Source organism: Palaemon carinicauda, unplaced genomic scaffold (genome assembly GCF_036898095.1).
Source record: "Palaemon carinicauda isolate YSFRI2023 unplaced genomic scaffold, ASM3689809v2 scaffold137, whole genome shotgun sequence".
In the NCBI taxonomy this organism is placed as follows: Eukaryota; Metazoa; Arthropoda; class Malacostraca; order Decapoda; family Palaemonidae; genus Palaemon; species Palaemon carinicauda.
In genome coordinates, this window is record NW_027168893.1 from 30566 (window position 1) to 160000 (window position 129435).

The following is a 129435-nucleotide window of genomic DNA, read 5'->3' on the forward strand; positions in this document are numbered from 1 at the left end:
TGTGAACATCTTCCTTGGGGCGCAATTTTAATCGTAGAATAATGAAACTTGCAGGGATTAAGTGTTATGTAAAAAGCTGGAAATGATTTAATTTTGGAAGGTCAAGATCAAAGGTGAAGGTCGCGGCCAAGCAAAATGTCCAATTCACGCAATCAGCCATAAGTTTGGACATCGTTGTCACAGAGACTTCAAACTTTGTTCATATTTGAGTGTATGAAAACCCACGGCAATTAATACCTGTTAAGGTCAAAGATCAAGGTCTAGCAAAGGTCGAGAAATAAGCTTCTATGGCGGAGGTCTGCGCTCTACTGAGTGTTCCTCTAGTTTTTGTTTTGGTTTGCGTTTTACTAACTGTGGTCTTCTTCTTTGTTTTGTCTATGACTCTAGTACCTAACCTCATAAATCTACCGCCTTATAACGTTTTAGCGTCAAAGTTATTAACTAGACACGATTTATTTGATAAACCTCATCTCTATATTCAATCAATCTCTCAAATCTTGTGTTTATTTATTTTTGCATCAATGTCATACCAAGAGGCACTCTGTAGAGCGCAGACCTCCGCCGCGGCAGATTATTTCTCGACCTTTAACTCCACCTTGACCTTGATCTTTGCTTTTACAGTTATTTATTGGCGTGGATTTTCATGCAATCAACTATGAATCAAGTTGAAGTCTCTGTGACCATGATGTCCAAACTTATGGCTGATTACGTAAATTGGACATTTTGCTTGATATTTGACCTTGACCTTTGACATTGACCTTCCAAAATTTAATCATTTCCAGCTTTTTATGTGACCGTTAATCCATGCAAGTTTCATTACTCTACTATAAAAATTGTGACCAGGAAGCTGTTCACAAACAAACACACAAACAGGGGTGACAACATAATCTCCTTGCAACTTCGTTGGCGGAGGTAGAAATGTAACATCTTTTCTTGGTCTGGTGAGTACTTTTATTTTGAAGGAAGCTACCCTTATTTCTAGACAGTTTCCTACACTTCGTTCGTAACGAGCGGTACATTTTAGATGGGAATAACACCACCAGGTGTAACGGGGACTGGCATAATTATTTCTTGGAGAAGTGATACGAAGTGTGACCTAGTCACCTTACTGTAATTTCACATTGTCAGGGGTCCATTTCTGTTTGCTGTACCAGATATTTTGGTTTTGTATATTCTTCTTGGGAGTTTCTCCCTGTGTCTTCATTTGAGGAAACAGTTTCAAGGAAATATTAATGTTTAGCTATAACAGCGTTTTATTAAGAAATCTAAATTGCATTTTGGGATCCGTTTTTCATCCATTCATATGTTCGCACTTTCTACATCGTAATAACTATTCATTCAAACTCTTAGAAAGGGTATCTTCATGTTCCATTAATATTCTTTTTTTCCCCCAAATTTTGTATGTGGGGTAAGCAAGTTTGCCATCTTTTTGGTTTTGGGGTAGACCGTAGCAGTCCCGTTCGGCTGCCCTGCCTGACATCGCTTAGGTAGACCCCGGTAATGTATGTCCAAGTGTTCTACCAGTCACTAACGTTCTTCCTTTATATAATATATATATATATATATACACTGTGTATGTATATATACATATATATGAATATATATACATATACATGTATATATATATATATATATATACATTTATATACACACACACATATATATATATATATATATATGTGTGGTATATATATATATATGTGTGTGTGTGTGTATATATAAATGTATATTATATATATATATATATATATACATGTATATGTATATATATTCATATATATGTATATATACATACACAGTGTATATATATATATATATATATATCAGGGGTCGATCAATTGTAGCATTCTCCTGAACTAATGCTTTGTTTCCCAAAATAGAAAGGAACTGGAAACTACAATTTATATTGTAATTATTCCGTCTTGCAGCAAAGATCAAATTTCCAATCACACAATTTTAATAATTTTGTTCAGTTAATTTGTGATAGTTTTTTTTTTATTTGTTGGTCTCATTTCTTTATCAACTTTTAGGGTGACCCATGAAAGCTTACTAGGTAGTAGGTTGTCCAAGGCACCAGCCACCCGTTGAGATACTACTGCTAGAGTTATTGGATCCTTTGACTGGCCAGACAGTACTATATTGGATCCTTTTCTCTGGTTACGGTTCACTTTCCCTTTGCCTACACATACACCGAATAGTCTGGCCTATTCTCTACAGATTCTCCTCTGTCCACATACACCTGACAACACTGAAATTACCAAACTATTCCTCTTCACCCAAGGGGTTACTACACTGTAATTGTTCAGTGGCTACTTTCCTCTTGGTAAGGGAAGAAGAGACTCTAGCTATGGTCAGCAGCTCTTCTAGGAGAAGGGCACTTCAAAATCAAACCGTTGTTCTCTAGTCTTGGGTAGTGCCATAGCCTCTGTACCATGGTCTTCCACTGTCTTGGGTTAGAGTTCTCTTGCTTGAGGGTACACTTGGGCACACTATTCTCTGTATCATTAATTCCTTTCCTCGCTGAATAACAACAACAACAACAATAATAATAATAATAATAATAATAATAATAATAATAATAATAATAATAATCCATTCTTTCTTTAGATGATAGGGTCTTTTTGAGCCAATGGAAGAAAATAAGAAATATATATTTAAATGGAGCTTTTGCGTTTATATATTCATATATGTGCACAATTTATATGTTTGCACGAGGTAAAATGTTTGCTAAATACTGAATGAATATTCCACATTAATTTTATTTAATTTCTTGTGCATTGAAGTAGTTATTGTAATAATCAGAGGTCATACCCCAGTATTGTTAGTCGAAATTACCCTTCATGGTTATAGTGGCCGATGTGGTAATGTTCCTGACTGGTGAACGCCAGACTGGGGTTGAGTCCCACTCAAACTTGTTAGTTCCATTGGTCGCTGCAACCTCGCCATCATTGAGAGCTAAAGGGGGTTCGGTTGTTGGAGGAGCTTATAGGTCTATCTGCTGATTCATCAGCAGCCATTAGCTGGCCCTCCTGGGTCCTGGCTTGGGCGCTGATTATATGTATATATGGTCAGTCTCTGGGGCATTGTCCTACTCGATAGGGTGATGTCACTGTCCCTTGCCTCTGCCATTCATGAGTAACCTCTAAATATAGCTTATTTGAAATGATCTCATATTTTAGTTTATATAAGTAAAGTAATTTAGTAGCTGGGATTAAATTACTTGCCTTGCGTTGTTACCCGGAAATGAGTAAATTAAAGTACATGTAACAGGTTTTGCGAGTCACGAGCTAAGTACTTACTCACTTTACATCGAAAACTTGAAATCTATAGCGCATGTAAAAGTTCTGGAAATACTAGTTGCCTCCGCCGACGAAGTTGGGAGGAGGTTCTGTTTTCACCCCCTTTTGTCCGTTTTAAAGGTTTAAAGGGCGCTCATGAATGGCAGAGGGAAGGGATATTGCACAATCAAGCAGGACAATGCCCTAGAGACTGACCATATAATCATACGATCACCACTCAAAGCCCCCCCTCTTCACCCAAGCTAGGACCAAGGAGGGTCAGGCAATGGCTGCTGGTGGCTCGGCTCAGCAGATAGACCTATAGGCTCCCCCAAAGGATGGTGAGGTTACAGCGACCAAAGAAACTATCAAGTTTGCGCGGTATTGAACACCAGACTGGCAAAAACCAGGCAAGGACGCTACCACTAGGCCACTACAAGCAGGACAATGCCCTAGACTGACCATTTAATCATACGATCAGCACCCAAGCCCTCTCTCCACGTAAGCTAGGACCAAGGAGGGTCAGGCAATGGCTGCTGATGGCTCAGCAGATAGACCTATAGGCTCCCCAAAAGGATGGCGAGGTTACAGCGACCAAAGAAACTATCGAGTTTGCGCAGTATCGAACACTAGACTGGCAAAAAACCAGGCAAGGACGCTACCACTAGGCCACTACAACCCGTGTGTTTGTTTGTGAATAACTTCCTGTCCACAATTTTACTCATAGAGTAGTGAAACATTCAGGGATTAATTGTTATGATGAGAAGTGGAAGTGATTCAATTTTGAAAGTCCTTGGTCAAAGGTCAAGGTCAAGGTCGAGTAAAAGGGTTGACTGAATTAACCATAAGGTATGCTGGTTTTGAAAAATAAGCAGTTTTGACGGAGGTCTGCACTCTCAGAATGCTTTTCTAGTTTGTTCTCTAGTGCCCTTCAAGCAAGTGAAAAATAGATTAACAAGTTTATAAACTACAGGGATAACATGATGATGTATTGGTTAATTACTGAACTGTAATTGTTCAGTGGCTACTTTCCTCTTGGTAAGGGTAGAAGAGACTCTTTAGCTATGGTAAGCAGCTCTTCTAGGAGAAGGACACTCCAAAATCAAACCATTGTTCTCTAGTCTTGGGTAGTGACATAGCCTCTGTACCATGGTCTTCCACTGTCTTGGGTTAGAGTTCTCTTGCTTGAGTGTACATTTGGGCACACTATTCCATCTTATTTCTCTTCCTCTTGTTTTGTTAAAGTTTTTTATAGTTTATAATTGACATATTTATTTTAATGGTGTTATTGTTCTTAAAATTCTCTTGTGTATTTCCTTATTTCCTTTCCTCACTGGGCTATTTTCCCTGTTGGAGCCCTTGGGCTTATAACATCCTGCTTTTGCAGCTAGAGTTGTAGCTTAGTAAGTAAGTAAGTAATAATAATAATAATAATAATAATAATAATAATAATAATAATAATAATAATAATAATGATGATGCCTCCACTTAAACTTACCACGATTTTGAATTTGGAAAATCAGGATGCTATAATCCCAAGGGCTCCAACAGGGAAAAATAGTCCAGTGAGGAAAGGAAATAAGAAAGTAAATATATCCATTGAGAGATCCGTAACAATATTTAAATAAATCTTCCATATGAGTCAGAGCTTTTTCAACATATTTGGAAAAAAAAAAACATTCATATAAGTTTGAACTTCTGAAGTCCCAAGATGTCTTATAAATAGAATAGACTAATGTATCCAGAGACAACTTTTTTCCCTGTTGACCAGCCCAACCCAAACAGGCTTTCAAAATTGGTAAAAAAAAATCAATGAATCATATTTAAGTCATGTGTTGACTCAGACATTGTCTGAAAGTCTTACACATGCGCACATAATTATGTTCTCTGCAGTCTAAAAAAAAAAAAAAAAAAAAGCCTCTTTTTTTCCCAGCCATAAAAATTGTACTCATTCTGGACCTAAATCTATAGGAATTTAATTATTTATTGTATAAATGTTTTAAAGAGGTTAGATGGTAGTAATATGGGCTTTCCATTTGCCCGTTTGGGAGATTTTCGTTCAAAGAGAGGAACCATGTTGTTATTATTATTATTATTATTATTATTATTATTATTATTATTATTATTACTTGCTAAGCTACAACCCTAGTTGGAAAAGCAGAATGCTATAAGCCCAGGGGGCTCCAACAGGGAAAATAGCCTATTGAGGAAAGGAAATAAGGAAAAATAAAATATCTTAAGAGTAGCATCAAAATAAATATCTCCTATAAAAACTATATAAAAAAAACTTAATATTTAAAGTGTAGCTGTTAATGTAACGGTCACAGAAACATAACTGGGAAGGAGGTGTGTTGCAACCGGGCGACCTTGAAGAGCCTGTAGCCACCGGTACTAACCCCCCCCCCCCCCTTTTTCACCTTCTGCAGCACGCCTAAAGCAAACACAAAGTTAACGAACTTTCCAATGTACTCCCATTCAATGTAGGAATTTATTAAATGTATTAAATTTGAATTATTATGTATTGTGCTCAATGGTAATTTAACCTATGGCCTTAGCTCGGTTGATGAAGAGGAGGACTTAAATAAAACTTTTTTTTCAGTTCAGCCTTTGTTAAGTTTCTCTTATTTCGATAAATACTAGAATTTAACAATTAATAGTTAAGATAAAAGTTCAAATATTAGATTTTACAATTACTAATTAAGATAAAACTTCATCAAGCAAAAGAAAGGATTAATATTAAAATATAGAAAGGTCCCAATAACTTCTTGCTCAAGTTTCCCAGATTTCATTATTATTATTATTATTATTATTATTATTATTATTATTATTACTTGCTTACCTACAACCCTAGTTAGAGAAGCAAAATTCTATTAGCCCGAGGGCTCCAACGGGGAAAATAACCCAGTGAGGAAAGGAAATTAGGAAATTACAAGAGAAATGTATAATTAAAATAAAATATTTTAAGAACAGTATATAGTTATCTCTTGATCTCTCTTCTGTCTTCGAATCCCTAGGATATCAATTTACGAAACTCAAATATTATCAAACTTTTTTTGTACATATTCATCTCTCCATATTTCTTCTTTTCACTGTTCGTGATTATCAATACTTTCGTCCATTATTATGAATTTAAATTGTCTACATTATTGTTAGTATTATTACTACGTGCTAAGCTACAACCCTAATTGGAAAAGCAGCATTAATTTTTATACTGTATATGTAATGTGGTTTGGCTTGGAAAACAAGCTCGTTACATATTTAAAGGTTTAAAAGTCGCTCATGAGTGGCAGAGGCAAGGGACAGTGACATTGCCCTATTGAGGAGGACAATGCCCTAGAGAGTAACCATATATACATATAATCAGTGCCCAAGCCCCCTATCCACCCAAGCTAGGACCAAGGAGGGCCGGGCAATGACTGCTGATGACTCAACAGATAGACCTATAGGCTCCCCCCTAACCCCCCATTCCTTAGCTCACAAGGATGCTTAGGTTACAGCGACAACAGGTACTAATGATTTTGGGCGGGACTCGAACCCCAGTCTGGCGTTCGCCAGTCAGTGATGTTACCACATTGGCCACCACAATATGCATCAATTCCATCCCATGAATGTAGGTCTATGGGTGCTAAATCCCTATATAGAGATCTAGCTGAAATTAGTATTTGGTGCAAATGATGGAGCATTAAGCTGAACCCTAAAAAAGGTCAAAGTATAATTATAATTAGGTGCAGGACAGTGGCTCCTCTACATCCTGGTCTTTTCATTGTTATTGTCTCTTTAACAATACACAACTTTCAAATCTTAGGTGTGATTCTTGATAGCTGGTTTACTTTTGATAAACACATAATGGCTGTTTCTTCTCCAATTCCACAAAAGAATTGCTTATTAGAAAGTGTTTTAAAATTTTTGATGGTCAGTGTAGGATTTTGAAACTTCTTCACCAGCTGAAGTTTTTCCTTTACATTTTGACCAAGTTGAAGATGTTTGGAAAGTGGGCCCTCAGATTTTAGATCGTGGCTCTCATATGTCAGCACTTGGAGGTGATTCTCAAGTGCTTGGAGAAACTGAAAGGTCCACTCCTTAGGAAATGTTTTACTTCTTTCATTCTAATTTGTTTTGAGTATTGTCCTCTTATCTGGCTTTCAGCTGCTGAATCTCATCTTGACAGAGCTGTTTGTGATTCCATTGTTTAATGAAATGGTGAACATACATCGTATAATAACATTCTAATAATGGTCTATGAATGTAGTTTGCTAATTATCAAGCTACCATGTTTGTTTTGTATCTTTTTTTCTAACAAGAGTAATCTGCTGACTTAATTTGAGTCAAGAGCAGCCTGAAGAGCAATAGTAAGGCAACTAAGAGCACTCTCAGCTCCTGTGGTATCCTTCCTGCAAACCAACTACTGTTGCACCACCTGGAAAACACTACTTCTGATCTTTCTTCTTGTGTGAGCATATGTTCTCCTCTTAATAGCAATCACCATTCAGAATTATTCAACTCTTTGTGGAATATTCACAGCAAGGAAGACTCAAGAGGTATCAGTCAGTGATTTGAACTTCGAGTTCTTCACCAGCATGGACCAGATCGACAGTCCTTCAACTTTATTTTGACCTTCCCATGGCATTTCATGCCCCAAGGCTAAGCTAAGCTGCAACTTTGCATTTGTGTGTTAAAGGTAGGGAAGTGAATTGTAACCCGGCTAATGCATGTGACGGATGTACGAATTGGTTTCTCAGTGAGAGGTAAGCGTATGTAAACCACACGCCTACCTTAACTAAGGAAAGACTTTCCAATCCAAGTCTTTGAGAGGGTTCAGTGAATCGATCAGTATCCGGTACAGTAATCCTTCTAGACCCAGCTTGGGTGGCGTGGTGTTAGGAGGTGAGTATGACCGTATGTCTGCAATTTCTGAGGTGGTCAGCATGTCAGGTTAGCAGTGTGTTCATTCCCCTTCCCTTGTGGGACTTGGTGTGACAGCGTCAGTGGGCCTAGGAGAGTGTGTTGCTGTTGCTGAAAAATGATGGGGGTTGCAATTGGGGTCTTTCAATTCTAGAATTGATACCTTAGTATCAAGTCATAATAATGTAGCCTCTCAACTAGGCACTCTACTCTTTTCAGCTCCTTAGGCTGTGCTCTGGGTCTCCTCCATTCCATCCTGTACTGAAGGAAGTATTCATGCTGAACAGACACTAACAGGTTCTGGGTATTAAGTTTGCCCTGATGCAGAGCAGCCCGGAGTGAAGTCATACTCCACTGTTAGCTCAGAATCAGGTCTTGAGGGTAGGGATTCAGGGGACCTCCAATTGTCCTCCTGCAAGGGACAAGGGTTCATCAGGAACGGTTGTGGGAGAGAGCGGCTCTCTCCAGCTATAGGGTGAAAGTCCAGGGAATGTTCTTGGTTCCTTTTCCTCTGGGGATCAGGGGACTGTAATTGCAAGGTATTCTAAGGTACACCCTGTTTTTTAAGGAGCTCAGGTGCACGCTGTATCAGATGGTTTTGTAGTCATAACTCCATTGTCTTCTCCTCCTCGGACTCTTCAAGAAAAGAACCCGCCAGGAACTGCCCCAGATGTCAGGGACGACCTCTACGGGTTAGAGGAGGGCAACATTCTGTTGTCTGCCTTTTGAAGGATGATTACCTTCACTCAAGAGGCTTTAGTGGAGTCAAAGTCATCCATCACGATACAGAAACCTGTTAAGTACTCTTCAGTATCCAGATTTCTGAAGAACACTCAACAGACAAACAAATGTAACCCGATTCCACGCTGGTCAACATGAAGTCAGCAGGGTGCAGAAGGTGACAAGCCTCCGACTTGAACAAAAGCAGGAGGGTTTACTTGGCTACAGGAGAGGATCCATCAGCTCCCTCACCAATGCATCTTAGCTCCTTGTGGGAGAAGATGATCAACTTTCAGAAGAACCACAAATCATTGGCTGTGGTATTTTTGGAGGACTGTGCCAAACTTGAGAATTTGGCAAGAACAGTTCAGAAAATCCGTAGCATGATGGGATGGCCTTAGGGTTCCCTGGTGGGTCTTCTCTAGGAGCCTTGGAGCAGTACCGACCTCTTTACAATCAGTTGGCCAACTCTATAACTTTTTCTATCAAGTCCTTCCGTTTACTGCAAATGTGGGGTTTTACCCTAATTTGCACTTGACCCTTGAGTGGCTTACCAGGCCTTAGTACTATAGTACAGTACTAGGTCACAGATTCAATAAAACCAAAAGTGTTCTCCAGTCACTGTGCAGCCTGGCTCAATTTTCCAATTACGTGTTTCTATTGGTAGATTAATTTTTAATCATCCCTTGAAAAAAAAAATGAAGTTCCCTTCTACAACCATATACAAATAAGGAATATTTTTTAAATGTCTCAGTGAATTTTGTACTTATTTTTATATCACAGGATGTTGACTTAAATATGGTGAGTTTTGATGTTACATCCTTCTTAATGAACTAACCATCGTACAGTATTTTGAAATATATTTTATAACAAAGAACATTGTTTTAAGGTTTTAACAAGGGTACCATGAAGGAAATATTAGAAAATGCAGTGCAGGACTCTCACTTTAGTTTTAACAATAAGTTTAATACAAGTTGATGTTGTATCAATGCAATCTCCATTAGACCCAACTATGGCCAATACTTTAAGGTGTCCCCCCTTGAAGAATATTTGATGGATGGATCCCTTGGCATGTCCTCTCTTATATATATTATGTGAACCACACATTTGCCCTATTCAGAACTGGGGAGGCAGCTGAAACCTTTCTAAAGTACAATAACCACCTACACACTAATATTTACCAAACAATTGAACATGAACATGATATTCAACTTGCTTTTTCAGAGATATTTCAATCTCTAACATAGGGAATTGATTTAATCTCACACAGGGAACGTTTTTATACTAATACTTTTATAAATTAAACATTAATAGGTAAAGTAATAACTTATATAGAAGTTGTTCTTCAAATGAATAGTAAATTCCCACTATTACACCATGCCTCTATATTACCCTCCAACTAGCAAAACTACCACAGTGAAATCAAGTTTTTATCCCAATAATTCAAATCTGATTCTTGTCTCTTTTATTAAGATATGTAAGGAATCATTTAATAGACAGATTTCAACCACATCAATCTATTCCCAATGTTTGCAAATTGAAAATGTATACCTCCATTCCTTTCGTCCACTGTATCAGCAGGTCATTTTACTTCATGATGAAAATAAACTTCATATTCCCATGCAATCTTCGGTGGTTTATATTTCACTTTGTTTGTCCAAAATGGCACTGCTAAAAGGAATAGAGACCAGCTACGTATTTAAATTAACACATAGGTATCGGATTTGTAACGGCTCTCCCACGTATCCAATCCTATCCCATATCCTTCTAGACAAGGTTAACAACTCTATTTGAGGAAGGATAGCCGTGGTTGTTTTAAGCACGTCCCCTGTTACATACACCGAATCTTTCGGGATATTCGTTCCGGGGACAGTAACCCCGTGATACCTCTATAGGTAAAATTCTTTGAACTCGGCTGAGTCCCTGGTTAGGCTGGAGGAACGTAGAGAGTAGAGGTCCCCTTTTTTGTTTTGTTTCTTGTTGTTGTCGGCTACCCCCCAAAATTGGGGGAAGTGCCTTTGGTATATGTATGTATGTATAAATTTAAATGTGAGGGTATATAAACTAATAGGACAAGTTGTGTTGTGGGATTATGGTCAGCAATTTCCTATTTTTAAAAAAAATTTGAATGTGAAGGTACAGTATAGAAAATAATAAGACAAGTTATGTTGTGGAATTATGGTCAACAATATTTTTATTTTGAAATGAATTTAAATCTGAAGGTATAGAAACTAATAGGACAAGTTGTGTTGTGGAAGTATGGTCAACAATTTGTTATTTTGAAATGAATTTAAATGTGAAGGTATAGAAAATGATAAGACAACTTGTGTTCTGTGATTATAGTCAACAATTTTCTTATTCTCTTATTCTATTGCAGCTATTGACTTCTTCCAACACATCAACTTGCTGTATGGAACAGTGATTGAATACTGCACGATGAGTGGCTGTCCAGACATGACAGGACCTACTACGCGACAGTATTTGTGGTTTGATGAGAAAGGCAAGAAGACCAGAGTGGCTGCACCTCAATATGTGGATTATGTCATGACCTTCACGCAAAAAACTATTAACGACGAGTCCATCTTTCCCACCAAGTTTGGTAAGTGTTTAGGTTTGAATATTACATCATGATTTTTTATGCTTTATAATAATAATAACAATAATAATAATAGTACTGAAATAAACTTTGTACAGTACTGTATATTATCATAAATGAATTCCAGTGGATATATATTCCCAAGGTAGAATTCGGTATTAAATGCTATTGTGGTTGATAATTACGTTTATTAAAATCCTGAGTGTTAGTGATATATATTCATCATAGATAACCACGTGTTGCAAACTCACAATTCAGCTATCATGGTGGAGATGGGTTTATTTCAAGTCTAAGAACATATTCTTGAATTCGACAGGAATATGTACGGTGACTTGTCATAAACTATATCTTTCTTGATAGCTCAGTTGGTAGAGTCCTCACAGGCAGGGGTTCGAATCTCTGCCCAGCCAGAAGCTATGATCATAAATGAATTCCAGTGGATATATATTCCCAGCGGTGTATATCCTTCCATTTTCTATCATACTTCACCAATTTTTTATACACGACTAAGGAAAAAAGCCTACCTCTTTAATTATTCAATATACAATGTAATGTATCCTGTACAATGAAAGAATATATTTTGAATGAAATTTTGAGTTGTTCCGTAACCGAAATACAAACCACGCTATTTACATTGGGTTTACCTTTTAGCGTAGCTGAAATGGCGAGCCATTAGAATTTAACGAGGGTGTATTACCCCCGCGCTAGTTAGCAGGGGGTTAGGGGAGTGGTAGCTAGCTACCCCTCCCCCCCTCACACACCGGTGAATTGCTTCATTTTCACTTTTGGCTTGGACATGGACAGACGTCTCTGTCTTTGTCCTCGCTTGGCAGCCATTGTTTGTTTTGTCTTTACTTAATCACTTACTTTTCTTTTACTCAATATATATGTAAACATTTTCTCATGTTTATGTATATATTTGAGTATAGAAATCAGTAAGTTTCCTTTTCAGAGTTTGTGCTTGTGTGTGTAGTGTACGATATCTCCGTGGAGCCCTCGGCAGTTAGGCCACCATGGTGTAATTTCATGGGTCGCGATCGAGTTTGACTACGGTCTTTCTCTCTCTCTCTCTCTTGAGGTCGTTCACCCTTTTACTACGTTACTTTTACAACACCTTTGTAGCTTCCTTCCCGTGTGGGGGGGTTGCTACGCCGTACGTTTTGTCTCAATTAGTTTATGAATCTAATTGTATTTGTTGATTTTTTTGCTTAGTTGAACGATTCCTTTCGGGGTTTTCGTTCTTTCTTTAGTGTTCATTCATTTTTAAATTACATAATTACATAGTTACATAATTATAATTGTTATAATTCTGTTTTGGTTACAGCTCTCCTTCCGTGAGTGTAAGTGGTTGTGGGAGCACGTGCCTGTTGTGTAATTCTTGTGTTCCTTTCCCTCGGGATTCCTCTTCGGAGCCTTCCCGGGGGAATGAATGTTAACTAATGATTTTTGTTTTATTTTTTTTACAGTTACCGATCTAGCTCGTTTCTGTAATGACAACGGAGTGAGCTGTCTTGTTGAGGCCTGGGGATGCGGCTGTTGCTACCTCCCCTATAGATCTTCGTCAGGGGCGTGTCTCCTTCTCCTGGAAGTACTCCCGTGACGACGGACAGCTCTCCGGTTCATTTTAGAACACTCCGGAGGCTCGCCTCCTTGGGTGGGTAACTTTCCTGCCGAGGGAAGTTTTCCTGTCCAGGCTTGAGTTTTTCCCCTTTTGGGGGGGTTCTTCTCTTGCCTTTTTTTCGTGCGACTATGCTCTTGGTGCTGAGCGGTCGCACCTACAGTTACGCTCAAGGGGCTGGGCAACTGCAGGAGCCCCTCTTCGGAGGATTGCTCCTTTTAGGTCACTGGCTGACCCGTCTCTTCTACGAAGTGTTTCTCTTACGTTCGCGAGAGAGTACACTCATAGAGACTCCTCTTCGGAGGACTCTTCTGCTGTTGTTGCTGTTGGCTGCCTTCGCCGTAAGGCTCACCGTCCGCTACGTCGTAAGGGCCTCCCATCTCCCTATAAGGGTGCTTAGAGGCGCCGTTTTGAATCTCCGTGTGCAGCCTACAACTCCTTCTTCTTGATCTTCCGCCCGTGGTGCAGATGGACAGCAGTCTGACCTCGTCTTCCGACGGGCAACGGTCTTCCCGACGGACAACGGTCTTCCGACGGACATCAGTCTCCCGACGGACAACGATCCCTTCGGGGCAAAGGGTTGCCTCCCACGGGGGTCTTCCCTGGCGTGTCAGGGTTCCCCTGCATGCCCTTCTGCTGTGTTCTCTCCTGCTCAGTGTTAGCGCACAGGCGCTCTCCTGCTCAGTGTTAGCACACAGGCGCTCTTCTGCTCATCAGCGCTTTCCTGATCGCTAGCGCTCTCCTGTTCGCCAGCACTCTCCTGATGATCATCTCTGCTGTTCCTGTTGGTTCCTGTTACGCGCCCTGTGCGCCCACGTTCGCCCTCGCGATCTAGAACTTCGGTTCAGGTCTTGGACAAGGACTCTTCTTCTACGCACAGGCTTCCACGCGTTGCCTTCTGCTCGCCAGCGATCACCAGCTCACCAGCGACCACAGATGCGTCAACGTTCGCCTGCTCGTCAGCGATCTCCTACATGTCAACGATTGCCATCGATCTGCCACGCGTGTCAGTTCCCCTGGACACCATCAGTAGCGATCTAGCGCTCGCCTGCTGTGGACCACGATCTCCGATAGCTGAGTCTTGCCGTAGATCTTCCTCCTGCTCGCCAGCGCTCACCTTTACTTCTGTCCTTCTGTGCGCCAGCTTTCTTCAATCGCCAGCGCACATCTGCGCGCCCTTTTCTGCCACGCACCAATGGGCGCCAATGGTTTTTTTTCTGAGCATCGCCTGATTAACAGCTTGCTTCAGCGCTCACCTTCCTGATGCACCTGCGCGCCTTCTGTTAGCGCGATGCGCGCTAACCATCACTAGTCTCTCTCGCGTTAGCAATCGCCTACGCGCCCGCGCGATTCTTCGCCTGCTCGCTAGCATTTTGTTAACGCACCACCGCTCGCCAACGCGCCATCGCTTGCCAACGCACCTTCACTCGCCTACGGGCTATCGCTCGCCAGAATGCGCCATCGCTCGTCAACGCGCCATCGCCCGCCTACGCGTCATCGGTCTCCCGACCGCCTGCGCTCACTCGCACGCCCACATGCCACCGCGTCCACACGCCCGCGCGACCACACGCCCACGCACACATGCTCATGCGCGACCGCGCACATGCTCTCCAATGTTCGCCCGTGCGCGAACCGACGGTGTTCCGTCGCGCGGACCGACGGTGTTCCTGCAGTATCCATTGCTCGCCTACGGGTCATCGCTCGCCGACCACCAGCTCTCGCCCTCCTTCAGCGCTCCTTCGCGCACTTTCGTTTGCGTTCCTGCGTGCACGCGCATGGGCGCTTCCACGTTCGGCCACGCGCAAACCATTGATTTACCATCGCGAGAGCGCCAAGGCGATTGCGACCACGATTCCCGTTGGGGTTTCGCAGCATGGCCAGCCTGGCGAGTCTTCTGGAGCGTATTTCCAGAACACGGCCTCACCCCGTAAACGCAGAGCATGGCACATGCAAGAGCAGGAAGAATCTTCAGGGAGGTCTGAGCAACATTCTTCTTTCCAGAACCTGGGTTAGCCCTTCCCCGTCATTCCCTGGAAGGGTTTTGCCAGGGAGCTTTCCGTTCGAGATTTCTCCATCGGCCAAGGGGTGACTGGTTTACCCCTTCCTCTTCTCCATGTCGTGAAAGGGGCTTACCAGGTCCTTTCCCTCATCGGTTGCGACCCGAGATTTTGTTCAAGGAAGCTACAGGAAGATCATGGGGTACTTTCCTCCTCTCGGGCTCAAGCACCTTGGCGTTTCGTCGCCAAGTTTCGAACTTGCGGGCAGGCTCGATGTTGGACCATCTGGACGCAATGACCAAGGGCTTCCTCTCGGGTGTCTCATCCGTGGATGTCGACAACCTCAGACACCCTTCCATCCTTGGGAAGAGCTTGTTTGTGCCCAAGGACAGAGACATAGACAGCGGTTGTACGGCAACTAAGACAGGGTGTCCAATAGCAGTCCCCTCCTGTCAGGAACAGGTAGCACGAGAGGCTCTCCTGGGGGGGCATAATCTTAGAGGGAGCGGCAGAGTTCACGAACTCTAGGATTGGCAACCCCCCCTTGCAGGTCTCACGCTGGGGGGATGCCTATGGTTACTCATCCGGATAACAGCTTCCCGATGCCGATTCCTGCACGATCTCCGTGATCAGCCAGGGATATCGCGCCTCGCTCTTACCTTCTCTCCGTCTCTGTCAGCGAATCCAGTGTCACTGAGCCTCTATGCCATGGGGTCGGCAAGAGTTTTGCCCGTTTGGGCAGAATGATCCATGCCTTAGGAGAAGGTCCTCCATACGATCGTCGACTGCTTCACCCCCCCGGCTTCTTCAGTCGATCCTTTCTCGTAGGAAAGCATCTGAGACGGGAATTTCGTAGTCGACCTCTCAGCTCTGATCAAGTTTGTCGAACAAACTTCGTCCAGCGTGGAACAGCAGAATCGATCAGACTGGTAACGAGGCGACAGGACTCCTTAGGCCCTGGATCGGAAGGACGGGTACTTTCAGTTTCCGTTCCATCCATCTTCCAGGAAGCTCTTGGAATTCAGCCTAGACTGCTTAAGATGCGGTGTGGCGGTCCCGCCGTGGCATCGCAGGTTTTTCCCCAGAGAACTATCCCTGCTTTCCTCATGGCCGCTCAGGAGCAGGCTTCCGCCTCCTTCGCCTTTTGGAGGTCTGGTCAACTCCGGTAGGCTCGGGTTCGACCTTCTTTAACGCCGGGACAAGCTTCCGGATCCTTACCATGAGTGAGGGATCATGGTAATTTGCTAGGAGCCTTCTCTACTTCTGCCTCAACATCTGGAGTATCTAGCCATGATATTGAGTCAACGGCCTTACCATGTTGGAAACCCCGCTTCTCGTCCGTCCAGCGAGGTTAAGCAACATCGGGTCTGGTCGGTACTTGGATGGGTGACTGCCTGGGACGCCAGATGCTGTTGCCGCTTCCTCCGAGCCTTCCCTTCAGTTGACTGTGGCAAGGCTGAGGAGAGTCGCAGTACCTGTTCTCAGTCAAGCAGAGCTTTCAGCCCTACCTTGGAACGTTTCCTAGGTCTCTTTTCCTCATTGACCCGTCTAAAGTTCCGAACGGTCGCCTCAGGATGAGTTCCCTGTGGGGCGGCCCAAGTTCCGGTGGTTTCAAAGTAACGATTAACCGGACTTTCTGGCCCCTATGGGACCAGCGGAACGATTAGACCTGCAATGGGTGTTAACCTATGGAACCTCTTGATGGGAGTGGATATTCTCGTCCTTTCCCCACATTTTTTATGCTGTTCCGGTTCAGGCCTATGGTCAGGACCTGAAGGATACCTCCATCATTCAGGCAGGCTTAGGGGCCGTAGTCTGGCCCCTCTATAGATCCTACAGCTCCTGCCGAGTCGCTCCGTGCGCGACGACTTCATGGTACTGGCGTGTTCCAACCAGCAAGGGACGCATTTTCATACCTTCGCATCTTGCAGTAGAGATACCGAGATGATTTGAGATCCTCTCAATACCACTATCGGCTCGCTCATTCCAGGCAGAGGAATGTTCTCTCCGACTTTCTGAGCAGAGCCTCGTAGATAGAGTGTACCTGGGGGTCTTTGGCCTTTAGTAACCAGTAAGTCCTGGCCTGGGGGACCTGATGGCGACAGCTTGGAACCTCAAGCTTCTGCTGTTCTTCCCCCCCAGTCTCAGAACCCAAGACTCTTTGGCAAGATGCATTCCGGTGATGGTGGGACAACATCGATGCCTGCATCTTCCCTCCTTTGTTGTCTGTTGAGAATGGGTCTCAATAAGACCAGGTTGTCTGTTAACCTTTCAATGGCCCTTAGAGCTCCACTGGGACTATACGCAGAATGGTTTCCGGACCGTCTGCTTTCCCTGACGGAACTCCTGGGAGAGCTTCTCCCACGGCACAGGCTACTCAAACAACCACACTGCAACATCTTTCACGAGCCGGGGCATCGCTTCGGCTTCACGCCTGGAGACACTACGCCTCCTCCTCAAGAAGAGACAACCTGCTACAGTCGCGGGGCGGAGATCGCGCCATCTGCGATAGTCATCCGCATGGGTCTACCAAGCGAAGTGGAGAGTCTTCTGTGGTTGGTGTCGTGGGAGATATACCTCTTCCCTTGAGGCCTCTTCTCCAGCAATAACGTACTTATTGCTTGGAAACTCCTTTCCGCTCTCGGCAGTGAAGCCTGTTGCTCGGCCTTTCCCTGACCTTCAGGCTGAAAGGAATAGACTTTTTCCTTCCCGCTGGAGCTTTCCTCGCTCATGCGAAGCTGCGAACGTCCCTGCCCCAGTCGGAGTGAGACCTCCAACATGGAGCATGGTTCGGACTTTTTAGTCCCTTAAGAGATCTTCTCAAGACCCCTTACGTCAGGCCTCTGATTGTATTCCGTCTTGGGGCTCCTGCTCACTCTGGCCGCGGCCAGTGTGTAAGCAATCTTCTTGGTCTCGTACAACTCCGCCCTTTCTAAGGAATGGGGGAAGGCAACATTCAGGTTCGCTCCTGAGTTGTTGGCTAGACTCAGAATCTTGGGGTCCCGGCCCTTCGGTCCAATTCCTTCAAGATTTCGAGTCACCATTCTGTGTCAGATGACCCAAAACCTTCTCCTTCTTGCCAGTAAAGGAATCGAGGAGTTATCTTTGGGAACCACTGCAGTTTGTCCTCACGTGCAGCCGGGTTTGGAGCACAAGAAGGGCACGGGGGAGAGTAACCAGTTTACCTCTTCAGCTCGGACTCAAGGACATTCATCTCGACCTGAATCCAGACCCTCCCCCATCACGTCGCCCTACAGCACGATGTCGGATACATCGCAACGTCCCACGCCTTCGAGTAATACTACTCTGTGACGCAGGTGCTACAAGCTGGAGTCTGGAAGCGTCTAATGACCTTCGCAGCCCGCTTCTTGCAGGACGTGACCCACAGGAGTATCGATACGTTTCTATCGCTCTGTGGTGGCTACACAACAGTTGGTCTAACCTTAGGCTCCTTTTTGGACAGGTAGCAGAAGGTTGAGGGCATTGTTATCAGGTTTTAGTTTGCATGAACGAAAGAAGTATGTCTGGCCCTTACTTCTTTCTTCATCATCCCCTCTACTGGGAAGCAGCATCCTTGTCTCTGCATAGCTGACCTCAAACCTCTGCAGGTAAACCATGCTTCCATGTGTTCCGAGTATTGAGTCAATACTGTCGCGTCCCCCATACCCTGACGAGGTGGTATTGGGAACGTCCTAACCCAGAGTTCCTTCTGGAACTCCAGGTCAACTGCCTAGGACGAGTCACACTTCTTTCTTCACACACAAGCTTATGTAGGCCACACGGTTCCTTGCGGAGCCAGGAACTTGTGAGGTGCAGGGACTCCTTTTCTCGAGTGAGACTCACTCGGATTCTGAGTTCCCGGGTAAAGCCAAAGCCAGTATGGCTGGGGACTTTCCACCCTTCCTAAGGGGTAAGTTACCCAATGTAAATAGCGTGGTTTGTATTACAGTTACGGAACAAATGACAAATTTGAAGATAATTTGTATTTATCCTAACCATACAAACCTTAGCTATTTACATATATTTGCCCGCCAGCCCTGTCCCCCAAGACAAGTCCTACCTCTAAGTGAAAGTGAAGCAATTCACCGGTGTGTGAGGGGGGGGAGGGGTAGCTAGCTACCACTCCCCTACCCCCCAGCTAACTAACGCGGGGGTAATACACCCTCGTTAAATTCTAATGGCTCGCCATTTCAGCTACGCTAAAAGGTAAACCCAATATAAATAGCTAAGGTTTGTATGGTTAGGAAAAATACAAATTATCTTTGAATTTGTCATGTTCATCCATGATACTGGATGTGGTATTTCATGAGAATATTTGTGTAATCTTTTTGTAAGATCTTTGTGCAACTTAAAATGTATCAAATATAAGGTTTTACTGCAGTTAAATAAAGCTTTACTGACACCCAATTATTTTCTTTTTCAGAAAATGACTTCCCTGTATCGTTTGAATCTATAGTCAAGAAGATACATAGGTTGCTGTTTCACGTGTTGGCACATCTATATCACAGTCACTTCCGTGAAATGGTTTTGTTGAATTTACATGCCCATCTCAACTGTATCTTTGCACATTTTATACTCTTCAATGAAAGATTCAGACTTATCGATGAAAAGGAAACGGAAGTATTGAAAGACTTAGTAGTGGCATTGAAGCTCCACCCAGAAAGTGAATCCTCAGCTGCCTCTACCACCACAGCCTCCATTACCACTGCAACCACCACCACCACTACTACCACATCTAGCTGTAGTCAATTAGGCGACCCTGAGACTAGTGCTAGTTCAACCAACAGTAGTAGCAATGCTACCACCACACCTGCTATGGGTAACAATACTTTGTCCTCAGATGGTGAATGTGGTAGTTGCTCAACCCCTCAGGAGCAACAATCTTCGTGCCCATCAGATACTACTGCCGTTAGTAGCAACAGCAGTAGCGGGTTATTATCAGCACTGGGAGATACGGCGGCGGGGGGGTCAGGGCCTCCACTCTTGGATGCGGGAGCAGCGCTAGATACCCGGCCATAGTAATGTGTGGAAATAGTGAAGCAGTGTATGCGGGTACCGTGGCCTGGCCCCCTCCCTATGCCCCTGCCTTGTGGTGTGGTGGGCACACATTGGTGCAGCACCTTAGCCTTATCCATGTGTGATGATGGTATTATCTATCTATGGCTGGTGGTGGTGAGGCCAGGCTGGGGTTCCTAGGGATATGTTGTGTACATATGTGTTGTAAAGTCCCTAGATCATAACTGTTGCTATACAAATACTATTTATATTTATCCTGCGTTATCACATGAGCACACATTCACCATAAAGTGCATTGTTTTCACCTAGACTCGTGGAGAGCAAGTCAGTAAAGGTGAACACATGGCCATCAGCAAAGCTTTTAAGTAGTTGCAAAACGATTGTCAAGAAGAGTTTATTCATGCAAAACTTTATTCTTGTGATTCAAGCCATTTTGGACAAAAAAAAAATTGTTTCATTGTTATTTTAATTTTTATTACTGTATTACATTATCATCAAGATTTTGAGATTTGGTTTGACTAAACAGAATGTTGGTGTTTGGTTCATGTTTATTGCTTGACAGGGAAACGCTTTCATTAATGCAGTTAAAAACTTTGTGATGTTGAAAGGAAGTTTCCCGGCAAGTTTATTTTTCCCTTCTCTTGTTATGTAAGTAGGCTTCTTAAGTCCTTACTAGTCGACATGTGATGATGTGTTTCCTGTTAGTTTTTCCATATGCAGTACAAACTTCCCCAAGAATGTTTAGTTGTAATTCATTCTTTCTACCTTCCTTTTTATTATTTTTATTGTTATTTTGACTTGGTTCACATAAAGAGCACAGCATTTATGTTACTAGTTACCAGTCCACTTAACAATTTTATTTTGCGTGAAATGCACATAAAAAAAATCTTTATGTCAAACCATTTCCCAAGTAGCCAGGATGGTTTGATGTATTACCTTTCTTTGTTAACTATGTACTTAATTATAGAGCCAGAAAGGGATTTTGGTGATACAAAAATATATTCCCTAAACAAAACATGCTAAGAATTACCTCAGCAAATTTGAAGCATAAGACACTATACTGGTTAGCTTTAGCAGTTTTAGGAGTCATGCATACTCTTGAGTGACAAATAGAGAAACTTCCCAAATAGCTAGGTAATTTAAAGACCATAGTGTCTCAGTAATCAGCATTGTTGGTATCCCTGTAACACTGCATCTCCACACCAAGTCACGCTGGATGCTGCTGAATTCAGTTCAAGGAGATATAATGCTTATTTTGAATGAAAGAAGGTGAATCTGGATTGATATCAGCAGGACTGTTATAAATGGACGATATAAGAATTTTTATTTTTTACTCTGCAGCATTATCTACGACAGTTTTATTTACGATTTGATTCTCTCGCGTAAAAGAGGAAATATATTCTGCATTTCAGTTTTGTTGGGTGTGAATATTCATGGAAAGGAAAAGAAAATATATAGTTTTTTGATGGACTTGAGAGGAAAGTCAATGTGGAGATGCTGTGATTGGGAACCCGACTTGATTAAATAATATCTTAACTGTCCCAACCTCCTTTTTCTTCCCATAATTAAATAACTATTGCTAGACCAGTTTGTTGCAGGGAATTTATTTGTCCTAGTGAATTATTATGTAATGTGTAATTATTTATTTTTATTCTTGTTTGTTAGCTTGATCAATTCTAATCCAGATTATAGATCTTGCAGGCAAGGATTGATGGAGTGATATGCTGAATATAGTAGATTGTATATGCTGATGTTGTTTGCCTAGTGAAATATTATTGATGACAGGTATATTCCTTTATAAGTTTGATTGATATGTATATAATGCAGAGTTGTTATGATGATGATCCTAGTGGTAAGAAGAGTCACAACCCTGGCATGACTATTGTTGTGTATTAGGAGCAAGCCCCCGGCATTAGTGTGCTATCTGATACGAAAAAGATAAAAAACAAAAAAAACGGCCCAGGAAAGCTCGCTTTTCTTGTGCATTTTGCTATGGTAAGATGGCGAGCATATCATACTTGTAATTTCTTTTCCTTAGCTTTCCTGAGCATCATTTATTAACAGCTTGATGATGCAAATTGAGATGGGGGGGAAGTGGTAGTGGGGGTTTGGTGGCTAACGTGGCCAGAAAGGAACTTTGCATTAAGTTGCAGGTTCTACCAAAACCCACCTAAGCACCTTCAACCATTCTCAGCTTCACCTTGCTAAGAAGCTTAGTGACTCGGGATTGGACTTGCCTCTAATGTTACGTCAAATAGCCAAATTATTGTCATCCAATTCTATTAAGCAATTGTAAAAAGGTGAAGTAATGTTCGAATGCCCTCCTTCAGGTTAAAAGAATTTTAAAAAACAAAGATTTATTATAAGAAAAAGTTTTAACTCCTGTGTTATCATGATCTTTATTGTCTTTCATCTAGTTCATACAGCTCTTGGTTAGAACTGTTAACATATTTAATAATAATAATGATAGTAAAGGATATGTTGATGATGAGAGACAGAAATTCATTTGTCATATCCTCCATGCCTTCCTAAAATTTGTGTCAGAGCTATTATTTCAACTTAATGAACATAAGAATGAATTTCTATTAGTGATATTGTGAATAATGTTAAAAAAAAATGGCAGGTATCAAGCATTCTATTTGTTTACTGACTTCGTGATAAAGTATATGTGGAATGTTTGCACAGAAATAGAAGGGGGTGGTTTTAGGGTGATGGCCTGTGTCAAAGGAAAAGGAAAGCAGCACTAGCTCCAACAGTCTGGTATCTTTATAGCTAAAGTAGATTTGATTTTGTTAATGCTGAAGAGCTTGAGGACTGCATAGGCCTTCACACTAACACCAGAGTTAGCAAAAAATAAATAAAAAAAAAAAGCTAGTCAATACCCCCTTAGTGATTGAGCCAATCTCTTTTATGCCCAGTGTCATTTCTCTCTCTGGCCTCCCTCCACCACTAGTGAATAGTAGACTTGTTTAAGGGTTTCAGGGTTTCCAATCTTGTTACTTGATTTGGTGGAAATCTTCAAACTTTAGAACACTTCAAGTATATTGTAAATAGGGCATTAACTATGATTTTGCATTAAAAAAACCTTTACATCCAAAAGAAAGAGTGAATATTCTATATAGTTTTATGCAATAGTATAATTTATGGAACTTGCAAAGGGGATTAGGGTGGGGTTGGAAAAAGTCATTACTGTACATACTTCACTATTGTAATTGTTTAACTATTTATTTTTTGTTGTTGTGTAAGCAGGCGAAACAAGAGATCCTGGGCTAAGATGCTTGCAAGTTCTTCAAATGTGGGGGGTTACCGAAGGGCAAGATATTGAAAGGGGTGGCAGTGAGTGGGGGGGGCCTTAAGGGTCACGCCTAAAGCATTAGTAGAGAGTGGCGTGCGTATGTTGGTTATTCCTTGTGATACTCTTGATCCTCTATGATCAGCTTAGTGAGACAGGAAATGTTTTAAGGAATAATTATTATTGCAAAAATAAATAAAATAATTTGCACTGATATTATCTTATGATTTGAACCTTAACTAGATATAAGATATAAAACTCATAAATTGATGATCAATAAAGTCACAACCAAAAATATAGCTTGTTCATTTTGGAGATATTTGATCTGGACAGTCAATATGACTTAGTAGCAACATTGGAGGTTAGTTAACTGTATAGAACTATGGGGCCTAAAAGGATCTTGAGCTGGTTACCTTTTTTGGGCTCAAGCCATGTCGTCCTGATGGAAGTTCCTATTAGGTAGCTTCCTTGGGTATATTACAACTACGGTGATATTCCCAGAGAATTTACCTTAAGGTACCCAGAATTCTAACTCCTGGAGCAAATATCCCTAATAAAAGAACCAGGGATATCGCAAAATATCAGCGGACGTATTCTTGACACGCCACATGGCAATCTGTACCCCGAACAGAGTTAACACTTCGTAGGGGTCAAATGGCAAGAAAACGAAAACAAAAAAAGAGGGGGGAGCCGTTCGTAAGGTATCTCTCCTCTCCCGTTTCATAAGCATGCCCTGCGCCGCTCGCGGCGCCATCTGTATTCCTTTTTGCGTAGCTTAATAACTCGGTGTTTTTCCCTGTGTTTCTAGCAAATCTTGGATTTATCTCAGCATTTATGCTTTCTCCAACTACTTCTGCCTCCGATAAGTTGAGTACCATTTCTTTTATGTATAAATGTAGGCTCTTAGTAAATTTTAAAGTGATTAAGAGAGTTATCTTTGTTACAAGAGCTGTTGCCTGCTGGAGGCGTCCTGGACGCTGTCGCTCGCTAGATAGGAGTTATTTTGTTAGCCAGAGCGACGTTCCCAGCTGTTTTGCTTTAATAAATTTAGCTGCTTAGCTTAATTAGGATTTCTTTTATGATGCTTTTAGTATTGGTGCCTTGGCGAAGGATTCGCCTAGGTTGGCCTACGCTAGACCTTGTAGCCTAGTCGTTTGGTCCTTGTACTTTCCTGCATGATATTCAGATTTCCTAGTGTTTTTATATAATTTTATTGAAGCGTTAGGCAACGTTATACATATAAGATTATGCTGAGTTCTTCCAAGATGGTATACGAGTGAGTTTTGGTGATTTATGTAATCGATTCTCCCAGTGCCTAAGCTAGGTTGTCTTGGGGCCTTGGTATACTTTCTTGCTTTCCCCGGTTGCTCCCTTCTCTTCGGAGAAGGTGTGCAATCCCTTTCCCTCTGTGTAAGCCTTGGGCTTAACTCTAGTGGTGTATCCGAATTACGATATTACTAGGGTGTTCTGTTCCTTCCTGTTCCAGCAAGTCTGGCTTCAGAGAGGGAACGGAACAGCAGAGTTATTAGTCTGAGTCTGTCTCGTTTGGCTTGGGGTCGAGTCTCCCTCGCTAGACTGATACAGACTTAGGAGGCTTAGCCTCCTTCGGTCACTTTCGAAGGTCTCTGTACGATATGAGTCCTTCTTTCTGTGATCCATCAGACTAGTCCTTGTTGTTGTTCCGGGTGGTGGGGTTGAGATCCCTCACCCGGGAATGGCAACGCCTTCCTTGCTTTGGTTCGGTGGGAGGTAGTAAGTATTGCTGGCCTCCCTCCTCGGATCTCCCTTAGGCTAAGATGAGTTTTCTTGGCGGTGGGTGATCCTTAACTATTGCAAGGTTGGTAGGACCCTCTTTGTCCCTTCCCCTCTGTTCTTTCCATTATGTTCCACTACTGTTTGTCATTCTACATCTGTACCTAGCATAGGTTAGGATGTGGAGTTGACTTAGTCCCTTGCCGGCCGGCAAAGGTCTGCTGCTATGAGTGCTGCCCGGTCCTCCCTTGGTCCCTCATCCACGCCTGTCTGTAGAGCCAGTCGGCAGTGGTTAGGAAGCTTGAATTAGATTCTCCCCTTCCTTTGGGCACTCTTTCAGTTTGTTGGGCATTGAGGTAGTATAGCCTCTTAGCCCGGCATCCATTGTTTTCTTCTAGTGTTGTACTCTACCGACTGCCGGCCTAGGTGGCCGGCAGCCGGGCAGTCGGAGTACTCTGGTTCTGTTGCTTCCGGCCGGCATCAGTTGTATAACTCTGCCGGCCGGCCTTTATCTCGCCTCGTCTGCCGACCGCTAGGAGTGGTGGCCGGCAGCCGGGCGCTACCTAACGTAGCTGTCGGCCGGCAGTCACGGCCGGCCGGCATATGCATCGGAACCAGAGCTCTGCTGCCTTATAGTTCTTAAGTTGTATACTTTAGATCTAGCTATGGTAAGTGCCGGCCGGCACATTACCTCCTATAATGTATCAGTATTCCCCAGTATAGTATATGCTGTGGGGAGAAAACTATAGTATGGTTGTGTTACAACGCTGTGTTTTCTAACATGCTTGTGTTGCCTTGCACAGCCCCTTGGTGTTGCCTTACAGATATAGAAAGTGAGTTCTTTCTTGTCTATTATCCAGTATCTTAAAATCATACTGTAGGTGTGAGCTACACCTATTTCCTTTGGGAATATTGGCATTGGTTACTCTAGAAAAGACTAAGCATTTGATTTTATTATCTGGAAGGCTGCAGCAATTGACTGTGTGGGAAACATAAGTGTGTGTCTTCCCTTTCTATTTTTATATGTTAATATATACAGTATCCATGTGTTATGCAGTTCACCTGATACTCATGGAAATTTTCTTCTTTTACAGGAGGAAAATCCGAAGTGCGGTAACGTCTTCTGCAACGTCCGTAGCAGGAACTTCTGCGGACACGATTTGTGTAGGAGGCACGCGGCTTGCGCAGCCTCCAAGGATGATCTCCATTACTGGGACCCTCAGGTATGTTCGGTATGTACTAACCTGTCAAGGGATGCAGCGAGGGAGAAGCTTCGTACCTGGGTAAGGGGCTTCCAGAAGAACACCTCCAGACCTTATCTTCCCAGTGAGAAGATGAGGGCTTACCTCTTTCCCAGGGCTTCAACTGATGCAGTGATCCCCCAGCCTCGGCCGGAGATCCCTCTAGTCCAGATCCCAGTGGATGCTGAAGTGGCGGTCGCCATGCAGGACATTCAGCTGGATGACAGGATGTCGGACGTGTCCGAACGTCTGGAAGAGGACCTCCTGGCAGGGGGCCAGGACGAAGATCAGGCTCCGGACGCCGAAGAAGAAGAGGTTGTCGAGCCGTCAGCCGCTCCGGTTCAGGCCCCTGAACCTTACCCTCAACTTCGTCCGCTCTTCCAGCAGAGCTGGGACAGGCTCTCTCCTCCATCGTTGGTATGATCCAACAGATGCAGAAGGAGAATAGTGAGAAGGCGGCTGCAATGGAACTGCAGATGCAGAGACTTGCAGCGTCACGTGGGCCCCAGAAAAAGCTCAACGTGAAAGACCTTCCTGTGTGCTCAGATGCTAACCCGTGGAGATATGCTGAGCACATGCCGATGACGGTCGGGAAGATCGTCATGTCGGAGAAACTGGGTTCGTTCCCCTTGAGGAGGTGGAATTCTGGCCCAGCAAAGGGGCGTATCCGGCGTATCCGGAGACGGAGCCGAAGGAGGTGATCGTTATGGACCACGCCAAGGCTCAAGCTTTGCTGTCATCTGCAATGAAGGAGAGGGGCTTCTCGAACTCGAAAGTTGCTGCTTTGAGTAAGAAGCACCCTTCCTTCGTATCCTCTCCGGCTAGAGCTTTCCCCTTTCTGCAGAAGGGGTTCGCGGCCGTTCTTAAAGCAGTCGAGGCTGGAAAGCCATGCCCCTCCTTGGAGGAGTGTAAGCCCTTGTCTCTAGCCCTGCCGATGGACAACAAGGACTGGAAGGACGTTCATCTTACCTTTTCGGTCGGGAAGTTGGACGCCGATATTGCCGGACGGCAGTTCGGCGAGAACCTCCCTAGGCTGTCTGACTTCCTCCTGCGGAGGGAGCTCAAGACGAAGGAACGTTTGGCGGCTTCGATGTCTCTCCAGACAACTCTCGAGACAATGGCGAGCGACCCTAAGGTCCACGAGATGTTTATGGTGGTGGCCAAGACCCATCTGGCCATGGTGACCAAGGACCTCTATAGCTTCGTCAAGGCGAGGAGGGGCTGTAGAGAGTTTGTGTTCGCTTCGGCGACAGTGAGGCACGAGCCAAGGAAGCTGATCTCCTCTAACATCTGGGGCAAGGACCTTTTCCCTAACGATGCAGTCAAGGAGGTGGTGGACAAGGCTGCCACGGAGAACAGAAATCTTCTCCTGAAGTGGGGCCTGTCCCTCAAGAGGAAGTCTTCCCCCGACGAGGGTCCCCAACCGAAGGGGAAGACGATGAGATCTAGGCTACCTTCCCGGCCAGCCAGGCCTTTTAGGCAGCAACGACAACAGCAGCAGCAGTTGGCTTTGCCTTCGGTGCCCCAGATGGTGGCCCAAGCCCCGACCACTTTCCAATGGGTGCCCCAGGCCGTGTCATCGCAATCCCCGGCTTTCAACCCAGCGTTCGAAGGGCAGTCGACTACCTTTCGAGTGAAACCTAGAGGAGCGGCCAGAGGCTCGTCTAGACGCCCCTCAAGGGGAAGGGGATCCAGAGGTGGTCGAGGTCAAGGAGGCAAGACTGCAGGACAGCAATCGAAGTGAGATGATGGCGGTAGGAGGGAGACTTCAGAACTTTCGGGATCGCTGGACCTTCGATCCCTGGGCCCACAGCCTGCTCAAGAATGGACTCGGTTGGAGCTGGTACAGCACTCCGCCCCCGTGCCCTCGATTTTTCCAACACTCCAACCCCGTTTTGGAGGAGTACATTCAAGAACTGTTGGAGAAAAATGTGATTCGAAGGGTAAAGTCCATCAAATTCCAAGGGAGGCTGTTTTGTGTTCCCAAGAAAGACTCGGGGAAACTCAGAGTCATTCTGGACTTGTCGCCACTCAACAAGTTCATAGTGAACTACAAGTTCAAGATGTTAACACTGCAACACATGTGCTTCACATGTTAATATACTGGCCCTAGAGCAGGGAAACAGTATTTCTTTGGTAATGAGGTCACATTGGATTCCGTGTCATAGCTTTTAACAGGAAAGTCCTTGGAGACTGCACAGGCCCAGCATCTCCCCAAAAACAAGTTTTTCCTTCATTAAAACTACTTTATTTAGACACAGAATAACATGGCCACCAATTCATATTTTTATATTGATATTATTTAGAAGTTGAATAACAGGACCCCCAAAGGCCAATTCATATTTCTACACTGGCAGGCTGTTATTTCAAAATACAGTTGTATCAAAAGACTATGAATATTACATATTTGGAAATAAGTTTTATTTTTTCGAAGTATACAAACCTCAGTTCTTCACGTAGGAGATGATTCAGCATGAGCTGGTTTAGCCATAAAAACTTTTAAGCAAGATGTTAATGGCCCTACGTTAGGTGGTGGGTAGTGGCCCAGCTTGTCGGCTCATACACTCGCCCAGTAACTGAGCTCACTTTTGATTGCAGGCAGGATTTTAGAAGGAAAGTGATGTGAGACAAGTATTTGTATAGAATTCCGGTTTGTATAGTTAGGAAAAATACAAATTACTTCCAAATTTTTCATTTGTTCCTACACAAATACAAGCCTTCTTTCTTTACGTAGGAGACTCGCCCTAAGGTGGGTGGAAGTCCTTTTCAACTGGCTGAAGAACTTTGCCCTAGGATAACAAATTCAAGATTTAAAGAGCGTGGGAAGAGTATCCTGACACCTCGTGAACCAGTAGCTTGTCAATGCCAGAGGGGTGACGGCTTATGCAACCATGGTGAGTGAGTGGGAACTCGCACTGTGATATTATTTAGGTAGTCGCCTTTTTTGTTTCATCTGTTTGATGTCGGCTACCCCCCAAAATTGGGGGAAGTGCCCCCTCGCTAGGAGGTGGGAGATGTAACAGAATATACAATTACAGTATATATTCAAGCAGCAAAATGGAATGGGGCTTACCTATAGTCTTTGGATGCTGTGCCCCAAGAGAGGGGAAGATGAAAAAAGAAAAGGCCAGTCATTTCATTACATTCATTCCAGACTAACACCGTTACAACTTCTGCATGTCCCTGGCATTCAAAAGGAATTTCTATGTGGCGCAGGTGCTGCAAGCATAGGGTATATCATGATCTCTGGGTTGTCTGCCCTGTTGGGAACTGGGGAGATTAAGTGCAAGGGCAATGACCTGCCAAATCCAAGAGGAGACAGTGTTCAGTGTTCTTAGAAATTCTCCTCTTGACCCTGCGCGTACTAACAAGCAAACACCTGATTTGAAGATGAGCTCTTCTTATTCGCTACAGATAGTGCCTCAGCGCTCTCACAGGCCATAGTAACAGCTGATCAGGATCGTTGATTACTTCCTGAAGACATGAAATCTGGAAGGGCCCGAACACTCATGAACACCTGAGATGCTGTCGACAGGCCGAAGCATTGTACCTGAAACTGGTATATTTTTTCATGTATAACAAATCTTACGTACTTCCTTGATGACGGATGAATTAGGATCTGGAAGTACGCATCTTTCAAGTACAGTACAGTGTGATCATGAAGTCCTCTTCTCTGACTGCCTCTCTAATTGTGGCTGTGGTCCCATCTTAAATAGAGTCTGAAGCACAAACTCATTCAAGGCTGAGAGGTCTATGACTGCTCTCCAGCCTCCACACACCTTCTCTACAAGAAAGAGTTGACTGAAGAAGCCTGGGGACCCATTGACTACCTCCTGGAGAGTGGCCCCTTCTTGAACATGGTGTGGACTTCTGCAGCAATGTCCTTCATTGATCCTTTCTCAAAGGACGATGATCTCACTGGATGATGAATAAGGGGATGGAAAGAGCTGATGAACGGGATGATATACCCGCTCTGAGGATATTGACCGCCCTGGAATCTTTCCTGTGGCACCACCATCTCTGCCACCTCTGCCTCAGGCATCCCCTCACCAGTGGTATTAGTATTGTGGGAGGAATGGTCCTCCTAGTGGGGGAGCTATCCACGTTTTGTAGCTTTTCCTCCCCTTACTCATGCCTTCTTGCCGTGAAAGGGCTTTCTGGAAGGGGGAGCTTTCTTGGCTGTGGTCTACCGAGAAGGCTCCTTTAGATGTCTTGTGGGCTTGCCTTTGCACAGGTCATGTTTTCGGTGCACCACTGCTGAAGAGGAAGGATGAGAAGTAAGTTTTATGGTGAAGAGAGGCCTGACTTGCCTTTCTCCATCTCTCTGCAACAGTGTCAATGTCTTCTGTGCTGAACAGAGATGAGAAAGCAACAGAGGAGTTACGGAGACGTAGGGTTTCCCTTTTCGGTACCTGCCTCTGAAACTTGGAGATGACGGCATCTCATTTTTTAAAAAATCAGTTGGCCCACTGGTTTGCTGAGTTGAGCGAACAACTCTATTCCTCTGGCTCCTGAAAGCATAGCGTTCTTAAAGACTTCCCATTTTCTGGATCCGAAGGACCTTCAGTGTCAGCCAGATAACCAACAGTACCAGTAGTTCATCCTTGAAAAAACACCACCGACACTTGCAAGTTTCTCTACTGTCAAGCCTGCTGCATTTAATGGCAGGGAAGAAGGTTCGTCACTGATGTTATAATAATTCCACGGCCTCACAAGCGACGGAAGAAGTAAACGAGATGAATTTTTGGCCCTTAGGGAGTCTTTCTTTGCAGATGTCCCCCTCTTAATGAATACCAACACCATCTTAGACCAAGGCAACTCTAGTCTTGGCTTAAAAGGGTCGAGGGGCATGGCAGACAAGATCCAACACCATGTCTATCCACATAGTGGGGTTGGAGCATGTGGATTCCCCGAGTCCATTAACTGTACGAATGCAGGCCAGGACCTGTAAGGATGAGAAATCAGACTCCCCTTGCTCTGCTCATTGATGGGAGCTTTAGGGATAGCCAGAGCTGGCAGTATGCCTTTGGAATCATCAGATCTCAAGCCCAAAATATCATCCAACTCATGGCTTACACCCAATTGATCCTGAGTTGGGTCAGGATAGTCATTGTGTATCATAGCAAAGGACCAAAGCCTAGGAGGAGGAACCTGGGCCGAGGGAACCGACAAGGCAGCCACTACCTCCTGAATTCTCCTCTGAAGAACCGGATCATCTACAATCTTGGATGCCCAGTTCTTAGGAAGTTAACTGAAGTCCTTCTGCCCTCGGGGCTTAGAAGTGAAGAAGGATAGGACACTAGCGGCCCCCTGCCGAGAAGTCTCCACAAGCCGTGAAGCCCAGGGAGGTTCAACAGGAGCAGCAACTGGCTCCAGTAGCAGAACGGTGTAGGCAGAGTCAGCTGTATAGATAGGTGATAGACTGCACACGTCTACAAACAAGACCTTGCTTGGAGATCTTGGTCCCCAGCTTGTCCTTGGGTGGAAGGTATCTCCTGGAGGAGGATTAATCTGCCCCACCTTCCTATGTCTCTTATGGACCTTAATTGAGATAATCCCAATTGCTCCCACATTGGGACAGGATTAGAATAGTCAGCCTTCATATCCAGATACCTCTGATACCTGGATATGTGAATTGAGCGTGGAATTGGCACTGATGCCAAAGAAGGAAGTACAGGGACTGAGTGAGAAACTGGGGCATGAACGGGGGTAATCATACTCTCCTACTACTAAGTTCAGAGGGAGCCCTAAGGTTCCCTGGAGACATTAGCTGAACAGCATTCAGCTAACTATTAATAAAATAGCAGAATGGGTTGCCAAACAAGAATTCAAGTTTTCAACCTCGAAAGAGAGAGAGAGAGAGAGAGAGAGAGAGAGAGAGAGAGAGAGAGAGAGAGAGAGAGAGAGAGAGAGAGAGAGAGAGAGAGAGAGAATGCGTGTGTGTGGACTCCTAGCTTGTGTTTAAAAAAGATTTTTCAGTCGGGACAAAATACATTGCCAAACTAATTAAAATATCGATCATACTTTCAACGAGTTGTTTGCAAGTATGGTATAGCAAATAATATGAAAATTTCTCACTATCTTTATGTAGTTTTAGGATTGCTGTACTTCCTGTATAGATATCTACAAGTGTTCTAATAGAAGATTCTTCTATTCCTTGTCTTTGAAGGGTTTTTGTTACCACTGAAGTTTTGGCAGAATTAAAAGCTTTCTCATTGGCTATAAATGTCATATATAGTGGTTTGTCATACTCTTTGATTTTTCAATTAGCTGGTTGATTACATGGATATGGTCAGTTGTTGAACACCCACTCCTAAAGTCTGCCTGCTTTCTTGGTTGATTAAACTCTATCGATCTTTCTATTCTGCCTAATATGATCTTTGTAAATATTCTATATATTATGGAGAGTAAACTTATTGGGCAGTAATATTCCCAGTCTTTTTTGTCTCCCATTTTGTGAACTAATATATTGATAGTTTTTCCAAGCTGTAGATATAGAGCATTCTTGCTGACATTTTGGTTTTACTACTATGAAACCTCCTCTATCTATTAATAAATCAATTGTTAGGCCATCTTCTCCTGCTGCTTTGCCTCTTTTCATAGACTTTAATGCTTTCTCTACTTCTCCTACTGTTACGTTTGCTACCGGCTCAGGTGTATCATTATTTCTATTGGCAAACTTATTTCTTATCTCTCTTGTTGATATTGTTTCCATTTGTATCCTTTAAAGCAAACTATTGCCCTCTGGTTTTGGGTAGTGCCATAGCTTCTGTACCATGGCCTTACACTGTTTAGGATTAAGAGTTCAATTGCTTGGGGGCACACTATGGCCAGCAATTCTATTTTATTTCACTTTTTTTCTTTTATAGTTTATATATGGAATATTTAATCATATGGTACTATTCTTAAAAAATATTCTATTTCAATTGTCCTGATGGAAGCTCCCTTCGACAGCTTGCTACTATATAATATTTCTGCGAGTGATATTACAAGAGAATTACCGTCAGGTATCACGGGGTTCTAACCCAAGGAACGACTATCCGAAGATATTGTGTATAATCATGGACATATCCGAAGATTACCAAGCTTAAGTACCTGGGATCCATAATCAGTGCTGGTGGAAATATGAAAAAAAAAAAGAAGTAAAACAACATATACAGGCAGGCTGAAACAACATATACAGGCAGGCTGGAACACCTGAAAAGCTGCCTCTGGAGTCCTTTAAGACAAGAGTGTGCCACTTAAACTTAAGGGGAAATTCCACAAAACAGTCACAAGAACAGGAATGCTCTGGTACAGAGGCAGCAATCCTAAGGAAAACTGATGAGAAAAAGATGGATGTAGCAGAAATGAGAATGCTTAGGTGGATGTCCGGAGTGACAAGAAAGAATCAAATTAGGAATGACTACATCAGAGGATCAACGAAGGTTTTAGAATTATCAAAGTGCAGGAAGGTAAATTAACATGGTATGGACATTTACTCAGGAGGGAGGAGGATCATGTGGGGAGGCATACTATGGAATTGAAGTTAAAGGCAGAAGAGGGGGAAGACCAATAAGGATATGGAGGGACTGTGTACGGGAGGACTTGAGAGAGAAGAGAATTGGTGAAGCAGAGACGCAAGATTGACAGATATGGATATGGCTCATTCAAAATGGTGACCCCATATAGAAATGGGAATAAGCCAAAGAAGATAGATAGATATTATTATAACTCCTTGAGGTCTCGTGACTTGAGAATACATTTAGAATGAAAAGAAACCTCTGATGATTTACAAACAAAACGAAATTGAGCAAATGACTTAAAATCTAATTGTTTGAAATGTTGTTTACCAATAATCCATCCAGTTTATACATACCTGGACTGGTGTTAAGCATTTCTTAATTTTTTTTAATTAAATTTGTTTCAATGATGTTTCTTTTAACAATATCTTTGCAACATATAAGTTCTCTGGAAGCTTTCCAATTAATAGTGTGGTTGTAATCATCAATTTGCTGAAAAAGACTTCTGGAAATGGTAATGGTTCTCACACTATATTTGTGCTGTTTTAATTTTGTTTCTAGTGATTTTCCACTTAGCCCAATATATCTTTTACTACACTGATTGCATGGAATTTCATAAATACATCGGTTCATATGCTTTGCAATTTTTAATCAATATATTCTCATGTATATTGTTTTAAAAATTACATTTATTCCAAACAGTTTCAATATTCTAGGCAGATGTACAAAACTGTTTGAAAAATGGTAAAACGGTGCAGTTTAATGGTTTAAAGGCTACTCATGAATGGCAGAGTCAAGGGACAGTGACATTACCTTACTAAGCAGGATAATGTAAAAAAAAAAAAATGACCATATATATATATATGATCAGTGCCCAAGTCCCCTCTCTACCAAAGTTAGAAACAAGGAGGGCCAGGCAATGGCTGCTGATGACTCAGCAGATACACCTATAGGCTCACCCAAGCACCCCATTCTAGCTCACAAAGATGGTGAGATTACAGTGACCAAAGGAACTAACGAGTTTGAGCGGGACTTTAACCCCTGTCTGGCGTTCACCAGTCATGGACATTACTGGCCACCACAACCTATTATTCATATTAATATTTTTTTCAAACAAATCTATAAAAGGTTTTCTTTGCCTTTTGACAGGCTTTGTCTATGGAATGGGATAGATACTTTAAAATTGATGAAACAGTATTTCGTGAATTTTCCAAAGCTTAGCTTCAAGAAAATCGGGACAACTTACATGTACACAGTGCCTGGAAAAACATGGATGAGAAGACCATTTTGGTTGATGGGTGATGAAAAAAAAAAAATTATTTACGAATTAACATAAGTAAGTTTTCTATACACTGAAACTTTAAAGTACCATCCTTGTCTGAACACTAGAACATCTAAAAATGGCAGCTTGTCATTGAATTCTATCGCTAATGAAAGCTCTATAGATGGTATCAGAGTATTTACGGCCACGCATGAAAAATCTTTTCAGCATATGAATGATTGCAACCACACTATTAAGTGGAAAGCTACCACCCTTTGAGATACCTCTAGAAAGCTATTGGGTCTTTTGCCCTGCAAGATAGTATTACAGTGGTACCTCTACATACGAATTTAATCCGTTCCAGAACCAACTTCGGATGTAGAAAAGGTTCGGATGTCGAAACGAATTTTCCCATAAGAATACATTGAAATAGGATTAATCCGTGGTTGAGCCCAAAAACCTATGATAACTTCTCAATAAACTACTACACATAATTTCCCATGAGAATAATGCACACTAAATTAGATAATAGACATGTAAAAAAGAAGAATTAGCAAAAAATGATAAACAAGAAACGGGATTTTAGCGTCACTTTACCTTAGAAACTCCAGCGCAGGTGTTGTTGGTCTTGCTACGCAGAGAGGAGACAGACGGGCGCCGAGGAGGTAGAGGTTAACTACGATAAACGTACACTACCGTAACTTATTCTAACTTACACTAAGTGAACTTTAACATAACTTAGCTTATTTTTTTTTTTATATTTTATATTTTTCTTTTAAATTTTCTTTTTTTCTTTTTGATGATTAATTTTAATCACTTTCACTCTCTACACTTAAAATTGATTGAATTTCTCTCGCTTTACTCTTTGCCGTTTTCTTTGTTTCACTTTCTTCCGCTTCACTCTTTGCCGTTTTCTTTGAATCACTTACATCCTCTTCATCACGAGTTCGCTTCGTAGTTTTTTTAAAGAAATTATCGATAGATAGTTGCTTGGTACGGGTTTTCAGAATGTTTCGAAAGTGAGTTACGCAAACATCATCGAACTGCGCAACTACACGACAAACATGTAATTTTTTTGGGTGGTATTTGTCGATGAAGTCGACCACGTCTTGATATTTTCCTAACACCTCTTTTATATGCGCCGACCCTAACACATGTTCTACCTCCTCAATCCCTTCCTCGTCATCACTCATGTGCTTAGACATAGCATGGAGTTCCTTGAGCTCCTCTGTGGTAAGTTAGTTGTGATGTTCGGCGACGAGTTCCGTAAAGTCATCTGCGTCGACCTCCAGACCCATGGACTTGCCAAGGGAGACGATTTCCTCTACGTCTTCCGCTGCACCCACCACGGGATCAGGTTCGGGGTCAAAACCCTCGAAATCTCGGGGAGAAACTGCATCAGGCCACAGCTTCTTCCAGGCAGAATTGAGGGTCCGTCGAGTTAATCCCACCCAAGCCTGATCTATGATCTTCAAGCAGTGCACGATGTTGAAGTGGCTCCTCCCAAATTGACGCAAAGTTAAGTTGGTGCTTTGTGTGACATTAAAGCACTGCTTAAATAAGTGGGTTGGTGTACAGCTTCTTAAAATTAGAGATGACTTGCTGGTCCATGGGCTGGAGGATAGAGGTGGTATTCGGTGGAAGATACAGCACCTTTATGAACTTAAATTCATCGAAGATATCATCTTCAAGTCCGGGGGGGGGGGGGGGGGGGGGGGGGTGAGCGGGTGCATTGTCAAGGCATAGCAGGCACTTTAAAGGCAATTTCTGCTCATAAAGATACTTCTTCACAGAAGGGCCAAAAACTTGGTTAACCCATTGCAAAAAGAACTGCCTAGTGATCCAGGCCTTCGAGTTGGATCGCCAGAAAACATGAAGCTGGTCCTTATCGACGTTGTGTGCCTTTAAGGCCCTAGGGCTCTCGGAATGGTAAACCAGTAAGGGCTTGACTTTAAAGTCCCCGCTAGCGTTGGCACATAGGGCAAGAGTCAACCGATCCTTCATTGGCTTATGCCCAGGCAATTTCTTCTCTTCGGCGGTGATGTAGGTTCGACTGGGCATCTTCTTCCAAAACAGCCCGGTTTCATCACAATTAAACACTTGCTGCTCTACGTAGCCTTCTTCCAGCACGATCCTTTCAAAGTTCTTGACAAAGTCAGCTGCAGCCTTTGTGTCCGCACTAGCGGCCTTTCCGTGGCGAACAACTGAATGAATCCCGGACCGTTTCTTAAATTTCTCAAACCAGCCACGAGATGCCTTGAAATCGTCTGAGGAAGGTTCGGTTGAACACTCCCCAGCATCACCCCCAGAGCTCTCCTCCTTCAAGTCCGTGAAGATGGCTTGCGCCTTCTCGCAGATGACGGTTTCGGTGATGGTGTCGCCAACAATCTCTCTGTCCTTGATCCAGACTAGCAGAAGTCGTTCCATCTCTTCTATGACAGGGCTACGGCGTTTTGAAATAATGGTGATCCCCTTAGAAGGTTTCACTGCTTTAATAGCTTCCTTCTGTTTAAGGATTGTCGAGATCGTCGACATATTACGGCCATACTGTTTAGCAAGTTCACTCACGCGGACGCCACGCTCATGTTTTTCAATAATTTCCTGCTTTACGTCTAAAGGAAGCATTTCCTTCTTCCTTTTCTCACCACTACCACTTGCAAAACTAAGCCTTTTAGGACCCATACTTTACGTAAATTACCGTAAAAGGATGCACGTAAAAAATCACGATTAAAACATAGTTAATAGCAGAACGCACAGGGCACAACCGCAAGAGGCCGATGAGAACAGAGGACTGACCCAAGCCACGCTAATTGAGGGTCCCTCCGAGGTCGAAGTGCTGCCTTCTATCGGCGGAAATAAAAAAACACATCAGGCGCTATGAGCACCGACTACGCGTACGAGTATTGTTTACTTCAGGTGTCGAAAAAAAAATTCGGGTGTAGAGTAGGAACGTGTTCGAATTGTACTTCGCGTGTCGAAAAATTCGGATACAACCGGTATGACGAAAATTGCTTACTTCTTGTGTCGAAATAAAATTCGGGTGTAGAGTCAAAAATTTGCTCGAATTTTACTTCGGATGTTGGAAAATTCGGATGTAGAGGTTCCAATGTACATTGTATTCCTCTATGATTATGGCCTATTCTTTACAAATTCTCTTCTTTCCTCATACATCTGACAACGCTAAGAAAAGCAAAAAATTCTTCTTCACTCAAGGGGGTTGACTACTTGCACTGTAATTGTACAAAGGCTACTTTCCACATGGTAAGAGTAGAAGAGACTCTTTAACTATGGTAAGCAACTTCTAGAAGACCACTCTTAAATCTAACCATTGTTCTCTGTACCACAGTCTTTCACTGTCTTGGGTTAGAGGTCTCTTGCTTGAAGGTACACTAAGGCACATTATATCACAAATATTAAGTAATTTGTATTTTTCCTAACAGTACTTACCTCGAACTAATTTCTTAGGAGTATCTGGGATTTTCCTCCCAACTGACCAGAATTTTGTGTAGTTTCCCCTATCTCCATTTTCTATAGTGGGTCCCTCTGTGGCGGATGAATACGCGCCCTGAGGCGACCCGGGTCAGTGAGCACGCATGGCCAGGTCTCGGTCACCAATAAGTTTATGATAGATAAGGTATCAAAGTCCCGTAAGACACTCGGGGAAGGATGGGTGGGCCATAACCCGAAAGTAGTTCGAGGTAAGTACTATTAGGAAAAATACAAATTACTTAAAATTTGTGATTTGTTCCAACACGGAGTACTTACCTCGAACTACTTTCTTAGGAGACTTATACTGTACTTTAGGAGGCGGGAGTGCTCTTACGGACCGAGAGACCGGCTGGATAAAAGATCGAACCTAGATAGGAGGCTAGGTTCTTCTGACCCCAAAACGGAATATGAGACTTAGGGAAAACTACGCAAAAAACTATTTAGTGTCTAAGTAACTCACCTCTGTAAGAATCTTCAGATGTGGGTGCTTCCATCTGAACGTTTCCCACATGGCAGGAGCAAGGGATCAAGGGGAATGGAGGGGAAGTGGTAATAAGGGGGAAAGGTAAGGAAGGAACCTGTGTTGCTTGGACTTACTGCCCATGGCTTCCCCGGGGCTACAACCTTAAATCTTTTGGAGAGCAGAAATGACGGGACCAATAGAAAGGCCGTCCAAAGACTTTTTAGAGCAGTCCTTCAAGTAGTGGGCCGTAAAGGTGGACTGCCTGGACCAAGTGCCCGCCTTCAGGATATGGCCCACAGCCATGTTCTTCTCGAAGGCCAACGAAGTACTCAGGCCCCTAATATCATGGGGTCTCGGCTTACCCGGAAGGGAGACTCCAGTGCTGTCGTAGGCCCTCATAATCATCTGTCGTAACCAGGAAACCGTATTCCTGGAGACTGCTTTCTTCACTGATCCCCATGAGACGAACAGACTCTTGATCCCAGGGCGAAGTCTGGCTGTCCTTTCTAGGTACTTTCGAACTGCTCTGACTGGGCACAGTAACAAGTCCCTCGGGTTGTCCGAACGCGGAATCGCTGGCACCGAAAAGTCCTCGAACCTAGGGTCCCAGTAGGCTGGGTTCTGCGTCTTGGCTACGAAGTCGGGCAGGAACTTTAAACTTAATTCTCGCCAGCCTTTTGAGTGCGAGACCTCGTATGACAACCCATGGAGCTCGCTTACTCTCTTCGCTGATGCCAGGGCTAGAAGGAAGACCGTCTCGAGGGTGAGCTCCTTGTCTAGGATGTCCTTAAGGGATTCGAAGGGCGGCTCCGACAGAGCCTTCAGAACTCTGGCCACGTCCCACTGGGGTACTCTAGATGCCCGGGGAGAACAAGATTGCTCAAAGCGCTTGATGAGCATCGAGATTTGTCTGGAAGCTCCCAGATCAATGCCCTTGAGGAGGAAGACTTGGCCCAAGGCTGCTCGGACTCCCTTGATGGCTAGAATAGACATACCTACGTCGTCTCTCAGATAGACTAGGAAGTCCGCTATTCTATGAATGGAGGCCTCCAATGGCCTGATGTTCTGTGAGGTGCACCATTTAGTAAAAGTGCTCCATTTTGCTTGATACACTGCGACAGAAGACCGTCTCAGGTAACCCGACATCCTTGTTGCGGTCTTCGACGAGTATCCTTCCCTCTTCAGGAGCCGCTCGATAACATCCATGCGTGTAGGCGGTAGGACCGAGGGTTTTCGTGAAACCTTTGGAAGTGGGGATGACGGAGGAGGTCTTTCCTGCCCGGCAGGGCCCATGGTGGAAGGTGCACCAGTTCCTTTAGGTCCGCGAACCATTCTCTCTCCGGCCACCAGGCCGCTGCCAAAGTCATCCACAGGTTGTTTGCTCGCCTTACTCTGTTGAGGACTTATCTGAGCATCCTGAAGGGAAGGAAGGCATACGCGTCGAGGTTGTCCCAAGGATGCTGAAAGGCGTCCTCGAACGCTGCTGTTGGGTCTGGCACAGGAGAACAAAACACGGGGAGCTGTGCATTGAGTCTTGTGGCGAAGAGGTCCATCACTGGCGAACTCCACTTCAGCATGACTGTCTGGGCCACTTCTTTGTGTAGGGACCACTCTGACCCTACTACTTGACCCATCCTGCTGAGGCCGTTGGCTAGAACGTTCCTCTTTCCTGGAATGAACCTGGCTGTGACCTCGACCTGTTCCTCTGAGGCCCATTCCAGGAACTCTGTCGTGAGACTGCACAGCTCCTTCGACTTCCGTCCTCCTTGCTTTTTCACGCAGGCCACCACCGTGGCGTTGTCACACATCAGAGTCATGGTGTTTCCTCGGAGTAGATGGACGAATTCTAGGCATGCCCTTTGAACGGCCAACAGTTCTAGCACGTTTATGTGGCGGCTCTTCTCCTCGGGGGACCACTTCCCCTTCGCCGACTCGTCGAGAAGATGGGCTCCCCACCCCTCCTTCGATGCGTCCGTGAACAACAGCATCTCCAGGGGATCGATCGCGAAGGGCATTCCCTTGAGGGTGTTCGTCCTGTCGTGCCACCACTTCAGGATCTCCCTTGTCTCCGAGGACACCGGGACTATTTTGTGCGGGGACTCCCCCGGAGACCAGAGCTCCTTTAGGTTCCACTGAACCACTCTCAGCTTAAGTCTCCCCCGGGGGACTAACTTCTCAAACGACACGAGGTGGCCCACCAACCTCTGCCAGTCTTTGGCTCTCCTCGGCAGGTCCGCTAGGATTGGCCGAACTATTCGATCTAGATTGTCCAACCTCTCTGAGGAGGGAAAGGCCTTCACCAACTGGGTGTCTAGAACCATCCCCAGGTAGGTCATCCTGGTGGAGGGCGTCAGCTGTGACTTTTCCAGGTTGATGGTGATACCCAAGTCCTTGCAGAACCGTAGAAGCTTCGTGCCTTGCTCCCTCAGTACTCCCTCTGAGGCTGAAAGTAACAACCAGTCCTCCAGGTAACGAATCAGGCAGATGCCCTGTTCGTGCACCCAGACCGAGACTGTTGTGAAGACTCTCGTGAAGACTCTCGTGAAGACCTAAGGGGCTGTCGACAGCCCGAAGCAGAGAGTCCTGAACTGCAAGGCTTGGGTACCCCACTTCACCCTTAGAAACTTTCTGCTGGAGGGGTGGACAGGGATCTGAAAGTAGGCGTCCTTGAGGTCCAGGGACATCATTAAGTCCCCCTCCCTCAAGGCTGTCATTACCGACTTCGGGGTGTCCATCTTGAAGTCGGTCTTGCACACAAACTTGTTGAGGGCCGACAGGTCTATGACTGGTCTCCAACCCCCTGTCGCTTTCTCCACCAGGAAGAGTCTGCTGTAGAATCCCGGGGTGGGGTCCCTGACTGGTTCTAACGCCCCTTTGGCGAACATGGCCGACACTTCCTCCTGCAATGCCGCTCTTCTCAAGGGATCCTTGGGCGCCAACCACTCCGCCTGTTGGTCCGGAATTAGAGGGGGCGGGTCCGCTAGGAAAAGTAGCATGTACCCTTCCTTCAGTACTGCTATGGTCCACAGATCCGCTCCGTAGTCCCGCCAAGCTTGTCAAGAGTGTTTGAGGCATCCCCCTACCTGAGACTTCGGCAGGAGTAGGGGGCCTCTCCACCTATCTTCTCCTAGAGGCGCGGCTGGAACGGCCTCTCCTAGAGTTGGGATAGGAGAACCTAAAGGAGGCTTGCGGAGTCGAAACTCCCCTACGGGAGGGCTGCGAGGCTTGGTGCCAAGACATCGACGGGGAATCTCTCCGAGGCTGGACCGACGATGAATGGGATGAGTGGGGGCCGTCTGGTGCAGACCTCCTATGAGCCAGACGTCTTGCAGGTGGGGGCCTGGGCTCCCCCGCTTCTTTGAGCTTCCTAACCGTCTCCATTACCTCTTCGACCGCCTTCAGGGGGAAAACGGAATCGCCCCACACTGGCGAGCTCCTCAATGATCTCACCTCCCGCTCGGGTAACCTATGGAGCAACTTGTTCAGGACGGTGTCCCTTTTCCGTAGAACCCAGTAGGCAGTTTTCGAGAGGGATTGAAATGTGAGGAATTTCAAAGTGTTTCCCCCCGAGCTGATCAGTTCCCGCAACAAGGACTGGTTCTCCAGTATGGAGAGGTCATGTGAGGACTGGAACCCCACCAGGGTGCAGGCTCACCAGTCCAACCAAGAGGAGACGTTCACCAGGTCTTGGGCCATATCCTCCATCATGGAGGCTTCCGCTGGCGAGAAACACACTGGAGCCGAGGATGCCCTGTCTTCCACCGCTCCTTGATTTGGGGTGGCAATTGCTGCCTCGATTGCACGGGGACCTCCTTGGCGACTATCCGGGACGTAAAAGCGTTTCTGCGTTCTAAGTCCCGGCAGCAGTTTGGAGGCACCTTAGCTCGCTATGAATTTATCAATGTGGTCCATTCCAAACTTCACGTCCAGTGTCAGAGGGAGGGTTAGGGACAGTTTTTACTGGACCGGGTTGTCCACCAACCTGTTCAGCCCGGAGAGCCAGGCCTGCTCCGCCGGTGGCTTAGGATCGTCCAGCCTGTGGTGTCGTCTGATGAGTTCTAAGACTTTCCGGTAGGAGGAGACGTCGTCTGAAGAGCACTCTCCTCCTTCTATGAGGCCTTCCGCAACCTGGTCATCCCCATGGGGCGCCTCGTTGGTCACGGATGGCGCCGCGTGGGCGGCCAGATTCTTCCTCTCACATCGAACCACTGGAGCGGCGACTTGCAGCACGGGCGGACCCGCTGGGACGGGAGTAGCCGTCATGGGTCTACCCCCTCCCGCAGAGCTCCGCGGAGCCGTGGATCTCCTAAGAACTACCGGCTAGCCCTGTCGCTCGGGAAGAGCCGCCGAGGGACCGGGAGCCGGGGCCATGCTGCCAGGCCGAAGGAGCAGCTCTTTCCGCTGGGCGGATGGAGGCGGTACCTTCGCGGACTTATGCTTGGAAAAGGCCACTGGTGAGCCGACTTCGGGCGACGGCCGGGCCTACAGGAGGACCCGTGTCGTGAGGGTGATGAAGAGGCTCTAGGGAGCCACCCGGAGGAGCCTGGAGCGGAGGCTACCTTGAGAAGTTCGCTCCGTGGGATTGTCACACGTACCCAATCATCTCTTGAAAAACGGCCCTTCTTGTGCTTCCTTCTGGAGGTCCTGGCACGTTTCCTGGAATGGCCAGAGCACAAGTGGGACCTCTTCCTATGGGACCTCTCCCGCTTCTTCCTAGAGTCCCTTGGGCCCGCATCTTCCGAGGAGGACGAGTCCGCTGAATCTGAGGTAAACGATGACGGGGAAGTAGACGAGCCGGCCGAGTCTTCCGATACTTCCAATGCTGCTGGGGGATCCTCGTGTCGTTCCACTGGCGATGGAGGCTGCAAAAAGACGGGTGGGAGTGTCGACGACGGCGCCGGGGGAGACCGCGCAGCCTTCTTGGGGGAGAACCAACCAGCTGTCGAACTCCTCTTCTAATCTCATCGGAGACCTGAAGGGCATCTTAAGAGCCGTCCAAGCGATGGAGTACGAATTCGACGAGTCTGCTTCCTTGTCCGCTTCTCCCCCCGGTCGCTGAAGCACCTGAAACGCATAACCACAATGCAGGGGAAGGGGCTGGAGCAGACTTCCCCCACATCGAATCTTTGGACAAGACGGGCCCTGTAGGCACCAGAACCTCGTCTCCCGAACACACTCCCGCCTCCCCATCAGGCCCCCCACACGCCTGTACAGACACAACATCCCCCACATCAGGAATATCAGACTCTTGGGGAAGGGCAATGGGCCGCTTCCCTGCAACGGACTTACCTCGTCCCCTACTCTGGGTAGGGGAAGGCGGCAGGGAACTCTTCTCCGACGGAGCATCGGGCAACGCTAAAGGCGAGGAGATGCTCGCCTTCTTGGGTGATCCCTTGGATGCCTTCTTTTTCTTGGTCCCGTAGAGAGCCCACTGGATCTCAGGCCAAGACTCGCACTCCGGACTCGTGGCTGAGGGGGAACACACACTGCCCCTACATGAAGAACACAAGGTGTGGGGATCAACCTCCGTCTTAGAGAGGAACGCTCCACAAGATTTACCGGCCATAGGCCTGGGGCAACGACGAGGATGTTCCATAATCGAACACTAAAGCACCAAGCAACCCAGGGACACAGGTGAAAGAGGTGGATTAAGGAATCCAAGGTGAGGGTTGAAGACGTGGGAACCGCGTGGGTACATATAGGGTCGGGGACACAAAGGGTCCCACGGGATGAGAGAGCGCGGCGAGATGTTAATCACGTCAAAACCAGAAACTTACTGGTGACCGAGATCTGGCCACGTGCGCTCACTGACCCAGGTCGCCTCAGGGCGCGTATTCATCCGCCATAGAGGGACCCACTATAGAAAATGGAGAAAGGGGAAACTACACAAAATTCTGGTCAGTTGGGAGGAGAATCCCAGATACTCCTAAGAAAGTAGTTCGAGGTAAGTACTCTGTGTTGGAACAATGATATTTTAATTATAAAATAAATTTTTGAATATACTTACCCGGTGAATATACAATAGCTGCTGCTCAGCGGCTCGACAGAAAACACACTCATAAAACTCGCGAGCGATCGCTATGAAGGTTGCGGGTGTGCCCACCAGCGCCAACTATCGGCCAGATACCACTCTTGCATGTAAACAAACCCTTCAATTCTTCTCGTCCCGCTGCGTCTCTATTGGGGAGGGAGGGAGGGCCTTTAATTTATATATTCACCGGGTAAGTATATTCAAAAATTTATTTTATAATTAAAATGTCATTTTTAAATATTTAACTTAGCCGGTGAATATATAATAGCTGATTCACTCCCAAGGCGGTGGGTAGAGACCAGAGTTAATTAAGTTTACAGCGTATAAGCTAAGAGTTTTTGACAGTTATCAATATAACAAAACCAAAATATATAGGTACCTGGTAAGGAAGTTGACTTAGACGATTACTCTGCCTTGTAAGTCTGTCTTCCTCACGAAGCCCAGCGATCCTCTTAGGATGCTGAAAGACTCCTAGGAGCTGAAGTATAAAGGGTTGCAACCCATACTAACAGGACCTCATCAAAACCCCTAATCTGGGCGCTCTCAAGAAATGACTTTGACCACCCGCCAAATCAACCAGGATGCGAAAGGCTTCTTAGCCTTCCGTACAACCCATAAAAAACAATATTAAAAATATTTCAAGAGACAGATTAAAAAGGATATTGGAATTAGGGAAGTGTAGTGGTAGAACCCTCACCCACTACTGCACTCGCTGCTACGAATGGACCCAGTGTGTAGCAGTCCTCGTAAAGAGTCTGGACATCTTTCAAGTAAAATGACGAGAACACTGACTTGCTTCTCCAAAAAGTCGCGTCCATGATACTTTGCAGAGATCTATTTTGCTTGAAGGCCACGGAGGTTGCTATAGCTCTAATTTTGTGCGTCTTAACCTTAAGCAAAGATTGGTCTTCCTCACTTAAGTGGGAATGAGCTTCTCGTATTAAAAATCTGATAAAATATGACAAAGCATTCTTTGACATAGGTAAGGATGGTTTCTTAACCGAACACCATAACGCTTCAGATTTACCTCGTAATGGCTTAGTACGAGCTAAATAGAACTTAAGAGCTCTAACGGGACATAACACTCTCTCCAGTTCGTTGCCTACGATCTCTGATAAGCAAGGAATATCAAAAGATTTAGGCCAAGGACGAGAAGGCAGTTCATTCTTGGCCAGGAAACCAAGTTGAAGAGAACAAGTGGCTTTTTCTGTAGAAAAGCCGATGTTCTTACTGAAGGCATGAAGTTCACTGACTCTTTTAGCCGAGGCCAAGCACACCAGGAAAAAAGTCTTAAGAGTGAGATCCTTCAGGGAGGCTGAAAGTAATGGCTCAAACCTGTCTGACATGAGGAACCTTAGGACCACGTCTAAGTTCCATCCAGGAGTAGCCAAACGACGTTCCTTAGAGGTTTCAAAAGACTTAAGGAGATCTTGTAGATCTTTATCGTTGGAAAGATCAAAGCCTCTATGCCGGAAGACCGAAGCCAACATGCTCCTCTAGCCCTTGATCGTGGAAGCTGAAAGGGAGCGAACTTTTCTCAGGTGTAAGAGAAAATCAGCGATTTGGGCTACAGAGGTACTGGACGAAGATACAGATGCTGACTTGCACCAGTTTCGGAAGACTTCCCACTTCGACTGGTATACTCTAATGGTAGAAGCTCTCCTCGCTCTTGCAATCGCACTGGCTGCCTCCTTTGAAAAGCCTCTAGCTCTAGAGAGTCTTTCGATAGTCTGAAGGCAGTCAGACGAAGAGCGGGGAGGCTTTGGTGTACATTCTTTACGTGGGGCTGACGTAACAGGTCTACTCTTAGAGGAAGACTTCTTGGAAAGTCTACCAGCCATCGAAGTACCTCGGTGAACCATTTTCTCGCGGGCCAGAGGGGAGCAACTAACGTCAACCTTGTCCCTTCGTGAGAGGCGAACTTCTGCAGTACCTTGTTGACAATCTTGAATGGTGGGAATGCATATAGGTCCAGATGAGACCAATCTAGAAGAAATGCGTCTATGTGTATTGCTGCTGGGTCTGGGACTGGAGAGCAATAGATTGGAAGTCTCTTGGTCATCGAGGTTGCAAAGAGGTCTATGGTGGGTTGACCCCAAGTCGCCCAAAGACTCTTGCACACGTCCTTGTGGAGGGTCCATTCCGTAGGAATTACCTGACCCCTCCGACTGAGGCAATCTGCTAAGACGTTCAAGTCGCCCTGGATAAACCTCGTTAACAGGGAGATGCCTCGATCTCTTGACCAAATGAGCAGGTCCCTTGCGATCTCGTACAGCGTCAGGGAGTGGGTGCCTCCTTGCTTGGAAATGTATGCCAAGGCTGTGGTATTGTCGGAGTTGATCTCCACCACCTTGTTTCGAAGGAGACTCTCGAAGTTCATCAAGGCCAGGTGGACTGCCAAAAGCTCCTTGCCGTTGATGTGCATGCTCCTCTGACTTGAGGTCCACAGACCTGAGCATTCCCGACCGTCCAGGGTCGCACCCCAACCCAAATCCGACGCGTCCGAGAATAGTACGTGGTTTGGTTTCTGAACTGCTAGGGAAAGTCCCTCTCTTAGACTGATATTGTCGTTCCACCAATTCAGGCATGCCTTTACTGTTTCGGAGATCGGGATTGAGACCGTCTCTAACGTCTTGTCCTTTTTCCAGTGAAAAGCTAGATGGAACTGGAGAGGTCGAAGGTGTAGCCTTCCTAGCGAGACAAACTGCTCCAGGGATGATAGAGTTCCTACTAGACTCATCCAATTCCTGACTGAGCAACGTTCTCTCTTCAACAACAGTTGGATTTTGAGCAGGGCTTGCTCTATTCGGGGGGCAGACGGAAAAGCCCGAAAAACTGGACTGCGAATCTCCATCCCTAAATACAGTATAGTTTGGGATGGAATCAGCTGGGACTTTTCCAGGTTGACCAAAAGTCCCAATTCCTTGGTCAAATCCAATGTCCAATGAAGATCCTGCAGACAGCGATGACTGGACGAGGCTCTGAGAAGCCAGTCGTCCAAGTATAGGGAGGCTCGGATTCCCGATAAATGGAGGAATTTTGCAACATTCCTCATAAGCCTCGTAAACACGAGAGGAGCAGGACTTAGGCCAAAGCACAGGGCCCGAAACTGGTAAACCACATTGTTGAAAACAAACCTCAGAAAAGGTTGGGAATCTGAGTGAATGGGGATGTGGAAGTATGCGTCTCTTAGGTCGAGAGAGACCATCCAGTCTCCCTTTCTGACCGCTGCTAAGACTGATTTCGTGGTTTCCATGGTGAACTTTGTCTTCGTAACAAAGACGTTTAGTGCACTGACGTCTAGCACCGGTCTCTAGGAAGAGACGGTTGTAAAACCCCGGTGATTGAAGGTCCGAGACTTTCACCACCGCTCCCTTCTCTAGCAAAAGAGACACTTCTAGTTTCAGGGCTTGTCTCTTTGATTCCTCTCGGTATCTGGGAGAGAGGTCGATGGGGGAAGTCGCTAGAGGAGGTTTGTGTACAAATGGAATTTTGTACCCCTCTCTGAGCAACCTCACAGATTGTTGGTCTGCGCCCCTCTTCTCCCAGGCTTGCCAGAAGTTCTTGAGTCTGGCACCTACTGCTGTCTGAGGCTGCGGGCAGTCAGACTCTGCCACGTGAGGACTTGGCTCCTCTCTTCTTTCCTCTCTTTCCCTCGGCACGAGTACTTCCCCTGCTGGGAGCTCTGCCCCGAAAGGGCGGAATAAATCTGGACGCCGGAGTGTCTATCCTTGGTCTTGCAGAAAAGGATGTCGAAGGAGTCCCTTTGCGAGCAGAGGACGCAACCAAGTCATGGGTGTCCTTCTGCACGAGTGACAAAGCTATGTCCTTAACCAAATGTTCAGGGAACAAAAACTTAGATAAGGGAGCAAAGAGCAGTTCAGATCTTTGACAGGGAGTAACTCCTGCCGACAGAAAAGAGCAAAGGGACTCTCGCTTCTTAAGGACTCCCGAAGTAAAAGAGGAGGAGAGCTCATTGGAACCATCGCGGATGGCTTTATCCATGCAGGACATAATAAGTACAGAGACATCTCTATCAGCCGATGAGATTTTCCTACTTAAGGCTCCCAAACACCAGTCAAGGAAGTTGAAAACTTCAAAGGCTCTATAAATGCCTTTCAGCAGATGGTCAAGGTCCGAGGAGGACCAACTAATCTTCGAGCGTCTCATGGCTAGGCGGCGGGGAGAATCTACAAGGCTTGAGAAGTCGCCCTGGGCAGAGGCAGGGACTCCCAAGCCGAGAACTTCTCCCGTGGCATACCAGACGCTCGATCTAGACGAGAGTTTAGATGGAGGGAAGGCAAAGGCCGTCTTCCCCAAACTCCTCTTGGTTTCCAACCAGTCGCCTAAAAGCCGTAAAGCTCTCTTGGATGAGCGAGAGAGCACAAGTTTTGTAAAGGCTGGTATGTCAGCAGGTACGCCTAGAACAAACTCAGACGGCGGCGAACGAGGAGCAACAGAGACGAAGTGATCGGGAAACAACTCCTTAAAAATTAACATGACTTTCTTAAAGTCCATTGATGGAGGAACTGTTCTGGGTTCATCTACATCTGAAGGATGATCCTCAGGCTGAGGGTCAGCAACGTCCTCATCTGAAGGATCCTCATCTGACAACTGCTGAGAAACAAGCAAAGGGGTTGGCAATGCTTGACACGCAGCGTCCACACGCACTGGTGCATTAGGAGCGGACCAGGACACAACGTCATGTAACTGCTTGACAGTCTGTGAACTGTCAACAACAACAGGTGCGTGAGGACGCACAGCGTCCACTCGAGACTGTTTTGACTGCCTAGTCTGAGCAGTCAAAACAACTCTAGACTGCGGTGGTTGACGCTCAGCGTCAAAACAAGTCAAAATCCGATGGTTGGCGAACGTCCTGAACGTCAACAGGAGCAATAGCAAGTGGCCTAACGTCCAAATGCGGCTGAAAATCCACACGAGACCGCATCGAGTGAGGTTCTAAATAACGTGACTGACGTGACTTGGCTACGCCAACGTCAACAGGACGCACAAAGGTTCGTTTGGGTGGCTGAAGGCCAGGATCTCGATGAGATAAACGGCTAGGCTCAACGGGAACCTTATCGGCAGAATAGTCTTCCATAAGGGAGGCAAGCTTAGTCTGCATGTCCTGCAGTATAACCCATTTAGGGTCCACGGGAATGGGTGCGGTAAACGACGGGGTTAACGTCTGAGACGGCACAACCTTGCCTTGCTCAGGCGGCGAGCAGTCATCCGATGACTGCAAAGGGTCAGAACTGTCCCAATGACTACATCCAGGACGCTGGACCTGTCCTGAAGGGACCGACTTCTGCTTAAGGGGCCTAGAAACCTTGCTCCACGGTTTCTTGTGCGAAAAGCCTTCGGAAGACGAGGAGAAAATGGGCTCTCTCGTCTTATGGTAGGGGCGATCTTGGTGAGATACGCCTGATACCATAGAGGGAACGTCTGTTCGCTGATCAAGGCCTCTCGAACCCATAAGTCGTACGACATTACTTCTCCCCTGGGCTTGGGAGCTTGCAAGAGGTCTCGGACTAGGTGAACGACAGGCACGAACAGACGAACCCTCGGTCGCAACACTGTTCACAACACTTTGCGCACTAATCACTTTCCCACTATTTTCCGCTGTGGCACTCTGACACTTAAGCTCTTTCACGTCAGCCATGAGTTGATTACGATCAGTTGCTAACGCTTCAACTCTTTCCCCCAAGGCATGAATAGCACGTAACATGTCTTGCATAGATGGTTCCTGAGTGCCAGAAGGGGGGTTAGGAACAACCACTACAGGGGAAGGATTAGGTTCAGGGGCATGTGGAGAGGAAAAATCTACAGACCTAGAGGAACTCCTCCTTACCCTATCTCTCTCTAGCCTACGTGCACTTATCGTATTCGAGCCAATCGAATTCCGAAAGGCCCACGCATTCCTCACACCGATCTCCCAATTGACAGGTTTTACCCCGACAATTGGAACACACAGTATGTGGATCGAGAGATGCCTTTGGAAGACGCCTATTATAGTCCCTAGCATTACACTTACGAAATCTAGGTACTTGTGAAGGGTCAGCCATTTTGAATTAGTCAAAGAAAGTCCAAAAAACAATCCAAGTCATCAACAATTAAATCTGTTCAATAAAGAGTTCAAGAGTTTAAGTTGAGGAAAAACACCTGCACTTCGAAAGCTCAAACCAAAATGAAGTACTTCATCAAATATGTTGAGAAAACTCCAGGTTCTACAGCGAGTATTGATACGTCTTGTCGTCAAGGTCGACAGAGAAGAATTGAAGGGTTTGTTTACATGCAAGAGTGGTATCTGGCCGATAGTTGGCGCTGGTGGGCACACCCGCAACCTTCATAGCGATCGCTCGCGAGTTTTTTGAGTGTGTTTTCTGTCGAGCCGCTGAGCAGCAGCTATTATATATTCACCGGCTAAGTTAAATATTTAAAAACTATGTTTTCTTATTTCCTTTTCTCCCTGGGCTATTTTCCGTTAGAGCTCTGGGCCTGTAATATCCTGCTTTTCCAAATAAGGTTGTAGCTCAGTAAGTAATAATAATAATAATAATAATAATAATAATAATAATAATAATGCTAATAATAATAATAAAAAACCTAATATTTTGCAAAGATATTGTTAAAGGAAACATCATTGCAACTAGTTTAATTAAGAAAAAAATTGAAGAGCTGCTCAACACCAGTTCAGGTATGTACAAAGTGGATGAAATATGGGTAAACAACATTTTTAAGCAACTATCTTACAAGTAATTTGCTCCTCTTTGTTCTGTTTTGCGTCATTGCAGAGGTTTCTTTGTATTCTAAATATTACGACCCTGATTAGATGTAATGAGAACACGAAACCCCTTGGTCAATTCTTTGTTTCCTTTTCCCTCCCAAACAGCCGACATCTCAAGACATTGCTCGTTTCAGTGATTATTCATATATACAGTTAGCTCTCGCTTTTCCCAGGGGTAAGCGTATCCAGGCGTGAAGTCGTAGCAAAGCTACGGCTTTGTGGAAGATTTTGGAACGTGGTTGTTTGAGTAGATTGTATAACAGAGGCAAGTGTAAAAAGAGAGAATCTGCGAATACTTACTGCCATAGGGTGGGTCAACTCATAATCTACCTACTGACAGACCTTTACTTACCTGAGGTTGACTATCATACTACTGTATATAATCTACTGTACTGTATTATATTCTTTTCATGTGATTTGTATCATGGTATTTTAGTTCTTACTACTTTTCAGAGATAATTGTACATTATTAACACAACTTCAATACCAGGTAAGAGGACTCATAAACCGTAAATCATTACCACGACTCCCAAAACTAGTCATTAATATTTTACATCCAATTACCAGACTCTTCTTTTCCGCTTTAATTCACTCTGTTGTTGTTCTGTTCTTTCCTTATGTTCTTGCTGTCACAATTTTTCCTTCTTTACATAATGAGGAATTATCTACCAAATTCATATAACATATATAGTCTATATTTTCTCATCGAGTATATTTTTTCAGCATGAACATCAAAACACACACATGATTAAAATGAAATAAAATTTATTCAGGCTAAGAGTTAAGAAATATCAATTTATTAAAACAACAATAAAGGAACATTGGTCCACAACATATAATGGGGAATATCTATCCACACATAAGGATGACAATAAATAGGTATATAAATAACAGCAAACCCATATTATGGATGTTAGACGTCAAGTGCTCAACATTGCGTGTATTGCAGAGCAATCTGAAAAAGAAGACGACTTCTGAATACAAGGGTTGTTACCTTTCGCAATATCTGCAATATTGGTAACTGCACAATACTATTTGAACCAAGAACTAACACTATCTAGAAATCTACCTGTTACAATTAGAACTTACCTATTGTGTGTTTAGGGATCCCTATCCATATGCAGGAGTTTGGTGTTGCAGATTATCCACAATATACATCGGTATACCCATCTGCAATAGCGTTGCAGGAGGAAGGCTGGTGATGTTCGGAGCATAATGACAGAGAGCATCCCAGCATATATCTTGGAGTTTGCCTATGACCAACCACACTTTAGTGACACGGGCTGTTCTCTTTTCTTCTTCTAAATTCTTAACTCCACCAAACATGTACATACAGCCGGCCTTGAAAAAAGAAAAAAGGGAGATAACAATAAACTGAATTTTAACAAATTTATTATTTCTATATTCACTTGAAATTCATATCACTTCTTTTCTAGAAGTTCAGTTTATTAATGTTCCCTTCCAAAATTTATTAAAACTTTTTCCATTTTCTCAACTTTCTAAAGATACAAACTACCAATAAAGTAACTCTTCTAGGAGAAGGACACTCCAAAATCAAACCACTGTTCTCTTGTCTTGGATAATGCCGTAGCCTCTGTACCATGGTCTTCCACTGTCTTGGGTTAGAGTTCTCTTACTTGAGGGTACACTCAGGCACACTGTTCAATCTAGTTTCTCTTCCTATTGTTTTGTTAAATTTTTATAGTTTATATAGGAATTATTTATTTCAATGTTTTTATAGTATCTATACCTTTGAAATGGTGCTTTAAGGAGCATTTCACTGGGCGACACAGGTAGAGCCCAGAAATAGATTTTTCCTTCGTCAAAATCCCTTTATTTTTCCTTGTTTCCTTTCCTCATTGGGCTATTTTCCTTGTTGGGGCCCCTGGGCTTATAGCATTCTGCTTTTCCAACTAGGGTTGTAGCTTAGCATTTAATAATAAAAATAATAATAATAACAGAAGGATCTACAGTAATTAAAGAATTCAGGACTCTACGAGAGGAACTTGACTTTATAAACCGCATTGAAGATTCAGTACCCTTACTGAAAGAACACTATGCAATTATGATCACTAGACCAGACTATAGTAGACAGTTTCGTGCAAGCAACCAGGCATGCATGTCAGAAGGCTTTGAGAATAACAAAAGAAAATTAAATAGATTAAGATGTATAAAGACTCATCACTAACCTAGCTGGTAAGCGAGTACAGTGGAGTATTGGTATGTATCATTATTAACTTTGCAATCAACAAATATTTTTATTTGTAATTCCTTTTGAACTAGAAATTTCTTTCTCTTCTCAGCCGTTATGAGAATCGAACATCAATCGTTCTTTTTATGATATGGAAGCGCTGTGCAGTGATCACTCTTCAATTCTATAAACGATCTTGAAGCATATTTTCCGCGAGAGGAACCGTTTACGTGTGGCTTTCCTTGTGTAGAAATGCTAACAAATCCAGCAGGGAAGATAAATTAACGCAATTAATACTTATCACAATCTGGAAGGGGATAAGTCTCAATTTCCCCACTGCAACAGAAGGGGGATAAGTCTCAATTTCCCCACTGCAACAGAAGGGGGATAAGTCTCAATTTCCCCACTGCAACAGAAGGGGGATAAGTCTCAATTTCCCCACTGCAACAGAAGGGGGATAAGTCTCAATTTCCCCACTGCAACAGAAGGGGGATAAGTCTCAATTTCCCCACTGCAACAGAAGGGGGTTAAGTCTCTATTTCACCACTGCAACAGAGTAACTGAATAAAATGAGACCAATGGCTTCCATTAACCGCTAGATTGTTTCATTACTTTATTAAGGACATGCATCTTTAGCAAGGAAAGAAAATGGGAAATTATAAATAAATTTTGAGGGTAAACATCAATAAACTGAGCTTGTGGACAGGCAATAAGAACATCAGAAGTTAATAAATAATTCAGTTCCAGTTCCATAAACGCTAACTGATATTGAAATTCCCATTTTAAAAAAAATGAACTTCTATTGCGTTTGTTTTACGTAAAATTTTGGCATTCATAGTCTTACTTAAAATTTAGTCTTCAAAACGTCCACACAGTAAATAGCTTACAAGTTACAGTTCTTAAAAACAAGTATGATTTCAATAAAATCTTCTTATATTAATGTGTTTCTAATGACAAGAAGCAGGTTTATGAAGTGTTTTAAGCTTTATAGGATATTTTGGGGGCAAAATCTCCTAAATTTACAATTAAAAGTGAAAAGTAACGTAAATTGCCATCATAATTAGATACGCTAATAAGTAAAAAAAATCGGAGTACAGTAATTAAACTTTCCATCAGTCCTTACAGTCACAATCACACAACAAATTACTGCAAAACATAATACTTATGGTATGCAAAGGGTCTTTCATCATTGCAAGTTGATTGGTCCAAGTCAGCGTTTCATTCTACTGTAATAATTATACACACTTCTCTGTTTAATCTATGTTAACCATTCCACACCTTCTATGCCTCTACAGAGCAAATCTTCACTTCAGCAACCACATGCAGGTAAGTCGCTCTTTGGCTGTCAAATTCGAATTTTAGAAGTTGAAAACATTTCTCAACTTTCGTGCTAGATAGTGATAAATACCTAGGCCTTCCAGAATTGATTAAGCATTCTTACTAAAATTTGTCAATCTTGTAAATATGGAAGGATGCAAATACCTTTCCGTTGTGACCACTTGACTATGTGGGCTACAGCCCTCGTAGAAACTTGTGGAGCTGTGCTCAGTGCAAAGCCTACATCTTAAAACTAAAAACTTTTCCTTGGATTTGAGTTTTTAGAATTTGGGCCTTATGATTAGGCACAGACTGAAGAGGTTATTCAATGCCACCTTCCTTTGGAGAGGAAATTGCAGGTATTTTCTTTAGTCCGGTTGAAATACTGCTGCTAGAGTTATTGGGCCCTTAGACTCGCCAGATAGTATTACATTCGATTCTTCTCTGGTTACAGCTCAATTTTCTTTTGCCTACACATACACTGAATAGTCTGGCCTATTCTTTACACATTCTTTGCTTTTCCATACACCTGACAACAATAAGATAACCGAAAAAACTCTTCTTCACTCAATTGGTTAATTACTGCACTGTAATTGTTCAGTGGCTACTTTCCATTTGATAAAGGTAGAAGAGACTCTTCTAGGAGAGACACTCCAAAATCAAACCATTGTTCTTTCTTTTTGGGTAGTGCCATAGGCCCTATACTCTTGGGTCAGAGTTTTCTTTCTTGAGGACACACTCAGGCAAACTATTCTATGTTTCTTTACTTCCTTTAATCACTAGGCTATTTTCCTTGTTGGAGCCCTTGGGCTTATAGCATCCTGCTTTTCAAACTAGGGTTGTAGCTTAGTTAGTAATAATAATAACAATAATAGGAGTTGCTCATTAATGCTACCAAGTGCCCTTTCAAATCTGATTGAAAGCTTGCAGCGTTGGGATCGCTGCTTGCATTTCTAACGGGTTGATACGAAGTGCTTTTATTCTGACCTATACCCATGAAGTGGCCCTAAAAGGTACCCTTACCCTCCCTGGATGTGTCTGTGAGCATCATCATCTTTGGAGGTCGAGAGTTGATTTGAGTGGAACTCCCATGGTGAGGTTTCATCATTTAACCATCAGGTAAGACTTTCCCCTACTTCCAGGTCCCTTGGAACAAGATGGCGAGCGACATAGTTGGTTGCTGATCAGTGACACATTAGCCGTCACTGGAGTAATTGCTTGTGAGAAACAAGTTTCTTTATAAAAAAAAATGTCCCAGATGACATTGTGGGAATGGGTGCGCTAACTCCCTGGGACTGCCAATACTGTCATCTGATGGAAAGACTTAAGTTGCTGCTGTGTCTATCAACATACCCCAGTATTCAATCCTCTGCTTGGATTGAGGCTGGACTTTTCCCATTTAATCGCAACACCCAGATCCTAGAACAAAGAACTCGTTCTTGATCCAAAAGTAACAGCCAAAAGGATCAGCCAATCGTCAAGATAACTCGAAAGACGAATCCCGTTTGAGTGGACTCAATTAGAGACGAGGATGAAAATTTGGGGAGCGGTACGCGAACTGAAGCACATGACTTTAAACTCACACGCACACAGAATATCCGGACATTATTTCACGACAGTGGCTCTTCGACCCCCCCCCCCCATCCGGAAATAAAATCCGGACAATCTATGGGTGTGTGCACTTTAAACTAGTACAATACAGTACTCCCTTGCAGACGAAGTGGATTTACTTTCTATAGAGGTGCAGATATTGGTTGTGATCAACACCTCCTCACTGTCACACTGAAATTAAAACTGAAAATACCCAACAGAATTGTAGATAGAATACCCAGGTTTGAAACAACTAAGCTTCTAAAAGATGAGCAGAGAAACATTTGCAATTGAATGTAGGAATCGATTTGTAGTCTTAGAGACTTTAAAAGACAACGAGCACACAACTAATAAAGAATGGTATGATGTTAAGAATGTATATCAGTCAGTTGGTAGTGAAGTTTTGGAACATGCAGTTGCAAGGAGAAAGCCATGGATATCAAATGATACATGGTTAAAAGGAGAGACAGAAATTGATTGTTGAAAGTTTTCGAGGAAGTAATGAAAATTACAAGGTAGAGTATTCCAGTGTTGATAGTGAGGTCAAAAGAAACACCAGGAATGACTGGAGAGATTATTTAGACAGGAAAACAGAAGCTGACAAAGCTATGAGTAAGGGAGTGGCTATGGTGTAAGAATTGCTCGTAGAATTATCAATGAAATCTCTATTTGGGCAAAGAAGATGAAGCATATATCCATCAAAAAAAAAAAAAAGGGGGGGGGGGAGAGAGAGAGATGGATTTGTTATAACATCAGAAGATGAAGAAAGGCAAAGTTGGATGGAACAATTTAGTGAGGTCATGAATAGGAGATATAAAGGGAATAATTTGGTTGATATAACTGAAGCTGAGCAAGACCTTGATGTGCCCATGAATGAATTCAGTGTGTTTGAAGTTGAATCTACCATTACAAAGCTCGAGGGATGGAAAGCCCCCATATACGATGGAGACTTAAGAGTGTTGGTGAAAATGGCTAAAAAAGGAGACCTGACTGATTGCAATAATTACAGAGGCATATCACTTACGCCAGTTGTCTTAAGATTATATAGTATGCTCATTCTAAAGAGACTAGAGAGAAAGATTGATGAAAAGCTGAGATGAACAAGCAGGATTTAGAAAAGGTAGAAGTTGCACTGACCAAATTTTCATTTTAAGACATGTGGTACAGCAATAAGAATATAAAAATCCTCTTTTGATGGAATTTGTGAACCATGGTAAAGTCTTTGATAGTGTGCACCAGCCAATTTTGTGGAGAATCCTCCGTTATTATGGAATTCCTCTTAAATATGAAAATTTGATTAAATCTGTTCATGAGAATAGTAAGTGCAAAGTTAATATTAGTAGAGTCCTATCAAATGAATTTCCAGTGAAGAGTGAAGTACTCCAGGGGAATGTGTTGTCACCTATGTTGTTTATCCTCCTTATGGATTTTGTAATGCATAGAACAGTTTTGGATGGTGGGAAGGGATTGGGCTGGATTGGTAACAGGAAATTAGCTAACATGGTGTATACTGATGATGCTGTCCTTATTAGCAGAACACCACAGGACTTGCAAAGCTTGCTTACTAGAATGCATGAACTATCACATGAGGTTGGGTTCAAGGTAAATAGAATAAAAACAAAGATGATGAGAACGGAATAAGCAATTGAAGATGAAATATCTTGGAAGGAAAAAGAATTAATGAGGCAGAATCATTTGAATATTTAAGAACTATGATCTCTAATACAGGGTCTTTAGAATTTGAGTTTAATGAAAAATTGAAAAAAGCAAATCAGACAATGGCTAGGTTAAGTAAAATTTGGAAACCAAATTGCCTGAAATTACATATAAAAATCAGCCTATATATCAGTTTCGTGAGATAGGTGTTACTGTATGTGGTATGACAATGAAACAATATCCAAAAGATTTTGTAGATTTGAGAACAAAGCCCTCGGAAGAATATTGGGAGTTAAAAGGCAGGACAGCATTAGAAATGAAAATATGAGAGATTACTTGAGCGCCATATGTGGATGAGATCATGGTGAGGGGTAGATGAAGATGGTTTGGGCATGCTCTTCGCATTCCCCAAGAGAGATTAGCTCTCCAAACATTTAACTGGGCTCCACAAGGCACTAGAAGAGTTGGAAGACCCAGGCCTACATGGCTGAGGACTATGAAGCGTGAAGTAGATGATGAATGACTAAGTATTGATTTAAAAGCTCAAGATAAAGACGACTGGCAAAATCTAACCGATACCCTTTGCGTCCATAGGCGTAGGAGGAGATGATGATAAGGACCAATGTACTTGCCATCTCCATCTTGAATGTAGCCATGACGCCCAACAGAAACATGGAAGAAGTGGATAATAGCAGGCTGTAAAGAAAACTGTCACACATACAGTTCATCCATAAATACAATGGCAATATCTCAATATCTTCATTTAATCTGTGCGGTACCTTAAACAGGAGGATCTGTCTGGAAATTTACCCATTTTCTCTAAAAGAGAAAGAAAATGGATGAAAATAGAAATATCAATAACAAGAGAGATGGACTGATAAAAATTGCAGATTTCTATAAAATGCGATACGAATAGTGATAAAAGAAATAAGTTTGCCAATGGAAATAATGATACATCTGAGCCAGTACCAAAAGTAACAGCAGGAAAAGTAAAGAAAGCATTAAAAGGCATGAAACAAAGCAAAGATACAGGAGAAGATGGCCTTGCAATTGATTTAATAATAGATGGAGGAGATTTCTTAGTAGTAAATCTTGCTGAAATTTACACCAAATATCTGCAAGAATGCTGTATGCCTACATTTCGGAAAAACTATTATTATACTATTTTACAAAAACGGAAACACAAAACCTTGAAAATTACGCCCTATAAGTTTAATCCACATAATATATAAAATATTTACAAAGATCATTCTAAGCCCGACAAAAAGACAGCTAGACTTTAATCAACCATGAGAGTAGACAGGATTTACAAGTTGGTATTCAACAACTGACCATATACATGTAATTAACGGGCTAAAGGAAAAATCAACAGCAAATGACATACCATTATGTATGTCATGTATAGTCTATGAGAAAGCAATTGACTGCCAAAACTTCAGCAGTAATGAAAGCCCTTCAAAGAAAAGGAATAGATAAATCTTATGTTAGAACACTTGGAGATATCCATACGGGAAATACAGTAATCCTAAAACTACATAAAGATAATGAGAAAATTCCCAAGAGAAAGGGGTTTCACAACATACAATGTAGTAGTTTTTAAAAATTCAAAATGGGAAAAATATAGGAATTAGCATTAATGGGGCTTACTTAAATAACTTAAGATTCGCAAAAGACATACTCTAGTTCTATTTTGTGAATCATTGGAGGAATTACAAAAGATTATAGATTTGAAAAAAAGAAAGCAGAAATGTAGGACTGGAGTGAATATGAGTAAAACTAAGATGATAATTTTCAATGAAAATGCAGAGACAATAAATAATGGGTATGGATAAACCACTAGAGATTGTTAATGAATATACATAATTAGGGCATGACACAGAAATTAAAAGAAGAATATGCATAGGATGGACAGCTTTTGGTAAACAAAATGAGATTGTGAAATGTAAAAAGGCATATTCTCTAAAAAGAAAGTATTTAATCAGATGGTCCTACTATTAGTATCTTATACATTAGAAATTTGGAGCTCTAAAGCCTTTGAATGCAAACTAGATAGGTACAACTCAAAGATGGAAATAATACTAAGAGATAGGAAAATATCAACACGGATATGAACGCGAACTAAAGTAGAGGATATTCTAACAACATGAAGAAAAACAAATGGACATGGGCGGGACATATAATGAAAATGACAAAGCAGGGAAAGGAAAAGAAGACGATAGATTGACGAGCAAGGAACACTTGCGGGTATAGACTGCATAGAAAGACCATAAACAGATGCCAGTAAAAAGACACATTTGAGGCCTTTGTCCTGCAGTGGCCTAGTTACAGCTGATGGCAATGATACTCCATTTATTTAACAATTTTCAATCTGAGAGAGAGAGAGAGAGAGAGAGAGAGAGAGAGAGAGAGAGAGAGAGAGAGAGAGAGAATGCACATCCATAAACAGTACTTTTATCAGTACATATGTAATGCTGCTCATGAGAGGTGGCAAACAAGTTGGAAAAACTATATTACAGATGCTGTTTTCTATTTTTTTCCTTACAAAAATATGATGATAAACTACAGATATAAAAGAAAAACTATGAAATTCTTGTTTGTTAAAATGCACCGAAAATTAGTTGGAAAACAATGATAAAAAACTGTTAAAATTAATTTGTTTTTTCATATATGATACACTGTGTTAAAACTAGTACTCAAACAAGGAAAGAGATTGAAGTTATTGCTTAAACACAGCCTACTAGCAAAAATAGATAAATGTACGACATGAAACTTATTTCAAATATTGAATTACCACTTTTTCAATAAACTACAGTTTGGATTATTCTTTAGATCTATTTCATTCATAAAGAGCAAGTTGCATTAATGAAAATCTTATTATCATAGTGTTGCTACTTGGCAGAGTACAGTAGAAGTATGGTGGTTGGGTAATATTGAACTGGTGGTCCCTTCAATGAGTCCAGGATATCAATGGTCAGGCATATTCAATTACTACATTTTCGAGTTAACATAATATGCAATGTTTCTCACCAGTTGTTTTGAATAAATTAGGATATAATATTAGATATATTGACATTGTAACTTGGAAATTATGCACTTGAGATGTCAGCCAGAGGGTCTTGACTTTAAAGATGTGGTCGTAAAGAAATAGCATTATTTTTCTTTCCTTTCAAAAGACTATTTCAAATCATGTCCTCTTCTATTCTATCTTGGACTAATGTGCCATGCCTAGTTTTGCCATTACTTCCCTAGATTTCATATGTCCTGATTTTGTTCCTATATATCTACCATCATGTATGTACAAACCATGTTTCCTCTTGCCAGCATCTAAACTAATTTTCAGCTGTTCCCAAAATGGTTTCAACACTAATTGTGCTCACTTTTACTCACCTTACATTTTCAAAGTTTAATATTTTCTTTAGATTCTTTTCATACTAAGATAACATGAAGAATGCTGTTCACCAGGAGCTATTTCATATGGAGAGTCTATTTCTATTTCGAGCTACACCATTTCCACATGGGTCGGCACTTCTATACTAATAAATAGACAACTCTCTGTTGGAGTTTGAAACTAGCTGTTGAAAAAGCAATAATCAATTTGAGTGTTATAACATAAACCAAGGTTGTGGTGGCCTATGTTGTCATGTCCCTGACTGGTGATCGCCAGACTGTGGTTCGAGTCCCGCTCAAACTCATTGGTTCCTTTGGTCGCTGCAACCTTACTATCCTCGCGAGCTAAGGGTGGGGCGTTTGGCAGAGCCTAAAGGTCTATCTGATGAGTCATCAGCAGCCAATGCCTGACCCTCCTTGGTCCTAGCTTGGGTGGAGAGGGAGCTTGGGCGCTGATCATATGTATATATGGTCCGTCTCTAGGGCATTGTCCTGCTTGATATGGCAATGTCACTCTCCCTTGCCTCTGCCATTCATGAGCAGCCTTTAAAACCTTTAATCTAGCAGATAATTTAAGAAATTTTTGTTAAAGCTAGACTTTTTTATAACCATGATGTTTCTCATTCAGAAACTTACTCAATTTTATTGTGAAAAAGTCTGATGTCACATTTTAAAGATAACTTCTTCCACACCAACAAGGGATTTGATTGATAAATTACAATAAATAAAAAGAATAAAATATTTCTATCTGTAGAGTACAATGACAAGTATTTTCTAAAGCTTATAATATTTTCTCCCTTTGTAAGTTCCTTTCAGTTTTATAGTTTGTAACTCAAATCCTGCAGTGCAGTAAATATCATTACATTATACGGTCACATATGTCTCCTATGTCATATGTCAGTTATAATTAAATACATGAAGCATCCAATATTGATAAAAAAAATTCTTTTTAGTACATTACCTCCGTTACGGCTGAAGAATGGAAATACAGTGGAACAGGAGACTTATAAGGTAATTTCTGCCACCCAAAGGTTACTAAGTCAAGCCTCCAAAGATCGGCGAAGGATTCGGACCCATCGTAGCCGCCATGAATAAAAACACCTGGAAATTTATAAACGTAAGCTTTCCTTTCCAGTACCTCGAATTCACTTGAAAACAGCAAAACAAAGGACATTCAGGTAAAAGCAATGAGGATTATAGTTCATATTCATAAAGCTTATTAACAAGGATAACATCTTAATATAAAAATAGTAAGATGTAGAAAATAAAATAAAAAAGGGGACATGATTTATGGCAATTCAGAAATGATCTAATCATGGGTATAAATCTCTTATTGTTATTTATGCTTTACCAATCAATAATTCACGGGCAACTGAATACACTATAGATTCTTATTCAAAAGAAACATTAGTTACTGATTAGGTAAGATCTCCCATGCTACAGCTGAACCCCACTCGCTCTTATACTTCACTTCAGTATTGAATACCAAAAGAGGATGATGGGAGGCACTCTTGGCAAATACAGATTTGCATCAGATATGAAAACATAACCTTATATTGTTATCTATACTTCAAAACTTTTTAAGTAATAAAGACTCAAAACACTTTACAGCGTACATACATTCACCAGAGATCTACATGAACTTGGCATTAGCCATTAACTACATTCTTACATGTATAGTATTTAATGTACAGTACTTGGATTATGACATAACTGTGACTTAAACATTAATATCCTAGATTTATGGTCTGTTCCTAACCACTTAGTATTATGACATAAAGGTCACAAGTGGGTTTATCTAATCAATATTGAATGCTAATAAAAATAGTTGTTTAGACAAAGGAAAAACCTATTTTTGGGGAGGGGCTATGTGGCTCCATGGACATTCCTGTAAAGGCTTAGAGCAGGGATTTCAATACGTGATATACCAAAGAAACCAATTTAACGATAAAATTAATTATTTCTATACTTACCTGGCTTTCATATTGGTTCTCTCTGAAAGCTTGTTAAAGACTTGTACCCTCAACCAGAAATTTTCCATTTTCTTGTCGTGTAATTGTCCTGGCCCTATACTGTAGCACGGTGATCATATGGCAGTCTATGGCAATACTGTATTACCAAGTGGGTAGATTATATCCTTTGTCTAACTACTCTCAAAGTAGAAACTGGTTGAACTTCATCTTGATAATGATTCTATTATCAAAATTCTGTTCATTTCTCTGAACCTCCCCTTGCATTCATATTGCTGACTTCCACATTGATATGGAAGTGGGAGAGTGAAAGCAAAATTAGGGAAATCTAAAGCCCCAGTCTACTTATGTACTTTGATTGTTAGGGACTCGGCTTTATCTAAAACTTTTTTTAATATTTATCACCATAAACTAAGGCTATTTGCACATCCAGGTTAAAAATAAAAAAACTAATCACTCAAAATCATAGCAGTGTAGTATTTATGAATTAAACTCTTAATACAAATAACCCATTATAATATTTACCCCTCCTTTATAGCCAAACACGTAAGGATATTAAAATCACTACTGTTATTGTGGTGGATAACAGGGGAGGGTGGGCTTTGGCACCCTAGCAGTACCAAATGAACTCGGTTGAGTCCCTTGTCAGGCTGGGAGGAGTGTAGAGAGGAAGGTCGCCTTTTTTTCATTTGTTTGATGTCAGTTACCCCACCAAAATTGGGGGAAGTGCCTTGGTATATGTATGTTTGTACTGTTACAATTTACTAAACTAAACTAAGCCAGTAATGAGCTAGTGGCTAAGCTAGCAAGTGAGGTGAAATGCACTGTCATATGGAAAGTGAAGCAATAGCCCAGCTTTACCCATCATCAACAGCAAAATTATTCATAAAGATATAAATAAAAAAAAATAAGAACACCTATGATATTAAATGGCAAGTTCCAAAATAAAAAACAGAATTAAGGGCATCTACGATATGAAATGCCAGCTTCCAAAATAAAAACAGTTCTTTTGACAGTGTTTATTTTAGCGAGAGGGATATAGGGATCCAGACTATCAACTCAATCTTCTACCTTACAATCTAAAAGTCTAGAGACTAAGAATATGGAACTAAGGGTTTAGCTACAGAAGGATCTAAAGTAAATAAAGACTTTGAAGCTCTAAGAGAGGAACACTTTGTAATTATGACCACTAGGCCTGACAAAGGAGGCAAGATTAGTGTAACCAACCGGGCAGGCAAGTCAGACTTACTACCCACAAGATAAGGCTCGCTGGCCTTCTGAACATGACAAAGGAAGTTTAATACTGTAATTTGAACTATCAACTCATCACTAACTTCATCGATAAGCGAGTACTGACATACCATGTTGTTATCAACTCGGCAAAATACAACTATTCTCTCTCCACATCATTAACTTGGGAAGAAGGTATTGGTGTGTCATATCAGTTCTCTCTCCAGTTCCAACGAAATTAATAATGACTTGCTCTACTAGGCCGTAAAATTGAATGTCAGTTGTTTTGTTTACAATGTAGATGGTTTACCACTGCGCGGTGCATACTCTCTCCTTCTATAAACACATGAATCATATTTTCCCGAGAGCAACCGAGTTAGACCTACTCCTCACAATGGCAACTTAAAATACAGAGCTTTCCTTGAGACAATGCTAACAAATTCAGCAGGGAAGGCAATTTAAAACACAATAGACATTAATCACAATCAGGAAGGGAGATATGACTTCATTTACTTAGAGATGACGAATCCAGCAGGAAAGCCAATTAAACACAATAATCACTTACAGAATCCTCTAAGGATATTGATCCAAGAACACTCACAAATTAGGGACTACCCACCAACTGCATCTCTGTAGTCAACCAACTTGCAAAACCTAAATTTAAAAATTTCCATTTATGAGACACAATGATGGGATCAATAATGGAAATCAAATGAAATCTAAGACAGGATTATACAACTGATGAGTCTATCAGTATGCTTCGTTAAAGAAGGCTTAAGTACTAAAATAGAACAGGAATTGCTAGCCTTTTACTGAATCTGAGACTACAATATATCGATACTATCCACCACGAAGTTGAGAACTGAGGGATATAAATCGTCTTGTAAGTAGCCACAGTACATACTCCCACAAATTTGGTAGAATGAAAAGCTTCCAAACTTACCTTACACAACCTATTATTAGGGCATTTCTCAGTAATAAGGTTACTTAAGGTTTGAAAAGGAGATAATTTCTCTTTCAAATTCTGCCTCCAAATTTTCTTTTGATTAATCTTCTGTAGCATAAGTTGAATCAAGGGAAAATCACCTGATTCATTGAGTTATTTACAACTCGAAAGGATACAGGGGATGTTGCACATGCATGCAGAGAACTTATTTTGTCAGCACAGTTGGCCCTCTGTCATTATGGCTTTCAACATTTTTATCAAAGCTTATATTCTTCGCAGAGCCTCACAGTTAGGACTACTGCACACAGCCAAAAGTTTTCAAACCATCTGCACACAGTGGCACTTCTCTGGTTGACTCTGTCTCATTCTCCCTTCATCCTTTATTACAAAAGCCTCTCACAAGTTTTTGTCAAGCAGCTAATGTTAAATTTTGTAAGAATTTGTTACATACTGTGTATGTAGCAGTATGTATACATGTAAACCCTATGTTCAATACTGGATGTTACTACTGTGCCTCAAGGATTGCATAGTGCGTCACAAGATTTCGCTGAGCAGAACTTCGTAAACAGTATATGGTGTTCTTTTCTGTATTTTAGTTTTACTGTGTACTGTAATATGATCATTGAAAAAAAAAACTACTATGAATTTACAGTACAATACTGTATATGATATACCGTACTGTACTTAGATACAGGCTACAAATTAGACAAGATGGTAGGGGTGTGAGGTGATCTAGCGAAGACAGCGATCACTTACGGGTGATGTTTCATCTCCCTTTAGTTAGCTAGTACTGTATAGATAGTAGTCTACATATATTATATTAATATACAATACAATATAAGTGAGTGTTGTTAAATAGGAACAATAGTGTTTTGTTCTCACTTATATTTAGAGTGGCATGGCAATGGCTCAAGTATTATGAGGCATCTTACCTTGTCCTGAAAGTGTGGTAGAGTACATTGTAATGTACAATTACCTACGTAAAGTAATATAAACTACAATAGCGTGACAGAAACCATGTGAAAGGAATGTAGTACAGTTCATTTATCTATTTAGGGTGTTAGTCGACTCACCCTGGAGCACCAATATCCCACAGTTTTCCCTCTCCGCAGGGGTCTCTGTTACCTATCCACTGCAATGGCAGAGGCCCGACTGTAGATGTACTGGTGCCTACATTTATCCTGCTAAAGTTAACCTGCCATGAGCGAGTAGCCGAGCTTGCAAGCAAACAAAGTACACTGTCCAACGAAACGATCAAGTTGAGTTGAAACTTTGTTTGCCCCCATCAAGATTTAAGGGAATCATGTGATATTTTTCGCCATAGATCTACGTAATCAGAGATTGTTTAGGAGCGTTTAATTTAGAGATTAGAGGGATGTTACGATCCAGACTACCGACATGGACTTCTGCCACACACTCTTGTTGTCTAATAGAGTGACTAGGACTGTAGCAATGCAAAGGTTTGGCAGCAGACGGGTGTAAAGCTACTGATGGGTATGTGGCTTTGCTATAAGCTTTTGAATCTGTAGTAGGTTGGCCAGGACACCAGCCACCCATTGAGATACTATTGCTAGAGTGTTATGGGTCCTTTGACTGACCAGACAGTACTACATTGGACCCTTCTCTCAGGTTACGGTTTGTTCCCTTTGCCAACACGTACACCAAATAGTGTGGCATATTTCTTTCACATTCTCCTCTGTTTTCATACACCTGACAACACTAAGATAACCAGAAAATTCTTCTTCACTTAAGGGGTTAACTACTTCACTGTAATTGTTCAGTGGCTACTTTCCTCTTAGTAAGGGTAGAAGAGACTCTTTAGCTACGGTAAGCAGCTCTTCTAGGAGGACGCTATAAAATAAAACCATTGTTCTCTTGTCTACCTTGGCAAGAGCCTCGTCTGCAAAGTTCAACCACTGCAGCTCAAGGAGGGTTCTTTTGGTTATAGGAGACCAGAGTAGTCAACCTATGGACACCTTTCTCCCCATCGGATGGGAGTAAGGAGCCTCACCCAGACCACTGAATTTCCTGCACTGGCTAGGACCTTCAGAAAAGTTGACTCTGACTCCCTTTCCTCGGTGTCTAAAGCCTATGGGATAGCTGGTTAGGGAAGTTCCCCAACATAGGCATCTTAGTCGTCGGAATTGGCTCCATCTTCTTACTCTGATGCCGCACTCAGACAGCATGGAGGAAGGTTGAACAGATTGTAATCATCATCATTGTTAACAGGGGAACGAAGTCTTAACGAACCTTCTCTGGGGCCCTGCGGCATAAAGTTTATTGTGGGAAATTGAGAATGCCTTGGGACTATGGGATCTTCCATGAGTCTGGAAGCCCGTTCTTTGGGAGAGTAGCAGTATCCCTAGTTCTTCTGGGTAGGGCCTGTTTCTCAGTAAAGGAAGCCAGGATGCTAGGTGCTTCCTTGGGCCCTATTGCCTCCTGCTGTGCTTTGACTGGAGGCTTTACTAACTCTTGCTTCCTTCGAGAGATATCTGAAGGCAGAATGTACTTCCAGACTGTACTTCCTGGAGAGCGAGCCTGCAATCTCCAGGGAGCTCCAAAGAGCTAGAGCACTCAGGCGAAAGAACACATTAGCACTTTTGAGCCACTTGGTCAGATGGAACACCAGATGAGGACAACAACTCGTGCTTGTGGTTAGTGTCTGCTGAAAAAACCCAAAAGGTGGGCATACTCGGAACTAAAGCAAGGCAGCCTTCTTTCATACCGAGAAGCAAGCTGCTTAGCTCGCACATTCCTCCTGGAGAAGGAATGTGCTGTGGATGCACTAAAGTAGTGACACTCCACAGGTCATAGGATGAGCGAGTATCTACGGTGGAGGCAGAAAGTCCTGGGGACCAAAGAAGCGGAAGAGCCGTACCAGAGAAGCTCAGCTATTGAGGCCCCCTAAGCCAACACCTTCACTAGTCTACCCAAATAAGACACAAAGTGCCTTGTATGCTAGACTCCACTCTCGAGGAACCTTCCTCTGTTTCACCAGGGGAAACGGGAAGAGCTTCCTGCCTCGAATGTTGTCCCAACAATTGCCCTACGGAGGAGGTAAACTAGGAAGAGCCAGAGGGGGGAGTACTGAGCGAAAGGGAGAGAGGTCAGGACTTCTTTGACTTTGAGGGAGACTTCGAAGTGGATAATCCTTTTTGGACTTCTTCCTCCTACTGCCGTAAAACTCCAACTGGGAAGATGGCCACTCGCGACACTCGATGCCAGGAGAAGCCCAAGTGCAAGAGTGTCCTCTGCACGTACGGCAAAAAGGTGAGGGTCAGTCTCCCTATTGGACATAGACATACAGCCCGAAAGTCCTGGACCCATACTCATGTCTGTTATACCTCATCGAGATACACACAAACACGCAAGATGAAAAGAGAGTGGGAAAATTATTTAATTTTAGTAAAAATATCCAAAGCGAGATGAGAACGTCTGTTAACAGGGGACGGTGCTTTCCCACTGCTGACTGGTAACAACTAGTTGGTTGTTGACACCTTGTTAAAAGTTTTAACAGCTTTGTTCCAGCTTTGCTGATATTATACTCCTATGTAAAGAATAAAAGTTTGTATTCGTGTAAGAACAAACCGAGTGTTCTCTCCCAAGAATGATGTCCACTATAACTAACTGAATTACTTAATTTACTCTTTCTAAACATTTCTTTTTTATAGTTTACTACTCTTACATTCAATTTCCACAAGGAACCTATCTTAAGATGGCTACTTTTGCCTTTTTTAAACAGCATGGAAATTACCCATTGCATTGTCGGTAAATAGATTCGCTGCTTGTCCTACCAAAGCATTATCTGGGTGAACACAACATGAACATTACATGGGTTGTGTATGTGCATCGCATTACTGATTTCTATACATTAGGCAATGGTCTGTGTACTTATCCATGAAAAAAGGACCATGCAGTACAAAGTTTCTGCTTGCAGGCTAGTGCAATATTCAAACCTTAATTCAAATCTGAATGCTTGTACCTGAAGGTACTTGCAACCAGAGGTACTATCGTATGTGCATACTTATTGCAAATAATTGTTTATCTATATTTAGACTCTCCTTGATAAATTCTTGAATTTTGAGTGGCCAGTAAAATACAGGACCTCCATTTAAACCATGTTATAATTGTATTTTTATCCTTATTTCACCCTACAATCTATTTTTAAAACCTAAACCAATTGTGAAACATGATCATTAAGATTTAATTTTCTATTGCAATTCTTATAAAGAGGACATGCTATTTGGAAGGACTTAGGCAATGCATACCTGCAATCGTAAAATTTAGCAGTTTATATATGTTAAAATTTACAGAAAAGCAAAAAACTAACTAGTATTACTTTTTATACTTACTATCCTTAACTTTACAAGCAACATGGCATCTTCTAGGCTGAGGGAAAGTAGCAGTGACTGGATCGGGTCTAGTCTGTATGTGAGTCCATGTTCGTTCATTGATATTAAAGGTCGGTAGAGATGCGAGATCACAAGCAGCACCTGATCTCCCACCTCCAAATACATAGAGGGCGCCACAATGCTCCACTATCTCGTGTCGATACCTAGAAATATGTTACTCTCATTGCAATGCGGAAACAAAATAGACATTTTCAATTTAGTATCACTGAAAATTACACTTAAAGATGTTCAAGAACATCATAGCAACCCTATAACATAAAACTTAATAAAAAAATTCACTTAGGACTACAGTGAACCCTCGTTTATCGCGGTAGATAGGTTCCAGTCGCGGCCACGATAGGTGAAAATCCGCAAAGTAGTGACACCATATTTACCTATTTATTCAACATGTATATTCAGACTTTTAAAACCTTCCCTTGTACGTAGTACTGTTAACAAACTACCCTTTAATGTACAGAACACTTAATGCATGTACTACAGTACCCTAAACTAAAGCAGGCACAAATATTAAAGGTGATTTTATATCATGCATTTCCTAAACATGCTAAAAAGCACGATAAAAAATGGCAACCAATGTTTTGTTTACATTTATCTCTGATCATAATGTAGAAACAAACTGGAGGTAGAGCTTTGCTTATTACCCAGACATATTTCCCATACTTTTCCCTTAGAACTACATCACATCTTCCTACTTTAGATATATATATATATATATATATATATATATATATATATATATATATATATATATATATATATATATATATATATATATATATATATATATTATATGTGTGTGTATATATATATATATATATATATATATATATATATATATATATATATATATATATATATATATATATATATATATATATATATATATATATATATATATATTTATATGTATACACATATACATACCTACATATATACATAAATACATGCATACATATATATATATATATATATATATATATATATATATATATATATATATATATATATATATATTACTGTATATATATGGGTTATGGAAAAAATCCGCGAAGTGGTGAATCCGCGATGGTCGAACCGCGAAGTAGCGAGGGTTCACTGTACTGTACATTAGATTTATAAATGTGGCATTGGAGTTCATTTGGCAACCATGCGCAACTAGGGGAAATCCACACACTTGCACAATGAAGTTAAAAGTTAAGAGGCTTGACAGTAAGATGGAAGAATTAAGTAGGACTACATTAGATTTATAAATGTGACTTTGGAGTTCATTTAGCAACCATGTGCAACTGGGGGAAATCCGCTAACTTGCACAATGAAGTTAAAAGTTAAGAGGCTTGACAGTAAGATGGAAGAATTAAGTAGGACTACATTAGATTTATAAATGTGGCCTTGGAGTTCATTTAGCAGCCATGTGCAACTGGGGGAAACCTGCACACTTGCACAATGAAGTTAAAGTTAAGAGGCTTGACAGTATGATGGAATAATGTAAGTAGAAACAGAGTAAAAGGATATAAAGGGGAACAGCAGCTAGAAGCCAAAGTGACACTGCAAAGATCTTCAAGTGCATGTCTTATGCAGGGATAAGTCTACTTTGAAAACTTAAGATGTAAGTAGCTTACCATTAAATATATTTGCAAATGAATTTTAGAGAGCTACAGTATCTTAAATTCAGGTATAATTGGATATTAGTTGCTTCTGCAGTAATGAACAATTTATTACCTTGGCATCTAATGATATTGATAATAATATTAACAACAATAATAAAGATGATAATGATAACAACAATAATGATGATAGACATCAAAACCTACGACAAACTCTTTATAAAATTCTCAAAATTTTCAGATGGAATTTATTTACAATACTAGAACAAGCTTTACATGTGCAAACCCATTGATAAGATGTTCCAGCACAGGATAAAACAGTCCAGTGATACTCTAATAAAAATAGTGAATACAGTATTGTACATGAAGTTTCCTGATTATATAAGAATGAATAATGGGAACGATTACAATTGTAGGTCACATTTTGCTGTAGATGGTAGAAGCTGAGGCTAAGTAGCATTTTTATTCATCTTTCAGAAGCTTGGACTTAATGAAAAGGCAAAACAACTCTCTGTGGAGATCATAGGAGATATTGCACCCTCCTCATCATCTCATCCCACTCGCCTATTGATGCAAAGGGCCTCGGTTAGATTTCGTCAGTTGTCTATATCTTGAGCTTTTAAATCAATACACTGTACTTTTCCAATCACTATCTCCTACTTAATGCTTCATAGTCCTCAGCCATGTAGACCTGGGTCTTCCAACTCTTATAGTGTCTTGTGGAGCCCAATTGAAAGTTCGGTGAACTAATCTCTCTCGGGAAGTGGGAAGAGTATGCCCAAACCATCTCCATCTACCACTCACCATGATCTCATCCACATACGGCACTCGAGTAATCTCTCTTATAGTTTAATTTCTAATCCTGTCCTGCCATTTAACTCCCAATATTCTTCTGAGGGATTTGTTCTCAAATCTACTAAATTTATTGGAGATTGTTTCATTGTCAAACCATGACTCACGTCCATAGAATAACACTGATCTCACTAACCTGATATATAGTCTGATTTTTATATGAAATTTTAGGCGATTTGATTTCCAAATTTTACTTAACCTAGCCATGGTCTGATTTGCATTTTTCAATTTTTCCCTAAACTATAATTCTAAAGACCATGTATTGGAGATCATTGTCCCTAAATACTTTAATGATTCTACTGTACCTCATTAATCCTTTCTCCTTCCAATGATATTTCATCTTCCATTGCATACTCCATTCTCATAATCTATCTTTCTTCTATTTATCTTCAGGCCCACCTTATGTGATATTTCATGCATTCTGGTAAGCAAGCATTGCAAATCCTGAGGCTAGGTAACCTTTTTTTATTCCTCTTTCAGAAGATTGGACTTAAGAAAAAGGCAAAAGAACTCTCAGTGTAGATCATATTATCATCAATATTACTAGCTAAACTACACCCCTAGTTGGAAAAGCAGTGCTATAAGCACAAGGGCTCCAACAAGCAAAAATAGCCCAGTGAGGAAAGGAAATAAATAAACTGTGTGAAAAGAATTAAAGTTGAAATAAAATAATTAATCTTCGAACTTTTTGGTTGAACACTGATTTGTTTAACCTTCAAGACGTTCGAATACCGTGATTCTACTGTACGGTACTGTACTATATCATTTGGTAATTTTCAATGCTAAATTTCACAAGACTTGCACTTTCTAGCATTACGCTGTACAGTATTTGGCGATTTCTATCATAAACTTTCATGTTATGAATTGTGCTGTGTGGTGGTTTTTCGAGATTACAAAATTTGGTAGCAAATTTCCGGTTTTAGCGCCGTACGAAATTCACAAATACCAAACACGTGTATAACAAGAGTCAAGTGTACTTCATTGGCACCCTATCTTCTAGAGCCCTTGGTAAGTAAATGTATTCCTGCTAATTATTATTATTATTATTACTAAGCTATAACCCTAGTTGGAAAAGCAGGATGCTATAAGCCTAAGGGCCCCAACAGGGAAAAATAACGCAATGAGGAAAGGAAATATGGAAAATGACAAAATAAAAGAGAAGCAATAAACAACTAATGCAAAAATTTTGAAATCAGTAACAACTTTAAAATAGATCTTTCATATATAAAATATAAAAACTTGAATAAAAAATAAGAGCAAGAGAAATAAAATAGATCAGTGTGTCTGAGTGTACCCTCAAGGCAGTGGAAAACCATGGTATAGAGGCTATAGCCCTCCCCAAGACAAGAGATCAATAGTTTGATTTTGGAGTGTCGTCCTCTTAGAGGAGTTTTTTACCATAGCTAGAGAATCTCTTCTACCCTTACCAAAAGGAAAGTAGCAACTGAACAATTACAATACAGTAGTTAACTCCTTGAGTAAAGAAGAATTGTTTGGTAATATGTTATTTTCATTAGTAAAATAAATTTTTGAATATACTTACCCGATAATCATGTAGCTGTCAACTCCGTTGCCCGACAGAATTCTACGGGAGGGATACGCCAGCTATCACTATACTAGAAGGGGGTGTACTCACAAGCGCCACCTGTGGCCAGGTACTACAGTACTTGTTGTTGTCGCCACCTCACTTTTTCCTCGGTCCACTGGTTCTCTATGGGGAGGAAGGGTGGGTCAATTAAATCATGATTATCGGGTAAGTATATTCAAAAATTTATTTTACTAATGAAAATAACATTTTTCAATATTAAACTTACCCGATAATCATGTAGCTGATTCACACCCAGGGGGGTGGGTGAAAAACCAGTGTACAAGACTAAAGGATAGCTAAGTATCCCGTATTTCATATAATCAGTTATCCACAATAACAATGAAATAATAAGTACCTGGTAAGGAAGTCGACTTGAACCGTTACTCTGCCTTTAATAAGATCGTCTTCCTTACTGAGCGCAGCGTTCCTCTTGGAAGGCTGAATCAACTCAAAGGTGCTAAAGTATCAAGGGCTGCAACCCATACTAAAGGACCTCATCACAACCTTTAACCTCGGCGCTTCTCAAGAAAGAATTGACCACCCGCCAAATCAACAAGGATGTGGAAGGCTTCTTAGCCGACCGTACAACCCATAAAAAGTATTCAAGAGAAAGGTTAAAAGGTTATGGGATTATGGGAATGTAGTGGCTGAGCCCTCGCCTACTACTGCATTCGTTGCTACGAATGGTCCCAGGGTGTAGCAGTACTCGTAAAGAGACTGGACATCTTTGAGATAGAATGATGCGAACACTGACTTGCTTCTCCAATAGGTTGCATCCATAACACTCTGCAGAGAATGGCTCTGTTTGAAGGCCACAGAAGTAGCCACAGCTCCCACTTCATGTGTCCTTACCTTCAGCAAAGCAAGGTCTTCTTCCTTCAGATGAGAATGTGTTTCTCTAATCAGAAGCCTGAATAGTAAGAAACTGAGTTCTTAGAACTTGGAAAAGAAGGTTTCTTGATAGCACACTATAAGGCTTCTGATAGTCCTCGAAAAGGTTAAGACCTTTTTAGAAAGTACCTAAGAGCTCTAACTGGGCAAAGTACTCTCTCCAGTTCATTCCCCACCAAGTTGGACAGGCTTGGGATCTCGAACGACTTAGGCCAAGGACGTGAAGGAAGCTCGTTTAGCAAAAACCGAGCTGCAAGGAACATGTAGCCGTTTCAGATGTGAAAACAATGATCCTGCTGAAGGCGTGGATCTCACTTACTCTTTTAGCTGTTGTCAAGCACACGAGGAAAAGAGTTTTTAACGTGAGGTCCTAAAAAGAGGCTGATTGGAGAGGTTCAAATCTTGATGACATAAGGAACCTTAGGACCACGTCTAGATTCCAGCCTGGAGTGGACAACCGACGTTCCTTTGAGGTCTCAAAAGACCTAGGGAGGTCCTGTAGATCTTTGTTGGTGGAAAGATCCAAGCCTCTGTGGCGGAAAACCGCTGCCAACATACTTCTGTAACCCTTGATCGTAAGAGCTGAAAGGGATCTTACTTTCCTTAGATATAACAGGAAGTCAGCAATCTGGGTTACAGTGGTACTGGTTGAGGAAACTGCATTGGTCTTGTACCAGCTACGGAAGACTTCCCCTTGAGACTGATAGATTCCGAGAGTGGATGTTCTCCTTGCTTTGGCAATCGCTCTGGCTGCCTCCTTCGAAAAAGTCCCTAGCTCTTGAGAGTCTTTCGAAAGTCTGAAGGCAGTCAGACGAAGAGCGTGGAGGATTGGGTGTACCTTCTTTACGTGAGGTAGACGTAGAAGGTTCACTCCTAGAGGAAGAGTCCTGGGAATGTTGACCAGCCATTGCAGTACCTCTAAGAACCATTCTCTCGCGGGCCAGAGCGGAGCCAACCAACGTCAGCCGTGTCCCTTGCGAGAGGAGAACTTCTGAAGTACCCTGTTGACAATCTTGAACGGCGGGAATGCATACAGGTCGAGATGGAACCAATCCAGCAGAAAAGCGTCCACGTGAACTGCTGCTGGGTCTGGAATCGGAGAACAATACAACAGGAGTCTCTAGGTTATCGAGGTAGCGAACAGATCTATGGTTGGCTGACCCCAAAGGGCCCAAAGTCTGCTGCAAACATTCTTGTGAAGGGTCCACTCTGTGGGGATGATCTGACCCTTCCAGCTGAGGTGATCTGCCATGACATTCATACCGCCCTGAATGAACCTCGTTACCAGCGTGAGCTTTCGATCTTTAGACCAGATGAGGAGGTCCCCTGCGATCTAGAACAACTTCCACGAAAGAGTCCCTCCCTGCTTGAAGATGTAAGCCAGGGCTGTGGTGTTGTCAGAGTCCACCTCCACCACTTTGTTAAGCTGGAGGGACTTGAAGTTTATCAAGGCCAGAATAACCGCCAACAACTCCTTGCAATTGATGTGAAGTGTCCTTTGCTCCTGATTCCATGTTCCCGAGCATTCTTATCCGTCCAAAGTCGCACCCCAGCCCGTGTCTGATGCGTCCGAGAGGAGACGGCGGTCGGGTTTCTGAACAGCCAAAGGTAGACTTCCTTGAGAAGAAAGCTGTTCTTACACCACGCGAGAAGACCTTCTCTCTTCGGAAACAGGAACTGAGACCGTCTCTAGCGTCATGTCCTTTATCCAGTGAGCAGCTAGATGATACTGAAGGGGGGGGAGGTGGAGTCTCCCTAACACGATGAACAGGGCCAGCGATGAAAGTGTCCCTGTTAGACTCATCCACTACCTGACTGAGCATCGGTTCCTTCTCAGCATGCTCTGGATGCATTCTAGGGCTTGGAAGATCCTTGGGGCCGACGGAAAAGCCCGAAAAGCTCGACTCTGAAGATCCATACCCAGGGAGACAATGATCTGGGATGGGACGAGCTAAGACTCCTCAAAATTGACCAGGAGGCCCAGTTCCTTGGTCAGATCCATAGTCCATTTGAGAATCTCCAGACATCGACGACTTGTGGGAGCTCTTAAAAGCCAGTCGTCTGACGGAGCCGGACACAAGATCATGGTACTGCTGCACAGTCTGTGAACTGTCAACCATGGGGAAGCGAGGAGGTACAGTGACAACCCGAAGCTGTCTAGACTGTCTGGGTCGTACAGACAACTCCTTATCGGGTTGCTAAGGTTGCCGTACTGCGTCACAACAAGTCACTCCTGCTGGTTGTTGAACGTCTTCCCAGTGACACACTGACTCCGTAAACAAAAAATCCTCTAACAAGGACTAAGTTTGGACTGCATGTCTTGCAACACAGCTCAAGGACTATGGGAGCAGGTGTGGGGACAGACGGGATTAGCGACTGAAGTGGGACCATTACCTTCCCTGGAAGCATGTTATGCTTAAATAAAAGTCCATAGGAGGCTACGCAGCTAAAGGCTCCTCTCCAAATGACAGAGTCCTCAAGGGAATATCAGAAGGAGGGAGAAAAGCACTTTCTCATCTACAGGGACCATATCCGAGAAAAGCTAAGTTCTCTCAGTGAGGGTTACACTGACTAGAAGGCAACGTTAAGAAACTGCTCGACAGTCTAGTGAGTTGGCAACAACCAAAGATGTGTGACTGAGAAGCATGCGGTAAGGTATGCAGAGCCTGTTGTATGCAGAGCATGCTGTAAGCAGAGCATGCTGTATGCAGAGCATGCTGTATGTAGAACATGCTGTAAGGTAAGCAGAGCGTGTTGCATGGCGTGTAACATTTCTCAGAAATTCCATGACCAGTGCTAGAGAGAGTAATATCGCATTACCGTCCATTGAAAGTGCACGTGCCGAGGGAATTGATTTAGACTGTTTTGTTGATGAATTTGATAGCCGGCATGATAATCGTAGAATTAAGCTACACTAAATGTACTATAATCTACTTCACCTCCGGAAAGGGAAACTCGCCCTGTTGGCAACACTGCATTACTACATGCATGCTTGCAAGGGGTTTAATATCAACATAATATTACCTTACATTCATAACTCATGATTTTTGCCATATTTGCGATTTGTTAAAAATATATTGCAAGGAATACAAATATATTTTTAAATAAGTAATACAAATAACCTCCATTATCATAATGTTTGAAAATGGAGGTAAGGTATGCTGAACAGCAGAGTCAGAACGAGCTGGAACAACAATAGTTGTGGTTTCCTCTTCAAGACTCTGTTGAGGGAACACCTGAGGCTCAGTCTGCAAAGGCTGATCAAAAGAAGTAGCAGAAGGTAGGCGCATGGGTGGAGGAGGTTGACTCCTGGCATGAGTGGCTGAACTCAAGGGTTGAGCTTGCTGAGTGGTTGGCGGAAGCGCAGTAGCAAGTTCCTGAGGAACGAGTTGAGGTTCCTGCGGTGTGAGCTGAGAGCGATGAGGTAGTGGCTGCGCAGAACGCAGTAAATGTCTCGCAAGTTGAGGCTCCTGAGGCGCAAGGCTAAGGTGTTGTGCTTGCCTTGAGGAGGGTTGAGCTCGCTGCAGCGAGAGCTGAGGAGACTGACTCATGGATGGGAGAGGTTGTTGTACCTCAAGCGAGTGTTGCCTCACTGGTGGAACAGCAAGTGGAAGCGGAGGAAGAGAGGTATAAGCCTCCTGTTCCCATTGCTGAGGTTGCCTTAAGGAAGGCGGAGGGAGCTGCACACCACTGGGATCAGTAAACTCATAACGTGGCTCAACATCGTACGCCTGGCAGGCGGTACTGCGGTCAGGCGGAGCGAGCGCAGGCGGAGCGAGCGCAGGCGGAGGGAGCGCAGACGGAGCGAGCGCAGGCGGAGCGAGCGCAGGCGGAGCGAGCGCAGGCGGAGCGAGCGCAGGCGGAGCGAGCGCAGGCGGAGCGAGCGCAGGCGGAGGCGCAACCTTCTCAGCCCGACACTCACGCATCAAGACCGAAAGTTGTGACTGCATGGACTGCAGTAGAGTCAACTTGGGGTCGGCAGACACTAAAGTCTGCTGAGGTAAAGCCTTAACAGCAGAGATCTGTTGCGGCAGAACCTTACTCCTCTTAGGCGGAGTGCGTTCAACTGATGACTGCGGCGAGTCAGAGCTTTGAACTCTAACTTCGTACGTCTGGCATAGGTCTGGACTTTACGTTTAAGAGGTCTTGAGACCTGAGACCAGCGTTTTCTCCCCTAAATTTCTTCTGCAGACGAGCAAAATAAGGGCTCAATCGTCTGCGGGTGGGAGTGACGGTCTCTGTAAGACACGCCCGCAACCACCGAGGATACTTCTGTGCGCCGATCAAGGCCTGCCGAACCCTTTTGCCCTTCGACATTGCTTCTCCCCTGGGCTTGGGAGCTTGCAAGAGGTCCCGGACTGGGAGGACGACTGGCGCGCACAAAAGTACCCTCACGCACAACACTGACACACTTTGCGCTAATCACTTATCACTTTGATTTTCTGTTTGCACTTATTTCACTGAACTCGAAACTTTAAGTGGTTTGTACCTGAAACACGCAATTCTATCCTTTCTCAAAAGTTAGTAATTGCGAAAACAGAATTACAATGTAACAGAAAAATCTAATGAAAGATAAATAATTCAGTGGCTGGAAAGAGACTAAACACTAGATCACTCTAGAAACGTTTACCTTCTTCCCCTAAAGAGACTAGGGAGAAGAGCAAAAACGATAACAACGTTACTCGCTTGAATGAAACGATTATCCTCCTCTTTCTCCCTCCGTCTCTATCTCTCTCTCTCTCTCTCTTGACTTAGAACCTGAGAGAAGAGCCCAATCATATATATCGTTAAAACATATTATTGTTAAAGGAAAAAACTGAAATATTTCCCAAAATGAAAAGTTCCTTTATTAGAATTAAAACCATTAAGTTAAGAAAGAATGAACAAAACGCTAGACACGGTTACTCTTACTGCAACGTGACACCGTGAAAATCTTTCTCTATCGTAACGATAGAGCGCAAGTTGAACGTTCTGAACGTCAACAACTGCAGAGACAAAACAAAACGTTAGTTCAACTTTGAAAACAGTACGAGACTATCAAAGAAATTCTTTCAAAGACATTAAAATAGCATAATATGTTAACAGGTAAAACCGAAATGACGGGCTCAATGTTAATTAACTTCGGTACCAAGAAAAGACCGCCTACTATTAGGAAAGGTCGAATATAAACAAATATAAAAATTAATTTTAATAAGTTTATAAAAAGTAAGTTAATCGAAGAGGCCTATAAAAGGCGGAGAGAAATAAAATAAATCTATAACAAAACTAAGAAAGAGAGTCTATACTCTCTTAGACACCAACACTTCCGACTAAGGGAAGGGTCGGCCATTTAAAGGTGAAAGAGAGTTCATACTCTCTTCGTCACCATAAAAATTAAATTAAATTAATTCCAAACGCTAGCTAAGCTAACAAAGAAGTTTCCAGTATAGCGAATAGCTGCAAATTTAGAGAAATACTTCACCAAACCGTGAACAATACTCCAAAATCATAAGCGTATCCAAGAACGTCTAGCCGGAAGCACGACAGAGGAAAAAGTGAGGTGGCGACAACAACAAGTACTGTAGTACCTGGCCACAGGTGGCGCTTGTGAGTACACCCCCTTCTAGTATAGTGATAGCTGGCGTATCCCTCCCGTAGAATTCTGTCGGGCAACGGAGTTGACAGCTACATGATTATCGGGTAAGTTTAATATTGAAAACTCAGGTGTATGAGGATAAGGGAGTGCGTGATAAGAATAGGCCAGACTATTCAATGTATGTGTAGGCAAAGGAAAAATGAGCCATAACCAGAGAGAGGGTTCCAATATAGTACTGTCTGGCCATTCAAAGGAGTCAAAAACTCTCCAGCTGTAGTATCTCAACAGTACAAAACTGAGTACATGAAGTGTTTTGCAGAAAAAAAATAGGAGTGTTAGACATGTTACTTCCATGGAAGAGCCATTTAGCTGGAAGGAGAGGGTGTACAATCAAGTGAACATAGTTGAAAGGTATGCGACCGATCACAGACAGATGAGAAGGTATGCGATCAGTCACAAGCAACCACTTGAGCAATTGAGCTGCGATTCGCGATCATGTGCTCGTGTCACGTCACTCTTATAATAATGGGAAAATCCCTAGTAGTATACTGTATCCAGTAAAGATCTAATTGAGAGAAAACTAGAGAGATGGAACTACTATAAGAGTGAGCAATCACTAAATAGACTAGAGATAACAAGCAAAAGAGGTAACGTTCCAAGGATGTTCACTTCACCAACCTGTATGGTAATATTCTAAAGCTGCTCGCATTAGGGTGTTGGTCCAAAGTTTGCTCGCCAAAGGGAGCAAGAGTAGAATAAAACCAAGATAATCGCCGTCGTGGACTGTTGAAGAGAAAACACAGTAGGGTTCAAAACCTTTGTAGTTTTCTTCCACAGGAAGAGAAAAATAGTAGGAGTGACTAATATGAAACTCTTACTAATCAATCTTTAAAGACTACTTGTTCAAAAGAAAATTTAAGGGTTGCCGTCCAGTTTTTTTTTCATTTAATCGTAATCAGCACACTAACTTCCTTTCTGAGGCAGAGAGAATTTACTGTACGAACAAGTGCTCCCACACAAAATGCCGCTTTGCATAAAGTTTTTAATAAAACTGAATGCGAATGGAAAAACAGTTTAGTGTCATGGTCCGGGAGTGGGATTGATCTGCTGCCATGCGAATGCAATGTGAAAACATTACCAATGTACTAGGAAGGATATACACCCTGACATGTTTCATTACCTGGGAAGGCAAATGCTTCACACATGCTTGCCGATATTCTTGTTATTCTTTTCACTGTCAACGTTGAGTGCACAATCATAACCATGCAACAAAGTTGAGGTGAAATATAAACATAAGTAATTTGTATTTCTCAGCAAAAAACAAACGAGTCAGAGAGAGAGAGAGAGAGAGAGAGAGAGAGAGAGAGAGAGAGAGAGAGAGAGAGAGAGAGAGAGAGAGAGAGAGAGAGAGAGAGTAACCCTCTTTCTTGCCATGAAGAGACTCGAGATCTAGAAGGAATTTGTTTATTCTGATGACTTATTGTTTATTGGAAGATACTCTCTCCTGGAAGCTCTTCGATTCTGAAGAGAAAGAGCATGTGTGAGGTCAACTTCAATTTTATAGGAGAAAATTGTCGATGTTTCTGGCCAGCGTTTTCTATCTACCTCTGTCCCACACTTCATCACCAGTTAATCCCTTTGATCGAAGGTCATCCTTGATACAGTCCATCCATCTTCGCTTTGGGAGAAGGAGAGGGAGACCAAAGTGAAGGTGGATGGACTGTATCAAAGATGACCTTCGATCAAAGGGATTAACCAGTGATGAAGTGGCAGAGGTAGATGGGGAACGCTGGCCAGAAACATCGACCCCACATAAAAGGGGGAAAAGATGCAGACAGAGAAGAATTGTCAGTGAAAGAAAATTACTCTAGTTAATATTGATCCATAATAGGAACAAATGTGAGATTCACACTAAAAAGTAACTAGAAGTCGACAAGCATGACTTTGGAGGTATAATGGATAGACCAGTCATAGCCATAAGTTATAAATGTGTGTGAGCAGCAGATAGCACACGCATAAATGTATATGTTTAGCTCTCGCAGGCACTATAGTCTTTCGTTGAAGAGAACACACCCTTTCACTCTCAGGTTTAAGAGTGATGTACATGATGTTGCAGTCAAATTAACCACCTATACTAGACTCCTAACAAATTGAGCACATGCCATGGGTCTAATAAGGCCAGTCACCCCTCCAAAAGAGCGTTTAGGTGCGACCAAGTGCTCAGGGTGGAAGCTCTGTGTGCACCTTAAGAGAACGCTGAACGCGTTGAGAGAGGGAGCCTGCTTTAACCTTATCTCTTAGGTGAGAGTGCTGCTTTCACCTAGAGCATGCACTAAGAGACAGCTTGCTCCAGCATATAACAACTTGATCGTAGACCAAGTCTAGCAATCGGTAAGCATATCAATCGGCTTCCAATAAACAAGGTTTAAAACATTGAATCAGCAGCACTCGCTAAGACGCCTGTTGCTCATGTGTGTAAACAAAGATGGAAACAGACTCCTAGGCTGTTTTTTTAACTTCAGGGAAGTCTAACCCCCAGACGGTAAAGATGAGCGTCACCTTTGGTCAACCTAGTGTTAATGGGGACATGATAGCATTAATAAAGTCAAATGTTAAGAACAACATCCATGAAATGCCTGTCATACTGGAAAAAAATTCCAAGAGTATCATTTAGCAGCTAGAAAACATGAAAATTGTCCAGTGTCCAGCCAGTGGAGACACTTCCATCCCCACAGAAATCAAAGTGGTTTATCAGTGAGCAAGAAGGGGGGGGGTGGTACTTCTCCATTGCTAACTGTTAACAACCTGTCAATTGTTGACACCTCGTTAAAAGTTTTTAACAGCTGTATTCCAGCTTTGCTGATATCACACTACTATGTAAAGAAAGGTTTGTATTTGTGTAGGAACACAAAAAAATATTAAAAGTTTAATGTTGAGTTGATTTAATATCAAAAATTAAACTTAGTTACATGAAAACTTACCTTTCCTCAGGAGTGGCACCAATAGACCTCGCCTTAGCAGAGAGATGCTCCCACACTCTTTCATCGAGATTGAGACAATGTACATCGATGCTATACTGAAAACCAGTTGTTCCACCCACAACGTACAATTTACCATCAGTCACACATATGCCCTGAAAATGGTTATGTCTGATAGAGAGAGCTGGAATGTGGATATCTTTAAATTAACGTACATCCCATCTTTCATAGATTCATATACGGGACAGAAGGTCCTCAACTTTTGAACATTCGGAGATACAAATCCAACTGAAGATAACAAAGATAAGATAAAGAAATGCTGTAATAAAACAATATTGTATCATTTAATACAGTATGCAAAGTGACATTTGTAATAATCTGATATCTATTTCGTATGAAACCTGATTATTTGTTGATTTTTGTAGCTGGAAATCATAGGCATGGGATTCAGGTTTGGTCAACCCTAGGATAAAATTTAACAAAATTCGACTTACAAACAGCTTCTTGTAACCAATTAAGTTTCTAAGTTAAAAACCTTCTGTATGTCCTTTACTCACTTAGGCATTAAAGAGATCATATTTACTGTATATGATGGCCTAGGATGGGTATTAAGAAATAAAAACTCTAAAAATTCACTGCAATGATAATCGTACTGCATCTTATGTGCAAAGTTGATACCTCTAGTAAACTAATTTTATCCTCAACCTCCACTACCATACACTATAGCTTAACATAGAAAGGTCATCTCTAACCAGGCCAACTACAAAATATTATTTAAACTATTATTTGTCACAAAATATTGGCGATGTTCATCAATAATTAAGCCTTAACACACTATCATCAATAAACTATACAAGAAAGGTAACAATCAACAACTAGTGAGGGTTTTCTTTTCAATTAATTAATAGCTAACATCACTCTTCACCGTTACTGAGACGATGCACACCTATTTGAACAGAAAATTTGTTACGAAAAACAGAATTGCATATAGTGTATATCATAAATTTCATAACATTAAATAAAGAACTTGCATATAATGTATGGTAAAATAATTCGTATATTTCCTTGCTATATAAACCTAACTTCTTCCAAATAGGGGATATAGTTTGGCACAAACTGGAATACCCACTGAATTGTTAATAAGGTAGTTATGTAGCAGATGAATCACTTTAAAATCTTTTCAATTGTTCAAAAGCCAAAACGAGGTTTTTTCCTTTAAAAAATAAGACACTTACTCCTTGGTGGAAGGCAGTCCCTATGAACTGAACTGGAAGGTTTTTCTCCTTCCATGGCAATGGAAGAAGGAACGAGGAAGATGATTCAACCAACATCTTAAATCTACTAATCATAGAGATATAGAAACTGTCGAGGCCTGGGCCAATACTAGTTTATTGGAAACCAGTATTAGGTCATGAAAAAAATCTATCTAGCCATGGAGGGGAGACATCGTTGGGTGTTATACCAGATGTATATAAGAATATTGGTTTGTTACATATTCACTCCTCACATTGCAAAAAAAGTGGGGAAATTGCCTATTCACAAATTCTATCAACGAAGAAAGATTCTTTGATTATAAAGTTTACCAGTATCATAGGATTGACCCAGCTTGTACTGTAGCAAAGTGATTGGCGATGTTGCATCCGCAAGAGAGGGGAAGAAGGAAAAGGTAGAAGAGCCAGTCACTGTACATTTCATTCTACACTTAATCCAAACACACTCCTTAGATAAGATACTTTCTGTCCTCTGAGAGAGCTGAGATGCCTGCACAACCTTAATCTTCCCAGCAACAACAACAGGACCAAGAAAACTGTGTCCAAGGACTGATGGGTAACTTCCCAAAGATAAAAGGTGAGGATGATCTGGCATCTCCAAACCACTGCTTTCATCACCTGAAAACTGACAGGTTCTTTCTGAAGACGATCAACGGACAATACATACTCTCATCTGATTATACAATTACTCCTTGTTCCTACCAGTGCTACTTGCAAATTTGGGACACTCAGGACTGAGCTACTGAGTATTATTATTGTTATCATTATAATCATTACTATTATTATTATTATTATTATAGCGGTGGCACCCCAAGCAGTACCATCCGAACTCGGTTGAGTTCCTTGTCAGGCTGGGAGGAATCTAGAGAGGAGAGGTCCCCTTTTCTGTTTCATTTGTTTGATGTCGGCTAACCCCCAAAATTGGGGGAAGTGCCTTGGTATAGGTATGATTATTATTATCATTATCATTATTATTAGTAGTAGTAGTATTACTAGCTATGCTACAACACTAGTTGGAAAAGCAAGGGCTACAACAGGGAAAATAGCCCAGTGAAGAAATGAAACAAGGAAATAAACTAACTATAACAGAAGTAATGAACCATTAAAATAGAATATATTACGAACAAAACCAACATTAAAATAGATCTCTCATATATAAACTATAAAAACTTAAACCAAACTAGTAGATGAGAAATAAGATAGAATAGTGTACCTGAGTGTACCCTCAAGCAAGAGAACTCTACCCAAGACAGTGGAAGACCAAGGTACAGAGGCTATGGCACTACCCAAGACCAAAGAACAATGGTTTGATTTTGGAGTGTCATTCTCCTATAAGAGCTGCTTACCATAGCTAAATGGTCTCTTTTACCCTTACTAAGTGCAGTAGTTAACCCCTTGAGTGAAGAAAAAATTGTTTGGTAATCTCAGTGTTGTCAGGTGTATGAGAACAGAGGAGAATGAGAAAAGAATAAGCCAGACTATTCGGTGCATGTGTAGGCAAAGGGAAAATTAACCGTAACCGGAGAGAGGGATCCAATACAGTACTGTCTGGCCATTCAAAGGATCCAATAACTCTCTAGCGGTAGTATCTCAACGGGTGACAGATGCCCTGGACACTTTGGACACACAAGCATCTCATTTTATCCCACTCAGTAATATTTCGGTGGGAGGGAGTCAAAAAGGTCTAGGACCTGAGGTAATGGACAGACAGCTTTTGAATTCTAGCCACAAGATCCAGCCCAGAACTAAAGGAGATATAATTTTATCCTTTCTAGTATTTGACCTGATGTGAAAGCCCAGAAAGACTACCTATACTTATTTCACCGATGCTAAAACTAACAATACTAAGACAATTTTGAGGTCATATCCCTATCAAATAAGATATGGGTCGTGTCCCAATACAGTAATACCTCAGGATACGAAATTAATTAGTTCCGGAGTGGCTTTCGTAAAATTATTTTTTCTTATGATGAGTCCCGTTTTACATGTGAATCGCCTAATTTGTTCCAAGCTCTACGAAAACACTACATTAAATTTTATAATAAAGGTAAAACCAGAATGAAATGGAGCCAAATAACAATTGAATCATTCAATATACAGTACCTAATCTAACTGTTAATATCTGTAAATGAAGTTGGTATTAGAACAAAATGCAAAAATAAATAAAAAATTATACGAAAATGTGGAACCTTACCTTTCGAGTGAGGCGATGTCTAAAAGCAAAACTGGCGCAGGGAAGGAGGGCAAATGGCCAAAAACATTAACAAATGGCAGAAAACATTACTACTTAACTTTACAAAACACATTAACAAATGCTCACCCCAAAGGACTGCACGCCTGTTGGGACTCTGGAGAGACCCAGCCAACAATTCCTTAGGTGGACGAACTCGGGGCACAAGACACTCTGGAGGGACACCACTCCGGGGCTCTGAGAGGGAAGGCTGTGGCCAACCCCAGCGGAAGCAGAAGTTTACTCCCCCTGTGCCACCAAGTTCAGTACCTCCAACAGTTGACCCTTGGATGGGGTACCTGAAAGTCCAAGGAAGGCCACAGCTGATGCATGGTATCAAGCAAGAGACTCCTCCACTGGTGTGCGCTACCTTTTCACTAGGGAAGCAATAGGGACCGCCAAACAAGAGGGTTGTCTGTGGGTCAAATGATCTTTATTCTTATTTGTTCATCTTCAGGAGGAGACCGAACAAGCAGAGTCCGCAGGGGGTGGGAGACGCCGGAGTAAGAAGTTGGGACTTCTTCAACCAATAGGAGGATGGCCACTCCTGACACTCTGCGCAAGAAGATGCCTGAAGGCATACGAGTCGTCTGCACCCCGGACAATCGGAGTGAGGATCCGTCTCCTGTGCTAACTTGAATGTGCTACAAGAGAGCCCAGTGATGCCAAGACAAACCTATTTTTTGATAAGTCCTCAAAAGCCAATTTTATAGCCAGTTACTGTGAGGGTTAATGGAAAAGATAGACAGCATTCTGCACTCTAGTGCGCTAAGATCAAAAGTGGATGTACTGTACAGTCTAGATGAGTGTGAGAGTGGGGTGGTTGCTATAACCAAGAAGGGATTACCTAGTGTAAAAAGTTTATGGCTAGTTTTCCAGCAAACCAGAACAATATATCCATAGTTGAGCGAATGGTTTGCATTTGAGTAAGAAAACTTACTTGCCTCATACGAACGACCCAATCCCTGACCCCACCTCCAGTCAGCTACCTTACTAAAGTTTTTCTTATACATTTTTCTCGCTATATCTTTCATACTTTCCATACTATTACTCTGAAGCCATTCTTCAAAAGCCCTTTTTTTCTTGTCCATCTCCATCTTCACTTCCTTATTCCACCACTCGCTACCCTTCCTCGTTACAAGTTTTATGGCTGTGTTTCAGCTTGCACTGTTATCTTCTATGTAAAGAACGAGAGTTTGTCTTCATGTAGGAACAAATGCAAATTATCCTAGTTATGTGGTACGTACTTTCCCTTTAAATACATTCTAGAAAAAATAAAGATACTATACCTGGCCATACATGGGTTCAGGTTTGTTTCCGTAAGTCACCACTTTCTGCCATTTTCCAGTTGGTAAATGGCAAATATACAACTGGAAAATAAAAAATGAAAAATATTCTGCATAAACATAGACTAAAAATATGTACACAAGTATAAAACACAAATACTGTAACACAAAAATGAACAAATACATTAAAGACAATACAGTATAAAGAAAGAAAAAAAACCTACAGAGTCTGAGGATGAATCTCCAAAGGGCATAGCTGTTCCACCAAAGACGAGCATATTGGGACCTAGTTGCACAGCAGAATGTGAAGCCAGTTCCTCTGGCATGCCTCCAGTGCCTTCGATTCTTGTCCATGTACTGCTGACAATGTTAAATCTCCATAACTGAAATAAAAATTGTTGTATAGAGGGTATACTGTACAGTACTCTAGAAGTTTTATTCCAGCTGTGACCAAGTTGTGGAATGATATTCCTAATGGGGTAGTTGAATCGGTAGAACTTCAAAAGTCTAGACGTGCAGTAAATGTTTTTATGTTGGACAGGCTGATATAAGTCTTTTTATAGTTTATAAATGAAATATCTGTTTTAATGATATTAATGTTTTGAAAATATCTTATCTTAATTGTTCATTACTTCTTATGTCGTTTATTTATTTCCTTATTGCCTTTCCTCACTCAGCCATTTTCCCCTGATGGAGCCCTTGGGCTCATAGCATCTTGCTTTTCCAACTAGGGTTGTAGCTTAGTTAGTATTAATAATAATAATAATAATGATAATAATAATAATAATAATAATATGTTATGCTATAGAATAAAAGGTAAACTGTACTGTCTAATGAATGTCTTTAAACACAACCCCCAAATATTACACTGTTCAATACTAATTAATCAGCTATTCTTGGGGATAAGAAGAATATAAAGCAACAAACCGAGTCATTTAAAAACTGAATTTTAGTGACATTTAATATTTCTATCGGCACCTAAAAACTTCTCGCTTTCCTCCTATAAAAAGGCTTATGCCTTTCACCCACTAAGGTGACATCTATAGTCAATTTCTTTTAATGAGGCGCATTTGCACCAACTCGCAGCAGTGCCCTTTTAGCTCTGAAAAGTTTTCTGATTGCTGATTGGTTAGAATTATCTTGTCCAACCAATCAGCGATCAGGAAACTTTTCCGAGCTAAAAGGGCACCCGCTGCGAGTCGGTGCAAATCTGCCTCGCTAAAAAAAATTGAATATAGTAACTAAGGACTATAGCCAAGGTGTGGCTAACTCAAGTCTGCCTTGTATCCAGTCTCGATGTCGAAATCAATACCCTATACTCTTGATCAGTGAGGAGGAAGATGGGCATACAAGCATAAACTGTTTAAAAGATTCCGCTTGGGATATTTGGTCGTTAAAGGGTTAAGCGAGCATAGATATAATAGGTTTCATTATCATACTACTGACTCCCACATTCTTCTATCTCGGAATCCAATTTCAAAATTTAGAATGCTTAGAAACTTGAAACCTCATCAAGTGAACGTCTTATAACACCAATATAAATGGAACAATAGTAACCTGACTTAATTTTCTGAAAATTATTCAATTAAATATAAAAAAAAAATAATTATTATTTTTCCTAACTACTGAGTATAAACACTAGTGCTTTAATATGACAAATTTGGAGATAATGTTTATTTTTCCTAACTATACAAACCAGTCCTTTACATAGGCGAGACAACAGCGAAGCTGGAATACTCGGCAATTATTTTTATGACGAAGTATAAACAGATGATTGGTAGTTACTGACTGGGAGTGAGGAAATTCTCAGCCTCCTGCTTGCGCAGAAAGTAGTCACTTTGATTGCAACTGGAACTTTTTAAGTAGGGTTAGTGATGTTGGGAAAGTATGAGAAAAAGTTCTAACTTGCAGCAAATGTTTTTATGTTGAACAGTCTGACAATTCTTTTTAAAATTTATATATGAAAGGCCTGTTTTAATGTTGTTACTGATCTTAATTTAATTTAATTGTTCATTATTTATATAGTTTATGTATTTCCTTATTTCCTTTCCTTTCTGGGCTAATTTTCCCTGTTGGAGCCCTTGGGCTTATAGCAACCTGCTTTTCCAACAAGGGTTGGAGCTTAGCTAGTAGTAATAATACTAATAAAGGACTCAAGTTTGCACTGTTAGAGAAAACATGAATTACCTCCAAATTTGTCATTTGTTCACTCCTACTCAAGCTCTTTTTGAACAAAGTTCGTAGCAGAAACTCGTTCAGGGCTGACAGGTCGACTAGTCTCCAGCCTCCAGAATCCTCCTTGACAAGAAAGAGCTGATTTAAGAAGCCTGGGGAGGCGTCGTCGACCTCTTGGAGAGCGCCCTTCTCCAGCATGGCCAGGACTTCTGCCCGTGTTGATCCCTGGCGATAGGATAATGACGTAGCTTGTACAATAGTGGAATTAGGGAAGGGGAAGCGCTAATGAACGGGAGGACATATCCGGATTGAAGGACATCTACCGCCCATCTCTCTACACCATGATGCAACTACCTCCTCTATTTGGTTTGCAGGCATCCTCCCATAGGTGGCATCATGGAAGAATTGGCTCCCCATTGGGGTTGCCCTCCTCATCCATTTCCTCTGCATTGGCCTCACCCTTCAGCCTGTCGATTTGGAAAGGGTTGGTTCGTGCCCTACTTCAAAATGGATGGAGCGGGCCAAGAATCACTTCTCATTGGCATCGAAGCTCTTGCTTAACCAGAAGTGGAGGCAGACTGGGGTTGTTGGAAGGACACAGCCCTGTGTAACACTCAGTCTTGGCTGGCTTTCCTCCAATTCTTTGTAACCGCCTCAACTGCCTCTTTTGAAAACAGAGCAGGTCTATTTAGTAGGGGCATTCCTGAGATCCAAAATCTCCTTTCGGCCAATCTGTCGATGGAATTGAAGGCTACAGCATTGTGCCTCTTCAGGACCCAGATCACCCACTGGTGGGCAGCTTGGTGAGTCAGGAACTCCATGACTCTAACTCCCATCCGGACGATGTTGTTGAGAGCCTTTCTCTTATCTGTGTCGGACAATTCCTGACTGGTGGCTAAGTAGTCTACCATGCCTGACAAGTGCTTGATCCAGGAAGCAGCTGAAGAATAGCCATCACTGTGCTCTCCATGCTCGAAGCCCAAGTGAAAGTAAAAGTGATGGGATGAGAAGCTAGACAGTTGGCTACGAAAATTGGGGTCGACGCAGCCACTGCGGGAAGAAGAGGTAAGGAGGAAGGAGAAGCCACCTGCGTGGTGTAGTATTTCCTCTACCGTGAGAAAGCGAGAGGAATCATACGGTAAGATCTTCCTGCCATTAAGGAATCCTTCCTTACAGAAACCTATGTGTCTACCTTGTCTACCACTTCCAAAGGCAGGATTGACCAGGGAAGCTCTAGGTGAGGTCTGGTGCCCGAGGTGCTCTACTGGGCCGATGGATTGTGGCTTTCCTCTCCTTGGGAGTAGAGCAAGGTGGGTCTCCCAGACCAATGACTGTCCAAATATAGTTCAATACTGTACCTGTAAGAAGGTCGAACCTGACTCGCCTTCCTTCGTATCAGGTGCCTTATGGGTGGGCAGTTGAAGAAAGGTGCCATTAGATTTGTTTGTCGTCAAAATCGGGGTCATCCCTCTCCGCTACTGCAACCGGTGAGTCTCAGGAGGGGTCCAAGTTCAAATAGGTTTCTGGCTACTCTTTCTTGTGAGTAGACTGAGGCAGAGCAGAATAGCAGTTGCACTAGTTCTAGGGTCCCTCGGGACTCGAGGGTCCGGAGACTCCTTGACATCTGTTGGTCTGCTTCTTCCTTCCTCACCCTTTGAGGAGAGGATTAGCGAGAGGTAGTGTCAAACTTGACTGGCAACAACTGATAATTGACAAAGACCTTAATTAGCATGAGGCCAATGGTAGCCTCATGGGAAGGGGGGTTTTTCGTTGCCTTCGGCGAAGAACCCACAGAAAGACTCGTATGTATCATCATCGCACATTAGAGAAGCACGTCTAGGTGATGCGCGCTTGGGTGATGAGCATCTGGCCCATGCGCGTCTAGGCGATGTGTATCTGGGATACTTCATGTGCTTCTGGGTGATGTACTTTTGAGCAGGATGCTTCTTGGCGGAGAGCGTGTTGGCGAGTTGCATGATTGATCATCATCATCATGTCTTATCGCACCACTCATGTATCCAATGTATGGCTCGGCCATTTGCTTCCTGTAGTTCTACATCAAATCATCCAGGTCCCAGTGGGCAGCATCAGAAAATGTGGACCATGGTCTGGGTCGATTCACCACAGGGGCAATCGGCATTGGTGACATATCACCACTTCTGTAAGTCTATCTCCTGTTTTCCTGACCTTGAATCTTGCTCTATTTAAGGTGGTCCACTTATTTCTGTTAAGGGATGTTCCACAAGGTAGATGTTTGGCAAGGTTAGGAGGGGGTGCATTGGTTGAATTAAAGTCACTCTCCCTCCACTTTATCAATCTGTAGGCAAGCATGATTTAAATGTTCAGGACCCTCCACAATCATGAAGCTTTTTCTTGATTTTAGTCGCCATCTTGTTGCCCGAAGTCCATGAAATGGATGCCTTGTGTCATTCCTCTGTTTGACCCTTTCATTTTTGGTAGCATCTTGTTGAATTTGAGGAGGTGCAATACTGGCCAGTCTATAAAGAAATGGTATGAGCATTACCTTTAGTGTGCCAGTGATTATTCAGCAGGCTCTGTTAAGCTCTGGATTCACTTTCTTTGCATGGCACGATCTTTCTTACACTGGTGAACAATATTCTGCAGTAGAATAGCAGACTACTAGAACTGTTTGCTTAAGGGTTTTTGGATCTGCTCCCCAGCTGGTGTTGGTTAATTTGCTAAGCAGGTCATTCCTTGTTGAAAGTTTTTCTTTACTGTGTCTATGTGTTCTTTAAAGTTAAGAATTCTGTCAAGAGTAACACCTAGATATATTGGATGTGAGTGAATATCTAATTCTTTATTTTTCCATATGATCTTTAGATTACAGTTAACTTTGTGTTTATTGAGGGGGAATGCACACACCTGCGTTTTGCAGTTTTCATTGAGGTGCCATTTTTTATAGTACTGTATACTGAGAGAGATGATAAAGCTCTTGATAGCCTCTCTTCTATTTCTTCAAAGCATATGATTATGTGGCAATACGCAGGTCATCTGCGTATATGAATCTTTGTATATCCTGAAACTCTGGTGGGTCATTTGTATATATATTACATTGAATGGGAGCCAGTAGAGACCCCTGCAGGAGACCATTGTTTTGGGTCCTCCACTTGGTTTTTTTGTTGTCCATTTCTACAGAGAATCATCAATTTACAAGGAGTGACTCTAGGCTCTTATATTGTTGGCATCTTCAACTGTTTTGGCGACTTTTATAAGTATTGTCCGGTGGTTGACAGTACTGTATTGTATGCAAATTCATCCTTGATGTACCGAATTAAGTTCAGAACCTGACTGCAGCATGATTGGCCTGGTCGGAAGCCTGTTTGGTCAGGGGATGGTTTTCCTCCAACCTTTGGAGATATTTGAGCCATTATCATGCATTCATAAAATTTACGTGATGCATAGTTACATTGGTCTCTAACATTCGCGAGACAAAGGGTGTTCATCTGGTTTTAGCAAAGCTACAACTTTGGTTCTTCTTAATATCTTTGATGTTTGATAGGTTAATACACATTCATTGAACAGTACAAGGAGCCCTTCTTTTATCCTCTCACCAAAGTGTACGATCATCTCGACTGTAATTCCATTTAACCCGGCTGCCTTCCTAAATTTAAGAAATTTCATTGCCATATTAAGTTCTTGCATGGTAAATGGTAGGAAATCCTGGCTCCTTTGAGACATAGCTCATTCCATGTTCATCTTCATTTTCATTATAAGTATCTCCTTTCTTTATCATTCAGCTTTTCATTGAGTAGGAGTTAGTAAGCCACTTCATTAGGGGTGACTGCAGCTATTCTTGGCTGGCTTTGATCTTCAGAGTAGAGTTTTTTATGTCAAGGATGAAGGTTTGTATTTGTACCAGAACAAAGGAGTATGACTTTAGCAAAGTTGAAACAGCTGTTTAAATTTAATGAGATCCTGCAGTAATTATAATTACTGACAAGTGGTAAGGAAGCCCAGCTCACCTGCCAATCTGCAAGACTAGCATTTGTGACCTTTGGACCTGGGACTTTCGGTATGATTGAGGTAGGAAGTGAAACTTAAAAGATTCAGGTTTGATAGGAAAAATGTAAATTACTTTTAAAAGTTGTGATTTGTTCCTACACAAATACAGACCATCACCCTTAAAGGAAGGAAGTCTCTATGAACCAAATTACTGGCAGGTTTAATTTTCCTGAGAATTGTCTGGGCCACTGGTTCTGTACAGGAGCAAAGGGACTCATGCTAACATCCTCATGGTCAGTGAATAGGGATACCACAGATGTTAGGTTGGTTACGTACCAAGATTGATAGATTGATTTAAGGTTTTCAGGCATCCTGACATTACGTACCAAGAATAAAGCTATATTCTTGTATGGGATATATTGTCCGCATGTATTTGAAGCCATAAGAAATGAGTTTGAATACTGTACATATCATCTCTCCTCTCCCTTGCCTGGGAGGAATGGGTTAGATACTTTTTAACAGATCCTGCAGTAAAAAATAAGAGACATTCGTTTATGAATCCCAGCTCTTCATATTGACCATAACATCTGCACCCCAATGAGGGGAAAGAGAAAAAAGAATTGTATAGTTAAAATTGAAAGATTTGGGATTGTGAAGAAAACAGAATTAAACTTTACAGGTGGTTCATGTAGTGTTATTGAGACATCTTGAGTTTATTAAATAAAGGATGGACACTGCTTCATTGTACAACTACTGAAATAGAACCTACAGTACACTTAGTGGAATATGTGAAAACAATATAGTATGTTATGATATTAGTCAATAGTTCGTAGGCAATGGTTAGTTGGTTAGGGGAACTACAAGTTCCCTGGCCCTAAGGCACCAATATCAAGCAGTTTTCCAATCTTTGTGGCTTTGTGGTGGTCTTCGTTACCTAATCCACGCAAAAATTGAGGGCTGACTGTAAGCTATTTCATACTGAATAACAAAACTAGAGGGGCAGGTTATTTCTCGACCTTTGACCTTAACATGTATTAATCGGCGTGAATTTTCATACAAATATGAACAGAGTCTGAAGTCTCTGTGGCAACAATGTCCAAACTTATGGCTGATTACGTGAATTGGACATTTTGTTTGACCATGACCTTGACCTTCCAAATTTAACCTTTTCCAGCTTTTTACCCAACAGTTAATCCCTGCAAGTTTCATGACGATTAAAACTGTGGCCAGGATGATGTTCACAAACAAACACACATACAAACAGGGGTAAAAACATAACCTCTTACCAACTTCGTTGGCAGCGGTAATACATACATACATACATACATATACCAAGGCACTTCCCCCAATTTTGGGGGGTAGCCGACATCAACAAATGAAACAAAACAAAAAAGGGGACCTCTACTCTCTACGTTCCTCGCAGCCTAACAAGGGATTCAACTGAGTTCAGCTGGTACTGCTAGGGTGCCACAGCCCACCCTCCCAGCAGTAATAATGCTCCATTTAAATACATTGACTTAACACAAATTTCTAACAATGAAATATGCATAACTCAAACTAACATGGTCAATCAGCAAAGCCCGTTCAGATAAAGACAAATTAGGGTCATTCCTCGGCTATTACAGATGTATCATTCGACGGACCGTGCAATAGCTGAAAAATGGCGAAATATAGACAGAAATCTACTTTACATTCTTTTCCATTACATTATTTCTATAACTTTTCAAATATTTATTGTTATAAAGCTTTTATGCACCCTCCCAACACTCTTAAACACTTTTTAAGCTTTGCTTTTTACTGTAGATACTTCCTTACAAATACAGAACACACATCGCTGAAGATACATAAACACAATCCTTGCAATGGTCTTACTGCAGGAAGTTACCATCCTTTTTGCTTTCTTGTTAAAAGTGAAATCTGCCGTCTTCCTAATGTTCTTTTGATCCTTCTTCATATAGCAAATGGTGGATCCAGTGATGCTCTAAATGGTAGCCTGTGTCCAAGTAGCTTCTCCTTTCCTTAAGCACGTCAGGGATTTTCATCTCTTCTATAGTAAGCATCATTCTTAGATACTTGGGTTCACTGCCAGAAGTTTTTAAAGATGCAGAATGTTTGGCTGGCATCGTAGGAATTGAAAGCAATCCAAAATTTTAACAAATATTTAAAAAACTCATCACATCACCGAAAAAGATACAAAGTGATGTTGCATATGTATGCATAAAAGCAAATTGGAATACTTGAGAGTGATCGCGTGGTCCGACAACAAATCAGCACCAGGATACTGATTAGTGGGCTCTGATTGGTTGTGACTCCTCTACTGGCCAATAGTATACCTTGTACAAGATCATCTGGGCAAGAAGGATACTTTCCTCATACTTCCTAGGTTTTCTTTTCCATAAGAATGCACGATTCGCACAATACGCATTTTCTTTTATAAACAAACTAAACAAATTACAGTACAGTATACATTGTGTTCTCACCACCAAACTGAATTCCTGTATTTTCATTTACAGTATTACTGTAACTTACTTTATCTATTTTAGGCTTAAGAAATTTGTATTTCTCCCAACTATACAAACACGAGTCTTATAACTCAACTTCCTGCATCATCCACCCAGCAATTCCAAGGCGAAGGTCAAAAGGGGTTACTCAGTGAGCTGGTATTTGAGGGGGACTTCCCCGCCACCCAACTGTAACTACCGACACCTCGTTATGAAATCTTAAAGACCGAATTTCCAGCTTCACTGAGATAATACTCTCACTAAGGGACAACAGCTGTGTAAGAGAAAACATCATTTCCCTAACCGGCTAAAGTTTAAAGGGGGTTCACTCAGTCAAGTAGCAACGCCAAACTGATCTTTTGTTACCTACATGAATAGCCATTCCAGATGTACTCAAATTATTTCATCTTTAAAGGATGAGCGGTTTGTATTCGCACCAGAACTAATGGTTTTTCACACAAAAATTTCAATCACTAATTACACAAGGTCCTCATCTTACAAACATTCATAGATACAAAAGCAAATCCAACAGAAAATAACAATGATATGATAAAGATACAGTATACTGTCATAAAACAATATTATATAATTCAATACAGTAAGAAAAGTGACATATGTAATAACCTGATATCTATTTCATATGAGGCCTGACTATTTGTTGACTTTTGTAGCTGGAAATCATAGGCATGGGAATCAGGTTAGGCCTGCCATAGGCCAAAATGTAACAAAATTGGACTTACAAACAGCTTCTTGGAACCTATTAAGTTTGTAAGCTGAGGAACTTCTGTACGTATAAGTAGCAAAAACACTAAAAGATACTATATCTGCAATTTCTTACTAGTGTTTGATTCCTGCATCGACCCTTACTCTATAATTCAGAGAAATAAAACCTCACCTCTTGAAATAACGGATGGGTTCTCTGCCACGTGTCATCTAAATATTCATCTGTAGGTATTTTGGGATTGTATCCTCCAAACGAGTAGAAGGACATGCCATAGCACACGATGCGATGGCCACTCCTGGGCATGGGCAATGGTGTCCCTGAAACAGACATATATCTTGAACAAGCTTATTTCTCTCAACATAAATGCATCTATGAAATTAACAACAGTACCGATAATATTTTCAATATAGTAAACTAATACAGTCAGACCTTAATATTCATTGGGCTGGGCACACACCAACATTTGTTGACAATCTGCAAACAATTGTTGTTCCCTTTTTCTCTTTAATATAGCTAGACAAACTTGTGTATCTTAGCTATAAAAAAAAAAACATTGTACAGTAATAGTACAGTATTCATAGTTCTATTTATACCAAATTTAAATAAAACCAATCATGCCAAATTTCAGAGTAATTTGTAATTTTCATATATATAAAAGGGAATTTTTTTTAAAAGCAAATTGTGCTTTACCTAATTATAAAAACCTGAGTCCTTTAATAGGAAAGTTTTCAGTTTGGCTGGAACTCAGCTGTCAAAATTTATGGAGAGATGGTAGTTATTGGCGGATGGCAGGGAAGCCACCCACCACCAGCCAGTGCGCCGAATAGCCATTCTGACCTCCACCTGGGGCTTGCAAGGTGGTTGAGACAGTAAGTGAAACTTGAAGGACCTAGGTTTGTTTACAACATGAATACACAACTTTTACTTTAATAGGAGACTTATCCTTGACTTATCCTTAGGGAAGAGGAAGCCCCTATAACCACATAGACTGGTTTAAAATCCAGGGATGTCAATACACTCGGTCCTAATAGATGAGCAGGAGTGTTGATTCCTACCACTTCCAAACACTTAAGAATAAATTCTCATTGGCTAGGCTAGGTTTCTGTCTGCTGACAGATGGATGAGGAAGAAGCTACAGCCTCGGATGATTAGGCACAACGTGTCCTACATTCTACCTTTCCTTCCCCTTGTAAGAAGAATATGAGAGATATTTCTATAACTGACTTGTATTGAATAGTTGCTCACCATGGAAGCTCACCCACATCAACGTCCAATCCAACAAATAATGGAACGGCCATTGCATCCCAAGGGTGCTTCTTGCCCCTTAAGGGGCTAGGTAGCTACACAGGTCACAACAAGAGTGGCACTCAGTAGAGCACAGACCTCCAACTCGGCAGCTTATTTCCTGCCCTTGACCTTAACATGTATTAATTGGCGTGGATTTTCATACACTCAAATATGAACCAAATTTGAAGTTTTAAATATTTAACTTAGCCGGTGAATATATAGCTGCAACTCTGTTGCTCGACAGACAAAAACTGTACAAAAAAACTCGCCAGCGATCGCTATACAGGTTGCGGGTGTGCCCATCAGCGCCATCTGTCGGCCAGATACCAAGCTCTATGTAAACAAAGACTCAATTTTCTCTCTGTCGACGTGTCGACAAGACGTACTTTACTCGCTGTTGCTAACTGGAGTTTTTTCACATCATCTTTGGTGAAGTACTATATTCTGGTTTTGAGCTTTCGCTGTGCAGGGTTTTTCTTCAAATAAATCCTTGAACTCTTTTTTGTATCGGATTCTTTGTTGATGACTTAGATTGTTTTTTGGAATTTTCCCTTGACCAATTCAAAATGGCTGACCTTTCACAAGTTCCCAAGTTTAGAAAATGCAATGCTAGGGACTGTTCTAGGCGTCTTCCAAAGGCTTCTATCGACCCTCACACTGTTTGTTCCAATTGTCGGGGTAAAACCTGTCAATTGGAAGATCGGTGTGAGGAGTGCGTGGGCCTTTCGGAATTCGATTTTATCGAATTTGAAAAGTACACACGCAGGCTAGAGAGAGATAGAATTAGGAGAAGTTCTTCTAGGTCTATTGATGTATCCTCTCCTCATGCCCCACAACCTATTCCTTCCCCTGTAGTGGTTGTTCCTAACCCCCCTCCTAGCACTCAGGAACCATCGATGGCTGACATGATGCGTGCCATCCATGCCCTGGGGGAGAGAGTTGAGTCCCTTGCAAGTGACCGCAATCAACTCATGGCGGATGTTAAGGAGCTTAAGTGCCAAAGTGCCGCGGGAAGTGAGAAAGTGCCAAGTGAAAGTGTTGTGAACAGTGTTGCGCTTGAGGGTTCGTCTGTTCGTGCCTGTCGTCCTCCTAGTCCGGGACCTCTTGCAAGCTCCCAAGTCCAGGGGAGAAGCAATGTCGCACGACGCATGGGTTCGAGAGGCTTTAATCAGCGAACAGACGTTCCCTCCATAGTATCAGGCGTATCTCCCCAAGATCGCCCCTACCTACGTAAGACGAGAGAGCCCATTTATACCTCGTCGTCTGAAGGCGTTTCTCGTAAGAAACTTTGGACCAAGGTCTCACGGCCTTTAAAGCGTAAATCGGTCCCTTCAGGACAAGTCCAACGTCCCGGTTGTAGCCACTGGGTCAGTTCGGACTCGTTGCCGTCATCTGATGACTGCTCACCGCCTAAGAGAGGCAAAGCGGTACCGCTTCAGTCACTAACACCGTCTGTCGCCGCACCTGCTCCCGTTGACCCTAAATGGGCTTTGCTGCAAGACATGCAGTCCAAGCTTACGTCTTTGATGCAGGACTTTCATGCGGAGAAGGTTGCTACCGTACCTTCTGGCCAACAACCTTCCAAGCGATCGGTTGTGCGTCCTGTTGACGCTGAGGTAACCTTCTCGCGTCTACCAGTTGAGGTGGTTCCTCCACCGATGCGATCCAGTGTGGGTTGCCAGCCGCACGTTGACGTTAAGCGACGCACGGAGGTGGTTGTTGACGTTCAGGACGTTCAACAACCATCAGAGGTGACTTGTTTTGACGCTGTGCGTCAACCTCCGCAACCCGGTGTGGTTTCCACTGTTCAACCCAGTCGGTATAGACAGTATCGGGTGGACGCTGTGCGTCCTCGCGCTCCCATGGTTGTTGACAGTTCACAGACTGTGCAGCAGTTCCATGACGTTGCGTCCGGCTCCGTCACGCATGCACCAGTGCGACCGGACTCAGCGAACCAGACGTTGCCCACTCCGTTGCCGTTTCCTCATCAGTTTTCGGATGAGGAACTTTCTGATGAGGATGTTGCTGATCAACAAGACGATCAACAGTCAGAACTGGACGAGCCTAAGTCAACTCAACCATCTTTGGACTTTAGAAAAGTCTTGGCTATATTCAAAGAGTTGTTTCCTGACCAGTTTGTTTCTGTGGCTCCTCGTTCTCCGCCGTCAGAGTTTGTATTAGGCATGCCTTCTACCGCACCTGCCTTTACTAGACTCGTCCTCGCACGCTCGTCTAAGAGAGCTTTGCGGCTGATAGGAGACTGGTTAGAGTCCAAGAAGAGTTTAGGGAAGACAGCATTTACCTTTCCCCCAGCTAAACTCTCTTCTAGATCGAGCGTCTGGTATGCCACGGGAGAAGTTCTCGGCTTGGGAGTTCCTGCCTCTGCCCAGGGCGACTTCTCAAGTCTTGTAGACTCTCCCCGCCGCCTTGCCATGAGACGCTCGAAGATTTGTTGGTCATCATCGGACCTGGACCACCTTATGAAAGGGATCTTTAGGGCTTTTGAAGTCTTTAACTTTTTAGACTGGTGCTTAGGAGCCCTGAGCAGGAAAATCTCTTCTACAGATAAAGATATTTCTTTGCTCATTATGTCCTGCATGGACAAGGCCGTCTGTGATGGGTCCAATGAGCTAGCTGCCTCATTCACGTCCGGAGTCCTGAAAAAGCGAGAGTCTCTCTGCTCGTTCCTGTCTGCTGGAGTTACACCATGCCAGAGATCTGAGCTTCTCTTTGCTCCCCTTTCCAAGTGCCTGTTTCCAGAAGTCTTGATAAAGGAAATTGCTGCTTCGTTAGTGCAGAAGGACACTCACGATCTAGTTGCGTCCTCAGTTCGCAAAGCTCCCCCTTTGCCTTCATCTTCCGCTAGACCGAGGATAGACACTCCAGCGTCTCGCTTTATTCCGCCCTTTCGTGGCAGAGCCTCCAGCAGAGGAGGTGCTCGTGCCGAAGGGAAGCGAGGGAAGAGGAAAGGATCCAAGTCCTCTAAGGGCAGAGTCTGACTGCCCGCAACTTCAGACAGCAGTGGGAGCCAGACTCAAGAACTTCTGGCAAGCCTGGGAGAAGAGAGGCGCAGATTCACAATCTGTGAAGTTACTCAGAGAGGGGTAAAAAATCCCTTTTGTACGCAAACCCCCTCTAGCAACGTCTCCCATCGATCTCTCTCTCAGGTACAGAGAGGAAGAAAAGAGACAAGCCCTGAAACTGGAAGTGTCTCTTTTGCTAGAGAAGGGAGCGGTGGTCAAAGTCTCGGACCTTCAATCACCGGGATTCTACAACCGCCTCTTCCTAGTTTCAAAGAAGACAGGAGGGTGGAGACCGGTGCTAGACGTCAGTGCTCTGAATGTCTTTGTTACAAAGACGAAGTTCTCCATGGAGACCACAAAGTCAGTCTTAGCAGCGGTCAGAAGGGAAGACTGGATGGTCTCGCTAGACCTAAGGGACGCCTACTTCCACGTCCCCATTCACTCAGACTCCCAACCTTTTCTGAGATTCGTTTTCGAAAATGTGGTCTACCAGTTTCGGGCCCTGTGCTTTGGCCTAAGCACAGCTCCTCTCGTGTTTACGAGGCTGATGAGGAATGTGGCCAAATTCCTCCACTTATCGGACATCCGAGCCTCCCTTTATTTGGACGACTGGCTTCTCAGAGCCTCTTCCAGTCGTTGCTGTCTGAAGGATCTCAAGTGGACTCTAGATCTGACCAAGGAATTGGGACTCCTAGTCAATTTGGAAAAGTCGCAACTGGTCCCATCCCAAACTATTGTGTATTTAGGGATGGAGATTCACAGTCTAGCTTTTCGGGCTTTTCCGTCGGCCCCCAGAATAAGTCAAGCCCTGTTATTCATCCAGAACATGCTGAAGAAGGAACGCTGCTCAGTCAGGCTGTGGATGAGTCTGGTAGGGACGCTGTCATCCCTGGAACAATTTGTGTCACTAGGAAGACTACACCTCCGTCCTCTTCAATACCATCTAGCTTTTCACTGGAAAAAGGACAAGACGCTAGAAGCGGTCTCGATCCCGATTTCCGAAAAGATAAAGTCTTGTCTGACTTGGTGGAAGGACAATATCAACCTAAGAGAGGGTCTTCCCCTGGCTGTTCAGACTCCCAACCACGTTCTCTTCTCGGACGCATCGGATGTGGGCTGGGGCGCGAAACTAGACGGTCGGGAATGCTCAGGACTGTGGAACTCGAGTCAGAGGAGCATGCATATCAACTGCAAGGAGCTGTTGGCAGTACATCTGGCCTTGAAAAGCTTCAAGTCTCTCCTTCGAGGCAAAGTGGTGGAAGTAAACTCAGACAACACCACGGCCTTGGCGTACATCTCCAAACAAGGAGGTACCCACTCACTGACGTTGTACGAGATCGCAAGGGACCTGCTCATCTGGTCAAAAGGTCAAGACATCTCCCTAGTAACGAGGTTCATCCAAGGCAACTTGAATGTCATAGCAGATTGTCTCAGTCGGAAAGGGCAAGTAATTCCAACAGAATGGACCCTCCACAAGGATGTGTGCAAGAGACTTTGGGCCACTTGGGGCCAACCAACCATAGATCTCTTTGCAACCTCGCTGACCAAGAGGCTTCCAATCTATTGCTCCCCAGTCCCGGACCCAGCAGCAATACATATAGATGCCTTCCTCCTAGATTGGTCACATCTGGATCTCTACGCATTCCCACCGTTCAAGATTGTCAACAAGGTACTGCAGAAGTTCGCCTCTCACGAAGGGACAAGGTTGACGTTAGTTGCTCCCCTCTGGCCCGCGAGAGAATGGTTCACCGAGGTACTTCGATGGCTAGTAGACGTTCCCAGAAGTCTTCCTCTAAGGGTGGACCTTCTACGTCAGCCTCACGTAAAGAAGGTACACCAAAGCCTCCTCGCTCTTCGTCTGACTGCCTTCAGACTATCGAAAGACTCTCGAGAGCTAGAGGCTTTTCGAAGGAGGCAGCCAGTGCGATTGCTAGAGCAAGGAGAGCGTCCACCATTAGAGTCTACCAGTCGAAGTGGGAAGTCTTCCGAGACTGGTGCAAGTCAGTTTCTGTATCCTCGACCAGTACCTCTGTAGCTCAAAAAGCTGATTTTCTCTTATACCTGAGAAAAGGACGATCCCTTTCAGCTCCCACTATCAAGGGCTACAGAAGCATGTTGGCATCGGTCTTCCGGCATAGAGGCTTAGATCTTTCCAACAATAAAGATCTTCAAGACCTCCTTAAGTCTTTTGAGACCACCAAGGAGCGTCGTTTGGCTACCCCTGGATGGAACTTAGACGTGGTGCTAAGATTCCTCATGTCAGACAGGTTTGAGCCGTTACAATCAGCCTCCCTGAAAGATCTCACTCTAAAGACTCTTTTATTGGTATGCTTAGCCTCGGCTAAAAGAGTCAGTGAGATTCATGCCTTCAGCAAGAACATCGGATTTTCGTCAGACAAAGCCACCTGTTCGCTGCAACTTGGTTTTCTAGCCAAAAATGAGCTGCCTTCTCGGCCTTGGCCTAAATCTTTCGATATTCCCAGCTTATCGGAGATCGTAGGCAATGAACTAGAAAGAGTCTTATGCCCTGTTAGAGCTCTTAAGTTCTATTTAAAGCGTACCAAACCTTTACGAGGCCAATCTGAAGCTTTATGGTGTTCAGTTAAGAAACCATCTTTGCCTATGTCAAAGAATGCTTTATCATACTTTATCAGATTGTTAATACGAGAAGCTCATTCACATCTGAGTGAGGAAGACCGAGCTTTGCTTAAGGTGAAGACGCACGAAGTTAGAGCTGTAGCAACTTCCGTGGCCTTTAAGCAAAATAGATCTCTGCGAAGTATAATGGACGCAACCTATTGGAGAAGCAAGTCAGTGTTCGCGTCTTTTTATCTAAAGGATGTCCAGTCTCTTTACGAGAACTGCTACACACTGGGACCATTCGTAGCAGCGAGTGCAGTAGTGGGTGAGGGCTCAACCACTACAATTCCCTAATTCCATATCCTTTTAATCTGTCTCTTGAAATGTTTTTTAATGTTGTTTTTATGGGTTGTCCGGAAGGCTAAGAAGCCTTTCGCATCCTGGTTGATTTGGCGGGTGGTCAAAGTCATTTCTTGAGAGCGCCCAGATTAGGGGTTTGATGAGGTCCTGTTGTATGGGTTGCAGCCCTTGATACTTCAGCTCCTAGGGGTCTATCAGCATCCTAAGAGGATCGCGAGGCTCCGTAAGGAAGACGTACTTATAAGGCAGAGTAATCGTTCAAGTCGACTTCCTTACCAGGTACCTATTTATTTTGTTTTTGTTATTTTGATAACTTCTAAAATGAAATAAAAACTCTTAGCTCATAAAATGTAAACATATTTTACTGGTCTCTACCCACCATCCTGGGTGTGAATCAGCTATATATTCACCGGCTAAGTTAAATATTTAAAAATAATATTTTAATTATAAAATAAATTTTTTAATATACTTACCCGGTGATTATAAATTAAATGACCCTCCCTTCCTCCCCAATAGAGACGCAGTGGGACGAGGAGAAAATTGAGTCTTTGTTTACATAGAGCTTGGTATCTGGCCGACAGATGGCGCTGATGGGCACACCCGCAACCTGTATAGCGATCGCTGGCGAGTTTTTTTGTACAGTTTTTGTCTGTCGAGCAACAGAGTTGCAGCTATATATTCACCGGGTAAGTATATTCAAAAATTTATTTTATAATTAAAATATCATTTTATGTTACCAAATTTATGGCTGATTGCAAATTGAACATTTTGCTTGACCGTGACTTTGACCTAAATTTAATCATTTCCAACTTTTTACATAACAGTTAATCCCTGCAAGTTTCAAATTGTGGCCAGGAAGCTGTTCATAAATACAGTACACACAAACAGGGGGTAAAACATAACCTCCTTCCAACTTCATTGGCAGAGGTAAATAAAAATGTACCTAAAAATATCCTCCCATGGATAGTGGGCTGTAAAGATGCATGACACCTCCAGACTCAGATCTTTAGCGCTTGATCCACTGACACGTTCTTCCTGAAGGCTACAGTAGATCCAATATCATGGCTTCGTGTGGTCATGTCTGGGGTGGTTCCCTCATGGGAGTAAATGCTTGATTGTTCCATAAAGGGATGAGTTGTAGTGTCTCACCCTCCAGAACAAAAGAGTAAGTAATTCATCTCCCTGCTTGTCCTCATTATAGGGAGGAGACAAAAAAGGATCAAAGTCTTGGCTGTTTGGTTGCTAGGTCCCTGCCACGAAATCCTGAACCAAGGTGATGAAGATCTTCTATCCATAAGAATGGCTGGTGACACCGGAAAAGATATGCCGTTTTCCTACTCGCTTTGCCTGGGCTAACTCGTGTTCAAACAGTTCCGACTAAAAGACCTGAGGACTCGTGAAAATACTCCAAACAGCTTGAGCCCGCCCATCCTCAAGAGTCTTGTCGATTCTTGTGAAGAGTCCATGTCTGAATCCAAGTTGAACACTTGGATTTGGACTGAGTGGTATCTTTACCATGGAAACTGACGAATGAAGAAAGATAAACAGTTAACCTGCATACCATTTGGCATGTGGATACTTTGAGTAAACAGGGTCCCTCTGAATCTCGATGTCTTCTAATAACTGTAGAGGAATCAGAGAAACAGGGAAGAGATGACATAAGCATCTAGGATTCCCGGAAATATTGGAAAGCACCTTTGAATTTAGCTAACAGTCTGCGACTAGGAGAGTCGGAAGTTTCTTATTCTACTGCATGGTGAGCAGGTCGAGTGATGGTGAGAGAACGAATCCTTTCCACTAAGTAATAATGTAGGGATAGCCAAAAAACCATATACCAAGACTGTTGATTGAGCATGTTTCTCCAACAGTGCTATTGTCTGAAAGAACCTTGAGCAACCGCATCACGCCTTCTATTCACAAAAGTGCACATGCTTGATAAGGGTTTGTGAATGAGGACCCTTTGTAACATGAGACATGAATGGAAGCATTATTGGCCTATATCGCTATCAAGTGCTCTATCAATTTTAAATACTTGCAAACTAGAAATCCAACCCGCATTCCTGGTAGGTTGAGAAACAGGTACATTCCTTCTATCAATTACATACTCTAGACAAGTGAAAATTCAGGTGAGTGGCTTATCCCTTATGTCTAAGGAGTACTCAAAACAGTTCGGTATGCAATTGCTAGGGTAGAGCACCCCATAATCCTGTAGTCACCCAACCCGAAGGTAGGGGGAGCTCCTTTTAAAAATGTTATTTTTATTAATAAAATAAATTTTTGAATATACTTACCCGATAATCATGTAGCTGTCAACTCCGTTGCCCGACAGAATTCTATGGAGGGATACGCCAGCTATCACAATACTAGAAGGGGGTGTACTTACCAGCGCCACCTGTGGCCAGGTACTCAATCATTTGTTGTTTACACCTCCTCAATTATTCCTCGGTCCACTGGTTCTCTCTGGGGAGGAAAGGGAGGGTCGATTAAATCATGATTATCGGGTAAGTATATTCAAAAATTTATTTTATTAATAAAAATAACATTTTTCAATATTAAACTTACCCGATAATCATGTAGCTGATTCACACCCAGGGAGGTGGGTGAAAACCAGTGTACATGATTAAAGGATAGCTAAGTATCCCAAATTTCATATAACAGTTATCTCAAATAACAATGAAATAATAAGTACCTGGTAAGGAAGTCGAATAGAACCGTTACTCTGCCTTTTATTTAAAGTTCGTCTTCCTTACTGAGCGCAGCGTTCCTCTTGGAGGCTGAATCAACCCAAAGGTGCCAAAGTACAAGGGGTTGCAACCCTACTAAAGGACCTCTACCAAACCTTTAACCCAGGCGCTTCTCAAGAATGAATAGACCACCCGCCAAATCCAAGGATGCGGAAGGCTTCTTAGCCTACCGTAACAACCATAAAAACAACAACAAAAGTATTCAAGAGAAAGGTTAAAAAGGTTATGGGATTATGGGAATATAGTGGCTGAGCCCTCACCTACTACTGCACTCGCTGCTACGAATGGTCCCAGGGTGTAGCAGTTCTCGTAAAGAGACTGGACATCTTTCAGATAAAATGATGCAAACACTGACTTGCTCCTCCAATAGGTTGCATCCATAATGCTCTGCAGAGAACGGTTTTTATTAAAGGCCAACGAAGTAGCTACAGCTCTTACTTCGTGGGTCCTTACCTTCAGCAATGCAAGGTCTTCCTCCTTTAAGTGAGAATGTGCTTCTCTGATCAGAAGCCTTATATAGTACGAAAGCCCATTCTTGGACATGGGTCTCGAGGGTTTCTTGATGGCACACCATAAGGCTTCTGACTGTCCTCGAATAAGTTTAGACCTCTTCAGATAATATTTGAGAGCTCTGACAGGGCAAAGAACTCTCTCTAGTTCGTTACCTACCATGTTGGAGAGGCTAGGTATTTCGAACGATCTAGGCCAAGGACGTGAAGGAAGCTCGTTCTTTGCTAGGAATCCAAGCTGAAAAGAACATGTAGCTGATTCGGTTGTGAAACCAATGTTCTTGCTGAAGGCATGAACCTCACTGACTCTCTTAGCTGTTGCAAGGCAAACGAGAAAAGCAGTCTTGAGGGTAAGATCCTTGAAGGAAGCTGACTGGAGAGGTTCGAACCTAGATGTCATAAGGAACCTTAAGACTACGTCCAGATTCCAGTCTGGAGTGGAAAGACGACGTTCTTTAGACGTCTCAAAAGACTTGAGAATGTCTTGAAGGTCCTTGTTGGAAGACAGGTCCAAACCCCTGTGGCGGAGGACTGAGGCCAACATGCTCCTATACCCTTTAATCGTAGATGTTGAAAGGGATCTCTCATTCCTAAGATGAAGAAGGAAGTCAGCTATTTGGATCACAGAGGTATTGGTAGAGGATATTGAATTGGCTCTACACCAGCTTCGGAAGACCTCCCACTTAGACTGGTAGACTCTACGAGTGGAAATTCTTCTAGCTCTGGCAATCGCACTGGCTGCCTCCTTCGAAAAGCCTCTAGCTCTAGCGAATCTTTCGACAGTCTGAAGGCAGTCAGTCGAAGAGCGTGGAGGTTTGGGTGCAACCTGTCTACGTGTGGTTGACGTAGAAGGTCCACTCTTAGAGGTAGAGTCCTGGGGAAGTCGACTAGCCATTGACGTACCTCTGTGTACCATTCTCTTGCAGGCCAAAGGGGAGCAACCAGCGTCAGCCGTGTCCCTTCGTGCGAGACGAATTTCTGCAGAACTTTGTTTATAATTTTGAACGGAGGGAATGCGTACAGATCGAGATGGGACCAGTTCAGAAGAAAAGCATCTACATGAACCGCTGCAGGGTCTGGAACAGGGGAACAATAAAGCGGAAGTCTCTTGGTGATGGAGGTGGCAAACAGGTCTATGGTAGGTTGACCCCACAACGTCCAAAGTCTGTTGCACACACTCTTGTGGAGGGTCCATTCCGTGGGAATGACCTGATTCCTTCTGCTGAGGCGATCCGCTGAAACATTCATATCGCCCTGGATGAACCTCGTGACCAGAGTGAGGTTTAGACCTCTTGACCAAATGAGGAGGTCCCTTGCGATCTCGTAAAGGCTCCTCGAATGGGTCCCTCCTTGCTTGGAGATGTAAGCCAAGGCTGTGGTGTTGTCTGAATTCACCTCCACCACTTTGCCTAGCAGGAGGGACTTGAAGTTCAACAGGGCAAGATGGACTGCTAACAGTTCCTTGCAATTGATGTGGAGTAATCCTTGTTCCTTGTTCCACACTCCTGAGCATTCCCGTCCGTCCAAGGTCGCACCCCAGCCCGAGTCCGATGCATCCGAGAAGAGATGAAGATGGGGGGTCTGGATGGCCAATGATAGACCCTCCTTGAGAAGAAGATTGTGCTTCCACCACCGGAGAGTGGTCTTCATCTCTTGGTTGATAGGGATAGAGACTGCTTCTAGAGTCGAGCCCTTGTCCCAATGAGCTGCAAGATGGAATTGAAGAGGGCGGAGGTGGAGTCTCCCCAGCTCGACAAACAGGGCCAGAGATGAGAGGGTCCCTGTGAGACTCATCCACTGTCTCACTGAGCAATTGCTCCTCTTCAGCATGCTCATGATGCACTGTAGGGCTTGGTTTATCCTGGGGGCCGATGGAAAAGCCCGAAAATCCCGACTCTGAATCTCCATTCCCAGGTACACAATGGATTGGGAGGGAATGAGTTGAGATTTCTCTATATTGACTAATAGACCTAGGTCTCTGATTAGATCTAAAGTCCAAGAGAGGTTCTCCAGACAACGACGACTCGTGGAGGCTCTCAACAGCCAGTCGTCTAGGTAGAGGGAGGCTCTGATGTTCGATAAGTGCAGGAATTTCGCTACATTCCTCATCAGATGAGTAAAGACCATAGGAGCTGTGCTTAGGCCAAAACACAGGGCTTGGAACTGATAGACAACCTTTCCGAAAACGAATCTCAGGAAAGGTTGGGAGTCTGGATGAATGGGAACGTGAAAGTATGCATCTTTCAAGTCCAACGAGACCATCCAGTCCTCCTGTCTGACCGCTGCTAAGACCGACTTGGTCGTCTCCATTGTGAACGTCTGCTTGGTGACATACTCGTTGAGAGAGCTGACGTCCAGCACCGGTCTCCAACCTCCTGTCTTTTTGGCCACAAGAAAGAGACGGTTGTAGAAGCCCGGGGATTGATGGTCCCGGACTATAACCACTGCCTTCTTCTGCACAAGTAGCGACACCTCCTGTTGCAATGCTAGCCTCTTGTCCTCTTCTTTGTAGTTGGGAGAGAGGTTGATGGGCGATGTGGTCAGAGGCGGTTTGAGGCAGAATGGAATCCTGTAACCGTACCTCAGCCAACTGACAGACTGTGCGTCTGCACCTCTCTTCTCCCAGGCTTGCCAGAAGATCTTGAGCCTGGCACCTACTGTTGTCTGGAGAATCTGAGAGTCAGTGCTTTCCCTTAGATGTCCTGGGTCCTTTCTTAGACTTGCCCCTGTGAGAGACTGGACGGGAGCTTCCTCGGCTGGGGGCTCTACCACGAAAGGGCGGTATGAACCTAGTGGCCGGGGTATCAGCCACTGGAGAGCGATAAGTCTTGGGGACAGAGGTGGTAACCTTAGACTTACGAGCCGATGAAGCTACAAGATCGTGCGTGTCCTTCTGTATCAGGGCAGCCGACAAGTCCTTAACTAGCTCCTCGGGAAAGAGGAACTTTGAGAGTGGAGCAAAAAGGAGCTGTGACCGCTGGCACGGTGTAATGCTGGCTGAGAGGAAGGAACACAGTTGTTCTCTTTTCTTCAACACCCCTGATACAAATAACGACGCTAGCTCACCCGATCCATCCCTGATAGCCTTATCCATGCAGGACATAATCAACATGGCAGAGTCTTTGTCCGCAGGAGATGTTTTCTTGCTGAGGGCTCCCAGGCACCAGTCGAGAAAATTGAACATTTCGAAAGCTCTGAACAACCCTTTCAGAAGATGATCCAGGTCTGAGAAGGTCCAACAAACCTTCGAGCGTCTCATCGCAGTCCTCCTAGGCGAGTCCACCAGACTTGAGAAGTCAGCCTGGGCAGAGGCAGGAACTCCCAAGCCTGGTGCTTCCCCTGTGGCATACCAAACGCAACCTTTCGATGCGAGCTTCGTTGGAGGGAACATGAAGGAAGTCTTGCCCAGGTGTTGTTTAGACTGAAGCCACTCCCCTAAGGTCCTTAAGGCCCTCTTGGAGGATCTAGCTAGGACAAGCTTAGTATAGCTCGACTTAGCTTGTTGCACGCCTAGCGAAAACTCAGATGGAGGAGAGCGGGGAACAGCAGAGACGAAGTGGTCAGGGTAAAGCTCCCTGAGTAGAGCCAAGACCTTTCTAAAATCAACAGACAATGGAGAAAGCTTAGACTCCTCCACGTCTGATGAGGGATCAAGATGTGCCTCCTCATCATCCGACACTTCATCAGCAGAAGGTAGCGAAGCAAAAGGACCAGAATGCTGAACCGCAGAGTCAGAACGGGTAGGAACAACAACAGAGGTTTCCTCAACTTGAGGGAGAACCTGAGGTTCAGACTGCATAGGTTGAACAACAGTCGGAGCAGAAGGCAGGTGCAAGGGTGAAGGAGGTTGACTCCTAGCAAGAGTTGCACCCAAGGATTGCACCAGCTGAGCGGAGGACGGAGGCGGAGTAGTCCGTTCCTGTTCCTGAGAGATGAGTGGAGCATGAGAAGGTTGAGGCTGCGCAGAACAAGGTAAAGTTCTAGCAAGCTGAGGCTCCTGAGGCGCAAGTGCATGGTGTAGATGAGCTTGCCTAGATGAGGGTTGAACTCGGTGCAGCGCTGGTGCAGCAGACAGACTCACAGAGGGGAGAGGTTGTTGTACCCCAACCGAGAGTTGCACCACTGGTGGAGCAACAAGGGGAGGAGGAGGAAGAGTGTAACTCTCCTGATCCCCAAGCAGAGGTTGCCTTAAAGAAGGCTGAGGCTGAACAACACTGTGAACAGCAAACTCCGAAAGTGGTTCAACATCGTACGCCTGGCAGATGGTGCTGCGACCAGGCGGAGCAGGTGCAGGCTGGGCGAGCACAGGCGGAGCAGGTGCAGGCTGGGCGAGCACAGGTGCAGCGAGAACAGGTGGAGGGAGTGCAGGAGGTGCAACACTCTCAGCCCGACATTCACGCATTAAGTCCGAAAGCTGAACTTGCATGGACTGAAGCAGGGTCCACTTGGGGTCGGCAGAAGCGATAAAAGACTGAGGTAAAGTCACAGTCGGGGTCTGTATAGGCAGAACCTTACTCCTCTTGGGCGGAGTACTGTCGATCGATGACAGAGGCGAGTCGGAGCTGAGCCAATGACTGCAACCTGGCTGAGCACTCGCTGACTGAACTCTACGTTTAAGCGGTCTCGAGACCTGAGACCAACGTTTCTTCCCTGCATGAAGATCAGCGGACGAGAAGACGGGCTCAATCGTCTGCAGGTGGGAGTGACGGTCTAAGGAAGACACGCCCGCAACCACCGAGGATAATTCTGTGCGCCTAACAAGGCCTGTCGAACCCTTAAGCCCTTCGACATTGCTTCTCCCCTGGGCATGGGAGCTTGCAAGAGGTCCCGGACTGGGAGGACGACTGGCTCGCACAGAAAAATCCTCACGCACCACACTGGCACCACTAGCACTTGGCACTGCACAGACACTAGCACTCGTCACAGCACTGGCACTATTTCTACCCACTGCACTCTTGACCTTCAGTTCTTTAACCTCGGCCATCAGAGACTTATGGTCACTTACCACTGATTCTACTTTATCTCCTAAAGCCTGAATAGCACGCAAAACAGTTGACATATCAGGCGGAGGGCACACAGTAGGTTCGGGGGTAGCCACTACAGGGGTAGGAAAAGGTAGGGGATCATGAGGTGAGGAAAACATAGAAGAGTGAGAAGAACTTCTCCTAGCTCTAGTTCTCTCTAACTTGGATGAATATTTTAAAAGACGTACAAAATCCAATTCCGAAAGTCCGGCGCACTCCTCACACCGATTTTCTAATAGACAGGGCCTGTCCCTACAGTCAGAACAAGCGGTGTGAGGATCTACCGAGACCTTCGGAATACGCCTATTGCAAGACCTACATCGTCTATGGGAGGGAGCTTGCGAAACGTCAGACATCTTGTTTCAAAGAGTAAGTCAAAGGGTGATCCAAAAAACAAGCAAAAATTCATTAACCGTTAATCAGAGTTTATATAAAAGCTAACTAGCTAATATAAAAAGGATTCCAGTATGCGACAGCCGTTAATCTAAGAGAATACTTCACCAAATATCCATGAATAAACTCGAAGACCATGAGCGTATCCCAGAACGTCTAGCCGGAAGCACGACAGAGGAATAATTGAGGAGGTGTAAACAACAAATGATTGAGTACCTGGCCACAGGTGGCACTGGTAAGTACACCCCCTTCTAGTATTGTGATAGCTGGCGTATCCCTCCATAGAATTCTGTCGGGCAACGGAGTTGACAGCTACATGATTATCGGGTAAGTTTAATATTGAAAATAGTAAAACTGCAGGAACTATAGAAATCGCTGGCGGTGCCGTGTGGAACCAGCATTCATGTTGACAGAAGAAGTCTCTGTAGACTTCTTGTCAATACAGATGGAAGTGTAAGAACCCATGTTTACACTGTAACAATCACTGTTTTCCAGGGAGCCCCTAAGCTGAAATTCTCAAGTATTTCCACATAATCAACCTTCTATATGGGAGTCCTAAAGAACTTTATTCCATATTACTTAATACGCAGATCAAGACACGAGGCAGGGAGACTTTGTCTCAATTCTGAAGTGATTCCCTTGTAGAAAAGTAAAAAGGGATAATCCCTGAGACAAGTGCCGATTGAAAGTGCTCAAAAGAGACTGACGTGAACACTTGTGGAATGGAGGCTAGTCCAAAGCACCAGGCTTTATCTTTGAATTGGTAGCTACTTTTTCCAAAGATGAAGAAGATTAAACCTCCGGTGCGACAGAGGGAATGGATCCTTCTGGTCTAAGGGGACAGAATGGTCATCTTCTTAGGGCGAGTCATACACTGCTAGATGTGGCCAGGCTGGAGAACCAAGCAGGATGATCGATGACCGGTCTCCGATTCCCTGTTGACTATTCCATTCGTAAAAGTAGGCTGTAGGAGTCTGTAAACCTTCTCGATGTCCCTCATATTTTCTCCATTCCTGCCAGTATGGTTCGAGTTCTGGTAGATTACAAGCGAAATCGGAATGCAGGTATGGAATGTAGTGTCCCTCCCCATACTGAGCGGCATGTAGTTGCTAGTCAGAGCTGCAGAAGGGCACTGAATTCTGAGACCCTTTCTGCCTTTCCTTCTTCTATCACTGTAACTGGAAGGACAGGTTGCAAGTGAACAGGAAGAGCCCGTTGTAGCCAACTGGACCTGTAGGTAGCCAGATTTTTCCTCAGCATTCTCTTAAGGTGCTATGGGAATCTCAGAATAGTTATCCTTGAAAGACTGGGTGCTTTGTGGTAAATGATTGGTGAAAGAGGAGACCTGTTTGTGACTTCTTCCACCATTATCGCCCTGCTGTTGTTCCCTCTGTCAGAGCCGGGTTGCAGCTCTTGTATCAATGTATTTAGTAAGAAATATAACTCTCTTGACTGCCATGTCTTGAGAAGTGAGAGACAATGTTATTCCTTTCCTCAGTTTCAAATGGCATATAAGGCATCTGAATGATGCATCAAGAAGCTTTTGTTTTTTTGCATTTGAGTGGATCAAATCCAAGCACTTCCTTGTACCTGGGCTTTGTCAAATCCTGGGTCATAGTCCAGGCCATGGCTGTGATCATCTAGCAATCAAACCTTGATGTAGCTTGAGAACGTGACAGGACGTTGTGTACTAGGGCTCGAGTCTCCATCCGGGTCCTTAGTGTCAGAGTGCACTCTTTAGATTCGATCAACTGGGAGGGTGTCTGCGAAAATTCGGGGACTAGGATGCTATCAACGATCATAATGTAAGGAATTCTATTACTCAGAGGAAGTCTGAACTGCCATACTGAGCACTTCAAGGGAAGTTGTCTCTGGCACATTCTTCCTGAAGAAAATACACAAGAGATAGAATAGGATCCTAGGCCAAAAACATGCGTGCATGACGAGGCATCAAGGTGCTTGTATGAGTGCTGAGATCAGAATTGGGATGCCACCTGTTTCAATGTTTTAAACACGACTGTTACCGTCATCATAATTTTCAAAATACCTATAAATACAACAGGAACACCTTTATTCTTCTCTAAGGGGTTATTATTATCATTACTAAGTAAACTACAACTGTTACTTATCCAATTTTACCAAATATGGAGCTAGCAGCAACACCTCCATTCACTCACCTGCTAAACTCAAAAGTGGCTTGACTTCATTGCTCAGATGGGTGCGGATTACCCCTCACCCCACTGAGTATTCATAAAGGTGCTACAAGTCTTAGTGGTGCTCATGAGTATAAAGAGCGGAGAAGCATCACCACCCCTACGTTCACTCATACCTTTATCACTTTAATCGCAGCTGGGACTCTCTCCCACTCGTAGTGAACCTCCGCTGGTCTACGATTCACTCTCAGCACTTCTTGGCGATGTTGCCACCTCGAAGAGTGTTCCTCTCTCGCCATAGGAGCAAAGTGAGTAATGCCTGAAGGAAAAGGGATAGGCCTACTGACCTGGTGGGAGCCTGAGTTGGCACTGTTGGCGCCGGGACCTGAGACGGAATCGTGTTGCCAGATAGGACTGCATAAAGCAATCTCCGATCAGACAGAGGAGAGCCGCCTCAGTGAACATACCATTCCCCTGGATCAGTCAATGGTAACTGGGCAGGGAGGACCAAACAATGCCCTCAGAATCTCCTACATGAGAGCTTCACGAGACATGCACTACACTAGCAGTCCCCCCAAAAGTAAGCTCCTGTGCAGGAGAGTGAACCTAAGCAGGCACACAATGTTGGTCTGTTAAGACTCCCCTAGATTGTGAACAGATCCTGAGTGATCATGCGCTCCAAGAGGACGTGTTGTCACCACCAAGCGATTACGAGACAGATCGTAACTGTCATTGCTAGAGTGACCTGGAACGCTACCCTGTGCCTTGCGAACTACCTCGTGGGGTAGATCGCTCTTACCTGTTCGTGAGCGAGACACAGTGGGGGTTTGCGGGAGTGCCCAGGTGTTGTGCTCGCCACCCTCCCTGGGGAGCGCTGACAAACAGTGCTAACCTGATGCTGACGACTATTGGAGTCTCGTCAGAACCCAGTTGTGCGAGTGCGCTGGGTTGCAGGACGATCGTCAAGATCACCTGCGAGTTCCACAGAACTTTGCTCCAGAGAGCTAAGGGGGACCAGTATCAAAACACGCTATCACTTTCACGCTGCCAGGGGAGCATAAATGTTCAGCGAAGGCAGTTACTCGTGCTGGCAAAGGAGGCTGTCCATCCCCAAAGGGTCGAAGGGTACAGAAGGGGAAGGAAGAACCGGGTCTTCTTCTTGCTGTGTGCGCCTTCTCTCCAAGAGGAGGAAGTGCTCAGGGGGAACTCTGGCGAGAACCACCCTCCAGAACCTCTGATGGGAGAGAAACTGAGGAAAATGAAGGTTCTGAGGGCATGAGACCATGCAAGAGGGACTCCCTCATGTGGGCTCTAAAAGGAAAAAGGCCAAGACCAACCCCAGCAGGAGCGGAAATCTTTTCCTGCTGTGTACCCATCCCCAACTACTTCAGTACCGTGTTCTTAGAGGGCGGACCCAGGAGTCCGATGGACAGCCACAAAAGACCCAAAGTGTCTTGAGACAAGGTCTCCCATTGTGGAGCTGTTCCCTCCACCTCACTCGGGGATGGGAGAGAGAGAAACTGAACTGCACCTTGACCAAGAGTCAACCGACCATCACTTACACTTGGCCGTTAGTCGGAGAAGACTGATCGAGCGGAGTCAAAGAGGATAGTACCAAGGGTGAGGGAGAGAGGTCTGGACTGCAATTTCAAGGAAGACACCAAAAACAAGTCTCTCTTTTTGACTTCTTCCTCCTCCTGCCACACCTTTCCCACAAGAGGGATGGCCACTTACTTTGCTCTGGGCTTGGAGAAGCCTGCATGCAGAAGTGTCCTCTGCAAGCAGGCCAACGACGGTGAAGGTCAGGCGGCCAGCCTTCCTTAGGCAAACATACATACTGCATCCTCAAGCACCGCCACACCTGAGAGAAAATTTTTTATGGCAATACATCAGCTAGCGCTGTTCTCTTTTCCTAAGGTAAATAACGTAGGGTTCGTATACAGTGTAGGAACAGAGCAAAGTTATTAAAGTCTTCGACATTTCCAGCCAGAGAGAAAGTCTGCTCTCACTGATGGGTGACATCCAAGCTGTCAGTGATCCAGCCGGGGGTGGGGGGGTTTACTGCCTCCCCGCTACCGACAGATAACCACCATGTCGGTTGTTAATACCTCGTTGTAAGTTTTTAATTGCCGTATGCCCAGCTTCGCTATTATTATTCTCCATGTAAAGGAAAAGGAAGTGGCTATTCACATTTATTATTTCCAATCTGGTATTGGTATGACAACACACTAGTGGTCAGTTATGGAATTATGAAATCTCTTTTGGCACCGAAACTGCTGTTAGGGAAAGAGGCTTGCATCAAACCAAAACAGAACATCATGGAGGAGATCTCCGAGCATGATAAAATTGACCCATACGATGAATTTTTGTCATAGAATAATGAACAGGGAAAGTTTGAATAAAAAATTTTTTTATTCCTGTGTGTGCTTTAGATGCAAACATGAAGGGGAAAGGAGAGATTGGGGGACTGGCATTCGGCTAAATCAAAGGTATAATTAGTCTAATTACACAAAATAAGCCGTCTAACATTATTTCAATTTGATTATTTGATATCATTGGTTAGGCAGTTTTTCTGGACAACTCACTTTTCTGATGAAATAAGTTTAGGTAGGATGGAAAGTCTATAATGTGTATTTCAGATTAGCACATTTTTGCATCATAGAAAGGAAACTTCACTCAGTTTCAACTGTATTTACCTGTGAACCTTGCAATATCAATATGGTACTGTATGTACAAAGCCCACCGAATGGGAACGTGCTCTCTAAAAAAAGTTTTCAACAATATCATTTTACACATCACACATTTAAAGTAATAAGCAGGTACATTATACATACACAAATTTGACACACATAGCCTATATGATTTATGAATTAAAAGTCCTTTGGTTGGTCATCACTGCTATTAATGGTTAAGATTGATGAATAAGGCTTTTATTCGTCATAATTCTGACCAATTAGAAGGCTTGATTTTCCATTCAGTATGTTTAAACTTATTGGTCATAAATATCATTCGTTAAAATTATTATTCATACTATTTACTGGTACTTTTAAACGTTTAGAGATCTCGGTAAAAGTATCTTTGTATAACAGGACATTGTTTTAACAAGTGTCATCTTGATTCCGCAATCAATAATTCACTTTATATTTGTTATTTTGTATTTTAATTTCATTGTCAACTCTATTGCAATCATAATCATGGAAACACTATTCTATCTTATTTCTCTTCATCTTGTTTTGTTAAAAGTTTTCATAGTTTATATACGAGATATTTATTTTAATGTTATAACTGTTCTTAGAATGTTTTATTTTTCCTAGTTTCCTTTTCTCACTGGGCTATTTTCCCTGTTGGAGCCCGTTGGCTTATACCATCCTGCTTTTCCAACCAGCTTAGCAAATAATAATAATAATAATAATAATAATAATAATAATAATAACAAACCATTTGATGTATACGGATTCATTCAATCTGACAGCAGTTGAATTCAGATACTGCTATAAGCTAAGAAAATTTGATTAATTTGTCAAAAAAATTCAATGCCTGATGAAATTAACAGCAAAATAGACCAGTTTTTTTTCCTTAAATCCAAATTAATAATCATTTAATCACCCTGCCTTTGACTATCAGATCCTTCAAGAAACATTGCTTGAAACTTATGACCTTCCTGAAATGCATCGAAACTGAATTTGATATTTCTACAGTTACAAAAGTACCTCATCTCTACCCATGCCCCTCAGGTCTCGCGTTGTCTTGCTGAAATTCTGCTGAGAACAAGAGATCATGGCTCAACCCAATTTGACAATGAAGTTGCCCTATTACACTACTTCCAGCTTTGACCGTCTTTGATGTTTCACTACTTTTCTTCCCTATTTGTACAGAGAAAATAACTATTGGAATCACCGTTCTGTCAGCTTCGATGAAAAAAAAATGGGATCGAAATTGAACAAATATTAACAAAACTATGTCATATTTTAGGAGTGCTCTTAACTCAATGATTGCCAGCAATAACTATGTCATATAAGAGAGCCTGCTAATTTGGTTGACAATTTTGTCACCAAGGTTTGTCGTGCAAAGAGCAATTCAAAGTTAGACATGGCTTCCGTGCAAATAGAATTGGACAAAGAACAATAGTTTTTATTTAATGTATGAAAAAATGTTGTTTGATTCAATATTGGATAAAACACCAGACAGTGCACAGGCAAAATATATGGTTCATGTACTTTATTTGGCTCGAAATTGATTTACCAAATAATTACTGAATATTAGTAGAATTTTTTATATACGGTAGACAAAGCGTGTAGTATGTATGATAGCGGCCACCTGTATGCATGATGACGGCAGTGTATAAGGGGGTCGCAGAGGGGTGTTAGCCTCTTAATAGGTAAATAGGTAAGGACACAGCTTGTAGGTTAGGTTAGGTGAGAGCAGTTTAGGTTAGTTGATATCAATTTTCTATGAACACTGGATGAACTGGCCACTGATATACAAAGGCCCACAGAAAAGTTACATATACAACTAGAATTTTAAATCCAGGCAGGTCGAGCAAACCCTTTGAACGTTCGTTAAACGACAATACCTATCCAGGGTTATAGGCCGTAGTATAGGGGATGAATGTAGTTCGTTAGGACGGGGGACGGTAGTCTAAGGGGCGGGTCGCAGCGGGTCGTAGCGGGTCGTAGGTAAGGATATGGCTCCTATGTTAGGTTAAGCCGTGTTCTTATGATCGTTTCCCTCGTAAAATGTATTTTTATTAGGTCTGTCACAAGGAATTATAAAGAATCCTAGTAAATACAAAAAGGACAATTTAACCATTAAAATTAGCAGTGCAATATTTAAAAATAGTTAAAAGTAAGGAAGCCAGACTGCCCTGTTTCTTCTTTCTTCTTACCATCTTTGAGGTTTCCCCTAGGCCTCACAGGATGAAAGACTAGAGGTTTAAATTTGTATAGGCCTTTTTTCGTTGACATTTACGGCTAAATTTCCTCCTCAAATGCTAAAAGGTTGTTAAGCGAAGTCGCAGAAGAACGAAGGGACACACACGAACCAAAACAATGTCGTCGGCACTGACTGACGCTTCTTCTTCTTCTACAAATTGAAATGACGTGAACTGCTACAAAGAGGAATTATTATTATTATTATTACTATCCAAGCTACAACCCTAGTTGGAAAAGCAAGATGCTATAAGCCCAGGGGCTCCAACAGGGAAAAATAGCCCAGTGAGGAAAGGACATGGGGTAGACCCGGCATGTTTACGGCACCGTATTTTATTATTATTATTATTATTATTATTATTATTATTATTATTATTATTATTATTACTATCCAAGCTACAACCCTAGTTGGAAAAGCAAGATGCTATAAGCCCAGGGGCTCCAACAGGGAAAAATAGCCCAGTGAGGAAAGGAAATAAGGAAATAAATAAATGAAGAGAACAAATTAACAATAAATCATTCTAAAATAAGAAACAACGTCAAAACAGATATGTCATATATAAACTATTAACAACATCAAAAACAAATATGTCATAAATAAACTATAAAAAGACTCATGTCCGCCTGGTCAACAAAAAAGCATTTGCTCCAACTTTGAACTTTTGAAGTTCTACTGATTCAACCACCCGGTTAGGAAGATCATTCCACAACTTGGTCACAGCTGGAATAAAAACCCAAAAGCTGGAAAGAATCCAGAACAAGAATGTTGAAAAAGAAAAACAAACCAACAGCAAAGGAATTGAGACCAATAGCACTCACAAATGTATCATATAAAATATACATGGCTTTTATCAAGGATGAAATAGGACATCTAAAAAATAATTCGTTGTATGTATTAAAGCCAACACTTCTTGTTGGCACAAGGGCCTTTCCCTTGGTGGGCCCGTAGATAACCTGCAAATTATAAGGTTGTTGTTCATTTAAAAAAGGAAATTTGAAAAGCTTTCAGTAGTAGAAATAGCTGTGAACAGGGTAAGGATGATGGTGGTTAGAAAAGTGGGTTGTAAGGTTTTTGAATAGTAGGAAAAGGTTGCAGGTGGGGTTGTCCAACCCTTTACTCCCTATGGTCCCTGCGGAAACTTTTTAGTAGTAGAGTAAGTTCAGAGGACTACAGATGATGTGAATAGGGCCTTAGGGTGAGGGAATGAGATGGTTTAATGAGTGTTCTGATGTGATTACCTTGGTGTGGGTAGTCTTGTAAGCAATAGCCTGGGTCTCTCTATGTTTTTAACAATTGCTTTTCCTAGTGTGGCCACAGCCTGCCAGGCCTGTGGTGAGTTGGTGTCTATCTGTAGGTCACCTCTCAGCTGAGTTCTTTCCCTACATTCTAGTAGGTAGTGCAGGAGGGCCTGTTGTGGTGTGATATCACAGTGTTCACATGGTCTTTGAATGTAATCCAGGCTTTCCCAGTTAGCCTTGTATCCCAGTCTGAGCCTGTGAATGCATACAGCCTGCTCTCTTGGGGTGTATCTGTCCATGTGTGGAGGCTCTAGCTTCGTGGCCCATTTGCACCATGTGGCAGAGGGAGAGCCATTCCCTATCCACTTGTGTAGCTCCTTGATTAAATTGTCTTTGAGATGTGACTTTACTTTGGTTTTAATCTGTTGTAGTGCAGGCTGCATGTGCACCTGTACACTTTGTATGTGCCTGGTGCTCTTGGCTAGTTCATCGGCCTTCTCATTACCTGGTATCCAAATGTCCATACTACTCCGTATATTTGTAGGCAAAGGGAAAATGAACCGTAACCAGAGAGAAGGATACAATGTAGTACTGTCTGGCCAGTCAAAGGACCCCATAACTCTCTAGCGGTAGTATCTCAACGGGTGGCTGGTGCCCTGCCCAACCTACTACACCAAACTGTTCAAGAAAGATAAAAAAGAATGCTAAGAAAATGGACATGCTAATCCAGATGGTAAGAATTGTACCAGGAGACATCAAGATGGAACTTGGAATAGAGAATTGTGATCTATTTAACATTAAGAGAGGAAAAGTAACAAGGACTGAAGAGGTAAAACAGCAGGTTGGAAATGTCAACAAGGACATGGACGAAGGAGGATATAAATACCTCGGGGGTAATGAAAGAAGAAATAAAAGACCAAGATATGAAGGAAAATATTAGAAGAGAATACATGCGAAGAATCAAATCTATAATAAAGTCAAAACTTATGCTGGAAATATGATCAAGGCTATAAACACCATGTACAGTGGAGTGGAGTGGAAGAAGTCAGAGCCATGCAACATGGATAGAAAAAAACTAGAAAGGTAATGAACATGTACCAAACACTGCAGCCAAGATCGAATATTGACAGACTATATACCACGCAGTGAGGGCGGAAAAGGACTCTTAAGTATAGACGATTGTGTACATAAAAACTAAAGCGTCAGGCAGTACCTAAGACCAGCGAAGATGATGGGCCAAGAGCGCAAAGGAAGAAAACTTGATAAAGAAGAATGAAGACCCAGACGTGTGTAGAGATTGAAGAGGAAAAAAAAAAAAACGCTAGAATAATGACTAAGAAAACCAGTGCATGAACAATTCCTGAGACAAACCGAAGAATATGCCAATAAAGGAACATGGCAATGATTATAGGGATAAGAACTTAGGCAGCTGAAGTAATAATAATGACAGCACCATATCAGGCCTTAAGAACAAGATATATTCAAGATACATATAATGTACTGGCCTATTGGGAACATCCCCCTGTCTGACTATCTGCTAGACTGGGGTTCGAGAACTGCTCAAGTTCGTTAGTTTCTAGTATTGCCTGCCCTTTACCATCCTTGTCTACCCGCTGAGTCATCAGCTGCCATTGTCTGGCCCTCCCTGGTCCTAGCTTGATGGAGAAGGGTCTTAGGCGTTGATCATATGTATATATGGTCAGTCTCTAGGGCATTGTCACTGCTCATTGCCTCTGCCGTTCATGAGTTATCTTTAAACCTTTAAAAGGAACTAACATCTCGTCAAAGTGCAGGAAATGTATTATTATTATTATTACTATTATTATTATTATTATTATTATTATTATTATTATTATTATTATTATTATTAAATGCTAAGCTACAACCCTAGTTGGAAAAGCAGAATGTTATAAGCCCAGGGGCCCCAACAGGGAAAACAGCCCAGTGAAGAAAGGAAAAAAGGAAAAATAAAATATTTTAAGAATAGTAACATCAAAATAAATATTTCCTATTTAAACTATAAAAACTTTAACAAAACAAGAGGAAGAGAAACTAGATAGAAAAGTGTGCCCGAGTGTACCCCCAAGCAAGAGAACTCTAATCCAAGGCAGTGTGAGACCATGGTACAGAGGCTATGGCACTACCCAAGAATAAAGAACAATGGTTTGATTTTGGAGTGTCCTTCTCCTAGAAGAGCTGCTTACCAAAGCTAAAGAGTCTCTTCTACCCTTACCAAGAGGAAAGTGGACACTGAACAATTGCAGTGCAGTAGTTAACCCCTTGGGTGAAGAAGTACTGTTTAGTAATCTCAGTGTTGTCAGGTGTATGACGACAGAGGAGAATCTGTAAAGAATAGGCCGGACTATTCAGTGTCTGTGTAGGCAAAGGGAAAGAACCATAACCAGAGAGAAGGGTCCTATGTAGTACTGTCTGACCAGTCAAAGGACCCCATAACTTTCTAGCGGTAGTATCCCAACAGGCGGCTGGTGCCCAGGCCAACCTACTACCTCCAAATGAATGGCAAATGAAGAAACCTTTAACTGCATGGCCATTGAATGTTCTGCATTTGCTCTGAAGCATTATAAGAAACGGCATTATACAGTGGCTGAAGCTCTCCATTGGAGTCTCTGTGGAAAAAAATAGAAATCAATGCATCAACAAATGGTAGGAACATCAACCTCAAACTCGTATAGAAAATGATCAGGCTAAACTACTCTGGGACTACAGTATCGGGACGGACAGGGTGATACAAGCACATTGACCAGACGTCACTCAGGTTGACAAGACAACGAAAAAAGTATAACTCACAGATGTCGCTGTACTGTGGGACTCAAGAGTGGGAGATTAGGAGAGAGAGAAAAAAAATGGGAAAGTACCAAGACTTACTACCTGAATTAAGAAGGCATGCTTTTCGTACTCCCCAAGAGAGATTAGTTCAACAAACGTTCAGATGGGCTCCACAAGGTACTAAAAGAGTTGGAAGACCCAGGCCTACGTGGCTGAGGATTATGAAGCGCGGAATAGATGATGATGAATGGAGAAGTATTGAAATAGAAGCTCAAGATAGAGATGACTGGCGAAATCTAACCGAGGCCCTTTGCCAGGCGTAGGAGGAGATGATTCTGATGAAGAAAGCATTGAAGGGAATATCATTATATTAAACATTATCAATAATATCATCATATTTAACAAGATTCAAATGTACATCATTCTACTCTTTATCTTTTAACTCAAGTGGCAGGTTAAAATCATCTAGATAAAAGAGAACATTATATTTTTTTAAGGCTCGTGTTATGCAAAGATATATATCTTAACAGACATTATATCTCTATCTTCATGTACTCCAGAGTCTATAATTGGCTGCTTTCGGAGGATAAGCTATCAGTAGACCGTTAATCATATCTATTTTACAGCTCTAGGTTATAGTGATAAGGGATTAGGATGATGACGTGGTAAAAAAAGGTTAAATAGTTAAGAGAGACTTAAGGATATTATTTTAGTTTTTTCTATTCCTATCCATCATTCATAGTCTACCTCGCTCTATTAAGGGGACTGTTAAATAACCCCATTAGATATTTCCACACTTGGTTCTATAGATAGTCTATCATCTTCTCAATCTATTGAAAACAGTAATACCTTCGTTGTTTATAGTTACTCCACTTTGACGACTAAAGGGAGGCCATCTTGCAAGAAAACAACTCCGGAAAAGGTTGAGAAAAGGCGCTCTTGACAAAGAAAGGAACGCGTAGGTAAGCTGCGAAAATTAGAAAGAGTTTCTCAGGGACGAGTAGCACTATGAAGGGAGAGGATATGTAACGGCTCCTCACCGATCCTCCTCCTTAGATTCCTAGACTGGGTTAAGTCAGTTTGGGGTGCAGATATCTATGGTTATCTACGGATACGTCCCTGATTATACACAATATCTTAGGATGGTCGTCCCGGGGGTTAGAACCCCGTGATACCTGACGGTAATTCTCTTGTAATATCCCTCACAGTATAGGAAGCTGCCTACAGGAACTTCCATCAGGACGACATGGCTTGACCTCAAAAGTGGATTTCCCCTACGTCAAAATCCGTTTTATGCCACTCACCTCTTCTCACTAAGAAATCTACAATATCTTTACTTTAAAAGGCCTATGAAAATCAATCACTTCTATTCTAGTTGCCCTTTATACTCATAAACTCATTCTTGCACATATTTACTCTCACCATTCTCTTCTTGTGAATACTTTCAAAATCTTTGATTAGCTTCTGCAGTTTCTCTCCATAGTCACCAATCAATACTGCACCATTTGCAAATACCAACCCTTCCAAACTCTATTTATGGCTTATAACTTTCTCCCATAATTTTGGATCTACATCTCTCCCTATTTGACTTCTTGCTTCACTTCATCTATTATTATTATTATTATTATTATTATTATTATTATTATTATTATTATTATTATTATTATTATTATTATTATTACTTGCTAAGCTACAACCCTAGTTGGAAAAAGGGTGCTATAAGCCCAGGGGCTTCAACAGGGAAAATAGCCCAGTGAGGAAAGGAAACAAGGAAAAAATGAAATATTTTTAAGAACAGTAACAACATTAGAATAAATATTTCTTATATAAACTATAGAAAATTCAGCAAAACTAGAAGAAGAGAAATAAGATAGAATAAAGTACCTAAGTGTACCCTCAAGCAAGAGAACTCTTCCCAAAGACAGTGGAAGACATTGATATTGAAAAGCTATGACATAAAACATCATTTTCTCTGAGCCATGCACTATAAGGTTTAAGGATTCTAACAGACGGTCCCCATCTCCTCGTTGAAGCCTTCAGTCACTCTCAACAGCTTGTTATCTTTACCTATGAGTTGATGACTGATTTAACCCACTTATTGGGGATATCAGACACTGCAGTAATGCCTTAACCATAAGGGCCCGGCCAGACCAAGCGCGGCTAGCGGGGAGGTTAGCGGCAAGAGGTTCCAGCTGATAATTGAAACCTTAGGTATCTTATGTAGGTGGCCAGATAGGAGGCGCGAGGCTTCCCGTGACTCCTATCTGGCCACCTACATAAGATACCCAAGGTTTCAATTATCAGCTGGAACCTCTTGCCGCTAACCTCCCCGCTAGCCGCGCTTGGTCTGGCCGAGCCCTTAGAGGAGACAACTAAAGCTTGAATCATACTAGGCAATTTTTTTTCCCCAGCAGCAAGCCGTTGCTTCCCAAAATGGAAAACACGAGAGACTGTTGCTCGAGATATTGGCTTCCCAACTGGACAGGAAGCTAATCCGGCCGTATCTCAGCAAAGTCTGGAAAGGTTTGTCCCTGTATGAAATTAGAACCAATCACAGCGCGAGCTCGCTCAGGGGATGCCAAGTGTTGCCAACCCATGACGTCATCACCTACCCCAACTCCTTGTTACAACTTTATGGTCAAAAAATTTTTTAAAGTAAAATTCTGTTTTTTTCACTTTCTTTCTCACACATATACATATTCTAAAAAAGATGATCACAGAATCATGATGAAATGAACAAAATGAAAATAGGTAATCATTTTGCATATAAGGTAATGGTTATACTTTAAACTTCTAGACTAGACAACTAAATAATATACAGTATAAACATCGATATATATATATATATATATATATATATATATATATATATATATATATATATATATATATATATATATATATATATGTGTGTGTGTGTATATATATGTGTGTATATATATTTGTGTGTGTATGTGTGTATGAGTGCGTATGTTATATATATATATATATATATATATATATATATATATATATATATACATATATATATATATATATATATATATATATATATATATATATATATATATATATATATATATATATATAGATATATATATATATATGAGAGAGAGAGAGAGAGAGAGAGAGAGAGAGAGAGAGAGAGAGAGAGAGAGAGAGAGAGAGAGAGAGAGAGAGAGAGAGAGAGGAACCTTGCTATCGAATCTAAAATAACGAAACAAAAAAAAATCTACAAAAAAGTGGATTGCATAAAAAGATATTTAAATTTCATTTAACTAAACAAACAAAAACAAAAAACGGAACATAGAAAATAAAAAAAACAATAAGACAAAAAACAGAAAAAAAGAGTATGAACAGGTCGGAATAATTAAGCCATCCCAGGACAGATCTCGTCTCGAAGAAGAAGAAGAAGAAGAATATCTTGATCGATATATAAGCAAGTGCAACCGACTGGTTCAATTAGTCAAGACACAAGACGTGACGGGGAAGGAGTGTGTGTGTGTCAGTGCCGTCTAGGGTTAAGTGTTGCCGTTTTGGTGGTCAAAGTGTTGTTAGTGACCGCTACTGAAAATCGAATTTTTATTTTTTTACTTTTCGTTATTTGGTGGTTAGTATATTGTTGCATATTTGTGTGGTCACGCTATATAAAGTGAGCCAGTTTGCCCATACACACACACACACACACACACTATATATATATATATATATATATATATATATATATATATATATATATATATATATATATATATATATATATATATATATATATATATATATATATATATATATATATATATATATATATATATATAGTTTAGAAGTTTTTTACTGGGCTCTCCAATGCACTAGAAGAGTTGGAAGACCCAGGCCTACATGGCTGAGGACTTTGAAACGTGAAGTGGGTGACGATGAATGGAGAGGAATTGATTTAAAAGCTCAGGATAGAGACGACTGGCGAAATATAACCGAGGCCCTTTGCGTCAATAAGCGTAGGAAGAGATGATGATGATGATAATATATATATATATATATATATATATATATATATATATATATATATATATATATATATATATATATATATATATATATATATATATATATATATATATATATATAT

The 129435-nt window shown here is 42.6% G+C and overlaps 3 protein-coding genes and 1 pseudogene across 4 annotated transcripts in view; 3 read left to right on the plus strand and 1 right to left on the minus strand.

Moving 5' to 3' along the window:
* The window catches only part of LOC137635527 (MOB kinase activator-like 2), a 40076-nt gene extending 16443 nt beyond the window's left edge, over positions 1-23633 (plus strand). The window contains exons 3-4 of the mRNA XM_068368006.1: positions 11278-11499; positions 19535-23633. Coding sequence (XP_068224107.1) covers positions 11278-11499; positions 19535-20130 — 818 coding nt within the window. The 3' untranslated portion in view covers positions 20131-23633. The remainder of the gene's footprint in view (positions 1-11277; positions 11500-19534) is intronic.
* LOC137635531 (5S ribosomal RNA) lies at positions 16412-16529 on the plus strand (annotated as a pseudogene).
* Positions 23634-52693: 29060 nt separating the features above from the next.
* On the minus strand, positions 52694-121433 carry LOC137635530 (kelch domain-containing protein 10-like). Its single transcript, XM_068368010.1, has 9 exons — positions 121241-121433; positions 98454-98599; positions 89144-89302; positions 88923-89003; positions 84136-84287; positions 70585-70787; positions 63048-63187; positions 53035-53286; positions 52694-52900 (listed from the first exon to the last, which is right to left on the minus strand). The coding sequence occupies exons 1-8, from the start codon at positions 121317-121319 to the stop codon at positions 53056-53058; spliced, it is 1191 nt and encodes a 396-aa protein (XP_068224111.1). The 5' UTR covers positions 121320-121433; the 3' UTR covers positions 52694-52900; positions 53035-53055.
* Positions 121434-128779: 7346 nt separating this feature from the next.
* Positions 128780-129435, plus strand: part of LOC137635525 (probable cytochrome P450 6a13) — a 20163-nt gene continuing 19507 nt past the window's right edge. The window contains exon 1 of one of the 2 annotated variants that reach the window (XM_068368005.1): positions 128780-128829. The gene's annotated coding sequence lies outside the window, so the exon portion shown is untranslated. Of the gene's footprint in view, positions 128920-129435 lie in introns of both variants that reach the window. The other variant, XM_068368004.1, reaches the window with a different exon arrangement.

Coding starts and splice junctions, on each gene's coding strand:
- LOC137635530 (XM_068368010.1), bottom strand. CDS start 121,319: ATGTCAACGAAAAAAGGCCTATACAAATTTAAACCTCTAGTCTTTCAT. Junction 84,288..88,922: donor CTGAACCCATGTATGGCCAG/GTATAGTATCTT, acceptor AACCATTTTCAG/GGCATATGTGTGACTGATGG. Junction 63,188..70,584: donor TGCTTGTAAAGTTAAGGATA/GTAAGTATAAAA, acceptor ATAAATTTCCAG/GTGTTTTTATTCATGGCGGC.